We start from the raw sequence: 144179 nt of genomic DNA, 5'->3' as shown, positions 1-144179 counted from the left end.
GTGCTGGGAGTGGGACAGTGTAAGGCTATGTGACATACCGTTTGTTCCAACTTCTGTATGGGTGTTGTTTGGGGAAAATGGTTATGTTACAGTCTAATTCTTTATAAATGCTTAAGTACTATACTTACTGTACGTACTGGAGTGGAAAAACACTTGTTTAACTTAGTTGCGTAGGCCGTGAGAACGGATTAGAACCTGGTCTTGTTTGACAATGCTTTAAAGAAGTGGAGCCAAGTCCCGCTATCTCTCGTGTAACCTTGCCTCCCGTTAGGTGAGGCAAGCAGCTCTTTGTGTAGAGGTATATAATGACTGTGAATCCGTAACCTTTGAGTTCCTCTCCGGTTTATCCTGTGTGATCTCCCTTGCAATTGCTTGAATAAACTCTTATTAACTGGATAATGAGCTCTGCCTGATCCTTGGAACGAGTTTTCCTCAACAGTGGGGTGGCTCTCAGGTGGTGGGAGAGTGGAACGTGTTATGGCTCTCATTTCAAACATCAGCCACATATTGAATACATGTATTACGTTAACTGTGAGCCACTCTGTATGGAACCAAAGCATCTGCTATATGACAATATCAAAGTATTATGTGAGAGGAGCTTGTTGTGCCCACTTCCATGGTGCTTACCAGAGGAGCCATGCCCCATCTGATGAGTCCAGGTTGACCAGACAGCCTTTGTTTTCTGCCTCCTTGGTCTCATCCTCAGCTATCACCTCCCAGCCTGAACACCAGGTTAGGGAAACATTGTACACCAAACACTACCTCACTGCTTTCATTAAGTTATGTGATGTTCCAACTATTACAAACATACTGGCTTCACTATGGACCAACAATGATATATTAAAGTTCCAGAGTCCTCTTAAATCAACACTCAGGGAGCTGTTGATGCTGTACCCCAGGGGTAGGCAACCCTGGTCCTGGAGTGCCACAGGCACTTCATGTCTTTGAGTTAACCAACCTTGAAGACCAGGTGTCTTCAATTTAGATGACCAATGAACTGATCAATTAGCTCAGTTGGTCAGGTGTGGTGCCTAGTTGGAACAAAATCCTGCGGCATGCCAGGAACAGTGTTGCCTACCCCTTCGGTACCCTGTTCTGTGCTCTTATTCTGTCCTGCTGCTGTATCGTTTCATTGCAGTGCTAACACGAGAAGGTGTTGGTGCAGGTGACATTAAGACATTAGCAGGAGTCAGTTCGGGTGAGGCCCGAACTGACTCCAGAACAGCTACAGGCTGTTGTGTTTCATTTACGGTGTATGCCTTAGGCACGTGTCAAACTCATTCTACGGCGGGCCGAGTGTCTGTGGGTTTTTCCTCCACGCTTGTACTTGATTGATGAATTAAGGTCACTAATTAGCAAAGAACTCCCCTCACCTGGTTGTCTAGGTCTTAATTGAAAGGAAAAACCAAAAACCCGGAGACACTACACCATCCATGGAATGAGTTTGACAGCCCTGATCCAAGAGATACTGATACTTAGATACAGCATTAGAGAGAGTGAGTGTGGGATGTGAGGGTGAGCGAGTGTGTGTGTGCGCGTGTTTGCCCCAGTGCGTGAGATAAAAGGACACGGACACTAACGGCCTCTGCGTCAGTGCTTAGCAATCTCTTTACCTTCTCCACGTCGGGAGACTCGATGTACTGCAGAGGAAATCAGATTACATTTACTTCTGGCCTCCAGACTACTGCACACCGCCTCGGCACACAACACTACTGCACACACACACACACACTGCCTTCAGAGCGAACATCTGGCCATGTGCCAGCAAACACATTTAGAATAAAACAGGGAGCCAAATCGATATGGCCCTGCACCTTAAAGATGATTTATTCAAAAGACAAAGTAGGAATCTTTTCTCTCATTCGCTCAGTCACTTGGATCAAAGCGTAGTTAGATTGCTTTTATGCATATCTTTGAGGCAAATGAAGATAGGCCTTTATTTACACTGAAGAAGAATATAAACTCAACAGGTAGAGTGTTGGTCCCATGTTTCATGAGCTGAAGTAAAAGATCCCAGAAATGTTTCATACGGACAAAAAGCCTTTTTTTCTCAAATTTTGTACACAAATCTTAACATCCCTGTTAGTGAGCATTTCTCCTTTGCAAAGATAGTCCATCAAATCTAACAGGTATGGCATATCAAGAAGCTGTTTAAACAGCGTGATCATTACACAGGTGTACCTTGTGCTGGGGACAATAAAAGGCCACTAAAATGTGCCGTTTTGTCACAACACAATGCCACAGATGTCTCAAGTTGAGGGAACGTGCAATTGGCATGCTGACTGTAGGAATGTCCATCAGACCTGTTGCCAGATAATTTAATGTTCATTTCTCTACCATAAGCCACCTCCAAGAGTATGTGGCAGTACGTCCAACTGGCCTCACAACCGCAGACCACGTGTATGGCGTCATGTGTGAAAGTGGGTTGCTGATGCCAACGTTGTGAACAGAATGCCCCATGGTGGTGGTGGGGTTATGGTATGGGCAGGCATAAGCTATGGATAATAAATACAATTGCATTTTATCGATGGCAATTTGAATGCACAGAGATACCGTATCGAGGTCCTGAGGCCCATTGTTGTGCCATTCATCTGCTGCCATCACCTCACGTTTCAGCATGATAATGCACAGCCCCATGTCGTAAGGATCTGTACACAATTCCTAGACGCTGAAAATGTCCCAGTTCTTCCATGGTCTTCATACTCAGACATGTCACCCATGGAACATGTTTGGGATGCTCTGGATCGACAGCGTGTTCCAGTTCCCACCAATATCCATCAACTTCGCCATTGAAGAAGAGTGGACAACATTCCACAGACAGCCTGATCAACACTACGTGAAGGAGATGTGTCGCGCTGCATGAGGCAAATGGTGGTCACACCAGATACTGACTGGTTTTCCAATCCATGCCCCTACTTTTTTTTTAAGGTATCTGTGACCAACAGATACATATCTGTATTCCCAGTCATGTGAAATCCATAGATTTAATTTGACTGATTTCCTTATATGAACTGTAACTCAGTAAAATCTTTGAAATTGTTGCATGTTGTGTTTATATTTTTGTTCAGCATATATGTAAATCGTAGTTTACTTCCGCTGCTGTTGCTATTTTTATGTTGTTTTATAATAAAGGGCCTGGGACGAGATCCCAGCATCTTCTTAAGAAAATATTCACGAGAAGAAGGGAGAGAGCGCTTAAGGGGAAACGAATGTCAGTAGCTCTCTTTTTTTTTATATCTTCTTGAATCTTCTCTTCCTTGTGTTCTTCAGAGGACAGGTGGGAGACCAAAACATTACGATTTAAAGTTAACAGCTCAATCAAAAAGCAAACTTCTAGACCTGCTGAGGCTTGAAGTTAAGTCTCGGCAGCCGGGCTACATAGTGCTAAACTCAGCAGATTTCAATACAGAGGGGATATAGTTCTACTTACTGCCATGGTTCCACACAAAGATCTTGACCTTGTCTTTGACCTTCTTCTTCTTGGGGTCTACAGTACCAGTGGGCTCCTCCAGGGGAGGGTAGAGGTCTCCATCCAAAGTGCACACCAGCATCTGCCGCACACAGAACAGGGTCAATGAATATCAGTTCATTATAGACCAAAGAGCAATGAAAAATCTACCTTTTAGAATGCTTGAAACGTCTACAAAAAAACGATAATATGCAAGGTTATTATCAATACAGAATAAAACGGTCTGAGTCATAGAGCAGACACTGCAGCTGTTGACAACTGGTCTATACACAATCCTACTCACTTCTATGAGCGCATCCTTCCTGTCTTTTAGAAGGACTGTTTTCAGAAACTCCAGGATGCAGGACAGATCCACCAGTAGGGGATGCGGTCCATTCTCACGATGCCATGGTGACCATCACCTGGAGAGGGAGAAGCATGTCATTTCACGCTTATGTCATTGTCTATGCCTATTAGCTATGTCTATTGATATTATACTATAGATGCATATGCTATATGTCCTACATGCCTGGTAAGGAATGGACATTCTCTGATGTGATGCTGGGAGGTTTAATTGAATAACCTCATATGGACCAAAATGTTCAAATAGGCTTTAGGGTTAAACAAGGTTCTTCCAACTTTAGTTTCAAATGGCTTAATCAGCATGATTAATGAGGACACTTTACAGTATCCTTGATTTGAATTATGCAAATTACAAAGCCTAACTTTCTACATTAAAGTGGGGTAATGGTGAGTGAACAGTTAGGACAACAAGGTACACTTGAACTTCTACCTTTATTTAACTAGGCAAGTCAGTTAAGAACAAATTCTTATTTTCAATGACGGCCTAGGAACAGTGGGTTAACTGCCTGTTCAGGGGTAGAACGACAGATTTGTACCTTGTCAGCTCAGGGACTTGAACTTGCAACCTTTCAGTTACAAGTCCAACACTCTAACCACTAGGCAACACATGAATTGAATGAGTTGAATAGAGCTTGACCTACCATGCAGTTCTATGGAGAATCTGTCTTTGAGGTTCATGCTGCTAGATTGGGTAATCCGTTTTATCGTTGAGGCATATTCTTTTGACAGAGATAATGCAAATTAGAAAGACATCCATTACCGACTTGGTTCCTGGCATGGCAAGGGTTAGGTTAGATAAAGGGGTTAGGTTAGTGAAAATGCAAAAAAATTTGACGTTAATTTTACAAAAACGCCTTTACAGTTCTGAGCCATTAGCTTCGCCCATGACTGCCTCATGTCAACTACAATCCCGAAGCTGCGTTTTGACATTTAGAAACTATAATAATCATCACTTGCGCTATCATTTCGAAACATATGGGCCTTATCTTTCTTCAGCAATAAAGAATCCTTCAAATAAAAAAAGATACACTACATGACCAAAAGTGTGCACAGGGACATTGTCATGCTGAAACAGGAAAGGGCCTTCCCCAACTGTTCCCACAAAATTGGAAGCGCATAATCATCTAGAATGTCATTGTATGCTGTAGCCAGCGCAACGATTTTCCTTCACTGGAACTAAGGGGCATGAAAAACAGCCCTAGACCATTATTCCTCCTACACCAAACTTTACAGTTGGCACTATGCATTGGGGCAGGAAGCGTTCTCCTGGCATCCTCCAAACCCAGATTTGTCCGTTGGACAGCCAGATGGTGAAGCGTGATTCATCACCCGAGAAAGCGTTTCCACTGATCCAGTCCAATGGCTGCAAGCTTTACACCACTCCAGCCGACGCTTTGCGTTGCGCATGGTGATCTTAGGCTTGTGTGCGGCTGCTCGTCCATTTCATGAAGCTCCCGACGAACAGTTATTGTGCTGATGTTGCTTCCAGAGGCAGTTTTGAACTTGGTAGTGAATGTTGCAACCAAGGACAGATGACACGCTTCAGCACTCGTCGGTCTCGTTTAGTGAGCTTGTGTGACCTACCACTTCGTGGCTGAGCCGTTGTTGCCCCTAGATGTTTCCACTTCACAATAACAGCACTTACAGTTGACCAGGACAGCTTTAGCAGTGCAGAAATTTTATCAACTGACTTGTTGGAAAGGTGGCATGCTATGACGGTACTACAGGAGGTTGGTGGCACCTTATTAATTGAGGAGGACGGGCTTGTGGTAATGACTGGAATGGTAACAAATACATCAAACACAAGGTTTCCAGGTGTTTGATGCCATTCTATTTGCGCCGTTCCAGCCATTATTATGAACCGTTCTCCCCTCAGCAGCCTCCTGTGGACAGTGCCACGTTGAACGTCACTGAGCTCTTCAGTAAGGCCATTCTACTGCTAATGTTAGTCTATGGAGATTGCCTGACTGTGTGCTCAATTTTATACACCTGTCAGCAACAGGTGTGGCTAAAATAGTAAAATCCACTAATTTGAAGGGGTGTCCACATACTTTTGTGTATATAGTGTACACTTATTGTAGCAGTTTTGCATAGATCATACAGGTATGGGTGCCTTCATCTGACAAAACTACACTTCCCGAGTTACGCTTACGCTGTTTGGAGGATGCTATACTTCTAATTATCACAGGTGGTCACCTCTTGTCTACAGTCTGTTTTCCATAAACAGGAGCTGTAACATGGAGATATGGCCCTGTGGGAACACTAACTCTATCAAGGTGTGTATTAATTTAACCTTTTTTTTCTTCATGATTTCTCGCTGATATGAAAGCTATGGTCCGTACCGCAGGCGATGCATGTTCATGTTCAGACAGCATCAGGGATCTTAACAAAACTCCCCTCCCACAGAGATGCCTTCATGATCAAGGGCTAGATCCCTTCTAGCCATGACCCAGGTTAGGAAAAGAGTTCGCTTAAATGCTCTCCTAACCTCTTATGAAAAGTCATTCCTGTACTCGAGTACTCCCAACTGCACACATTTTCGTTGTAGCCCAGGACAAACATGCCTGATTCAATTCATTGAGGGCCTGATGATTAGGTGATAAATTGAATCAGGTGTGCTTGTCCAAAACTACAATAAAAATGGGTACTGTTTTGGGTACTTGAGGACCAAAGTTGGGAATCACTGCTGTACTCCATCCTTATTGTGGGCAGCCGCAGGACAAATTCACTCTCCAGCTCATGTGGTGCGTCATCGTGTGTTTTTTTTCCGAACTAACCTTCCCCACTGCAAATCAGTGCATAATAACAGATTAATATTCATCTTTAATGGTAGCTATCTATACTGAACAAAAATATAAACGCAACATGTAAATTGTCGGTTTCCTGGGCTGAAATAAAATCTCCCAGAAATGTTTCATACGCACAAAGCTTATTGCTCTCAAATTTTGTGCACAAATTTGTTTACATCCCAGTTAGTGAGTTTTTCTCATTTGCCTAGATATTCCATCCACCTAACAGGTCTGGCGTCTCAAGAACACAGATGCACCTTAGGCTGGGGACCAGAAAAGGCCACTAATATCTGCCATTTTGTCCAACAACACAAAACCACAGATGTGTGTTATAAACTCATACTGTTTGGCTGGGCCTGGCTCCCCAGTGAGTGGGCCTGGCTCCCAAGTGGGTGGGTCTAAGCCCTCTCAGGCCCACCTATGGCTGTGCCCCTGCCCAGTTGTGAAATCCATAGATTAGGAATTTATTTATTTCAATTGACTGATGTCCTTATATGAACTGTAACTAAGTAAAATCTTTGAAATTAATATATAATATAATCAATATATTTTTCAGTGTAGTTAGCTGGCTAGTTGCTGTAGCTGTCTGACAATTTCTAGTAACTTTAACTGATTTCAGTTAGCTTCACCGAAGACGAACTTCTAATATTCCATGTTAACAAAACGTGCATTTTATTTTGGAGGTACATTTTTTGTATTTTTGTTCTGCATGGTGACTACTTTGAAATGAAAAAATAAAGAGCCTTATCGATGTACACATAGACTGATGCACACAGCAAACCGGAAAAGTCTTATTTAATTAGGTCTTACCTAAAATTCAAACGGCACATTCCGCCACCTACTGGCCGGAATGGGAGCAGGACGGCGCACATCCCAAACCGACCCCTAGCCCCTTTCTTACGTACTTTAGTGAATCAGAAATATATAGTTGATAGAATCCTCACGAAATCATATCATGAAAGCAATAACCAGCACCTAATTTGTGGACACATGTGTAGACTCTAAAATGTAATGTATTTATTTTTTGCAAAGGAAGGAAAAGATAGGTGCAGTTTATTGTGCTGGAACGAAGCTTCATGGTGCGTTCAAGACAACTTGGAAACTCGGAACCTCCGAGTCTGAGCTGAATGGCGCGTTTACGTCATGTCGGAAACTCGGGACATACGAATTTAAATGAACGTAAAATATTTGCGTAGATCTTCCTATTGGTAGATCTTCCGATTGGTTGATTCTGACACTAGTGGGAAACTCAGGTATCATAAACTCAACAAAAAAGGAAATGTCCTCTCACTGTCAACTGCGTTTATTTTCAGCAAACTTAACATGTGTAAATATTTGTATGAACATAAGATTCAACAACTGAGACATAAACTGAACAAGTTCCACAGACATGTGACTAACAGAAATTGAATAATGTGTCCCTAAACAAAGGGGGGGTCAAAATAAAAAGTAACAGTCAGTATCTGGTGTGGCCACCAGCTGCATTAAGTACTGCAGTGCATCTCCTCCTCATGGACTGCACCAGATTTGCCAGTTATTTTTGTGAGATGATACCCCACTCTTCCACCAAGGCACCTGCAAGTTCCCAGATATTTCTGGGGGGAATGGCACTAGCCCTAACCTTCCTATCCAACAGGTCCCAGACGTGCTCAATGGGATTGAGATCCGGGCTCTTCGCTGGCCATGGCAGAACACTGACATTCCTGTCTTGCAGGAAATCACGCACAGAACAAGCAGTATGGCTGGTGGCATTGTCATGCTGGAGGGTCATGTCAGGATGAGCCTGTAGGAAGGGTACCACATGAGGGAGGAGGATGTCTTCCCTGTAACGCACAGCGTTGATATTGCCTGCAATGACAACAAGCTCAGTCCGATGATGCTATGACACACCGCCCCAGACCATGACGGACCTTCCACCTCCAAATCGATCCCGCTCCAGAGTACAGGCCTCGGTGTAACGCTCATTCCTTCAACGATAAACGCGAATCCGACCATCACCTCTGGTGAGACATAACCGCAACACGTCAGTGAAGAGCACTTTTTGCCAGTACTGTCTGGTCCAGCGACGGTGGGTTTGTACCCATAGGCGACGTTGTTGCCGGTGATGTCTGGTGAGGACCTGCCTTACAACAGGCCTACAAGCCCTCAGTCCAGTCTCTCTCAGCCTATTGTGGACTGTCTGAGCACTGATGGAGGGATTGTGCTTTCCTGGTGTAACTCGGGCAGTTGTTGCCATTCTGCAGGTGTGATGTTCGGATGTACCGATCCTGTGCAGGTGTTGTTACACGTGGTCTGCCACTGTGAGGATGATCAGTTGTCCGTCCTGTCTCCCTGTAGCGCTGTCTCACAGTACGGATATTGCAATTTATTGCCCTGGCCACATCTGCAGTCCTCATGCCTCCTTGCAGCATGCCTAAGGCACGTTCACGCAGATGAGCAGGGACCCTGGGCATCTTTCTTTTGGTGTTTTTCAGAGTCAGTAGAAAGGCCTCTTTAGTGTCCTAAGTTTTCATAACTGTGACCTTAATTGCCTACTGTCTGTAAGCTGTTAGTGTCTTAACAACCGTTCCACAGGTGCATGTTCATTAATTGTTTATGGTTCATTGAACAAGCATGGGAAACAGTGTTTAAACCCTTTACAATGAAGATCTGTGAAGTTATTTGGATTTTTACGAATTATCTTTGAAAGACAGGGTCCTGAAAAAGGAACGTTTCTTTTTTGTTATGAGTTTATTTCTATAACGAGTAAGCAAGTCAAAATTGCCGAGTTTCCGTCAGGACCTTAACGCGGCACACCTTTCTACAGGGAGTTTCCAAGTCGGAAATGTCCGAGTTCTGAGTTGTCTTTTGCCGTGTTTACGTTAGATTTGGTTTTAGTCGTTTTAAAGCATATCGAGTTCGTTCCTAAATCTATATATAGTTTGGCACATTAGTCGTTAATACGGTAACACATTTTATATCATACCAATATCCAAAAGGACTTTTACTTTGAAATAAAAACAATCACTTTTCCTTCCGGAATCATCCATCTACTGTTGCTGTCTCCGCTTAGCTAGCTTGCATGAAATATCTTTCTAGAAACCTGTAATAACGACGACGTACTTTCTTTGAAGATTGAATCGTCAAAATGGGTTACAATAAATTCCGAGTCAACGCTACTCGGAAGATGTCGAAGACGTTAGCTCTGACTGTTCTAGTCTGTTTGTCGTTCTGCATCTGTGTTTGCAGGGCAGAGGATAGTGCCATGGAGAACATGGTAACAGAGAGGAAGGTTGAGGATAACCACAGACAAGACAGTGCCGACCTGCTGATTTTCATCATGCTCCTAACCCTCACGATTTTAACCATATGGTTATTCAAGCACCGTCGTTTCAGGTTTTTGCATGAAACGGGACTGGCTATGATCTATGGTGAGTATGGGTGAGAGGCCTCCATGTCAGGAGACTGCATGATGTCGTCATTACTTATCGTCATACTTAGCTTCGATGCAACCAAGATACTTCTGCCATAATGCTAGACTTTCGATAGTCTCTGACTAGTCCAACACAATGTCAAAAGTCTCTTGGTTGCATGGAAGCTACGTCATACTGTTTATGTAGCTACAGGTCACGCACAGTATGTTTATTGACATTTACTGGAAATCTGGTAACATTGTTGTCATTCAAATAGGGATGCTGTCGAGACAACACAAGGCTCCGGCAATAATGAGGCCTACAATGGCCATATCTCTAAATTAGATCTCTGTTGTTGGTGTTTGGAATAATATTTATACCTTATCAGTTATGCTACTGTGTGCAGGTACTAAACCCATACCGTTCAATGTCACACACCCAGCAAGGTTCAACTTACTTAGCAGTATTTTTCTTTAGTTGCTCTGACCACTTCATGCACTTCCTGAAGTCCCATAGGTCACCTTGCATTCTTCAATGGAATGTTAGCTGGTTATTTATGTACATTGCGCATGCTGCTGTTCCGGCATGAAGGGCAGAGAGGACAACTGATAGATGCAATTCGGTATTTGTTAACCCAAGTTCATTCACTCTGTTCCCTCGCTCTCCCTCCAGGCGTGCTGGTTGGGGTGGTCCTGCGCTATGGTATCCACGTACCCCGTGACATTAGTAACGTCACCCTCAGTTGCCATGTCAATGCCAGCCCACCCACACTGCTCGTCAACGTCAGCGGCAAGTTCTACGAGTACACGCTGAAGGGCGAGATCAGCGCCTCTGAGATCAGTGATGTGCAAGACAACGAGATGCTTCGCAAGGTAGAGTCCCAAACACGTGGTCATTATTCATTTTGAAACATGAAATTATGGCTTGACTGACCAGAAAAGTGGCTGCTTCCACATAAATCGTGGTTATTGTCTAAACGTGTTTTTTTCAAATCTAAACTGCTGTTTTGGAGGCTTTGTACAACTCAGACAAATTGGTTGCCTTTCTTTACATATTCCCTTTCTATCGTTCCCTAGGCATTTTCCACACGTACTCACTGTCTAATACACAGACACATGCACACTGTGTCTAACTCGGTGCATAACATAGGTCATCAGTCTTGTCCTGAGGTAGCCTACAGAGCACTGTTATTCAATGCAACGACTTTTGTGAAAATGTAAACAAATAATATAAATCTTAAGATTTTTCAGAGGGTGCTGCAGGACCCCCAACATCCATACTTCCTGAGGCTATGTGACAGTGGTTCCCAACCTGTTTTGCTTACTGTACCAGCAATTGATTTTTTTGCGCTGCCCAGAGTACTCCCTTATGTGGCTTTTACCAGTAGGCCTATGGTCTCATGAGTTTTCTTAAGGTAACAACAATGATGGAAAATGAAAATGGACCCTAGTTAGTTATTGTTACGTGCATTTATAATTGGGTTATAACAACAACAACAAAAATCACATTTTATTATAGTCAGTGGGACACTGTACTGTACAGTGATGTAATACAACCCTTCTGAGTTTTTCTTCTTTTCTCAGGTGACCTTTGACCCTGAGGTGTTCTTCAACATCCTCCTGCCCCCTATCATCTTCCATGCCGGCTACAGTCTGAAGAGGGTAAGGCATGTGGTTGGTTAGTTTAAAAGTTGAATCAATAGTAAAATATCACAGTGCTGATTTGTTCGTCGGTAATATTTAGGCCTAATCCTTCACGTAACTCTATCTCTCAGAGACACTTCTTCAGGAACATGGGGTCCATCCTGGCCTACGCCTTTCTGGGAACAGTCATATCATGTTTCATCATTGGGTGAGTTTATAGCTGCTGGACTTTTATTGTCATGAATCTTGCCATGGAGGCTGACCGGAAAGATTTCCGCTAGATGGGCCAGCTGCAAAGTCAAAATTCATTCAAATAAAAATTAGCATTTTGATCTTAATTTAAGGTTAGGCATTAGGGTTAGCTGTATGGTTAGAGTTAGGTTTAGGTTTAAAATCTGATATTATGACTTTGTGGCTGTGCCAGCTAGTGACCACTCTGCGGAGCTGCCTCCAGGGCAAGATTCATGACAACAAATGCCAACCTGCAAGTTTACACCCAGCTATACTGTATTATGTATGCGTTACATCTTTGTGTGTTCATACACCTTTAGTCCTTTGTGTGACCTGTCAGAGAAATGCTGAACTGAGGTAATATGATCTCTACCTCTGTGCAGGTTGCTGATGTACGGCTGTGTCACGCTGATGAAGCAGGTGGGACAGCTTCACGGGGACTTTTTCTTCACAGACTGTCTGTTGTTTGGAGCCATTGTCTCTGCAACTGACCCAGGTACAGACCCTGTTCATCTCAGTCACCTCTTTAGGACACTCAATAATGGACCACACGGTAATGGTTCAACCGCTTGCTTCAGCAGTAATAAGCCTAGTCCATATATTGTTATCCAAAGGTTTTTTTTGAGGCTACGGTGTCTCAAAATGAACAAACAGTACTATTGCTGCTTTTTTCTAGTTTTTCAAGCAAAGGTCTGTTAAGGGAGTATGCAGCCGAGCTGAAGCCTTTACTTTACTGTCTCCTGTCCTGCAGTGACGGTGCTGGCCATCTTCAACGAGCTGCAGGTGGACGTGGATCTGTACGCTCTGCTGTTTGGAGAGAGCGTTCTCAACGATGCCGTGGCCGTGGTGCTGTCCTCGTGAGTCCTCCGTCTTTACCTGACACACCTGTCTACCGTCTGTCGGTCTCCTTGACACACTCACATTGTGAAGTTTGGTATTTGTCTTTGTGATCGATTGTTGTGAAGCTTTGGCTGACAAACCTCATCTTCAAACAGCTGTGCTTTGGAACTGTTATAGATATTTTGGGCTGGATAAGGGGGAGGTTTGTCCTAGTCACTCTCACACACACACACAAGCACAAGCACATGGACACGCACACACAAACACACCCTCAACCAAATGTTCTTTGGTATTGATTATCCAGTGTGTGACCTGGTTGTACTAAACCAATAACTATTATTAATGCTGTGGAATGTGTGAGATTGACCCTTTGGTAACCCTAACCAGTACCTTCCCTCTGCCGGGAACTCTGATTATTTTCAGAATTCTAATGTATTATGGTCGGCTCAGCGCGGGGGTGCAGCACGCCCCTGGAGCCAATCAATCAGCCAATCATTGGGTAGAGGGCGTGGCGGCGACGCGAGACACTCCCCTGAACGGGTGTGCTAGCTCAGAGTGCTTTTGCGGTGGCTTCTTTTTGCATCGTGAGAACATGCATGGCAAATGACCAGCCGTTACACCCCAGATAGCAGCTATGCAGCACAAGTACAACCCTTAAACGGATAGTTCACGCCGACATCAAAAGCGTGTCAGATGTTTGCGTAACCAAAAAGCTAGCGTGCTGAGCCTATATTTCATGGCATCCGTTTTGTGGATCTTGAGGTATGCATTAGGTCAACTCTTGAGTCCTCAATTCAAAATGTAAGCCAGTTCTTGTGGTGTAGAATCCTGGTGATTTGCTGTTTGGGTGACAGGCGTTTATTACGTCCCCAATTTGCATGGTCCTGCTGCTCGGCTCTAACCCCTTTGCCCTTCCTCTCTCTGTCTTCTCGGTCAAACCGCTCTCTCACTCACTGCTTTTCTCTCAGCCATGTACGTATGCCCTGGTAATGATGTTATGTAAGAGAATTGTTACATTTTTTTAGGGAATAGTGATAACCCTCTTATTTGATCAGTTTAACACAGATTTATTTTGCTGCCGCATGAGCCAGAATTGTGTAATGAGGTTGGATTTATTGCAATTTGGATTTAACCATGTTATCTAGAATCACTAATTCCAAGCTTCAGCTAATCTTTCACGAGTGGTTCCCCGTAGCTACGAGTTGAAAAACCCATGCCCAATAGTCCCTCTGGTCTGACTTGAATGGAAAGCTGTTGATGTATTTCTGCTACAGTCAGTGCTGAGAGATACCTTAAGACTGGGTAGCTAGTAGTCCCATAGAACCTTCCAGTGTAGAACATTGCTGCTCAGAGGATGGTATCACTTCATACACAGGACCGTACTTACTAGCAGATGTCTATACACGAGTATGTGCACCAGTGGAGGCTGGTAGGGGGAGCTGTGGGAGGACGGGCTCATTGTAACGGCTGGAGTGGAATTATTGGAACGGTATCAGACATGGAAACCGTATTCCGTTCCATGTATTCCAGTCCAGCCGTTACAATGAGCCCATCCTCCTATAGCTGCTCCCACCAGCCCCCACTGATGTGCGCATACTGTAGTAAAACCCATTAAGAAATTATGAGATTATCCATGTGAAACTACGATAGTCATTGTAGATATTGACACAGCGAGCCACTATATATTTGCATAAGAGAGTCATCTGCACTTCAAACAGACCGGGCATGCAAATGTTAGTACTAGTACTATACAGTGCTCTTGGGTCATTAGGATCATCAGAGTCATTTGTATAAAGGCCTCCCCTGGTCTGTAGGGATATACCTTAGTTCTAATATCATTGGGGACTTTTCAAGACGTTCAACCTTTTCAGGATGGAAGCACATTTTGTTAACCAGCTCTCTAGGTCTAACCGTACTAATGATCTATGGTTCGTTCATTTCTCATGCCCAGAAATGATGCAGTAAATACCGGTATTTAATTTCCATTTCCACCCTCGTAACACTTCATCCATCCACATAGGCCGCTTGAGCTACTCTATTATTTTGCACCTTTTCTGGGATTGACTGTGTGTGTGTGTGTGTACCAGGTCCATCGTGTCGTACCAGCCTGAGGGGGACAACAGTCACACCTTTGAGGTGATGGCCATGTTGAAGTCCTTTGGGGTGTTCCTGGGTGTCTTCAGTGGATCCTTCGCCCTGGGAGTGGCCACCGGGGTCATGACGGCGCTCATATCCTTTAGTCAATTATGTACTTTGTGTGATTTGAGGGTCTAGAAATGCAAAAATGTATATTACAGTAACGGCAAGGTTACAAACAGATGGAAATGCTTTTGTTCTTGTATTCCAATGGATGAAGTAGATTCTTAGCCTAGCGGGTAGAGTGTTGGGCCAGTAGCCGAAAGGTCGCTGGTTTGAATCCCCGAGCCGACCAGGGAAATAATCTATCGACGTGCCCTTGAGCTTGGCACTAATCGCTCTGGATAAGAGCGTCTGCTAAATGGCTAAAATGTAAAAGTGCTCTTGGTATTGTCAACTTGCTAGTTGCTATATATTGACCTCAATGCTCTGGAGTCTAAGCTGTTCTTTCAGTGTTTGGTGAGTTGTGTAGTGTGGTCGTTTTCATGGCGCATTTTCTCCTTGACTGTTATCCTCACGTCACTAAGTTCACTAAGCTGAGGGACTTCCAGCTACTGGAGACTGCTCTCTTCTTCCTCATGTCCTGGAGCACCTTCTTAATGGCAGAGGCCTGTGGCTTCACAGGTAACCAATCATCTTACTGAACCGGTCATGGCCCCCCCCCCCCACAGGTTATTTTTTCATGACCCACTTTCTTATGGTGTGTCTGGTTGTTGTTGTTTGTTTCTGCAGGTGTGGTGGCAGTGCTTTTCTGCGGGATCACTCAGGCTCATTACACCTTCAACAACCTGTCCCCTGAATCACAGGACAGGACCAAACAGGTGAGGACCACGTTTACCATTGCATTTATTTACTGCGAGCTACGCTGGACAGCAATGTCATCTGCTAAATATTGACATTCCAAAATGGTCCCTGAAAGGTTGTTTTTGTGTTGTCCTGTAGTTGTTTGAGCTGCTGAACTTCCTGGCAGAGAATTTCATCTTCTCCTACATGGGTCTGGCCCTGTTCACCTTCCAGAACCACATCTTCAACCTCACCTTCATCGTGGGCGCTTTTGTATCCTCACTCATAATACAATGAGATGATGGGAGTACAGCACGCAACCCTAGTCTAAGAGTAGAGTAGTGTATAGGGGTTAAACTGTAAGACTGGGTGGGAATGGCATAAGCAATGACAAACTGGGCATTATTTAACTGTTATTTAACCACTGTAGTCATAATAGAGTAAGTAGCATTACTGGGCATCTAAGTACAGAATTTTGTTTGTAATGCTGGGAAGGCACTAGACTGAAAAGTTTTCAGGACATTGCTAGTTTCTTTACCCTCTATGGACCTCTCCTTGACAACAATCACTCCCAGCTGGCAGTGTTCCTGGGCAGAGCAGCCAACATCTACCCCCTGTCCTTCCTGCTCAACCTTGGACGCAGGAACAAGATCAGCTCCAACTTCCAGCACATGATGATGTTTGCAGGTACTGCATTTACACAGGCAGCGCAATTCTGATCATTTGCCCAATTATTGTCAAAAGACTAATTAGTGGAAATAAAGATCGGAATGTGGCCAGGCGGAGATCTGGCGCCACCATTTTTCATTTTCCTTTTTTAATCACTAGATTAAATAGTATTGTATTTACTTGAAGAGAAAAGGTGATGATAATATAGCGCTTTCTGTCCAGTTTCTAGGTTTCAAGTGATGAAATATCTGCCACAATTTTTGTATTTATTATTACTTTAAAACATTTTTGGGGAAATTTAAAAAAGTGCAGAGGCTGGGATATCCTGCCACTTTTTGAACCATGTTGATTTATGAGTCTGATTTCTTGTGTCCAGCGATTTTAGGAGTCACTGTTCTGCCATTTACATCCTTAGTCTTCTGAAGCTCAGTTGATAGAGAAGCACTTGGAATGCCAGTTTGATTCATTATTAATAATAATATTATTATTATAAATATAGAAAAAACAAGTCATACCAGAATGTGTTGTTACATTGACCACTATGTAACTGTACTAACTGATTGTCATGTGATGACGATTATTGAAACTGTTTACAGAGTTCCCACACCAGCGACGTTATCTAACAAAAAGCTATTTTAAGTGATATGACTTGTGGAGAGACACACACTGCTTGTCGCTTGTGCACACACACATACGAACTGGGTGGTTCGAGCCCTGAATGCTGATTGGCTGTGTTAGGTTCTAAAATATTAGAGTAAGAACTTGAAGGACACTGTGAAAGCTTAAACCAAGTGTATTCTTCCCAAAGGATCGGACAGCTGAATTGACAAAAACATGTTTACAATAGTGCTGGTATTTGTACCCCACTTTGGGCGGAGTCTCCTCCTTCTCACTAAACATTGTATCTTTATTGCTAGGCAGGAAACTAAGTGATACGGGCAATAAACATTTCCTTCTCCCTTAACGTGACCTGACCTCAACCCCCTTCATCTCTAATCTATGGTTCTCTTCCCTTATCAATGCCTGCCACGTGATCGTTTCCATACTCAGTACATTCCAAGCTTAATTGCACCCACCATATACCTTCCCCCTACAGATAACCATTAACCACTGGTGTGGCCCCTCGGCTATGGCACCCCTCAGGTCTCTATTATAACTAATGAATAATAACATTTAAAGTTCAGAAATCCAAACCCATCAGTCCCCCCTTTTTGAACATTTGACATCATACTGTTCAACATTACATAAACTTGGAAATCACTTTATAAATGGACAAACAATGATAATAAAACATGAACAAACAAAAAAATAAACATGATTAACATTCACCGTGAGGTTTACAAACTCAGAGGCTTATGGCCTCTGTTCTATGATCACACCAAGCACACTCATTTCTCATAGAACACTGATAATAACGTGTCCGCTGGAGCTGTTGACTTCTTCCATTTCAACTTTCTCCTTCTGGTTCCTAAGAGAGTGATAGCATAAGACTTGAAAAGCAAAAAGAAACACAAAACATAACAGTATTCACAGTGTGGTAAGCTATGCATAATTATATATGCATGAAAACCCAAAGTCTGATAACATGACAATTCCCACTCTCTCTTCGCCTGACTCTATGCCCCCAGGATACTTTTCTGCTGGATTCCACAAAAATGAAGGCCCTAGAGAACCTCCTCATGCTTTCACCCAGTCTTCCCCTTTCCTGCCACAGGCTCCGAGAGGTGTTCCCAAGCCATATCATTTTCACTTTGTTCCCCATCTCCTTCTTTGCCACCTGATGGGCAAGTGCATAGCCCTAATCAACGCTACTCTTGAATGCCTCCAGAATGTTGTCCAGAGTACAATAACCCCAACATATATCCTTTCATCTGATGCATTAACCAAAAAGGCAACTAAACCCAACTATGGAGGTTAAAGTAGCTCCCAGACCCAAACCAAATGTATGTCTACAGTGGAATCTAGTCTTTCTCTCTCATTAGCTCCGCTTCCTCTGTCATGGCGTCTTCAAGCTCGCCCATTATGCAGCTGGACCTCACTTCACGTGAGAACTGTGAACCCACCGAGGAGAGACATGATGATCTTTACCGCTGCAGTAAGGAGTACTGCGTGTAGACCAGACCAACGCTGTTCCAACACTCCCCCCTGGTGTATCTTGATCTCCAGAATTCAGCTCGTGCCCTCGGTTATCTGCTGCTCCTCATGTGCTGCTTCCACCTGGGAATATACACAATGCAATGCATTGGTCATTTCCTGACAACACAGACTCCCCTTAGCCCAGATCATTAATCTGTGACATGTATAACAGCCCCCGGTACTCCCATCGGTCTCCCAGTTACCAAGCCATGTGGCATGAGTCCTCATAAAATGATATCCCAACAATGCTACTAAAATAACCCCGGCTACTACTGACACTGCCCGTGACGCATACCTCAAACTCCCTCATTTGCGCCGTAGTCCAATTCCATGCTGTTACTATAGCCTCCTTTAATTACTGTCCCTACAGCGACTGCCGTGAGTAGCTACTGCATGGAATCTGTCAAGTGTTCGCTGGCTGTTATGAATAGGGAAAAGATGAATGAAGTTGGAAGGATATCCAACCTAAAAAAACTCTTGAGTCACAGGTTTCTTAAGTTGACAATAGTGTCTGAAATGCCAACACTATCTCTGCTACTCGCACCATGATCTGGGTATGTGTAACGTTCAGTTTAACTTCATAGTAGTCCCTATATTGTGCGCAGTTAGCTCGAAGGAGAGTGAGGACAGCTATCTCGTGTAACAATATACATAGTCTGGGGATGATACCACTCTATCACCACAACCTTAATTTATGAGCCCCACAGATCTCCACCCCAGTCACATTCCATCTCACGTAACTTCTCTAGGGTATGTGGGACGGTAACGTCCCACCTCGTCAACAGCCAGTGAAACTGCAGGGCGCCAAATTCAAAACAACAGAAATCCCATAATTTAAATTCCTCAAACATACACCATTTTACACCATTTTAAAGATACACTTGTTGTAAATCCAGCCAAAGTGTCCGATTTCAAAAAGGTTTTACGACGAAAGCACACCAAACGATTATGTTAGATATGAGCCAAGTCACAGAAAAAGACAGCCATTTTTCAAGCCAAAGAGAAAAGTAACAAAAAGCAGAAATAGAGATAAAATGAATCACTAACCTTTGATGATCTTCATCAGATGACACTCATAGGACTTCATGTTACACAATACATGTATGTTTTGTTCGATAAAGTTCATATTTATATCCGAAAATCTGAGTTTAGGCGGGACGCTACTGTCTCACTTCGCAAAAAGCCTGAGAAAATGCAGCGCGCCAAATTAAAATTAATTACTATGAAAATTACTATAAAATCAAACTTTCATTAAATCACACATGAAAGATACCAAATTAAAGCTACACTGGTTGTGAATCCAGCCAACATGTCAGAATTCAAATAGGCTTTTCGGTGAAAGCATACGATGCTATTATCTGAGGATAGCACCATTGTAAACAAAGAGAGATAAGCATATTTCAAACCTGCAGGCGCGACACAAAACGCAGAAATAAAAATATAATTCATGCCTTACCTTTGACGAGCTTCTGTTTTTGGGTGTTAATGCAAGACTATGGGCCTTGTATGCAATTAATTGTACCGTATATAAGCAATCTAATCTATATATTAATGCGATTTAACATAAAATTCTGATCACATGGTAATAAAAAAAAAAAAACGTAATGTTTGAACCAAGCTATCATCCAGTGAGTTTTCTAATAACCTCCCTGTCGGAGGACACTTAAAGATAAGGTTTCTAGAGGCTCCCTAGGCATAATACATTTGAGCAGTGCACCCACCCCTCACAGTTTGAGAACAATTCTCTCCCGTTGTATCCGAATTATAACTAAAACATTTGATAAATTATCCAACCCAAATTTAGAATGACTGTCCTCCGTGCTTTACTTTGAGTCTATCACTCGAATTCAAGCTTCTCAACCTAGCACACATCACGGTTAGAATGTACGTTTATAAGCGGGATCTTTTATTGCCGGAAATAACTCTTCTCATTACAACCCCCCCCCCCCCCCCCTTTGTCCCTGTTTTCCTGTTACGAGTGGCATGGTAATGAAAGATTGGTATCTCACTGTATTCTTAGTCTAGATTGTTCGCAGTGTGTAGACCTTCCTCAATACCACTCCCCTCCTCCCGGCACTTCCTCCTTCCCAACGACACATACAGTTGAAGGCAGAAGTTTACATACACTTAGGTTGGAGTCATTAAACCTCGTTTTTCAACCACTCCACAAATTTCTTGTTAACAAACTATAGTTTTGGCAAGTCAGTTAGGACATCTACTTTGTGCATGACACAAGTCATTTTTCCAACAATTGTTTACAGACATATTATTTCACTTATAATTCACTGTATCACAATTCCAGTGGGTCAGAAGTTTACATACACTAAGTTGACTGTGCCTTTAAACAGCTTGGAAAATTCCAGAAAATGATGTCATGGCTTTAGAAGCTTCTGATAGGCTAATTGACATCATTTGAGTCAATTGGAGGTGTACCTGTGGATGTATTTCAAGGCCTACTTTCAAACTCAGTGGCTCTTTTCTTGACATCATGGCATGGGAAAATCTAAAGAAATCAGACCTCAGAAAATAAATTGTAGACCTCCACAAGTCTGGTTCATCCTTGGGAGCAATTTCCAAATGGCTGAAGGCACCACGTTCATCTGTACAAACAATAGTACGCAAGTATAAACACCATGGGACCACGCTGCCATCATACCGCTCAGGAAGGAGACGCGTTCTGTCTCCTAGAGATGAACGTATTTTGGTGCGAAAAGTGCAAATCAATCCCAGAACAACGGCAAAGGACCTTGTGAAGATGCTGGAGGAAACGGGTACAAAAGTATCTATATCCACAGTAAAATGAGTCCTATATCAACATAACCTGAAAGGCCGCTCAGCCTAGAAGAAGCCACTGCTCCAAAACCGCAATAAATCCAGACTACAGTTTGCAACTGCACATGGGGACAAAGATTGTACTTTTTGGAGAAATGTCCTCTGGTCTGATGAAACAAAAATAGAATCGTTTGGCCATAATGACTATTGTTATGTTTGGAGGAAAAAGGGGGGAGGCTTGCAAGCCGAAGAACACCATCCCAACCGTGACTCACGGGGGTGGCAGCATCATGTTGTGCGGGTGCTTTGCTGCAGGAGGGACTGGTGCACTTCACAAAATAGATGGAAATGTGCGTGGATATATTGAAGCAACATCTCAAGACATCAGTCAGGAAGTTAAAGCTTGGACGCAAATGGGTCTTCCAAATGGACAATGACCCCAAGCATACTTCCAAAGTTCTGGCAAAATGGCTTATGGACAACAAAGTCAAGGTATTGGAGTGGCCATCACAAAGCCCTGACCTCAATCCTTTAGACAATTTGTGGGCAGAACTGAAAAAGCGTGTGAGCAAGGAGGCCTACAACTTATTGTGGGAAGCTTGTGGAAGGCTACCCAAAACGTTTGACCCAAGTTAAACAATTTAAAGGCAATGCTACCAAATATTAATTGAGTGTATGTAAACTTCTGAACCACTGGGAATGTGATGAGAAGTAAAAGCTGAAATAAATAATTCTCTACTATTATTCTGACATTTCACATTCTTAAAATAAAGTGGTGATCCTAACTGACTTAAGACAGGGAATTGTGAAAAACTAAGTTTAAATTTATTTGAGTAAGGTGTATGTAAACTTCCTACTTCAACTGTATGTAACTCTTGCCTGTCAGATTTGATGGCCCTTGGTATTGTCCCGATTTTTCAATATAAAGTAATCAGTTTTTCCCACGTACACAATTCTCTCACCATTCTGTCTGGTCCATTTCTCCCACCAGTACACCAGGAGCATGAGAGAAGTTTGTATGTTATCTCTCTCCACGCTCACTCCACATGCGCGGTCTCAGGACTCATGGCGCACTCCTGCCGCCCGTACCCAGGTTAATGGCTCGGACTCAGATTGGTGTGTTAAAAGTCACTGTCCCATTGAACGCCTTTTGTTGCTCTTTCTTCAGCCGGTTTGTGGTCACATTATTCCTACCATGCATTAAGACACAATCTGACGTCACCTTCCATGATAACCTCGAGAGGACAGATCAGAACAACAGTTTAGTTCAATTCTTTTCTGATTCAGGAAATCCAGACAAGCATCGACTATATGACAACTATTACATTCCCAATTTCCTTATTAACATTATCTCTACGACCAATGTCAAAGAGCATAACAACATACTGTTACTGTTGAAACCATCTTCAAAATTAGTTCATACTCCCTTATTTTACTGGCGACCTCTCGGAAGAGTTACCAGATCAGGGAGTTAGCACCATAACCCATGGGAGAATCCCAACCATCCAGCAGATCTTGTGAAATGTTGTATCGAAACAATGTCAAGAAATTAAATCAGCAATTCACATATCCCAATCCATTTCATGAAATCAGCAATACACATCACAATCCGTTTGGAGTAACTGTCAACCCTCATTAACATATCTTTTTCCTTCTATATGCAGAGTAAACAAAATACATTTGTGTATTTACCCTAAAAAACCAGAAGCCCTGGGGAACTGGTAGTTTCCCCTTTTGAACACATGATTCACATTGTGATTCAAAATCGTGTTAAATCTAAAATAAACACATTTGAATAACCCATCAACTTAGAATTACAACTCTTGATAACTCCATAAGGAAATAATGATATCTCATGAAGTAATGGTAAAATAGAATAGAGACTGGTGTTTCTCATTCATTTTATAATTAAATCCCACCTGTTTTGATCATTTCTAGTGAGATTGATCAGGCCTCACCAGAAAGTCAGGGTACAGGGCATCCAACACCATTAAATATTTCCTCTCCCCTTTCTTTCCCTGTCCTTCAGAAACCCTTTAAAACATGTCAAACATTTCCATCATTCTGCATACCCAATTTAAAACCAAATTGTAAAGACCCCACACAAAATAAATCCCACAGTATTAACACCACTAACGCATATTCATAACCAGTAAATTGTGTGTGGTAAACCGTAGGTCAAAAACACACATGAACAGGCCTTACTTATCTGTGAACTCCGTTTATGGCCTATTCCAGATACTTTTATACTTAACTGCTCTCCCCAAGACCACAGTCAATGAAACCCCCTCCGAGAGACAATGAAACCCCCTCTTCTGGAAAAGAAAGTATACATTTCGTTAGCATTCACAATGCTACATCTTAGCGGGGCGGCAGGTAGCCTAGTGGTTAGAGCGTTGGACTAGTAACCGAAAGGTTGCAAGATCGAATCCCTGAGCTGACAAGGTAAAAATATGTTGTTCTGCCACTGAACAAGGCAGTTAACCCACTGTTCCTAGGCCGTCATTGAAAATATGAATTTGTTCTTAACTTCTAGTTCCTCCCAAACCCGGATCCGGGAGCACCCCCATCAGTAAAAAAGCTGACTAGCATAGCCTAGCATAGCGTCACAAGTAAATACTAGCATCTAAATATCATTAAATCACAAGTCCAAGACACCAGATGAAAGATACACATCTTGTGAATCCAGCCATCATTTCTGATTTTTAAAATGTTTTACAGGGAAGACACAATATGTAAATCTATTAGCTAACCACGTTAGCAAAAGACACCACTTTTCTTACTCCACCATTTTTTTACTGCATAGGTAGCTATCACAAATTCGACCAAATAAAGATATAAATAGCCACTAACCAAGAAACAACTTCATCAGATGACAGTCTGATAACATATTTATTGTATAGCATATGTTTTGTTAGAAAAATGTGCATATTTCAGGTATAAATCATAGTTTACCATTGCAGCCACCATCACAACTCTCACCAAAGCGACTAGAATAACTACAGAGAGCAACGTGTATTACCTAATTACTCATCATAAAACATTTCTTAAAAATACACAGCGTACAGCAATTGAAAGACACAGATCTTGTGAATCCAGACAATATTTCAGATTTTCTAAGTGTTTTACAGCGAAAACACAATATAGCGTTATATTAGCATACCACAATAGCAAACATCACAACAGCATTGATTCGAGCCAAACATAGCGATTACGTATAAACCACCAAAAGATATTAATATTTTCACTAACCTTCTCAGAATTCTTCAGATGACAGTCCTATAACATCATATTACACAATGCATATAGAGTTTGTTAGAAAATGTGCATATTTAGCGGCACAAATCGTGGTTATACAATGAGAAAAGTAGCCAAGCTGCAAAGAAAATGTCAGGAGAAATCTTGGGAAAGGCACCTATTCTAATCGAAAACTATTCATAAACTTGACTAAAAAATACAAGTTGGACAGCAAATGAAAGATAAATTAGTTCTTAATGCAATCGCTGGGTTAGATTTTTAAAATTAACGTTACTGCGCAATACAGCGTGCGCTAAAGCGAGACCGCCCCATAATTCATGGCGGAATTATTATTTAACATTTGTCAACATAAGTACGAATTAACAGCATAAAGACTGCTTACTATTAGCTGAGCTTCCATCAGAATCTTGGGCAAGGTGTCCTTTCTCCAGAACAATCGTCTTTGGGTTGAAAGATGTCCTCTTGTCCGGTCGAAATAGCCGCTAATGTTAGCCACCAACTGGAGAGGTGTCCAACTCGTGAAAGCGCATGACAAAGAAATCCCAGAAAATCGCAATAAACTGCTATAAACTGCTATAAGTTGGTTTAAATTAACTACCTTATGATGTCTTTAACACCTATAACGAATAAAAACATGACCGGAGATATAGAACTACTAAAATGAAAGCGTTTGCAGGACGCCATTGTGATGTCTTCTTGCGCCAGGCGCACCGTTGAAAAGGACGGTACTTCCGTTCCACGGTCTTATATAGGGCCACAGATTGCGCAATCCACTCCATTCAAATTCTCCCCGCTTACTGACATCTAGAGGAAGACGTATGCAGTGCATGTAGCCCGATGGCTTACATGGGGACTTATAAACTGACCTCAGAACAGGGACCTCGATTTCTGAAATCTCAGTCCCTGACAGGAAATGTGCTGCAGAATGAGTTCTGTTTCACTCAGAGAAATAATTCAAACGGTTTTAGAAACTAGAGAGTGTTTTCTATCCAATAGTAATAATAATATGCATATTGTACGAGCAAGAATTGAGTACGAGGCAGTTTAATTTGAGAACGATATTTTACAAAGTTGAAACAGCACCCCCTATATTGACAAGAGTTAACTGACTTGCCTATTTAAATAAAGGTAATATTTAAATTTTAAAAAATCAGCAATCCAAAATGATTAATTATAAACCAAAGATGATAATGGTAAGTCCACTGTCCTTACTCCAAACATTAAACGTTTGTTTTAATCCACCCTAGCGTTTATCTTTTATTTCTCGCCACCGAGGATTCACTGGTCTCTTTTCCCCATGATTCTCCATAACCACCGCACCACCATTTTCATTTTAGGTTTGGTACCCCTATCCTAATTCCTCATGACCCCTCCACCCTTTCGTCCATTCTAGAAATCTATTTCAGGATAAGGCGACATAAAATGTCTCATGAGATTAACCCCCCCCCCCCCCCCCCCCCCCTAGGTTTTGGCCAGATCATGTTTATTTGTTACATCTTTAGAATACATCATCCTGGCATTTCGCCTAGATTCTTAAACCCAAAATACTTTTTCCTTTGGCAAATTTAGCCAATATCTCATCATAAGGAATCCATGATATTTGATCCCTGGCATCTATTAAAAAGTTGTGTAAGATGTAATCTCTATGAACCACTATCGATCGTACTGACAATCATATTTCAGCCCCCCAGGCGCGACACAAAACTCAGAAATAACGATATAATTCATGCCTTACCTTTTGAAGAGCTTCTTCTGTTGGCACTCCAATATGTCCCATAAACATCACAAATAGTCCTTTTGTTCGATAAATTCTGTCGTTATATCTCCAAAATGTCAATTTATTTGGCGTGTTTGATTCAGAAAAACACCGGTTCCAACTCGCCCGACATGACTACACATTATCTAATAAGTTACCTGTAAACTTTGTCCAAACATTTCAAACAACTGTCCTAATCCAACTTTAGGTATTTTTTTACGTAAATAATCAATCAAATTTAAGACGGGATAAACTGCGGATAAAATGAAAGTGGAGCGAGCTTCAGGTCGCACGCCCCAACCACAACAGTACACTTGGCTATCCACCCAGATAGGAAATGGCTACTTCTTCATTACTCAAAGGAAAAACATCAACCAATTTCAAAAGACTGTTGACATTTAGTGGAAGCGATAGGAACTGCAAGCATATTTCTATTAAAATGGGCTTGCCATAGAAAACCAATAGAAAACAGATTGACCTCAAAAAGGAAATCCCCTGGATGGATTGGGCTCGGGGTTTCGCCTGCCAAATCAGTTCTGTTATACACAGACATTATTCAAACAGTTTTAGAAACTTCAGAGTGTTTTCTATCCAAATCTACTAATAATATGGATATCCTAGCTTCTGGGCCTGAGTAGCAGGCAGTTTACTTTGGGCACGCTTTTCATCCAGACGTGAAAATACCGCCCCCTAGCCCAAAGAAGTTTTAAAGCATCCTACTCTATTTCATCCACTACCCCCGCATATACCACACCCTCTCGTGCCTTATTGCTTAAATAACCCCTCCTTGTCCTCCCTAGGGTTGCGTGGGGCGATGACCTTTGCCCTTTCCATCCGGGACACGGCTACCTACGCCCGTCAGATGATGTTCACAACCACCCTCCTCATCGTCTTCTTCACTGTATGGGTCTGTGGAGGCGGAACCACCCAGATGCTTTCCTGCCAGCACATACGGTAGGTCCACCGTGGGGGTCGAAAGTCAAAGTTTGGGGTTGTTGGTGTATGTCTTTTTTTTGCCTTAAAAACAACCTTTTGTTGTTTTGATGTTTATTCTAATTTAGTATATACGCAGCACGTAGAGTTGTCTGTCCAGTTTCAGTATGATCGTCTGTGAACACTGATCTGGTAGACTCATTTATGTGTTTCTGCATTTCTAACAGTGTGGGTGTAGATTCGGACGCAGATAACTCAGTGAGTATTAAGCCTATGAAAATGGAGTTATTTGACTTGAATGCTGTAATCATCTGATTTTAATGTAGTGCTGTTGTTTTGAGTGGATCTCTGTATCTGTCTTTTCTGTGACTCTGTCTCCTCAGATGAGCATTACAGAGGGATCAGAGCGGCGGAGCACCAAACACGAGAGCGCCTGGCTCTTCAGGATCTGGTACAACTTTGACCACAAGTATCCTTTGGTGTCACTCCCATCAGCACACAGCAGATGGCACTCCAGTGACAGATTCATTTCACAGAGAAAGCATTTTTGTTCTCTATCCAGTAAATTAATGTGTGAGTATAAAACCATGATTTGTCCTGCATAACCAAAATGATCATGGATACAGTGCATTCGGAAAGTATTCAGACCCCTTAACTTTTTCCACATTTTGTTACGTTACAGCCTTTTCTGAAATGGGTTAAATAAAAAAATGTCCCTCATCAATCTACACAAAATACCCCATAATGATGAAGTGAAACAGGTTTTTAGAAATGTTTGCAAATGTACTAAAAATAAAAAAACAGATACCTTATTTACATAAGTATTCAAACCCTTTGCTATGAGACTCAAAATTGAGCTCAGGTGCATCCTGTTTCCATTGATCATCCTTGATGTTTCTACAACTTGACTGGAGTCCACATGTGGTAAATCCAATTGATTGGACATGATTTGAAAGACACACACCTGTCTATATAAGGTCCCACAGTTGACAGTGCATGTCAGAGCAAAACCAATCCATGAGGTCAAAGGAATTGTCCATAGAGCTCTGAGACAGGATTGTGTCAAGGCACAGATCTGGGGAAGGGTACCAAAACATTTCTGCAGCATTGAAGGTCCCCAAGTACACAGTGGCCTCCATAATTATTACATGGAAGAAGTTTAGAACCACCAAGACTCTTCCTAGAGCTGGCTGCCAGGCCAAACTGAGCAACCGGGGGAGAAGGGCCTTGGTCAGGGAGGTGACCAAGGACCCGATGGTCACTCTGACAGAGCTCCAGAGTATCTCTGTGGAGAAGGGAGAACCTTCCAGAAGGACAGCCATCTATGCAGCACTCCTCCAATCAGGCCTTTATGGTAAAGTGGCCAGACGGAAGCCACTCCTCAGTAAAAGGCACATCAACACCTGCTTGGAGTTTGCCAAAAGACACCTAAAGGACCATGACAAATAAGATTCTCTGTTCTGATGAAACCAAGATTGAACTCGTTGACCTGAATGCCAAGCGTCACATCTGGAAACCTGGCACCATCCCTATGGTGAAGCGTGGTGGCAGCAGCATGCTGTGGGGATGTTTTTCAGTGGCAGGGACTGGGAGACTAGTCAGGATCGAGGGAAAGATGAATGGAGCAAAGTACAGCGACATCCTTGATGAAACCCTGCTCCAGAGCACTTAGGACCCCAGACTGGGGTGAAGGTTCATCTTCCAACAGGACAATGGCCCTAAGCACACAGCCAAGACAATGCAGGAGTGGCTTCGAAACAAGTCTCTGAATGTTCTTGAGTGGCCCGGACTAGAACCCGATCGAACATCTCTGGAGAGACCTGAAAATGGCTGTGCAGCGACGCTCCCCATCCAACCTGACAGAGCTTGAGAGGATCTGCAGAGAAGAATGGGAGAAACTCCCAAAATACAGGTGTGCCAAGCTTGTAGTGTCATACTCAAGGCTGTAATCACTGCCAAAGGTGCTTCAACAAAGTACTGAGTAAAGGGGCTGAATACTTACAGTACCAGTCAAAAGTTGACACACCTACTCGTTCAAGGGTTTTTCTTTATTTTTTATATTTTCTGCATTGATGTCTTCACTATTATTCTACAAACTATGAAATAACACATATGGAATCATGTAGAAACCAAAAAGTGTTAAACAGCAAAATATATTTTATATTAGGCACCCTTTTTTCTTCATGACAGCTTTGCACACTCTTGGCATTCTCTAAACCAGCTTCATGAGGTAGTCACCTGGAATGCATTTCAATTAACAGGTGTGCCTTGTGTTGTGACAAAGCAGGGGTGGTATACAGAAGATAGGGCTATTTGGAAAAGGTGAGAATCCCACATGCAGAGATCATTGCTTCACCTACTCTGCGTCACAGAGACACAGCGATTGGACCGCAAAATCTTGAATTTGGACTCATCGGTCTAATTTCCATTGCTCGTGTTTCTTGGCCAAAGCAGGTCTCTTCTTCTTATTGGTGTCCTTTAGTAGTGGTTTCTTTGCAGCAATTTGACCATGAAGGCCTGATTCACGAAGTCCCCTTTGAACAGTTGATGTTGAGATGTGTCTGTTACTTGAATTCTGTGAAGCATTTATTTGGGCTGCAATCTGAGGTGCAGTTAATTGTCTATTTCTGAGGCTGGTAACTCTTACGAACTTATCCTCTGCAGCAGAGGTAGATCTGGGTCTTCCTTTCCTCTGGTAGTCCTCATGAGAGCTAGTTTCATAGCACTTGATGGTTTTTGCGGCTACACTTGGAAGAAACTTTCAAAGTTCTTGACATTTTCCCTGATTGACTGACCTTCATGTCTTAAAGTAATGATGGACTGTCGTTTCTCTTTGGTTATTTGAGCTGTTCTTGCCATAATATGGACTTGGTCTTTTACCAAATAGCCCTATCTTCTGTATACCACCCCTACCATGTCACAACACAAGGCACACCTGTTAATTGAAATGCATTCCAGGTGACTACCTCATAAAGCTGGTTGAGAGAATGCCAAGAGTGTGCAAAGCTGTCATCAAGGCAAAGGGTGGCTACTTTGAAGAATCTCAAATATAAAATCTATTTTGATTTGTTTAACACAATTTTATTTTTTGGGTGATGTATTCACTATTATACAATGTAGAAAATAGTAAAAATAAAAACTTTTGAATGAGTAGGTGTGTCAACTTTTGACTGGTATGGGGTATTATTTTGACCCCCATTATGGGGTGTTATTTGTGGATTGATTAGGGGGGGAAACAATTCAATCAATTTTAGAGTAGTGCTGTAATGTAACAATGTGGAAAAAGTAAAGGAGTCTGAATACTTTCCAAATGCACTGTATACAGTATGTGTGCGCAATTACTGCAATAACATACTAGTCTACAGCAGTGGAGGCTGGTGTATTGAGGAAGAGGAGTATGGTTCATTACGTATTTGAGCAGTTTGTTTTGATTCTCTGTGACACAGTTGAGGCCTTGACTATAACCCCTCCAGCTACCTGAAGCCCATCCTGACCCACAGCGGCCCTCCTCTCACCGTCACCATGCCTGCCTGCTGTGGACCATTGGCCAGATGCCTCACCAGCCCACAGGCCTACGAGGTCAGTCGCCACAAACCATGTGTTCCTATTAACCCTGTGACCCTGTTAGGGGGATTATGGTAATAGCGATGACATGTCGTGTTTTCTTCTTTGTCTTAATGAGTATCACAATGGATCACGTATCAATGAATGTACTCAAATGAAGAGTTGCCTGTTTCATAAAAGCTAAAGAATTAGTTCAGTTATAATAGGAGTGTTTGATCAGTTAGAACTGGTGATGACATATTCTTAAATGTTCCTTTCTCTCTTTCCTGCCACCAGAACGAGTGCCAGCTGAAGGACGACGATTCGGACCTCATCCTGACGGACGGGGACATCAGCCTGACCTACGGTGACATCACGGTGAGCACGGACGCCAGCGGCGCCCACACCAGCGCCGGGCCCGCGGGCACCACCTCCGCCGTCATCTCCGCTGACGACCTGGACCGCGAGCTGACGTACGGTGACAACGAGCTGGTGATGAGGGGCACCCGCCTGGTCCTGCCCATGGACGACTCCGAGCCCCCCCTCGCGGACCCCCGACACCGTATGCGGATGTGAGGCGAAAGAGAGGCCAGATGACCAATTCACTCTACGTCCTGCTCACCTTAATCTGCAGGAATGAGATTAACTAAGATCAGCAAGAGACTGGTCTCTCTCTGTCTGTCTCTCTGACTGTGCCAGTCTGTCTTTCTCTGACTGTCTTTCTTTTTCTCTCATACCGCTCATCATCTCTCCCTCACTCTCCCTCACTCTCCCTCACTCTCCCTCACTCTCGTTCCTCTTTTGAGTTTCTCAAGTGGCTAATCCATGTCTCTACCTCATTCTTGTTTGCTAATTTTTACTCCTTTCGCCATCACTGTAATATGAAGTATTTATTCATGTTTTCTTTTGATTTTGTTAAACCGATAGCTTTTCTCAGTTTGTCTTCTAATAGGACCACACTGAAATCACGTGGCAATCTTGTCACAGTAGCGTTATAGAGGACTCAATACGAGTCTATGCGCATGCATTAGTCTATGTGGAGGTCACAGTACAACAGCTAGTTTGTCTCTGTATCACAAGGTGTATAATAACGGTGACATGCTAACTGTGCATGCTAAATTGTGCATCCTTTTTCTATGCGTGGGGAGTGAGAAGGTTGCGGGGCTGATTGAGTTTGTAGCCTTGTTTTTGGGTCTGATCCTGAATGTTACTGCCTTCTCTGTGTGATCCAAGGCATGCTGACTTGATTTAATGGCTCTGCGTTGCATTTTGTTGCTATGTGAATACGGTTACAATCAAGTGCCTCAGTGACCACTGTAGTTTATTTTCCCTTTTAGAAGTAACACACTCCTCCATCCACAGGGTGGCGACGTTTTCTATGGGTGACAGGCTGTCTGCGTTTTGAGCCGTTGGGCTGTGGACTGTTACAATGTTAAAGCCTGGTTGAATGACAATGGAAGGACAGAGTTCAGTCTGGTTTAACCAGGCTAACAGTGTAACCTGGCGCACGTCTTGGACTTCCCACAACGACCTTAGACTGTGACTTTGGGAGGGTTTGACACCTTATTTTAGAAGCTGATGTCACTCACCACAGATGCAGAAAGAAGGGCTGTCGTTTTGAATACCAGATCCAAATCTCCCGTACGGTGAAAGCTAGTGCCATTTCCCCTGCATTGACATTTTATGAAAAGAGTGCAGACAGCCTCAAAATACTTTGTATGTATTTTGCAACATACTAGAAGTACTTTAGCTACATAACTAATTGTCACTAATTATACTATACTGTGTGTGTAACATGGTGAATATTTGATATTAGGGACTGCAATGTTACTATTATCAAACCTACTGTGGACTTTCTATCTGTGCTAAGCTCTTGCTTCCTACTGGCTAAGATGTATCTGGTTATTCACTGCGTTGAAGTAGTATACAGGGAACATGCTACAGTAGCTCTTGATCAAGGATCAAATTTGCTTTGTTTTTGTCAAATTTGTCTGGAATTGACATTTTGTGGATCAACAATGTTTAATCTATTCATCACTTCTTATCCAATTCTATTTCAGATTGAATTTGCTTCATTTGGGATTGTTTATGGGAATGTCCTTGTCAAAAGATTGATGGTCTGCTACTGTATGTACTGGACCGCAGTTCAACTGTTAACTGGCCTGAGTTACTGGTCTATTGGCTACGTTGTCCCTGATACTGTATGACGTTGTGATGTCTCGGATAGTATGTAGAAATCACTCACAATTTGGATAGGCAAGTTGGGGTAACATTTCGGATTAAATGATTCCGAATAGATATTTCGAGAAGAAAACAGAATAGTTGTACAAAAGGAATTTGTGCGAATCTTTTTGTGTAAAATAACACTAGTCTAATGTATCCTATATACCTCGCTGTATATTGTATGGGGTTTGGCCTGATTTATAGCTGATGCCTGGCCTCTGAGTAGCTCTTCTAAGCTTCTTGTCTATATGGGCTCTGCGATCAGAGTGAGTAGCTCCTCTGAGCTGCTTGGCTTCATGTGCTCTACCCTTGTGACTGTTCTGGGATCAGCGGTGGCTGTTAATGTAGTGCAGCAGGAACTGTTGACAGGACACCTGCTTGGCAACGCACTGTTGATATGGATGGAATCAGGCACTGTGCCAGACAACACTACAGACGAGGGAGGGAGTAGGAGAGAGAATGAGGCAGGGTAGGAGCTGAGGAAAGAGAGGTAGAGATGAATAGTGTACATTTTTCCTATAGTCCAAGCTATTTACTTTGCACCTGGGGTGGAGGAGAGTCAAAGGGAGGGGAAGGTAAATGGAGGGAAGGAAGGAAGGAAGGAAGGAAGGAAGGAAGGAAGGAAGGAAGGAAGGAAGGAAGGAAGGAAGGAAGGAAGGAAGGAAGGAAGGAAGGGGAGAAGGAGGCCGTTCACTAGACATGCCTTGGTCTTCCCCTCAGTGTTACCTCCTGCTGTGCAGGAACCTCTGACGGCACGTGTCTTCTCTCTTCGTTTTTATCAGGCATGCCTCTTGACACCGCAACGTGCAGTTAATTATTTTTTCCCCTCTATTTTCTGTTTGTTTCCCTCCTATTTTTTTTAAAATTCTTGATGAAGAAGGGAAATAAGGCGAAAGCATTGAGGATGTTGCAGCATTTGCACTTGTCTTTTGAGAATCGTTTGTTTCATTCTGCTTCGATTGTCTTGCATGTGACATTTGTCATACTTTTGAGCTGCTTTTAACTGGCTTTGAATTACATGTTGGGTTTATAATGAAATGAAAAGGAATACAGTGAAATATGATCCATTTATGTACAGGTTATTATGATCTATGTTACCAAGAGAAACAAGATTGGCCTCATTGCCTCATTCCTTTTCCATGCCATTGACTGTCTTCACAACAACAAAAAGGTCAAAAATCAGAAGTGTGTACCAGTCTACCACTGACAGATCTAATGTTGTAGGTCAAAAAAGCCCCTTGTAGGTCTACTTATATTTGCCAGTACTGTTCTTACAGTATGTGTTCCATTTTTTAAATTTGAACTGTCAATGGTAACTTGTAATTAACTTGTTGACACTATTCTGAAGTAGCTGACCAAAGGGGCTTGTTGTACTCTGTGTTTTCAGACTGTCCACTCTGTGTTTATACTGCTACTTCGCTGTGTGTGTGTGTGTGTGTGTGTGTGTGTGTGTGTGTGTGTGTGTGTGTGTGTGTGTGTGCGCGCATGTCGTCTACACCTAAGCGTGTGTGTGTGTCTGCTGTAATGCGTGTGTGTGCCACACTGTGCTCCCTCAGTGTTGCAGGTACTGACTGTTTACATTTCTGTAAATATTCCTCACCTGTTCCAAGTCGCGTGCAAAATGTTCAATAAACAGAATCCTGTGCTTTGGATTAAACCCCTCTGTAATCGTATCCTCATTGACTTGCTGATTACACATCAACGTTATGATGTAGACACGATCTAGTTGGCCTCTGAGAATGTAACGTTAGCTAATAGCTAACCAGATCAAGTCTCTGATGCAGACTTCTCCAGTCCAGACCTTCCCCTAAGATTTGGCTGGAATAAGAACAGAACAAAAAAAACTTAAATCATGCCAGTCATTTATCCACCAGCCTTGGCCCTCATCCCCTTTAGTACTGTATCACAATACCCTTTAGGATGGACAGCCTGAGTCTCAAACCTACCTCTCCAGATCAGAGACTTCGGCGATGTCATTTACAAAATAGCCTCCAACACTCTACTCAGCAAACTGGATGCAGTCTATCATAGTGCCATCTGTTTTGTCACCAAAGCCCCATATACCACCCACCACTGCAACCTGTATGCTCTCGTCGCCAGACCCACTGGCTCCAGGTCATCTATAAGTCTTTGCTAGGTAAGGCTCCGCCTTATCTCAGCTCACTGGTCACCATAGCAGCACCCACCCGTAGCACGCGCTCCAGCAGGTATATCTCACTGGTATTCCCCAAAGCCAACACCTATTTTGGCCGCCTTTCCTTCCAGTTCTCTGCTGCCAATGACTGGAGACGAATTGCAAAAATCGCTGAAGTTGGAGACATATCTTTAAGCATCAGCTATCTGAGCAGCTTACCGATCGCTGCAGCTGTACACAGCCCATCTGTAAATAGCCCATCCAACTACCTACCTCATCCCCATATTGTTTTTATTTACTTTTTTTGCTCTTTTGCACACCAGTATTTCTACTTGCACATCATCATCTGCACATCTATCGCTCCAGTGTTAATTTGCTAAATTGTAATTACTTCGCTACTATGGCCTATTTATTGCCTTACCTCCTTACTCCATTTGCACACACTGTATATAGATTTTCCGATTGTGTTATTACTGTACTTTTGTTTATCCCATGTGTAACTCTGTGTTTTTTGTCGCACTGTTTTGCTTTATCTTGGCCAGGTCGCAGTTGTAAATTAGAACTTGTTCCCAACTGGCCTACCTGGTTAAATAAAGGTGAAATTAAATGTAAAAATTCTTTAAAAACATACACCTCTAATAGTGTGTTCAAAGTGAGCAGTGGTTTAGCAACTACTCATCACCTACCAGATTGAACCGGGGACAGGAAAGCTAAATGTCATAGCTAGCCAACTCTTTTAGCCAGCCAGACCCTCATATGACAATGAAAGTAGGGTGACCACATGTCCCGGTTTGTGTAGGACAGTGCCACATTCTGGCCCTTTGTCCCACGTCCCGCAACCCAAAAAATCATGTCCCGTATTTTATCAAAAGATTCTGACACCACTAATTTACAAAAAAGGTAGATTTGTTCCGTATTTGTTAGGCATTCAGCGGAGAGGAAGGGGCGGAGCGAGAGGTTTCACTCGCCAAAATTTGTCCAAAATAAGCCCGATGCGTTTATATGGGCTTATTTTGGACCTAAGCTTTTCGTCTGCCTTCCCACCTTTGGGACAACGACTACCCATTGTTAGGACGGAGACATGAGCATCTCGTCATTATATACAGATCTCTGTTTACAGTCACGTTGCTCTTTTGACAAGATATATAGCCGTATTAGACTGAAAGTATATATAAGGTGATTAAACAGAGGCGGTACTGTCCCAAAAGATTATCCCGCGAACGTCCCGCCAAATCATCCCTTTGTCCTGGATTTGGGTATTTTAAATGTGTCATCCTAAATGGAAGACATAGCACACCTGTCTAAGATTCCCCTGAATTGTGGGATTCATTGGCAGTATAGCAGGAACAGCTGTCATGCTTTGGGCTATAAAGGTTATAGAATCTCAATACAGATGCCCTTGGTATACAGGAAGACAATACACTCACCTTCATCATCCTCATTAGCATACAGAGGAGGCTAAATGAATTGGTCTCATCATCATCAGTTTATGAAAGGAACGCGTCATGGTTTCTTAGCATTGCCAAGTGGGAGATATGTGTTTACTCTCATGTACTGTGTTACTACTGTAGGTGCTGGTTTAGAACTAATTCATTCAGATGTTATTCTCTCTAAGGCTAGAGGACGGGAGCATTCTCTCCATTATATAGTGTGTTTAATGTGTCTGCTTACGAGAGAGAGACAGAAAGAAAGAGGGAGTGTGCTTGTGTGTGTGTGTGAGACGACAGTAACCAGATCAGTGTGGCAGCCTTCACCCTCCCCTTCAGTAGAAATGAACACCAGCTCATCAAAAGCTCAGCTCACATACTTCTGGCCTGAGGTTTGAAAGACCCAGACACCTATAAAACATTGCAGACTCAAGTAGACGTAGACGTAGACTCCAACACATTATCCCCCACCAGGAAAGCTCAATTGAAGAGGCAAAGCCAATTCTCCTGTTCCACTTTGGAACAGCCCAGGGCTTTTGTCTGTGATTTGGTTGTGCACAGAACGGAAAAGGTTGGAAACGTCTGGTCCAGTCTAGTCCAGTCGGTTCTGCTTTTAGTCTCAGTGCACATGGCCTGATCCGCTGCGCCCTCGTTTTGTTTCACAGGAACAGGTTGGTCGAATGAGGTGACATTGCTCTAGCCAGCGCTGTCAGACACCCAAGCTCAGAGGGGGTTTGGAGTGAGCTAAACATACACTCTGCCTAAAAAACACAGACATTTGGACGCAATCCTGTCAATAAACATTCAATGAGTGGCAGAGCAAGAGGGAGGGGTGAAGGGAGGAGAGATGTCGACTACAGGCCTGTGTGTGCACTTCAATAAACCTCTCCTCTGTCAGCGCCTAGAGCCACACCTCTCTCTCTCTCTCTCTCTCTCTCTCTCTCTCTCTCTCTCTCTCTCTCTCTCTCTCTCTCTCTCTCTCTCTCTCTCTCTCTCTCTCTCTCTCTCTCTCTCTCTCTCTCTCTCTCTCTCTCTCTCTCTCTCTCAAACATTTCAGAAGGGTCAATCACAAATGTAAAGAGGGTTAGATGAGTGATTTAAGTGTAGAGCTATACATAAAAATGAAACAATTGTTTGACAGAACATTTCACGATTGTCTCTCTGGATACTTTAGTTATTCCAGAGAGAAAGGGCTTTAGTATTAGTAAAGCCTGACAAAACGAGTGCTTGGGACTACAAGGTTCCAGGGCCGGCGGAAGAATGAATCAGTTGAACGGGCCTTTGATTTCCATAGGCGGGGCACGTTTTTGCACGGGACCTCCTATGTGTGCAACCAGAAATGCTTGTATTTAGATGTGTTTTTATGGGTGTAATAGCAAAGACCATAGGCTGCTCGTGAGTTTCAAGTTTGGGGAAGCTTGCAATTTACCATTTCTACCGATCTGTGTGCCAGTTATGATTATTTTGATATACACATTTTTGTGGAACAGTTTCATTTCAATAATTACATTTTAGTTTCTCAAAATCATTGTCATGTTGTTAATCATACAAATCGGAAGTAAAATGATACAAGTCTAAAAGTTAAAAATCAACTATGGCAAGAGCACTACCCTCTGCCATATGGACACATTAATATTCTGTGACCCATTGGCGGCTAAAGAAATGAGAGCATAGAACTCAGAGATAGCCTATTGGCCAATGCAGCAGTAGGCCTATAACTTCCATCATCAACTAAGTAAAATACATAGGCCTAAAGCTGACAAATAAAAACAGTAGAAAATATCCTGCTGAAAATTCTGGTTCCACATTAATCTCTCTACTCCGCCTGTCTGCCTCTCTTTCAGTAGAAAATATCCTGCTGAAAATTCTGGTTCCACATTAATCTCTCTACTCCGCCTGTCTGCCTCTCTTTCTATCCGTTTTGACTTAAGCTATTGCTAGTGAAGTGCAACATTGTATTAAATCATCACTGGTTCCAGCCTGAAGCTGTAGCTAGCGAACTTGCATCATTGTATCAACTAGCCTATTTCAGACCCTCTGAGTTTCCTGGGCCAGTGAGCTCAGGACAGACAACTGTTTTATTATCACGTTTCCACTGGATATATAGGATCATCAGATCATGATATTTTGCTCTTTCACACCGAGGCTTGGTTATTATCGAGGCCAAGAGTGTTGGAAAGATTTTTTAAATACTGAGGAACTATCATTCGCAATGGATATTCAAAAAACAGAATTAGTTGACTTTTGAGAGGCGAACAAAAAATGACTGAGAAGCTCAGCTTACAGGCTATGTGCACGCTGCCCATCAAATGAGGTGGAAACTGAGCTTCCAAATGTATGACTATTAGAGACATATTTCCCTCAGATTACACAGATCCACAAACCCAATTTTAATAAACTCCCATATCTACTGTGGTTCTAAATCAATAGCTGTTTAGTGGTCTGAAAATGTTGGAAACATTAACTTGCTTGACCATGCTCTAGGTCTGTTACTATACAGTTGAAGTCAGAAGTTTACATACACTTAGGTTGGAGTCATTAAAACTTGTTTTTCAACCACTCCACACATTTCTTGTTAACAAACTATAGTTTTAGCAAGTCGGTTAGGACATCTACTTTGTGCATGACACAAGTCATTTTTTCAACAATTGTTTACAGACAGATTATTTCACATATAATTCACTGTATCACAATTCCAGTGGGTCAGAAGTTTACATACACTAAGTCGACTGTGCCTTTAAACAGCTTAGAAAATTCCAAAAAATGATGTCATGGCTTTAGAAGCTTCTGAGAGGCTAATTGACATCATTTGAGTCAATTGGAGGTGTACCTATGGATGTATTTCAAGGCCTACCTTCAAACTCAGTGCCTCTTTGCTTGACATCATGGGAAAATCAAAAGAAATCAGCCAAGACCTCAGAAAAAAATTGTAGACCTCCACAAGTCTGGTTCATCCTTGGGAGAAATTTCCAAACGCCGGAAGGTACCACGTTCATCTGTACAAACAATAGTATGCAAGTATAAACACCATGAGACCACGCAGCCGTCATACCACTCAGGAAGGAGACGCGTTCTGTCTCCTAGAGATGAACGTACTTTGGTGTGAAAAGTGCAAATCAATCCCAGAACAACGGCAAAGGACATTGTGAAGATGCTGGAGGAAACAGCTACAAAAGTATCTATATCCACAGCAAAACGAGTCCTATATAGACTTAATCTGAAAGGCCGCTCAGCAAGGAAGAAGCCACTGCTCCAAAACCGCCATAAAAAAATCCAGACTACGGTTTGCAACTGCACATGGGGACAAAGATTGTACTTTTTGGAGAAATGTCCTCTGGTCTGATGAAACAAAAATAGAACTGTTTGGCCATAATGACCATCGCTATGTTTGGAGGAAAAAGTGGGATGCTTGCAAGCCGAAGAACACCATCCCAACCGTGAAGCACGGGGGTTGGCAGCATCATGTTGTAGGGGTGCTTTGCAGGAGGGACTGGTGCACTTCACAAAATAGATGGCACCCTGAGGATGGAAAATTATGTGGATATATTGAAGCAACATCTCAAGACATCAGTCAGGAAGTTAAAGCTTGGTCGCAAATGGGTCTTCCAAATGCACAATGACCCCAAGCATACTTCCAAAGTTGTGGCAAAATGGCTTAAGGACAACAAAGTCAAGGTATTGGAGTGGCCATCACAAAGCCCTGACCTCAATCCCATAGAAAATTTGTGGGCAGAACTGAAAACGCATGTGTGAGCAAGGAGGCCTACAAACCTGACTCCGTTACACCAGCTCTGTCAGGAGGAATGGGACAAAATTCACCCAATTTATTGTGGGAAGCTTGTGGAAGACTACCCGAAACGTTTGACCCAAGTTAAACAATTTAAACGCAATGCTACCAAATACTAATTGAATACTAACTTCTGTCCCACTGGGAATGTGATGAAAGAAATAAAAGCTGAAATAAATCATGCTCTCTACTATTATTCTGACATTTCACATTCTTAAAATAAAGTGGTGATCCTAACTGACCTAAGACAGGGAATTTTTACTAGGATTAAATGTCAGGAATTGTAAAAAACTGAGTTTAAATGTAGTTGGCTAAGGTGTATGTAAACTTCCAACTTCAACTGTATATCCTTTGTGGACTTCACTGGACAGAGGTTGCTATTCGGTTTTGTGTTAAAAGAAAGGTGTGGTTGAATTTATTCTGCCACTGTGTCTTATTGTCTCGGGCCTTTAGGCCTGTATGTCATGGTGCAATTATCACACACGGGTGTGGTGAACATTTGATCTCAATCACTTTCATGGGAATATGCATTTAGATCTTCTTGAATTACTGTTTCGTGAGCAAATTAGAGCAGATGGTATTAAAAACGGTAGATAGAGCCTTCCTGTATTTTGATTCAATCAAAGCACATTCTGCTTAGTTGCACTCTGTTTTGATTTTTGGCCGCGTGAGATTTTTGTTGGGACTATTCAGCTAACCTTTCGTTCCAAGATGGCATAGCAGTTCAGACGTCTTTTTTGTCCTCGTATTGTCGTGTCCTGTATACATATATATTTACACCTTTCTTCGCATATCTTTATATATTTTATTATCCAAGAACTCAACTACAAAAGCTTTCCTGCAACCCGCCTCACCAATTACAAAAAAAAAAGTATTATTTACCTCAAATCTGAAAATCCACAGTGGTAGCTAGCCAGAGGCTAACCAGAAGCCGGCCGAAACTAGCCAGAAGCTAGCCGGAAGCTACCCAGAAGCTAACTAGAAGCTAGCCAGTAGCTGATCTGAAGCTGCCCAGAAGTTAGCCGGTTTGCTGGCTAGCGTTGGTGTTTCAGCTGCCCACGTTGTGGTCTTCAGCTATTCCTTCAGCTCGATAATCTATCGACACTTTTGTGCAACGCGACTCGGACCGGAGCATACCGGGCCTATTTTTCTCAGTGTCCCCGGATTTCAGCCGCAGGCTCTGGACGTTTGCACCTTGATTTCGCAGCTAGCTAGCTGCAAACCGTGTGACTATTCGCTTACGTCGATCCCGGAGCAAACTTAAATTATTCCGAAGCTAGCCAGCTGAGGAGTTCCATCAGCCATTCCTGGGCTACAGTCACCTATCCGGACCCGTTTTTTTTTTTTTTTTTTTTTTTTGCTGCAGATGCGGAGCCCCATCGGGCCTTCACGACTGACTGCCGACATTATCTGCCCGAGGGAGTTATCCAACTGGCACCTCCGTCGCAACGTTACCTGAACGCTCATCTGGGGCCCGCTAATCGTTAGCTGTCTTATCGGCTGCTATCTGAATAAGTATATCGGACAATTTTTCTTGGGTCACTATATCTATTTTGCCAATTGGATTGATCCCCTCTACTACACGGAACCCCACTAATCTACCGACGGAAACGCACGAGGTGTCTAAAAAAAAATTAAAAAAAATAGACTTCCATCCTATGCTATCTTACTACCGATAGCCATCTACCCGGCCAGCTGTCTGGATCGCCGTGACCCCAACCAACCTCTACTCACTGGACCCTTATGATCACTCGATTAAGCATGCCTCTCCTTAATGTAAATATGCCTTGTCCATTGCTGTTCTGTTTAGTGTTTATTGGCTTATTTCACTGTAGAGCCTCTAGCCCTGTTCACTATACCATATCCAACCTTTCAGTTCCACCACCCACATATGCGATGACATCACCTGGTTTCAATGATGTTTCTAGAGACAATATCTCTCTCATCATCACTCAATACCTAGGTTTACCTCCACTGTATTCACATCCTGCCATACCTTTGTCTGTACATTATTCCTTGAAGCTATTTTATCGCCCCCAGAAACTTCCTTTTACTCTCTGTTCTAGACGTTCTAGACGACCAATTCTCATAGCTTTTAGCCGTACCCTTATCCTACTCCTCCTCTGTTCCTCTGGTGATGTAGAGGTGAACCCAGGCCCTGCAGTACCTAGCTCCACTCCTATTCCCCAGGCGCTCTCTTTTGATGACTTCTGTAACCGTAATAGCCTTGGTTTCATGCATGTTAACATTAGAAGCCTCCTCCCTAAGTTTGTTTTGTTCACTGCTTTAGCACACTCTGCCAACCCAGATGTTTTAGCCGTGTCTGAATCCTGGCTTAGGAAGACCACCAAAAATTCTGACATTTTCATCCCCAACTACAAGATTTTCAGACAAGATAGAACGGCCAAAGGGGGCGGTGTTGCAATCTACTGCAAGGATTGCCTGCAGAGTTCTGTTTTACTATCCAGGTCTGTTCCCAAACAATTTGAACTTCTACTTTTAAAAATCCACCTCTCTAAAAACAAGTCTCTCACCGTTGCCGCCTGCTATAGACCACCCTCTGCCCCCAGCTGTGCTCTGGACACCATATGTGAACTGATTGCCCCCCATCTATCTTCAGAGCTTGTGCTGCTAGGCGACCTAAATTGGAACATGCTTAACACCCCAGCCATCCTACAATCTAAGCTTGATGCCCTCAATCTCACACAAATTATCAATGAACCTACCAGGTACCACCCCAAATCCGTAAACACGGGTACCCTCATAGATATCATCCTAACCAACTTGCCCTCCAAATACACCTCTGCTGTTTTCAACCAAGATCTCAGCGATCACTGCCTCATTGCCTGCATCCGTAATGGGTCAGCGGTCAAACGACCTCCACTCATCACTGTCAAACGCTCCCTGAAACACTTCAGCGAGCAGGCCTTTCTAATCGACCTGGCCGAGGTATCCTGGAAGGATATTGATCTTATCCCGTCAGTAGAGGATGCCTGGATATTTTTTTTAAATGCCTTCCTCACCATCTTGAATAAGCATGCCCCATTCAAGAAATTTAGAACCAGGAACAGATATAGCCCTTGGTTCTCTCCTGACCTGACTGCCCTTAACCAACAGAAAAACATCCTATGGCGTTCTGCATTAGCATCGAACAGCCCCCGTGATATGCAACTTTTCAGGGAAGCTAGGAACCAATATACACAGGCAGTTAGAAAAGCCAAGGCTAGCTTTTTCAAGCAGAAATTTGCTTCCTGCAACACAAACTCAAAAAAGTTCTGGGACACTGTAAAGTCCATGGAGAATAAGAACACCTCCTCCCAGCTTCCAACTGCACTGAAGATAGGAAACACTGTCACCACCGACAAATCCACTATAATTGAGAATTTCAATAAGCATTTTTCTACGGCTGGTCATGCTTTCCACCTGGCTACCCCTACCCCGGTCAACAGCACTGCACCCCCCACAGCAACTCGCCCAAGCCTTCCCCATTTCTCTTTCTCCCAAATACAGTCAGCTGATGTTCTGAAAGAGCTGCAAAATCTGGACCCTTACAAATCAGCCGGGCTAGATAATCTGGACCCTTTCTTTCTAAAACTATCTGCTGAAATTGTTGCCACCCCTATTACTAGCCTTTTCAACCTCTCTTTCGTGTCGTCTGAGATTCCCAAAGATTGGAAAGCAGCTGCGGTTATCCCCCTCTTCAAAGGGGGGGACACTCTTAACCCAAACAGCTACAGACCCATATCTATCCTACCCTGCCTTTCTAAGGTCTTCGAAAGCCAAGTTAACAAACAGATTACCGACCATTTCGAATCCCACCATACCTTCTCCGCTATGCAATCTGGTTTCAGAGCTGGTCATGGGTGCACCTCAGCCACGCTCAAGGTCATAAACGATATCTTAACCGCCATCGATAGGAAACAATACTGTGCAGCCGTATTCATTGACCTGGCCAAGGCTTTTGACTCTGTCAATCACCACATCCTCATCGGCAGACTCGACAGCCTTGGTTTCTCTAATGATTGCCTCGCCTGGTTCACCAACTACTTCTCTGATCGAGTTCAGTGTGTCAAATCGGAGGGTCTGTTGTCCGGGCCTCTGGCAGTCTCTATGGGGGTGCCACAGGGTTCAATTCTTGGACCGACTCTCTTCTCTGTATACATCAATGATGTCGCTCTTGCTGCTGGTGAGTCTCTGATCCACCTCTACGCAGACGACACTATTCTGTATACTTCTGGCCCTTCTTTTGACACTGTGTTAACAACCCTCCAGGCGAGCTTCAATGCCATACAACTCTCCTTCCGTGGCCTCCAATTGCTCTTAAATACAAGTAAAACTAAATGCATGCTCTTCAACCGATCGCTGCCTGCACCTGCCCGCCTGTCCAACATCACTACTCTAGACGGCTTTGACTTAGAATATGTGGACAACTACAAATACCTAGGTGTCTGGTTAGACTGTAAACTCTCCTTCCAGACTCACATCAAACATCTCCAATCCAAAGTTAAATCTAGAATTGGCTTCCTATTCCGCAACAAAGCATCCTTCACTCATGCTGCCAAACATACCCTTGTAAAACTGACCATCCTACCAATCCTCGACTTCGGTGATGTCATTTACAAAATAGCCTCCAAAACCCTACTCAATAAATTGGATGCAGTCTATCACAGTGCCATCCGTTTTGTCACCAAAGCCCCTTACACTACCCACCACTGCGACCTGTACACTCTCGTTGGCTGGCCCTCGCTTCATACTCGTCGCCAAACCCACTGGCTCCAGGTCATCTACAAGACCCTGCTAGGTAAAGTCCCCCCTTATCTCAGCTCGCTGGTCACCATAGCAGCACCTACCTGTAGCACGCGCTCCAGCAGGTATATCTCTCTGGTCACCCCCAAAACCAATTCTTCCTTTGGCCGCCTCTCCTTCCAGTTCTCTGCTGCCAATGACTGGAACGAACTACAAAAATCTCTGAAACTGGAAACACTTATCTCCCTCACTAGCTTTAAGCACCAGCTGTCAGAGCAGCTCATAGATTACTGCACCTGTACATAGCCTATCTATAATTTAGCCCAAACAACTACCTCTTTACCTACTGTATTCATTTATTTATTTTTGCTCCTTTGCACCCCATTATTTCTATCTCTACTTTGCACTTTCTTCCACTGCAAACCAACCATTCCAGTGTTTTTTTTTACTTGCTATATTGTATTTACTTCGCCACCATGGCCTTTTTATATTTTTATTTATTTTTATATATATTTTGTTTGCCTTCACCTCCCTTATCTCACCTCACTTGCTCACATTGTATATAGACTTATTTTTTCACTGTATTATTGACTGTATGTTTGTTCTACTCCATGTGTAACTATGTGTTGTTGTATGTATCGAACTGCTTTGCTTTATCTTGGCCAGGTCGCAATTGTAAATGAGAACGTGTTCTCAATTTGCCTACCTGGTTAAATAAAGGTGAAATAAAAAATAAATAAAAACCATCCTAAAATCTCAGAAGAAATTAGGTGGTGTTTTTGATGTTACAGCAACGTTATATTATGCTAATATTTGGTTATGTGGAATACTAATGAATCATTATGTGATCTTCCAAGACACTGATTTAGCTTGGATCTAACTTTTCTAAACGAGCACCATTGTGAGAGGTGCAGCACTAGCCTACACCTGCTGCACCAAACAAGCAGTTGAAGCGCAATTAGTCTACACTATTGTTGCCTCGCACAACATTTGGTGATGCAGAAACGAGGGACCACAGGTGTGGCCGTTTTATGAAAATCTGGGAATATTTGGCCAAGGAAACATTTCTGGTTGGTCTCAGGGAATGTAAAATAGTTAGGAAGGGAGACTTTTCAAACAGGAATGAGTTTGAGTGAAGTAGCAGCAAAGATGTTGAATGAGAAACTACCACATCCTTATGATATATATGTTTTCATTCGCGAAACTTGACCGCAAGAAACAGGTTGGTTGTCTGACTGAAATACGGGACAAATCGACCTATTTTTCTAAATGAGTGGTGTTGGAATTTGTTGATATAAATCGGGACATGTTTGTTTGTTTTCGGAACAAAGGGACAAAATGCGGGACAGCCCGCAAAATCCGGGACATGTGGTCATCCTAAATTGGACCACTGGGAGAGGGGTGTCTGCTCCTAGGGATTTCCCATCCATGTACTGTTAGTGATGCCAATAGTAAAGCCAAGCCATTTCGATCTTTGTTGCTAGAATTGTGCTTTTGATATAAAATAATAGAAAATATGGTTATTCTTATGTCATTGACACCTTACAGTTTGATAAGATACAACGTCTGTGGTTCTAATGTATCAACAATATTATTTACCTGTGTTATTCCTTTGTAGTAACAGTTGCAGGCTTAAGGAGGGTGAGTAAGGATACAAGTACTCTATTTACTTTTGGCTTAGTGTGACTCATCTTGTTGCAATCTCTCTCAGCAAACGATATTCATTACCAAAGAAGGAGGTGAGCATGCACTGGGGAATACTTTGCATACATATGGATAATATAGATGACATATAAATGTCACGTCAAACATCTCCATCCTAAATACATTTTCTGGATAGCACCTTACATCCTCCTCTGAATGCAATGAAATCGATATATGTAATGAAAATAGCTTAGGCTACGCTAAGAGTTGCACACCACACTAAAACATTACAAACTTATATTGCGATTGCTTGATTCATATACCTGATCTCAAAGAGCAGCCTGTTGTTAAGCAGAAGCCCTGTCTTGATGCTTTTGAATTCTACAGTATTGCTTCCATGACCTCCAGTATTAACCAGTGAGAAGTTGAGATCCTAACAGCTACATCTTATAAATTCCTGGATGAGGTCATTGTTGATATTAACATAGAGGTTTGGATCATATCCTGCTGGTTTTTTTTCTTCTGAGCTCCACTTGCTTTTTAAGGAGCGTCAACGGCGCGTCTGGTACCTCGGCTAAAAACTTACTGTTGGACGCATCACTGTAGAGAGAGGAGGGTGCATATTTTACGCTTGGAGATAGGTGAGTCAAATTACATTTTGAGAATTAAAAAACAACTTCAAACCTAGTAATATTCGTTTTTAGTGTTGGGATAAAGTTTATCTTTGACTGGGAAAATTCCAGCGGACCAGACTGTTTATGCGAAAAAGTTAAACTTTTTTTGTTATATATTTCTTTACTCCCCTTTATGTCTATGAGATGAGTACATGTTTAAATCACATTTGTTGTGTTTTTGTTCAATTCTGACTTTGGGTCCAAGCAACAACAAAAAATGGACACAAGGTGCATGTGCATTTGGGCACATTGAATGCTGGTGTACATAATTAAATTCCACGTAGTTGGCACCAGTAGCTTTAAAGAGGTCTGATAAGGAAGGCTGGAATTTTAATAGTCAGTGATATGAAGTAAAGTTCCATCCCTGGAGGCATGTGGTGTCTTTATTCTTAGTGCATTTTAGCCTATTGGCAATTATTTATCTCAAGTATATTTTTTAAAGAAGCTGTTGCAGTACATTTTGTGGACTGAAAATGTATAGATTTTCAGATAAAACCAAAGATCTGTGAGTGTCTATATGCATATGGTTATTGTGTGGCTTGGTAAATTACTGAAGTCTATGTGGTCAGTTTTAATGGTTTAAAATGAGCCGTTTGGTACATTTACTAGTGCTTTTAATTTCAAGTTTTATAGTTTACTGACATATGGAAAAAATAAGTAACTGAAAACCATTTTATTTACATTTTTTTGTGTTCTGTACACAGATGATGTAATCTATTCAATCAAACCCTGAAACCAGCTTTCTGGCATAAGTCAAAAGCAGCATTTGTCTTCCTCAAGCAAAATATTGTGTACAATGGGACTCACAAAAAACTGTACTGTATATAATGTTGTTTTGGACATATCCAATAGTCAAAATGTGGTATCCAGTATTAATTGAATAGGGCCCTGACCCCATGTCTACATCAACAGTGCTCAAGAATACCATAATAACACTAGCCTACCTCCCACCAGCGGGTTATTCAAGGTCAGCCCAAAAACCCTTTACAAAACACACAGTACAATAGGTTGCCCTCAGTCCTGCTACACTTTACTGGTTAAGCCAGCTGCCAAGCCAAATGTATGATGTCATTTTCTCCCAGCAGCAGCTTCAGAACACCTGGGGAGGCCCCTCCTCCTCTAGTGTGACTGGCTCTCATTGTGCCAATGACATCACCATTTTAGGCAATAAAAGCCGAAACTATTTTTTGTTTGGATTGGGTTCAGCGCCCATAACTTTTCATAATATGGTACATTAATTATATGGTACTTTACAGTACACTCCTTGTCTCTAACCAGACTGATTGATTCAGTCCTGTTTCAGTCCATGTGAGCATTTGTGCCTTCGTGAAGAATGTGTTCATGCAAAGTTTAATCTGATCAACCAGTCATATAATGATATACCAGCGTGGCACATCAGCAATAGCAGCAGGACCCAATGTTTGCAGACATAATGCCCATTGGAACACATTGTGACATTGATTATGTTAGATCAGAGGGCTCAGCTACTGGAGGGCCTTGTGTTTCCTGTATGGTCCACATCAGTCCCAGGGGGACACCTGGCCTTCTGCCCAAGAAGACAGCCTCTGGAGCATTAGTGTCCTCTGTTTACTCTCACTGTGTGTGTGTGTGTGTAGGCTTGCACCTATGTGTACTTGTTGGTTAAGGGGCTTGTAAGTAAGCATTTCACTGTAAGGTCTACACCTGTTGTATTTGGTGCATGTGACAAATAACATTTGATTTGAAGTGTGTGTAGATGAGTGGAGCATATGAAATAATGATACAGCACACTCACTAGCCTTTCAGCTGACTGCTGAGTAGATCCTAATTAGGCAATGTAGTGTGTCTGACTGACCGGCTGGCTGTGAGGGAAGCAACATTGTCTCCAGTGGAGGCAGAACTGTACCTCCCTGCCTTACACATTTTACATTTTGGTCATCTATCCAGAGCGACTTACAAGAGCAATTAGTGGTAAGTGCCTTGCTCAAGGGCACATCAACATATTTCGAACCAGATTTTGGTAATTCAAACCAGCGATGTTTCAGTTACTGGCCCAACGCTCTTAACTGCTAGGATACCTATCACCCATCTCCACATCCACACCTCATTGTGTTGTTACAGAGAAAGAGAGCGAGAGAGAGCTCATAACCCTCTCCCAGACCCTCTTTCCAATTGGCAGAAGTACTGTGTGACTCTCCAAATGACTATGACCATATTTTGCAACTGGGGCTCACCACTTTTTAAGGGCGGTCTGCAGGCTTATAGGGAGGGATGAAGTGAGTCTGCTTCTTTTAAGAGCTCTTTCCATCGTCCTACTTGACATATATTGGGGATAGACTCCTCAATCTATCTTTATGAACAGAGCAGACTGGGCTATTGGAGCAGTTTACTTTTGGAGAGATTCAGAGAGCTGTGAGTCATGCAGAAGAAATGGGAGCTCGAAGTGTTGGCCGGGCCCACTGTGAAATCCTTATCAGTGTGTGTGCGTGTGCGCTTGTGTTTGTGTGTGGAGCTCAATGTCATGGAAGGGAGGGTTTGGGGGGTGGTGAATGGAAAAACACATATCCCCCCACACCCCCTCTTGTTTGGAAACACTGTTGCCCTCGATTGACACGTAGGACCGAGAATAAATGTGTGGTTGTCTAAGGGGTAGTGACCTTTGTGTGCAAGTGTGACGTGGATATCATGTCAGTGTCATGTCCGGTAGCGAGATGATGATGTGGGCATGTGATCACGTCAGACTTGTTGACAAAATGGCTCCTTGTGTCCACTCAGAAATCACACATATTTGACCCAGGTCTGTCTCCACCTTCACCTCTGTTGTTGCTAGGGAACATGTGTTGATATAGTTCTGTGTCTGTCACTGTGTCTGTGTTTGTGTGTGTGGTGGTGAGTCAGTAATACAATAGTACTCCCCTGAGATTAGACGGCCTTATCACTGCCCTTTCCACTGACCAGGACCAGATGGTGACAGAGTCACAACAGAACTCAGAGAGACAGACAGAGGGAACATTCTGAGAAATTACCCTTTGGATAGGCTGTCCTTTTGTTTCTGTCGGGGCTATTTCAAACATACATTAACTAAATTATCACGATTAGAGGCTGACATTTTTTGCCAGAGAGCTGGTCATTGAGAATGTGTTATTTAAGCAATAAGGCCCGATGGGGTGTGTTATATGGCCAACATACCACGGCCCAGGGCTGTTCTTAGGCACCACACAACACTGAGTGCCTGGATACAGCCCGTAGCTGTGGTATATTGGCCATATACCACAAACACAGAGGTGCCTTATTGCTATTATAAACTGGTTACCGACATAATTAGAGCAGTAAAAATAAATGTTTTGTCATACCCGTGGTATACGGTCTGATATACCACGGCTGTCAGCCAATCAGCATTCAGGGCTTGAACCACCCAGTTTATAATGACAACTTAAACACAGCCGCACAAGATGAATAATGCATGTTGCCAGTGGACGTCAGTGTTACTGTAACACATGGTAAGGGATCATTTGTGCTGTAGGGTAGGTTATTAACAGATCTACGAACTGTGATAAAACCGCAGACAATGTACCAGTGATATAGCTGTCTCACAGGGCTATGGTGATCTTAGGTTGTGTCTGTACACACTGTACACTAGGCTGTACAGTAGAAGGGGTGTCGGCATGTTCTAATGACCCAATCAGGACCTACTCCTGCATCTGGTCAGGAAGTCCACTCCAGACATCCTATTTTTTCTTACCTCTCTAATCCCACTGGTAACATGTGCAATACGACTCTGTCTGGTTAGATATATGATGTTAATGCACAGAGGATTTCAAATGATGTCATTATCTACCACCACTGCTACTGAACGGCTGCCGGGTTATCCTCTGAACAGTTCTTTTAATCTCTGCCAGGGAGCATAAATACCGAGACCAATAGCGTTTCATGTAGTGGAGTGCTAGGAAGCATTGAGGGAGAGCAAATATGCGGTGCAGAGATTGTAGAGTCCCGATATCTGTGTCCCGGTTGGATAGGTAGATACAACTGAACGTGGTCAACATATTCTCCTACAGTACGTCACATGTATTGTCAACATTTTAACACGTCGGTGTTTATGGCTATTGGCTGACTAACTCCTATCAGTTTCCATCTTTAGATTGGAAAAGGTATTTGTGGTTCTTGTGTGGTTTGTTGTTGCTGATGGAGCCAGGGTGAGTGTGTGGTGCTATTTCTGTCCTGTTTGAAGGCAGTACCTAAGGGACTGGCGGGCGGGTGTGCATTCCTCTGCTATTGTCTACTAGGGGAATAGACACAGTCTCAATAGCAGTACCCGCAAATGAGCCTGTCACACCGCTGTCAGCATTCCAATCGCGCATGCATACAGGGACATGCACGGACACATGCACAGACGCACGCACGCACGTTCACACACACACACACACACACATGCACAAACACTGATTTATATTGTCAACACAACAACTGCCTGTTACAGAGGGAGGGGGAGATGGAGGGAGAGAGGAGAGAGATATTGAGAAAGGATCAAGAAAAATAACAACTGAGGGAGGCCGTACAAGGGAGAAAGGGACAGGGATGACAATAATGGGGGGATGAGTGTACTAAACAGAGGACAGAAGACAGGGCTCTTACTCAGGGGGCTTAAAAGGGCAATCTGTGATTGCCACATCAATTTGGGGATTTTTAAATGTATGATATGATTTATACATGCCTCATGAGCTTAGTTCAACTGTCCTACCCCACCAAAAACCCAAATATAAGCTTACTTTAATGTTTGTAAATAATGTAAACAAGCACTGAATAGACTTCAAATATGGCTATTCAGTGAAATCAAAATATTTTGATTTCATGCATGGTCAGCTCTTGCGTCCATAGCTTTGTATATGAATTTGAGTGGTTACATTTTTCCAAACCCATCCCTCAGCTTTTTATTAAAACAGTGGCAGGGAGTCACTGATCTACAGATTGCCCCTTTAAGTGGTGTGTTGTGGTGTCCATGATACCTACCTGATCATAAATGCTACTGTGTGGGTTTAGTTTAACTGAGGGACAGGTGATTTACACAGACAGGCAACAAAAGAACAAACAATAAGTTCAAACCTCAATAATGGGAGAAAACAAATTCTGTGACTACAACCAAATGCCTTAAACAAGCCTCCACTACTTTGAATTCTCTCCACAGGATCTGTTGTCCTTTGGCTTATTCTCCTGGTTGACATGGGTTTCATCCCAAATGGCACCCTATTCCCTATATAGTGCACTGCTTTTGACCATTGTCCATGGAGCTCTAGTCAAGTGTAGTGCACTGCGCAGGAGATCGGAAGCCATTTGGGAGAAACACAGGGAGAAGTGCTGAGACATGGTAGACTCATCAGGGCAAGTAAACAATGGGGATCATGGGTCTTTACTCGGGTCATTGACTTGATGATGCCTTGATTATTTAATCCAGTTTCCATCATTACCTCCCATACTTTCCTGTTCATTGTGTGTGTGTGTCTAGAACCACACTTCCCTGGCAATTCCCAGCCCTAATATTAACATGGCATAAGTCGTGGCAAAATGTGTAGAATTGCAGGAAATTCGCTTTTAAGCTGCAACAACCTCTCTCCACCCAATGACAAAGTGAAGGCAAGCCCTGGCTACTGGTATAATGCATTTAGTTAAGAGAGTTAAGTAGTTTAACTGCACAAATATATTGATTGCACAAATCCGTTGTCTGCATGTGTGGGTACGCAGACCCGCGAGCCACTGCGGTCCCTCATGATGAGTTCATATTTTTTGTGGCCCCCACCCCCATCAAAGTGGCCCATCCCGGGTCTATGGTGTATAGTTCCTTTTGAGTTACAAAATAAATCCCTCTTACTGTGAACAGCTTCGCTCCTTTCAAGGAAATATTTTCACTGAGACACCAAAGTCACAGAGAGGTATTCAACATTGGAAAAAAAGTGTTTGAAAATGTGTCTTTTTTTTCTCCTTTGGATCTTAAATGCATCTTGTGTTTGTGCCTTGAAGAACCTTGTCTGCGAGCACTTCAGAGCATAGTTTCTAGAACACATAATCTGGTTATGTAAATACAGACGCAACATGCACACATATGCACGCACAGACAGACAGACACACACACTAAGTGTTGATGGTAATATAAACAGCGTTACTAAACAAACTAACCATAAATTATGACTTGATTAATACACTGTTTGCACCATGTCTTTCAGCACTTTCACTGAGTAATGATATCAGCTTGCTGGTTGGTCACAGTGTTGCACTCAGCCACTGTCTCAATGTTAATATAATGTATATATTATATATAAAAATAACATAGGGGGCAGTGTGGGTATATGTTGACTCTGATGTCCCAGCCATGGTATTGGCTTTCTCTGTCCATCTCCCCCCCAACATTCTATTCTTCTGATGCATATCCTAAAATGGAATGGATAGTTCATGGTTGGGTTTGGGTGTGGGGTTAGGGGGTGATGGGGTGGCTGTGGGTGTCAGGCTGTGGGTCAGAGGGGGTGTATATATAACCCATACCTTGGTAGGGTGTGTGGTCTTCTCCTTTCTCCCTGTGTGGATGCTACTCTCTCCTCCGGTCCTTGGATTTGTCTTTCTCCTCTCCTTACCTCTCTTACCTGGACCAAAACATGGCTTACAGACTTTCAGGTAGCTAAAGAAATAGGCTGATGGAGTGTGGGGTTGCATTGTGATGGATGCGTGTCTTGTTCATATGGGTTCAATCCATTACTGATACCTGGTGCTGGACTAGTGGTGGTGGTTTGGTGAGATTTCCTCAAGTTTGGTCAAAGACACTGGCTGGTAGGTTGTGGAAAGTTCCTCTTGGGCCTTGGCTAGAAATATGGGTTTGTTTGGTGCGTCAGAAAGGACATTTTGTCAGGAACCACTACTCTGGAGTTAATTTTCTAATTGTTGCATTTTTGGTGGAAAGGAAGCTAAGGTCTTATGACACCACAGAGGGAGCAAAGAGGTCCCTCGAGTACGTTGAAAAATAATTCTGGAGAAAAGTGATGGTTTGACCTTTTTCAAGGCAATGCTATTTACAGCTGGATTGATGCATCTGTATCGTGGAAATTAAGTCCTTGGGACAGCATCATTCAGGCTGTAAGTAGTGGATCAAAGATGATTCATCCAATATTTTTTTATTGGGTACATTTCAAGTCAGACAGAGATATCACATGGTAGATACTATACATTCAGTGCCTTCAGAAAGTACTCAGACCCCTTGACTTTTTCCACATTTTGTTGTGCTACAAAGTATTATTCAAATGTATTTAATTGTAATTTCTTTGCAACAATCTACATAAAATACTTTATAATGTCAAAGTGGAAGGAAAAATGTAACTAATATATCTTGATTAGATAAGAATTCACCCCCCTAAGTCAATACATGTTAGAATCACCTTTAGCAGCGATTACAGCTGTGAGTCTTTTTGGGTATGTCTCTAAGCGCTTTACACACCTAGGATTGTGCAATATTTGCCAATTTATTATTTTTAAGCTCTGTCAAGTTGGTTGTTGATCATTGCTAGACAGGCATTTTCAAGTCTTGCCAGTGATTTTCAAGCAGATTTAAGTCAAAACTAGGCCACTCAGGAACATTCAAGGTTGTTTGGTAAGAAACTGTAGTGTAGACTTGACCTTGTGTTTTAGGGTTATTGTCCTGCTTAAAGGTGAATTAATCTCAGAGAGTCTGTTGGAAATCAGACTGAACCAGGTTTTCCTCTAGGATTTGACTGGTTCTTAGCTACATTCAGTTTATTTTTATCCTGCAAAACTCTGCAATTCTTGATGACAAGCATACTCATAACTGCCGAGTGGCGCATCGGTCTAAGGCAATGCATCTCAGTGCTAGAGGTGTCACTACAGACCCTGGTTTGATTCCAGGCTGTATCATAACCGGGCGTGATTGGGAGTCCCTTAGGGCGGCGCACAATTGGCCCAGCGTCGTCCAGGTTAGGGTTTGGCCGTCATTGTAAATAAGAACCTAGTTAAATAACATTTACAAAATAACAATGCAGCCACCTCCATGCTTGATCATTTGTAGAGTGGTACCCAGTGTTGTGTTGCATTTGCCCCAAACACTGTATTCAGAACAAAAAGTGAATTCCTTTGCCTCATTTTTTTTGCATTATTACTTTAGTACCTTGTTGCTAACAGGATGCATGTTTTGGAATATTTTGTATTCTGTACAGGCTTCCTTATTTTCACTCTGTCATGCAGGTTAGTATTGTGGAGTAACTACAATGTTATTGATCCGTCCTCAGTTTTCTCCTACCACGGCCATAATTCTCTGCAACCATTTTAAAATCAGCATTGGCCTCATGGTGAAATCCCTGAGCATTTTTTCTTCCTCTCTGGCAACTGCATTAGGAAGGATGCCTAAATCTTTGTATTGTCTGTGTGTATTGATACAACATCCAATGCCCAATAAATAACTTCACCGTCCATGCTCAAAGGGATATCATTTATTTTTTTACCAATCTATCATTTGGTGCCCTTCTTTCTGAGGCATTGAATCCGTTTGAATCTGTGCTTGAAATTTGCTACTCAACTGAGGGACCTTACAGATAATTGTATGTGTGGGGTACAGAGATGGGGTAGTCATTGAAAAATCATGTTAACCACTATTATTGCACACAGAGTCCGTGCAACTTGTGCGATTTGTTAAGCAAATGTTTACTCCTGAACTTATTTAGGCTTGTCATAACAAAAGGGTTGAATACTTATTGACTCAAGACATTTCTGCTTTTCATTTGTTTATTTAATTTGTACAAATTTCTAAAATCAAAATTCCACTTTGACATTATGGGGTATTATGTTTAGATCAATTTAATACATTTTATATCCAGGCTGTCACGCAACAAAAAGTGTAAAAAAGTCAAGGGGTGTGAATACTTTCTGAAGGCACTGTAGCAGTTGATCTTACCTCCATAACCCTCTCTCTGGGGTCCGTTTGGCTCTGATCTGCCATCAGTAAGCCATCCGTGATCAATGTTAATGAGAGCCAGGCTCTGTGAGGCTATCCCTGACACCATCCTGGTTCACCACTCACTGTGCTCTTACTCTGACCTTTCCACTGTAAAGTGTTTCTCCCACCCCAGGGACCAAAGTGGTGTACTCCAACCCCTCCTACAAAGAGTGCTGGTGCATACCATGGCTGTTTCTGTGGAAGCAGCTGTGTGATTGGCAGTAGCTGAAAGGCTTAGCGCTTAATCACAGTGCTCTTTTATTAGGCACATCTAGACCCACAATGGTCACGGTGGCACAGTGGCATCCACAGTGTCCTCAAAAGTCAATCATCTGACTTTGTGGGCCTAGGTGTCCCTGACATACGGGCACAGTGCTTACACACTCAGAATGGAATGCATGGTTAACTCAGTTTGAGATGGATTTGGGCTTCTGAGACTGTGATACCTTGATACCCTACTGCCTCTAAGCCATTGATCCGGTCCTGCCAATTGGATTCTATTGAACTGATCCCGACTGGCTCGTACCACTCAGATAAGAATGGGGATGACTCACCGGTGGCTCTGTATAGGGGCTCAAGCCAGGCTGCCTCCTTTATCCCTCTGGCACAGTAAAGACGGGCCTCTCTCTTTCCCCTCTTCTACGAATCCATCCATCCTCACTGTACACTACAGCTGGGAGAGAACACATACCACAGCGGCTCTAACTCATCCCGTTCAGTTCACCACACTCACTGTTGACCACATCCCCAGGCCACTCGAAGAGCACCAATTGGCACTCGTCAATATTTGCAGTGTTCCCACGGCTACCAGGATATATTGTCATTCCATCATTAGTATTTCCCCCCATTGCTCTCATTGTATTAAAAAGGTTTAAGATACTTGAGCGCTCACAATAATATCACATCTGTTGTCTCAATAATCAGAGATATTTTCGTGAAGACGGGTTGGTTGTTTAGCAACAAAACCAACGCATGCACAACTATGGGGCAAAACAGACAGGGTTGGCTTAGATTGTTGACAACATGTAAACTGTATTTTGTCTCCAATGTTTATTGAAAACATAAATACATTTGCACAATCAGCACTTATCTCTCAAATAAGGAGATGATCGTGGACTACAGGAAAAGGAGGACCGAGCACGCCCCCATTCTCATCGATGGGGCTGCATTGGAGCAGGTTGAGAGCTTCTAGTTCCTTGGCGTCTTCATCACTAACAAACTAACATGGTCCAAGCACAGCAAGACAGTCGCGAAGAGGGCACGACAAAACCTATTCCCCCTCAGTAGACTGAAAAGATTTGGCATGGGTCCTCAGATCCTCAAAAGGTTATACAGCCGCACCATCGAGAGCATCCTGACGGGTTGCATCACTGCCTGGTATGGCAACTGCTCAGCCTCCGACCGCAAGTCACTACAGAGGGTAGTGCGTACGGCCCAGTACATCACTGGGGCCAAGCTTCCTGCCATCCAGGACCTCTATACCAGGCGGTGTCAGAGGAAGGCCCTAAAAATTGTCAAAGACTCCAGCCACCCTAGTCATAGACTGTTCTCTCTGCTACCGCACGGCAAGCGGTACCGGAGCGCCAAGTCTAGGTCCAAGAGGATTTTTTAATAACGCTACCTACATGTACATATTACCTCAATTACCTCGACAAACCGGTGCCCCCCGCACATTGACTCTGTACCGGTACCCCCGGTATATAGCCTCGCTATTGTTATTTTACTGCTGCTCTTTAAAATGATTTGTTACTTTCATTTTATTTTTTTGTATTTTTCTTAACTGCATTGTTGGTTAAGGGCTTGTAAGTAAGCATTTCACTGTAAGGTCTACACCTGTTGTATTCGGTGCACGTGACAAATAACATTTGATACCCTGATGAAGACAGCTTAGACATAAATGTTCTCCTTTATTTTTTAAGTATTCGGCGCATGTGACATACGATTTGATTTGAAATACATTTACAGTTGGTTAGGTAGCTAGCATATTTGAGCCACTTACGATTCCCCACGTGGCAGTTTCTTGTCATTCTTGCAAGTAATCTGGCCATCCAGAATCACAACAACACAGTGACTTCTGCCCCATGGAAGCGCGCTCTTTGTTTTCGTGACATTGTCAGCTAACCCATCTATGAGACATGTAGGAGGCTTGCAAGTGCATGACATTGACAATCAAGATGATCACGATGACACATACTGTAGGTCACTGACAGGCTGAAAGAGCATTGTTCATTCCAGGGAGGCCATAGAACACAACCAATCTCTTCCAGGACACAGCTGGGTCTTCACCCTTACAAAAAAAGATTTAAGTTTTGAAACTGCAGTAAAAGTACAGTAACTGTAGTTGACTGCTATTTTGGAGGAAGTAATTGCAGAATATACTGCACTCTTAACTGCATTTATACTACAAAATTACTGCAGTAAAAAAAACTGTTATTTTGGATGCAGTATTTGCAGCATACTGCAGTTATACTGCACTCTAATTAAGACACGAGGGGGTGTGGTATATGGCCAATAAACCACGGCTAAGGGATGTTCTTAGGCACGACGCAACCCCAGAGGTGCCTTATTGCTATTATAAACTGGTTATAATACATGCAGTAAAAATACATGTTTTGTCATACCCGTGGTATATGGTCTAATATACCATGGCTGTCAGCCAATCAGTATTCAGGGCTTGAAGCACCAAGTTTATAACTACAGTTATATTGCAGTGTACTGCAGTTATACTGCACTCTGACTGCAATATTTTTCCCAAGGGCAGTGTTGGGGAGTAGTGAACTACATGTAGTTCAACTAGTAATTTAACTCATTTCTGCAGTAGCTTGGTGGTAGTTGAACTAAATAAAATCTAGGTAGTGTTTTCACTAGTTAACTGCTTACTACTGGAACTACACACTACTTTTAATGCAAAAAGCTGAGAAAATATGGGTGAAGTGGGCATTAATTTACATTCTATAAACATATGACCCCAAAGGTATCGGTCTTGCAATTTGTATTCTGACATTTCAGATCTACATATGATAATCTTTCACGAAGTAGTTTGGATGTAGTGAACTACTTTTTCAAGGTAACTTTAGTTAAGTAAACTATATGTTTCTTAAGGGTAGCTTTAGTGCAGCTTAACCTTCTTCCAGTGTGAAATAATTGGTAGCTTGGTAAACTATATGTTTCTTAAGGGTAGCTTTAGTGCAGCTTAACCTTCTTCCAGTGTGAAATAATTGGTAGCTTGGTAAACTATATGTTTCTTAAGGGTAGCTTTAGTGCAGCTTAACCTTCTTCCAGTGTGAAATAATTGGTAGCTTGGTAAACTATATGTTTCTTAAGGGTAGCTTTAGTGCAGCTTAACCTTCTTCCAGTGTGAAATAATTGGTAGCTTGGTAAACTATGTTTCTTAAGGGTAGCTTTAGTGTAGCTTAACCTTCTTCCAGTGTGAAATAATTGGTAGCTTGGTAAACTATATTTTCAGAGTATCTTCTCCAACACTGTTGGTCTTATCCTGACGGATGATCCGCCTGTGCTGCCCATTGTGATCGGAATGTTAATGAGAGGAGCAGAGGACGGTTTTGTTTACAGCCAATGAAATGGCGCTGCCAAAAAGAAGACAACGGCAGAGAGGTTGGATGGGATGTGATGGACTGAATGAGCCAGGCACTCTAAAAATATGACTTAAACTTTCCAACAAAGCCTGATAAAGTCAGCCAACCCCCGCAGGGCCGAGTTAGACACAGCGTGATGACTACATGCTAAAGCTCTGTTCACAGCCAGACATCTGTGGGTCATTTTGAGGCAGCCATTTTCCACACACTTCCCTCAGACGTTTGGCATGCCGGTGCTAAGCCCCTTGCCTGGTTGGGTCTGATTAGAGGACAGAACTCGTACTGGGATGCCAGCTTGAACATGTATTTTTCTTAGCTTGGATGATGGATAGGTTTTGTGTGGCTGGGTGCCTGCTAGACAGGGCCATGTTTTGTCAACATGACAGTGTGTGTTAATGGCAGTGGTGGAAAAAGTACCCAATTGTCATACCTTAATAGAAAATGACTCAAGTAAAAGTCCCCCAGTAAAATACTACTTGAGTAAAAGTCTAAAAGTATTTGGTTTTAAATATACTTAAGTATCAAAAGTATAAATAATTTAAAATTCCCTATATTAAGCAAACCAGACAGCACCATTTTCTTGTTTTTTTAAATTTACGGCTAGCCAGGGGCACACTCCAACACTCAAGCATAATTTACAAACGAAGCATTTGTGTTTATCTTTATAAGTGCATGAATTTGAACATTTTCCTGCCCTGCTAGCCATTCAAAATGTAACGAGTACTTTCGGTTGTCAGGGAAAATGTATGGAGTAAAAAGTACATTATTTTCTTTAGGAATGTTGTGAAATAAAAGTAGTCAAATATAAATAGTAAAGTACAGATACCACAAAAAACTACTTAAGTACTTTACACCACTGGTTAATGGCAGTGTGAGGACGTTTGGAGAGCCCTGAGTCATTATTCAGGTCTGGCTGCATGCATTGTAGATGGCTGAGGAACAAGTTTCAAGTTCAAGCTTTAATGTCATGTGCACAAGTAACACTTTTTTGGGGGTTACTACATGATTCCATATGTGTTATTTCATAGTTTTGACATCTTCACTATTATTCTACAATGTAGAAAATAGTAAAAATAAAGAAAAACCCTGGAATGAGTCGGTGTGTCCAAACTTTTAACTGGTACTGTATATATGACTTGTTCCCCAAGGTAAATATGATTGTTGTTTGTACAGGGCCGAGGAGCTACTCTACTTCCACCATGACTGAACGCTTTGACTGTTACTATTGCCGTGACAACCTGCATGGGAAGAAGTATGTGATGAAGGATGAGAAGCACGTGTGTACAAAGTGCTTCGACAAACTCTGTGCCAACACATGCGCCGAATGCCGTCGCCCCATTGGGGCTGATGCCAAGGTGGGTATTGTGTATGTCCTTGTGAGTGTGTGTGTACCCTTAAATGTGTGTTCATAAAGCTGATTGGCTTCAGTTCATATGTCCAGATTAAGGCCAGTGTTGCATATCTGTGCCAGTATCCACAAAGCCTTTCAGAGTAGGAGTGCTGATATAAGATCAATTTAGCCGTTTAGATAATAACGAATATGATTATATGGACAGGTGGCGACCTGATCCTGGGGCAGCCGCCTCCACAACATAACAGTCACAGATACTTACTTGTGTTATAGACACTATCATTGCTAACGAACCCTGAAATATTATACCATTCACATTGTTTCACCATGACTAGTGTCTACCCCAGGGTGTCCATTTGGCTGTCAGTCCCTTCATAGTATGCTGCACTCAAATTCACGTAATCTACACTAATGCTTTCCAGAAGGACATACTCTTTTTTTTCTGGCTAACACCTCTGAATACCGTCGCCAACAAATGATTGGGGAAAGAGCCTCAGTTTGATGAGGTGTGTAGGAAGCCCATGTGAATGAATGCATCTCACGCCTTTCCCTCCCTCCTCTCTGTCTAGGAGCTGAACCATAAGAACCGTCACTGGCACGAGGACTGCTTCCGCTGTGCCAAGTGCTACAAGCCCCTGGCTAACGAGCCCTTCGGCGCCAGGGACGACGGAAAGATCATGTGTGGCACGTGTGGCTCCCGCGAGGATGGCAACCGGTGCCAGGCCTGCTACAAGGTGGTCATGCCAGGTGGGCTTAACCATACCCATAATACACTTCTTTCTTAAGTGACCTAGCAGTGTGCAGATGGCCGCTGTTTACATTTATGTTGTTCTTGTGAAGCCCAGGGCAAATTCCGACACTATGTGCGTTCGTAAATTCAGAGCGTTGTCAGATGGTCCGTTTGTAAATTCAGAGCTTTTAGCTCTGTCTCGGAGCGTTCAGAACGCACATTGGACGCTCTGGCCGAGGAGTACGGTTGATCCGACTGTTCTGACCTCGCAGTCAAGCACCCAAGCCATCTTGCTAGCTACTTTCAGACACAAATGAGAGAACATCTCACTGGCCACTTTACTCGCCCTAGCATAACTGGTTAGACTGTTTATGTTATCTAGAGCGTTAGTGACTAACTGAGCTGCTGGCAACAAATGAATTACGTGTATTTTCCGAAGCTTACTGATACCAGTCATATTCAACAGGTGTTGCGCATTCGTAAATTAATCCGTTATTCGGCACTCTGGGACACTCAGACAAGAGTACTCTGAAATCGGAGTAGATAGACAGTGAATTTACGAACTCACCCACTGTGTGAAACAAGGGTCTGTTTTCTCATCTATTATATCTTTGACTGCCAGGCACGCAGAATGTGGAGTATAAGAACAAGGTGTGGCATGAGGAGTGCTTCACCTGCTTCGAGTGCAAGCAACCAATCCGCTCGCAGAGCTTCCTGAACAAGGGCGACGACATATTCTGCGGCCCGTGCCACGAGAAGAAATTTGCCAAGAAATGCTTCCACTGCAAGCAGGTGCATAAGACCTGCCCCTTCACACACCCACAAACAGAACAAAATCATTGTCATTCTGTCTGAATTTTGTTTAATTATTTCCTGCCATGTTAGTGTAATTACAGGCCTAATTATAGCATTCTTATACTCAAGTATACCAACAGAAGGTACAAGTTAAAAGAAAATGCTTTGTTATTCATACAGAATAAGTACATGGTCTTCCAATGCAACTAACATGGTTTTTCTCCCCTCAGCCCATCACCACAGGTGGTATAAGCTACCAGGACCAGCCCTGGCACTCCGAGTGCTTTGTGTGTCATACATGCCGTAAGGGCCTGGCCGGAACCCGCTTCACCTCCCATGAGGAGCATGTCTACTGTGTGGACTGCTACAAGACCTCCGTGGCCAAGCAGTGCAACGGCTGCAAGAATCCCATCACAGGTCAGACACCCACACTTTACATTAACATTTATGCTTTATATTTATTGTATGGACACTTTTTATAATAAATGAAGGATTTCATTGTGTAGGATGGAATGTTTTTAGTGAGATTCAGTGGCATTAAGATGTTATGGCTGTAAACTGGTTATAATATATCTGGCCCATTACTATGCTGCACACTATCTCCCATAATACAGGGTTTGGCCATGGGACCAACGTGGTGAACTACGAGGGTCACTCCTGGCACGAGAACTGCTTCAATTGCAAGAAATGCTCCCTCTCCCTGGCCAACAAGCGCTTTGTCATCAACGGAGAGGACATCTACTGCCCTGACTGTGCTAAGAAGCTGTGAGCATAGCCAGCAACGGGGCCAAATAAGTGCCCTGTCTCATTCATGTTGGGGGCAGAACATAAACGGAATAAGCCAACTAACTCAAATTAAGTGGCCAATCAAGAGTTTAAAAGAGAAAGCATGTATTAGGTTAATCACCTGAATGAAATCTAACAGCAGTTGAATATGAATCTTGTTCCACTGTTTTCTGTCATTGTTTAATACTAACACACCAAGTGGTTTGTTTTTTTTGGCCTACAATATGTAATACTAACAAGCTTGGGTCAAATTCAGAACTCTGCATAATCATTAGGGAATGGCCTTTTCAGCTCCTTACTGGAACAGTAATGGCTGTTACATGCTTCCTGTTGCTTCTTGAATCATATACTAGCTAAGTAATCAGTCATGGTGTCTCTGAAGTGATGTGTTTGAAGAGCTGTTGAGGGTTGTGTATAGTGCTTCAATAATCAGTATGGACAAACTAGGTCTTCATAGGTATCAAAGTGTTATGCTCAGAGAGTCTAATCATGTACTCAGCTTTTTGAAGTGAAGTTTAAGATGTGAATGCACATTATTAATCAATAAAGGTAAGCTCCAAAATTGTGTTTATTTCCCTCTGCTCGACAAATGAAACCCCTCTTATTTTGCAAAACTTTATTTAACAGTTCATATCCTCTCAGTACATTTTAGATATATTTACAAATATAATTTGTGGACAGGGCTTGGGTTAGGGTCTGAAAAGCCTCCAGAAACCAATTCATATTCACTGTAGCCCTGGTCAGGTAGAATGATTGTCATGGCCAAGGTAAGGACATGTGACGTGTTTTATTAGTTAGATTTGCTATAATAAGGCACCATTCTATCCTACCGTCATTGCAACTGACTGTCATGAGATTGTTAAGAACAGTTAGCTCCGTATTCAAGCCCACAGATGCAGAAAGGGATTACTTTTTTTTTTTTTTAAGTGTCCAAGTCCTGTTTATTAGTAATAGATCAGGACTGCCATGTATTGGCTCTTTGACTGGATGTGCCACTGCTATTACCTAAGCACATGTAGCGCTGACCACGGAACCACCATGGGTTTCATATTGAACACGTCTACAGCAATACCCTGCACTTTGAATAGATGAAGGTTTGTCAAGTCAAGGAGGGAAGTTCATAAAAAGCCTGGATGGGAAGAGACAGGAGAGAATAGAGAAAATGTATTTCCTTCAAGAATACCAAACCCCCCTCAGGATTATACAGTGAAGTTAAGTCACCCCAATCTACAAATGTAATTCATTTCAGAAAGCTTTTCAAGCCTTTTAAAAAGTGGAAAACCTCCCAGTGCAAAGCGTATCATATTGTGATGAATAATAACTAAAAACAGTTTCTCCTGACAGAGATGCATGTTAAACGATTAAGGGCTTGTTTGTTTAGTCAAAGTTACATTCTTTAAGCCTATAAGTCAAAGCTAAGCTCATGGCCCTTCAACTCTAGACATACTGTTTAATATAAAGCCATTTCAGAGAAACCTTCTGGTTTATTAGCACAACAATCAGCCAACAGGCTTATGAGGCAAAAAATAAGGTCCCCAAACCTCTGTTTGGACGATTCAAGCATAGGGAATTAAAGCTTCTCGATACAGCTTTAAAAAAAATAAACAAACGAGACAAGCACAAGACTGACCAAATCACATTGTTCCCGTCTCCATCCTTCAGTGGTAGACTCAGTCACACTGCTGTTACAAAGAGGTGTGTGGCGCAGTGGTCAGAGTCCATGTTAACTTTTCTATTGCAACCTTCAAAAACACCATCCCTGCAACCTTTCACACCATGTTAAAAAGCCCTGAAACATTCTCCCACTCCTCAGTTGGGAACAAAGGCAATTGTCTGAGGTGGTTGGGGGATGAAAAGCAGAACCTTTCAAAGCCTCACAAAAATGCTCTCAATCAACATACACACCCATGTTCCGTCGCCTAGGGCTTGTAGAGTACTGGAGAAGAGGGTTTCCTATTAGCGCCCAGGGTAACCTCCCCCAAACAAACCTAACTCAATTCCACACAAACCCTTAGCCCCTATCCCTTTGTACTTGAGCTGATCTGTAAGTACTTGATAGGTATAAGCAATATAATAGCGTCACCTTGTAGAATTGTTGCCAGATTGCTTACACCGATCCAATCTAGTGTCTAGAGGGTAGGGACTAGGGCTTGACTTGGAACAGTGCGTAGGGCAACAGCACTGACTACCCTGCCAAAGGGCACGAGTCAAACAGAACCCAAACTAAAATACAGTAACAGATAACGAGACTATTAACATCCATTCCCACTACACCACCCCACCCACATCGGCCTAACACTGATTATACACACACACACAGTACAATAACACTTAAATATGTAGAAATATATTTTCATATAAACAGACATCCAAATTATACACTATAAAAAATAACTGAAATGTGTTGTTTTTTTGCCGGGATGAAGTATAAAAGCATTAGCTAGTGTGTTTTGGAGATCATAGGGCCTTAGTAGAGAAGCAATGGAATTAGCATGGAACGAGCTACACAGACTGCGTACATCTACTGCCGGGTCAAAACTGCTCTGAGATGCCTGACAGAACTGTTGTTTCAGCCCTATACTTTGGGCGTTGTGAGAACTTCAAACCTTTCAAGTTCAGTTTCTGGACTAGTACTGTACACACCCCCTTCAGAGAAAACTCTGATGCAATTCTAAAATGAAGCTGATGGACCTTGTCTGACTGCAATTAACCAACATACACAAGTTAATCCGTTATGGGCTATAGTCATTCATATGGTAAGAGTATAGATTCATGCAGTCATTGCTGGGGGTCAAGTTATACCTCAGCGCTCAGGATGCAATTAAATTAGAATTTGATACGAGTTAGCTAACAATTAAGTCTATATACATACATGTAAAACCGTAACGACATGTCAAAATATTAGGATAAACCTAAAAACCAGGAACTGAAAATTAACAGCAACAATTAAACTTCACTGAAAAAATATTCACAAAATCACCAGCTTTTTGGGGAATTCCTATATCCTTCAGTTTGTAAAGACAAAGCAATAGTCAAGAGTCATTTCATAAAACAATCAGTTTGATTTGTAGACATAAGTGCCCCCTAGTGGCCCTAAGAAGAGTAGAAGTGAGGGAGGTGGGAGAAGGCGAGGGAGGTGGAGGGGCTCTGACCAGCCCTTCGGGGCACAGGGAGAGGGGTAAACCATAGAAGAATAGGGTCTAGAGAGTTGGGAAAAGCAGCCTGCCAAACAAATCCAGAATTCTCGGTCAGAGTACAATTTGGGTAGGATGGGATTACAGTTACATAGTGCTGTTCACAGCTTGGGCACACAGTAGGTCGTAACCGGTTTGTGTAAGTGCTCCCTCAGTCTGACTATTCACTGGAGACGCCCCTTTAGGCAGACCCTGATAGACTACAGTACCCAGCCCACACCCCACCAATCAAAATGTGTTTGATCACATCTCGGGGGGGACTCAAGTTTCCTGACATGAGAAGTAGTGAAGTCTTAACCATCATATAGCCGAGTGCACGTGCATCCTGGAATATTCTCAAACCAGAGTAACCCCCCAAAAATAGACATGAGATAACAGTAATTACATATCACAAAGAAGCCCAAATTTATAAATTACGTCACACCCCCTGCCCCAACACCTACAAAACATCAAGTGTGAACAAAACAAAAAAGAACCAAGTGAAATGGTAAGTATGGGAGGCTAAAGATGAGACCTTAAAGCGAGCACATTGAAGGAAAATTTAGATTTTCCCTGAAGCATCGTTTCTTTATGTTTTTTTTCTTGTGGTGGGGGGTGCAAAGCTTGCGTTCTGGATGTGTCCCCCATGCTCTTCCTCTGGCTGAGGTTGTCCAGACAAGAAGGCTGGGCGGGGTGTGTGTATGTGGGTAAGTGTGTGTATGTGTGGAGGGGGGTCAGCTGGACAGGAACTCCAGGAGTGCAATATTAACAGGCCTCTGAAGGGAGAGCTGCAGCCTCACATCTCTACAGAGAGAGAAAGAGGGAACAAAAATGTGTAATGATTATAGAATACCCACAAAGCTATTTACTTTCCTACACAACACGTGCAGTAGTTACAGTAAATCAACTATACAACCAGTTTCGTTGCCAAAGTACTTCTCTCACCTGACAGTGCTTCGATAGGCTGACTGGAGGGGTGGAGGGTGGCCACGGGGATCCCCTTGTCCTCGAAGGCCACCCTGGGCCCCTCGGGACCCCCGTCACAGTCGATGAGGCCCTGGTTGCGGCCCTCTGCATCGATGAGGGGCCGGCCCTTGGAGTTGACACCCAGGTCAATGAGCTCCTCGAAGCTCCAGGGGCCAGGCTTACCGTTGAGCCCCGGGGCCAGCTTGTTAGAGTCCTCGTTCAGGAACTCTGAGCCTTCTACCAGGCGACCCTTAGGCACTGAACTGGAAGGGGAGGGAGAGAGCCAGTCAGAGTGTAAGGAAGGCGTCGAGTGAGTAAGTGAAAGAGACACTTAAAGCCAAAATAGTCCTACAGTGTCATTGTGCTTCAAGTATTTGGGAGTGTGTGTGTGTTAGTGTCATACTTAACAGCCAGGGGCTCCTCAGCGCTGGTTCCGTTGTTGTTCTCCTTGTCGTCCGCCTCTGGCTTCCAGTTCACGCTACCCAGCGGCTCCCTACGCTCTCCCATTGGCTCGCTGCGGGTCAGGCCACGCCCCTCCTCGTCCATGCAGTCCGTCTCCATGGCGACATCTCCGGTCTGGGCTGACTCGTCGTCTGCGGAGACGAAACAAGCAGATGACTCAATTTGCACACGTACACAGAGGGAGTGGTGTCTGTGCAAACAGACAGGCCATTCACAGTGTACACACACGGATGGTGGACAGTTACCCTTGGTTTCTTCTTCGTCACCCTCCTCGTCTCCCTCCTCATCCTGCATGTCTTTCTCATCATAATCTCTCTAAACAGGACACATTAACAGAGTACTGGTTAAAATATCCATCAACAAGTAGGTGCAAGTACTACTGGGTGTTCTTATCCAAGCGACTGACTTAAGTATTGTAGAAATGCCTGTTGCCATGGAGAGATCAGAGCTTTAGAAATGTGAACTCACTTTTTCTAGGTCCCCTTTTCTGGTTCTCTTCATGATCTCCTCAATTCGCTGTAAGTTAGAGCGACAGGAAGGTTCATGTCAAGAACTGCTGGAAAATTACACCCTGCAGACACTCAATGTAATACAAGTTAATGACACGATCGATTTGATTGGACTGCTTTAAAATTCAAGTGTTGGTATATAGGGAGTGGATGTAGGGGGTGTTTTCACTGAGTGTGCATATTATTATTTTTTTTACCCCCTTTTCTCCCCAATTGTGGTATCCAATCGCTAGTAATTACTATCTTGTCTCATCGCTACAACTCCCGTACGGGCTCGGGAGAGACGAAGGTCGAAAGCCATGCGTCCTCCGAAACACAACCCAACCAAGCCGCACTGCTTCTTAACACAGCGCGCCTCCAACCCGGAAGCCAGCCGCACCAATGTGTCGGAGGAAACACCGTGCATCCGGCTACCTTGGTTAGCGAGCACTGCGCCCGGCCCGCCACAGGAGTCGCTGGTGCGCGATGAGACAAGGATATCCCTACCGGCCAAACCCTCCCTAACCCGGACGACGCTAGGCCAATTGTGCGTCGCCCCACGGACCTCCCGGTCGCGGCCGGCTGCGACAGAGCCTGGGGGCGAACCCAGAGTCTCTGGTGGCGCAGCTAGCGCTGCGATGCAGTGCCCTAGACCACTGCGCCACCCGGGAGGCCTGAGTGTGCATACTTAATGTATATAATGAACATGTTACTGAGACCATAGTGAATGCATACGTAAGTGATAAAGTGTGCAAGCTGAAATGGTGATTCTCCACCCACCTTCTTCCTCTCCATGCGTTCCTGTTGGTTCTGGGCCATGACCCTCTCTCTCTCAATGCGGACCTTCTCTGCCTCAATTGCAGCCAGTGCCTCCGCCTCTTCACGCTGCGATTGGACAAACATGTTACCAATCACACAAGCAACCAATCAATTAGATCAACACAAGACTAAAAACATTTGTCCGTACCTCTTTCTGTAGCTCAGCCTGTCTCACGGCCTCCTCTACCTCCAGTCTTTCTCTGTCTGCCTCCGCCATAAGAGCGTCCTCCTCCTCTTTCTTCTTCCTCTCCTCTGCCAGCCTCTTCTCCTCCTCCAGGCATTTCAACAGAGCCTCCTCAGCCAAGCGTTTCTCCTCCTCCTTCCTGAGCCTGTAGATAACGAGATATGGTCGGTCAATTTCCCCCCAGAGAGAGAAAGAGATTATAGTAGCCTCGTCTGGTTCCTCACTTCTCCTCCTCCTCTCTCAGAACTCGGAGTGCCTCCTCCCTCTCCTTCTTCTCCCTCGCCAGACGACGGTTCTCGGCCAGGATCATGGCAGCCTCTGCAGCCGAGTTGGTGCCCGCCATGGACTTGTCTGAGAGCCAGAGGACACACACAAGAGTTTAGTTTGACCAATCTTAGCTCATATATTGGTTCACTAATAACCAAGTTTCAAGGCATAATAACCTATTTTCAAGGCATAGCCAACAAAAGATACAGGAGCCATAGCACCAAACAGAACTCTACTACTATATAGCACATTGAGAGGAGAATGAGAACTATAGGTTGAGAGAGGGAGATCGATGAAAAAAAAAGGAGAGAAACAAAGGTTGGGATCCGATTTCAAATGACAGTCTGTGGCTGCTGGTCATAAAGAGCTCTCTGTGTGTCCTACTGCAGACAGTCCTATTGATAGCAGTGAGTCCCTGCAGCACACACAGTATCCATTAACCCTCTCCTAATGAGTTCTACAGTAGTAGTACAGGACTCTCACCAGAAGGGGGCATGAGACATCTCTAGGGCTAACAGGATGTAACTACAGCTGGGAGGGAGTTAATGGCTGTGCTGGTCCACAGAGAATTTACAGCTAGCTACAGACCAACTTTCTGCTGCTGCCACATTAGTTTCCCTTGCTAATTAACCGCAGAGGAACACACTAAACACACTGTGGTGAAACTTAGGAATTAAGCTATAGATCATCAGGATGGAGGACAGAGCAGAGGCTACTATGAGCCAAACGGATGTTCTTTATTACTCAGTTCCCATACAGTACAGGGTTTCCAACCCACTGCTTCAGGGACTCGCAGTACAGGCCCTCGCTCTCATTATCAGATGAAAGTGAGTCTCAAGACTATGAGACTGTTGGCGTTTTTTCCTGCTTGATCGGAGCACGGCAAGGTCCTTATGCAAGTGAGATTTTAGCCCTATGTCATGACTGTGGTACTGACAGAAGGAAATGGCTAACTCAGCTTAGAGAGAAAGGTGATCTCAGTGAGGTTGGAGGTCCTCTTCACTCACCGTCCTTGTCTTTGGTCTTACTGGAGGTGGTATGAGTAGGGGTGGGTGTTGTGCTGGTCTGGGGAGCCTCTGGGGACTGGGGCGCCACAGGCTGGACGGGACACAGGTCCTTTGGCTTGGAGTCCCTCTTCCGCAGGGTTGGGGGGCCGGTGGGGGTGAGGGCCGGTCTCTGGATGGGTGGAGGTTTGGCCGAGGTGGGCTGGGGGGACGGGGGCTTGGCCGAGCTAAACTGAGGAGATGAGGGGCGATGTTTGATACCCCCAGGTGACGGGGGACGGTTACGTGGGCTTGGCCTGTAGAGGGGACACAAGATTTATGACGTTTTATAAATTATCTAACAGCTAAGCAATTTCAACAGTACACAATTAAACACAGGAAATATTGAATATAGTTAAAACATTTTCTCAGGGAGAAATGTGGTGTCTTACTTTGCACTTGGGGAGGGGGTTCTCTTGCTCGCTGGGAGGGGGGCGGGGGAGGGCGAGCGGTGGCGTCCTGCGATGTTGGAGGGCGAGGCGGGACGTTTCCCTCCGGGCGACGAGAACCTTTTCTCCTTCTGTCGTTCCACAGAGAGATAGTGAGAGAAGAGGGACCATTCAGTCTTACGTCAGATCCTCCAAATGTCATTTTATCATCCTTAAAATAACACATTTAAAAAATAAAATAAATGTTTTATCTAATAAAAAGTTGTAGGCTATAACATTTTATTCATTTCGTGTCATGCAGGGTTTTATCTGGATCAAAAGGGGCTTAGGTGGTGGGTGTGGCATGGGGGTACATAATCCATCTGGTTTTAGTCATTACGGTTTACACGGAGTGTTTATTTAATCCCCAGAAAATGTTCTACAATTAAAAACACTGGAATTAGTCGGCTTGACAGAACGTTTAGGCAGCCCGCCCAAGCATTTCAATGGCCGAAAAATCAGTCATGTATTTTGTTTCCACGTTAAGTGCATAATGGCGACCCACCACTAAAATCCTTCATGAGAACACAGTGGAACACAAGAAGTGGATCAATAAACATGGAGTGACCAGATAACACCTGAGCCATGAGACAGACAGTCTCCCTCCCATGTTGTCTGTGTCATGGACAGTCTCCCTCCAACCCCCACTGCAGCACACATCAGGCTTTAAATAATGTCACAGGACTGACAGTCACTGTGTGGGCCTGTCTGTTTCAAATGCATCTATTTTTAAAAAACCCACGTGCTGATGGTGCAGCAAGGTCATCCACCTGGCACCACAGAGGGACACACATGCCAAACTCAGGAGGTGTGTTGGTCATAGATAGATCTATCTATAGTACCAGTTAAAAGTTGACACCTACTCATTCAAGGGTTCAAGGGCATCAGATGACCTGGCCTCCACACTCCCCCGACCTCAACCAAATTGAGATGTTTGGGATGAATCGGACCACAGAGTGAAGGAAAAGCAGCCAACAAGTGCTCAGCATGTGTGAGAACTCCAAGACTGTTGGAAAAGCATTCCAGGTGAAGCTGGTTGAGAGAATGCCAAGAGTGTGCAAAGCTGTCGTCAAGACAAAGGGTTGCTACTTTGAAGCTAAACATATATTTAGATTTTTTGGTTACATGATTCCATGTGTCATTTCATAGTTTTGATGTCTTCACTATTATTCTACAATGTAGAGCATATTAAAAAATAAATAAAAACCCTTGAATGAGTAGATGTCCAAACTTTTGACTGGTACTGCACACACACACACCAAAATTATAAAATACGTGTTGGTCCCATTTTCCATGAGCTGAAATACTGTAACAGAGCAGACATTTTCCATACACACAAAAAGCTTTTTGCTATCAAATTGTGTACACTGTTTACATCCCTGTTAGTGAGCATTTCTCCGTTGCCAAGATATCCATCTACCTGACAGGTGTAACATATTAAGAAGCATGATCATTACACAGGTGCACCTTGTGCTGGGGACAATAAAAAGGCCACTATAAAATGTGCAGTTGTCACAACACAATGCCACTGATTTGAGGGAGCAATTGCATGCTGACTGCAGGAATGTCCAACAGAGCGGTTGCCAGAGAATGTAATGTTTATTTTTTTCGACCATGAGCCCCCTCCAACGTAATTTTAGAGAGTTTGTAAGTACGTCTAACCAGCCTCACAACCACGTGTAACCCCGGCAGCCCAGGACCTTTACATCCGGCTTCTTCACCTGCGGGATTGTCTGACGGGGGATGCTGAGGAGTATTTCTGTCTGTAATAAAGCTCTTCTGTGGGGAAAACTCATTCTGATTGGCTGGGCCTGGCTCCCGAGTGGGTAGACCTGGCTCCCAAGAGGCTGCGCCCCTGCCCAGTCATGTGAAATCCATAGATTAGGGCCTAATGAATTTATTTCAATTGACTGATTTCCTTCTATGAACTAACTGAGTAAAAAAAAAATGTGCATGTTGTTTATATTTTTGTTCAGAGAGTGTGTGTATATATTTCTATCACACAGCTCTGGAAAAGTACAACCACTAAAGATTTCAGTTTCTCTGGTTTGACTATTTACAGGTATGTGTTTGGGTAAAATGAAAATGTTTTATTCTATAAACTACTGACAACATTTCTACCAAATAGTCATTTAGAGCATTTACTTGCAGAAAATGACAACTGGTCAAAATAACAAAAAAGATGTTGTCAGACCTCGAATGATGCAAAGAAAATAAAGTTAATTTCCATTTTTAAACAATACTAATGTTTTAACTTAGGCTCAATATTTTAACTTAAATACTAATGTTTTAACTTAGGATCAATATTTTAACTTAAATACTAATGTTTTAACTTAAATCAATATTTGGTGGAATAACCTTGATTTTCAAACCACCACTTTCATGCGTCTTGGCATGCTCTCCACCAGTCTTTCACATTGATCTTGGGTGACTTTATGCCACTCCTGGCGCAAAAATTCAAGGAGCTCAGCTTTGTTTGATGGCTTGTGACCATCCATCTTCCTCTTGATCACATTCCAGAGGTTTTCAATGGGGTTCAGGTCTGGAGATTGGGCTGGCCATGACAGGGTCTTGATCTGGTGGTCCTCCATCCACACCTTGATTGACCTGGCTGTGTGGCATGGCGCATTGTCCTGCTGGAAAAACCAATCCTCAGAGTTGTGGAACATTGTTGGAGCAGAAGGAAGCACGTTTTCTTCCAGGACAACCTTGTACGTGGCTTCATTCATGCGTCCTTCACAAAGACAAATCTGCCCGATTCCAGCCTTGCTGAAGCACCCCCAGATCATCACTGATCCTCCACCAAATTTCACAGCGGGTGCGAGACCTGGCGAGGCCTACCAGCCACAGTCTCTCGCATCCACTGTAAAATTTGGTTGAGGATCCGTGATGACCTGGGGGTGCTTCAGCAAGGCTGGAATCAATGTGAAAGACTGGTGGAGAGCATGCCAAGAAAGCTGTGATTGAAAATCAGGGTTATTCCACCAAATATTGATTTCTGAACTCTTCCTAAGTTAAAACATTAGTATTGTGTTGTTTAAAAATGAATATTAAACTTATTTTCTATGTATTAGTCGAGGTCTGACAACACTGCATCTTTTTTGTTATTTTGACAATTTTCTGCAAATAAATGCTCTAAATGACAATATTTTTATTTGGAATTTGGGAGAAATGTCAGTAGTTTATAGAATAAAACAACAAAAAAGTGTTTCTTACCCAAACACATACCTATAAATAGTAAAACCAGAGAAAGTGATAATTTTGCAGTGGTCTCGAAATTCTTTCCAGAGCTGTATATCAGGGTTTCCATTAGGAAAATGTGGAGCTTGACATTTGACCAGCAGCAATTTAATTCACCGGATATTTGAGAAGTTTACCAGACCCATATGCAAATCACATTTAGGTTACAGTAATTCATATTAACAGAACATTCGAGGACGCAACGATGTGCGGTCCTTCTTACTGAATTTTGATATGCACTTTGAAGATGTTAGAATAACCATCCACATTTACTTTTCCTCAGCCAACAAGATGAGAAACGAACAGCAAAGTCACTAGCCCATGTCAACCTACTATCGGACTTAGTAGACAAGTTAGCCTCTTCTATTGGTCAGCTTGTTGAGAAAGAAATGGACTATTCCAAAACAGACTCTGGGACAGTTGTGGGACAATAGATGCCAAATTCATACAACCAGTTGGCCTAGGCTACATAAAAATAACAGTTAAAAAGCAATGAGGTTAATGCAACAAATCAGAAAGTTTCGCTTTAAATGTTGATAAAATACTAGTAGGCTACACAAATTTTCATTCCATAACACAATTAGCAGGAAAACACCTCAAGTGCCTCAAAAGGGTACCGGACATGTGACAGGAGAAAATGGAGAAGCGAGATCTAATATGCAACACCTAATATTGGTTGCTAATATGACTAGGATCAATGAAAGAAAGTTTATATAAATTAATTGCCTCCACGGATATGGTGGACTTTGGCTAGGCTACTTTGACACAAGGTAAGACATAGCTCAATTTATTTTTGTTTATTTAACTAGGCAAGTCAGTTAAGAACAAATCCTTATTTACAATGACGGCCTACCAGGGAACAATGGGTTAACTGCCTTGTTCAGTGGCAGGACAGATTTTTATCTTGTCAGCTCTGGGATTCGATCCAGCAACCCAAGGCTCTAACCACTAGGCTACCTGCCGCCCCAATAATATGTGGTAAAACGTTTTCGTTTCAAACAATTAAGTATATGTTTTCAAAATGCATACTGCCTAAGATGCATAACGAATATACTGTACACACGCTGCAATTTAATTCCACAAATGTATTAATAGTAATCTATAGACCAATAAGCATGACCAGTCAAATGTATTTTCATCGACTGGTATTTCAAATCAATTAATAGGCTAAATAGCATTATTTCAAAATGTGTTTTTTCTTCTCCCGGACAATTGTACATGTTATTTATTTTCTAATATATCTATCATTATTATTTTTTTTTTTAATCAGCCAAAAGCCAGTTAACGGAAACCCTGATGTGTGTGTGTGTGGCACATGCGTGCCTGTGTATTTATCCTTGGTTCGTCTGAAAACTGCTTACGAAAAAAACCGTAAAAGCCAGAGAGGAGTGTGCATTTAGTTCTAGACCATTTGTTTTATGTGGGATAGAAATAGCTTTTAAAGCTTTCCAAAAGCAGAGAAGGCAAAGTGCATGCACTGTATGATAATTATTCTGTGAGAGGATTTGTGTGGAGAAGAGACTGAAAGAGAGGGATGGCTTCATAAGAGGAAGCGCCGTCACCTATCCATTTCACCACACAGAGTACCCTCCGTCCACACACAGAGTACCCTCCGTCCACACACAGAGTACCCTCCGTCCACACACAGAGTACCCTCCGTCCACACACAGAGTACCCTCCGTCCACACACGCACACTGGAGATTTACACTAGCTAATCACTCAGAGGATGAGTGTATGGACAAGCACACACGCAAAGACACTGGCATGTCTGCCCGCATCATAGAAGCAGCATGACTCCCTTTAACGTGCATTCTGAATATCACCAATTTTCTCCTCACATACCATCTCCATAGCTTAGAGCTGTCCCCTGCAAAGCCTTGGTGAGATACCTACACAAGTGTCTTTGTCTCTCTCTGCAATCTCTTTTGTAGGCTGTACTGTGAACCATCTCTCCTTGAATAGGACAACCAAAGCTTCATCTCCTTATCTTCTCATTTATCCTTGCTGATCTTAAAAACACAGACTGGGTCAAAACAATATAGAGGCTACCTACCAGGAATTGGCTTTCACCTGTCCAGTTGCTCATAGTCAGTCGGTGGAGGAAAAGAGCAAAGGAGATGAGGAAGCCACCTCAGGCTATTGAGACACAGCCCTGGGCAGGCTCAGGGTGTGGCCTGCTCTCTGTCGGTCTGTCCTGCTTTGCATTGCCTGACCCAGCCGCTCCACTTCACTACTGTACTCCGCCTATTGCGGGCTCCTTTGTCTTTTTCTGAGACAATAGCGCTACTTCATATGCATGAAGGACCATGGAGGAAGGGCAGGGAGGGAGAGCCAGGCAGTGGAGGACACTGAACCAATCAAAGAGCTTCCCCCAGGCTCATGGAACACGTCTCGAGGCCAGCATGATGCTGCTAATGCCCAATGACTCTACTTAAGGACTAAATCTTGAATGCAGTATGGTTGCATCTTATTTACTTGTTTGGTAGACATCTCTAATGCAGCAAGAGTGAGCAACGCTCTCCTCTAGTGAACAAAGCTCTTCACCCCAACAGACAATAAAAAAAGGATTCAATTCAGACTCGGTCTGAGCCGTGGGATAGCAATGTGATCCTGAGAGAACACTGCTCTCAGATCAATATCGTGGATGGATAACCCACAGGGCTGCTTTGACTGGCAAATCATACAGGATGTGTGCATATAAAACCAGTACCATTTGTCCACAGGATTTATTTTCCTGATACCGTATCATTGCAGGCTCGGAGAGATAGTGTTATCATGGCTTTAAGCACCTTGTTCCTGTAACTTTATTATCCTGGTGTCATACGGGCTTCTGGGAAAGATACCCCACACACACATTTACATGGCATACATTTCCACTGTGGACTTCATACCTGAAACGGCTTTTGATGATCTGGAATAATGGCATCTGGGATAATAATAAGTATAATGTACTTACTGAGAATGCAGAGACTATGTAGCTACTGTATTTCCACTGGCTACTACGGCGATACATTTACACAGTGGAGACACGACAACGTTCTTAACTGACTTGCCTAGTTAAAATAAAAATGATCAGTTTGCCACCATGGACATGAACACACTAGCTACACCCAACCCTATCAGGTGTTAAAGTGCTCGGCTTTGCCATTCTTAGTGCTTGACAAATGCATCAGATCCCATGTCCATTCTATTAATAAGTCTGTCTTCCATACGTCCATTCTATTCATGCCAAGTCTGTCTTCCACATTTACGAGGTCTCACCAGTAAGGGGTCCACTTGGTCTGCCGAGGCGGAGGTAGGCAGGGTGGCGCTCTTCTGCCGGTCGATACTGCGGCTGCGCAGGGGTCCTCGCTGCACCGGGTGCAGGGGGCTGGCCGAGGCTGAGCGAGGACACAGGTGACACTCTGGTAAAGGACACAGTCATCGCAGCGCAGGAAAGCCAGCCAATGGGAGCATGGGTAAAAGCAGCCGAGTTGGGTGAGCAAAGCAGAGGCATGGAGAGAGAGAGAGAGAGAGAGAGAGAGAGAGAGAGAGATAAAGAGAGATGAGAAAATAAAAGTAGAAAGAGGATGGTTCGGGGGATAAGAGCACAAAACAACATGGCATATTGTTAGATTATGCACTGGTAGCACACGGTTGGTTGTTGAAGCATCGGGGCTAGGCTGGCAGTGGCAGGGCTGGAGGGGGGGGGGGACAGACTGACATCCCCTGATTGGTGCTAAAGCTCTGGTGCTGCACAAAGCTGAACACATTGACACACCACGGCACTGAGTACACCGCCACAGCAAACAGTGCACACACACACACACAACCCGCCACCATCACACCAATGCAGCACAAGCCGACCTCGCTCACACTAGTCTAGAAGCACCGCAACTGCTGGAGGATGACGTTAATGGTTGGTACCCATTCGTTGAAAAAAAATCGGATCATTTCAGGCTTATCAGCATTTCCTGTTTTAAAGAGTGTTTTAGGGCTTAGCCTAGTACACCCGTGCCACTACTCCTTCCATCTTGAATTCAATCCAAATCAAAACAGTAGAATATATGACAGAAGTCCTTCAGGAAGAATTCTGTATGCCAACTGTCAGCTACACCATAGAGAACTCCAGTATATTTGGCTTACCTAGCTAGCCTCTCTAAAAAGGGTGCTAATGAGTAAACCTGAGTGACAGTCTGTTTCATAGAGAGCCAGTGTAAGCTGGTCTGTGGTTTGGGACACAGGTTCTTACTACTGTAGCTGGGTGCTTGCTGTGTCAGATTGGGGGATTAGCAGTGGTAATCCGGAGGCCCAGGGATCTCTCTCAACCTGCCAGTCCCTACTCCCAGATATGCTCTGTAACTCATCCTGATAGGTTACTGAATGAGCAGTAGTAGAGATAAAGGATGCGCTGTTGAAATTAACGCTCCCTGTCCATAAACTGTCACTGGTGCGTCATGTTTCTGGGGGCTATAATTATTAGCGGGGAGGGAATCCATACCAGCTAACGTGTCTCAATGGGTTGTCGATACGCACTGCACAGCTGTCAAATCAGCACCTCGTTACGACACTATGCGGCACATGGCAGGCCAACCAGGCCACTCAACCATGTTCAACCAGCCATCTCCGAGGATAGGGTTAATGGGTTCAGCCCAGGTAATGTGATCAGGGGGTTAAGTCCATTAGGTAAGTGGAGGAAGAGCCTCTAGATAGGGGTCATTTGATCCCTAAGTAGTATGGAAGACATCTCATAGCTTCTGCACTTCCTCATGGTGACGTATTCCCATGACAGCACATTCGATATTAACAAATAGAGTTAAAATCACCAGTGTAGCAAGTCAACGGAAGTCAATGATCTGGGCTGAACTACCTTTAGGTCAAATGAGTAAGACCAGCTGAACTGTGCATTCTGTAACAGGTATTCCACAGGCAGTGTACTAATAGAATAGAGTGGTAACACCGGGATTGGAGCAGAAGCTCCTCTAGGCAAGTCCCCAGCTCCTTGGGATCATTACTAGTTACCAGCACACAACCACCACAACACTCATTCTCTCTCACGCAACCAGCACTGGGCCCACAAGAAAGCAGCTTAGTGCAAAGCCTCCAGCATGGACCCTGTTCCCCAGGGCTCCATCCTCAGACAATTGTGTCTGAGCTGAGTGCATGTGAGCAGTGCCTGTGTGTGTGTGGCACCAATCTACATATGTATACACAACCTTGTGATCACAAGTGTACTTTTACTGTAAAGCAAGTTTTGTACCACTAAGCAAGCAGGGCCCCTCAACATCGAAATCGCAGGACTATAGCCTTCAGCCACCACTGTACATCAACCACCACCAAAAACAACAAGGGGCCACAGTTTGCTTCAAAGGATTTGCCTAGCCAGCAGCAGGGGCCTGGGCTAGAGATATATTTCTATACATCTAGTGACATAATAGGGTCCTGGGGTGGGGGGAGATCTGGGTGTTTTATAGCTATTAGGTAATGATGTAACGGGGCAGGGGTGTGGATTTCGGGCTATTATCGTATACTGTAGCTGGTGATATAATGGAGGCCAGAAGCAGAGTTGGGGTGGGGGGGGGGGGGTCCCTGTGCGTTGCTGAGTCCCTCAAGCTCTACAGGGGGTCTCCTCTGTGGGGGTTACCTGGGGCATCGCCTCCTTCGGCCGACAGGGCAGCGGTGCTCTTGCTCCTAGCTAGTGAGGCCTGGGTGGGGGTGAGCAGGCGACTGAGGAACGCTCCGTCCACGGGGCTCGCCAGGGGCTTGCGAGCTACACGGCCAGAATGAGCAGAACCCCCCCAAAAATGAAGGAGCCAAAACAAGAAAAAGAAGGAGGCGAGAGGAGGAGAGGGGGGGGTGAGGGTCAACACAAAGAAAGGGGCGGAATGGGGTTTTGGGGGGGGTCACCATGTGATTTCCACTTGTAAAATGGAGAGAATAAACATAAGAAACCAAGCCCGTGTTGCAATAGTCTTGAATGGCTTCCCTGTGGAAACCTAGTCCTATCACCCATTCCACCCAGTGGTCATGAGGACAAGGAGACCAGGAAAGGAAGCCATGAAAAAGTATTGAGACAGACCCAGAGTGATTGTCGAGCAACTGAAGAGGACAACAAGTAAGGTACAATGAGATCAAATCAAGGTGTGTCCCTGGTGCAGAGGGGGTAAAAAGGGTGTTAGTGAGCTTAGTCCACAGATAGGAAAGGGGGTGTGCTATGGGGTAGATAGGGGGCAGGGAACATGGAGGTAAAGGCTCAACGTAAGAGTGCGCAAGCACTCTTAGGTTTCTACTGTACAGACTCAGTGCTTTGTTTTGGGAAGAACAAGAATTTAAAGTCAAATGGAAAATGCCAAACTAAGGCAGTAATTCTATGCCCTGCCCACTGCATTTGAAAAGACAGTGGTGTACCGATCACTTATGCACGTTATCAGGAGACAGTGAGTCTGACAGTAAAAACAGAGAGCTCTTGATCTCATGCAATGACGGAATACTGTTGGTTCCATTGGAATCCCAGTATCCTAGTTACAAAAGGATGAAAAACAAAGACAGAAAGGTAAAAGTAAAATGGGCTATAAGCGCTGTTTCCATTTTGGCACTTTGGATGAAGGGACTTCCATCGAGGCCTCCTTCAGGCTCCCTAACAGAGTGGACATCTTTTTCAGACAGACTAATATGTGAGGGGTAGAGTGGGCCAGCCCCTAAAAGCATGGAGCCAGCCCCTTCAACTGTCAGTCGCGGAGCTCCAGACTGATTAGAGGACAGGATAATTCAGGGAATATGGTTAGGAACGGTTGGGGATTGGTGAGTTTTCCCCTGTCTAGTTAATGAAGGGATCCAGCTTTTAAGGACAGACATAGATGTCTCGTTGTGGGATTCTTCTAACTCAGTATGAGACATTCAAAGATGATCTTATTGACTCAAACTGAAAGGCTGAAGGATATTTGAACAGTGCATTAAGTCTCACAAAACGTCACATCACTGAGAAACAATTTGCCCTGTAAATGAGATGCGTATTTTATTTCTCCCCAACGCAGTTAAGCCAAAACCACGTCCCGTTATTCAGAGGAGCGTTCTACTACGCTCCCATTGGCTAGCTAGCGGTGTCTCACTCACAAGCGACCAGCGCAGAGACAGTGACCTTCCAAGTTAAGGATGGAAAGTGTAATTTAACAATTAGCTGACTACCATAATGCAGGCCTATTATCATCATCACGATGTTTGGTAACATTTGCCCATGTATTTATTTTCAGAGTTTCAATGGGTTGTAAAAATGTCTCAGAACTCTGCTGAATTCCATCAATTTCAGGTCAGCAAAATTAACCTAGGCTAATTAACGTTACTAGCTCAGTATTTGAAGTTATATTATCATAAGTAGTCTATCATTTGAAAGCGTATGCTTACTATTCATAATTCCTCAAATATTTATTAGCTAAATCATTCAGTCGAATACGCTATGCTACAGCTATTGAATCGGTCTGAGCGTTAAGGGACGCAAACGGCTAGCTCGGTCCACGACATTATTTTAGTATATTTTTCAATCTTGAAAATACAAGGGCAAACGTTATTAATCAGTGACTGAAATTTTGCACTACAAAGATATTCACTTCCGGACTTGGAGAGCGCTCAAAGCGTTGTTGAACACCCCTCTGAATAACGGGGCATGGTTTTGGCTTAACTGCGTTGGGGGAAAAGAAAGAACGCAAATGAGATAGTTACTTTGAAGAACGACCTCAATTCATATACAGTATGGTCGGATGGAGTGAGATATGGTTAACACATAGGCATACAACACATTTAGTAGTAGTAGCACAGCATTTCAACGAGTCAGTGGCCATGCCAGTGCTCTCGACACACTAGCTACAGTGGGATGGCACTGACATACACCGCTGGGGCACAAGACCACACGTGTCAAATCCTTTGCTTACATACGTCATCTGCAGGGAAAACAACAAACCCATTGTGACAAACAAAACGTTGTGTTAGTCAGGAGCACAAAGGAGGTATTTCTGGTTTATAGCAGCTCCGATGAGAGAGAGAGGTTAAGACAAGATTATCTGGGAGCGAAACACAGCGGTGAGCAACAATATAGGAGGGATCTGTTCGAGAAAGACAAAGGAGTGGGGTGAGTTAGCGACACGAGGACCAGAGAGCCCCTGGACAAGACCAGGGATAGACGGAGACACAGGAGTTGGGCGGTAGGTTAGAGGCTGTCGAGAGGCAGACAGACAAGTGTGTGCGGTGTTGGCTGGAAAAGAGCACACGTGTAGAGAGGGGCAAAGAGTGGAGGAAAATGGGAGAAGGCTGGTTTGGAAGTTGAAGCACTAGGCTGCTGCACTTCACAATCACAGCACGACAACAGTAGCGGCAACTGGCTACACCTCCCCAGCTGGCGCATACAAATCACCGCTAGGAGCTGAACATTAGCGAACTGAGTTAAAAGACAAAATGTCTGCGGAGATGCGTGCTTGTTATTACAAAAAGAGGCCCGAGCGATGCAGACAACGACGAGAATATAAAATAGGTACATGCTAGCCACCTTGGTCGTCCGTCGTCCCCTTGTCGAGCTTGGAGGGGGTTTGCGTTCTGCCCCCTCCCGCTCGTGTAAGGGAGGAGCTTCTCTTCTTCAGGGAGGGTCCTACAGACAGGAGAGTGGGGTTACAGCCTATCAGGGACAGAGGGGGCGGGTCAAGCTCCCCTAAAAGTCCTCAAGAACCACATGAATGTTATTTAGCATTATTTTGTTCTCATTACAGTACAAATCAATTGGCCTTAAAGTCCATGTTAGTAGGACTGTGTGGCTAAATTGCACTGTATGTTCCATGTGAGCAGAAGGAACACAGCCATTGCACTGGTCATAATCTGGTTACTGGCGCGCTCTTGGTAGAGAGCTACATGTCGTCTAGCACCACAGTAGTCCATGGTGTTAGCCTGCATCGATCAACTAATCAGTCCCAAGAAAACATTCATCTAGATCTGAGAAACATGCAAAAAACTAAAACACTTTCAAAGACTAGGTCAATTATCTTAAATATCTTCAGGCACTCGTTTACTGTGCTGAAAGAGGGCCTTCCCAGTGGGCACAGGTTGAATCAACGTGGAATAGGCGCCGGATTGCCGTCTTTGCCCAGTGGGTTGGAAGGAGCCTCAGAGCCACACCAGGCAATGGTTGCTCAGACCTATTAGAGGGAGTGTAGAGCATGTAAAGGAGGGCCTTAATATGCACCTGTCTGTTCCACCTGAAGCTTTTTCCTGCCTTCCTTATTGGGCTGAGTGTATAGATCGATTTTGTCGTTTCTAGGCAACCGGTTCAATGATGAACTCCTCACACGAGCACCTGAGAGACAACGAGTAGACACCCAGGGTGAAACAGTGACACAGCCATTTCTCTTTCCGTCTCCTTCACAATAACAGTCATAGGAACATTGTTGTAGTTGGTCTTAGCAATTTGTCCCTTCTACTTAAGAGGGACATAAACACTGAAATATTGCTGCAGTTGGTCTTACAATTCCCATCATCCTACCACAGGAAGGCCCAAGGTCACAGGGATTGCTATTACAAAAGAAATGTGCCGACATTCTCAGAATGTGTTCCTAACCCTGGTGAAAAAGGAAACAGGCTAGTGGAATTTGACACAGAGACAGGTTAAGGAGGAGAGAAATCAACAATATCAGAGAGCGAGAGAGGACAGACAACATTGTGAGTATCTTGGCAACGGTGGAGGAAAAGGAAGCTGTGGAGAGAGAACGATTGGACCTAGAATGATTCTTCTTCTCAGAGGTGGTCAGAAACAATGCAATTCCCTGTGAATCAAACCAGGATGAATTGCATTAGCAAGGTACAGTACAAAGACTACCGAAGAGGATAGAAGAGTTCACAAATGAGTCACTGATGCTTTGGGGCAACTCCTTATGATTCATTGACACTTCACTGTCACAAAATGCACTACAAAACTGAAGGTGAACAGTAAATGGAATCACAAGTTCATGCTGGGTTGATCATTGGTTGAGATCAGAGACAGCGAGCCAAGGCATTGGTTTACCAGTCTCTTAATGTTCCGCTGATTGGCTTGTCACTCAGCTCCTGGACACGGGAAGGAGAGGGTCAACACAGTGACAATAACAGTGACAGTGGGCTGAGACGGTGGCTGGGTGGAGGGTAGGATGGAAAGCAGGAGGGTGAGAAGGGGACTTACTTTTGTCGGGAGAGTTGATGAGGGTGGCGGAGGAGGAGGACAGGCGCTTGTTAATGCCAGCCTCAGACAGCTGTTTCAGGTTCATGGTGGAAGTGGAGCGCTTGTCAACTAAGGGGTGGAGGGAGAGACAGACAGGAAGGGAGGGAGGGGGTTATACAGGAGACTGACCAATGGGAGACTGGGAGAAGGGGAAAGGACATGGAGGGAGGGGGTGGAGGACAGGGTTCTGCAGAGTCCTAATGACCTGCAACCAACATTCAACACTCATTTAGTCTCAATTCTTGGGCATACTACACCGGTAGGGTCCATGTATAAAACAAACATTGAACTAAGGCACTACTGAATATAATACATTTTCATAACAGAACAAGTAGCAGACCAAAGCCATTCCAGTTCATAGGCAGGCACAGCAGTTAGTGATAAGAGTTGAAAAGCCAGAAGAAAAAAAATCCACGGAATAGATACCACAGGTGAACAGTCAAGAGATCAACATTAGTTGGCACAGGTGTTAAACAGTCAACAGCAGTGCTGCTCAGAGAGCTGAACCTCCATGTGACACCTCATCTGGAAGTGCTTCAAAGTGAGTGAGAGAGTAAAGAAAACGAGGAAGTCCAAAGGCTTGTGGGACAGAAGTGACAGTGAAGTTGCCCATACATGCTGATCTAAGGTCAGCCTTGCATTTTACCCACTAATGGTTAATGTCAGGATTGGGGGAGGGTAAGCTGATCCTAGACCTGTGCATACAAGCAACATCAACCCATCCTTGGGAGAACAAGGAAGATATTAGTGAGGCAGTGAGTGAGTAAGATAAGGGCTGGTGGTTAACATAACAGTGCCAGTTTATGCTGCTTTGCTGTGGGTACAGTACAGGTATCAACCAGTTTAACCTGCACTTTGTGTCCTGGGGGGCTTTTCTGGAGACGCGGGGGAGATTACTATAGCTACTGGAGAGGCGGCGCCTGCGTCAGGGTCTCCTGTGGGGGGGGGAAAGAGGCTCTCAGGGGGAGACAGGAGCAGACACATACCGCCCACAGGGGCAGTGTTGAGGAGGAGGAAAAGGGCTGGCTGACAATCAGTAGATTTCCATCTCTGACAGTCAGCGCCCACAACACAGCTGCTAGGAAACAAGCTCACATAAGACTCGGATGAGGCTCTTTGGGATCAGACCACATAAGGGTCAAATGGCCTGATGCGACATTTTTTTGACCTATAATATGAACATTGGTTTTATGAAGTATGGTCCGGATTCCCTTACACAGATTAAGCCTAATCCTCGACTAAGAGCTTTCAAATTGAGATTCTCTTGGATTATACTTTATGTCCAGGACTAGGCTTAATCTGTGTGTGGGAAACAGCCCCTATATGATTATGAACAATAAATTAAAGAAAAACATGGTTTGAGATATAGTATAGCAGCTATGCTATTGCTCACTGCACATTAAGAGTATGCTCCATACATAATTATTTTTAAAGGCATTCAGACTTCAAAAGAAAAACATAGAAAATGTTGAGAAATGTCATTAAGCGAGCCTTGGACATACGCAGAACATATACCGATGCGTAATCAACATAACTCCAGCTGACAGCAAACCAATAACGAGCCAGTCACTCTGAGGATGAGTCAGCAAGTTTTAACAGACCTGTGTTTTTCAGCGTCCGCTGTCAGACAAACAGGAAACCATAAATCCTTACACACATGCATGAGTCCTATACACTTAGCAGTCCTATCCATATGGTATATAGCAGAGTGGAATGGTACGGAGGAGGATTCCTTACCGGATCGGTTGTCTGATTCTGAGAGTCCTCCCCAAGACCACCTCTTCTGCCTCTGCTCCACTCTCTGGCTGCGCTCCAGGGTCCGCCGCATCACCGCCTCATAGTGCTCCTGCAGCACACAGAGGGAGAGAGAGAAGGGGAGAGAGAGGGGGAAAGGAGAAGAGAGGGGGGGGGGGGGGGGGGGGGGGGTGGAGGAATGCAAAGTCATTCACATGACAAAGTAATACTCTGGGTCTCCCAAACCCAAATAAACAGGGTCAAAGGGATAATGGTGACAATATGAGCCTACGTCCCAGAATGAGGTGAGTCGGTAACTCAAAGAGAAATGCTGTTTTCAGTCTGACAATAACAGATCACTACAATATGATCATAGTGAAACAAGAGGGGGTGATGACAACGTTAGATAATGTGATATTAGATGAAGCAAAGAATAATATCCCTGTAATGTTTTAAACGATTCAGTCTTTCATATTGAATACCAACACTACATTGTTCTGGGGTGGTAGTTGCATTTGTCTGCTTAGCAGTGGTGCAAAGCAACAGGTCACTAGTGCCAATCAGGCTGGAATAAGAACACTGAGGGAATGAGTTTCCTGCAGCAGACGCCAATTAAAAGAAGCAAAAACAGGAGATGGTTTCATTCATAACAAGTTGTTCACTCATGCTCTAACAGAGACATAGCATTAACTCTGCCAATTAGGCTACACCATAAAATCCCATGAACCTGAGCAGTGAAAATAGTCAACTCGTGATAGCTGCACATCTGATTAGTCGCTGCAGTTCATCCGTCCCAATTCAAATACATTATTTTCGCTTACTGTGGATGTCGACATGCTCCAGTTTAGTGCACACATTTACGCCATTGACAACACAAATAGTCTACAAAACAAGAGCTGTATCTGTAGCGCCACCCTGGTGTTGAGGACCCCAGGGACCCGTACCTTCTCTTCCTCCTGTTTCTGCTTCCTTTTCTCCTCCACAGCCGAGCGTCTCTGCTCCTCCTTCCTGCGCTGCTCGTCCAGCTTCTTCTGGCGCTCCTCCATCTGACGCGCCACCTGCAGCTTGGCCTTATGCTCTCTCTCCAGGATCTGAGAGTCCTTCGCAGCTGGATAGGCGTGTGTGTGTTTAGGTGTGGCATGTGTGCGCGCGCAGTGTGAAGAGAAAAAGGGAAAACACATTGGTTTGTTTACTTTGTGACCAGCCCAGTGGTCAAAATCATCACCCAATTAAATCTCCCAGTAAAGTTCCACTATATAGAAGGCATTTCCTGTCTTAACAGGAACTTGTAGTGTATACACTTGTGTATGTTGCTAATCCAATGAGTAGATAAGGAATGAAATGGTCAGGGTCAGAGACTGGGCCCATTAAAGAGAATGGTGTATAGGCCGGACTCCTGAGACCTTAGCTAATAGCTAGTAGAACGTGTTGATGGACTATGACCAACCCATAGAAATGGACCCACCATTCAGACTGAGCTCTTACCTTGCTGCCTATCGGCCTCCTCTCGTCTCTCTTTTGCCACTCGAAGCCGGTCGTCTATCCTTAGTGCAGCACCATCAATGACTGCATGCACACAGAGATGCACATAAGTGTGTACACACACACACAGTGGAAATAGTGTGGGCATGGGCAGAAAATCAGCGGTGGATTATGATGTGCTGCAGGGTCACCGTGAGTTAATCACTTGACAGGCAGATGTGCTCATCATGAATGACATTAATGCCCTTTGAGTCATCACCTTATTACTGCAACAGTTGACAGCACTGTTTATGCGGCATTAAGCCACAATGACATGGCGGTGTGACGTGTGAGTGATAAGTGTCACTCATTATAACCCAGGTAACAAGACACTGAGATGTGTAGTTAAAAGCCTGTATGAAATAAGGAATATATATAAATAAAAGCCTGTGGCTACTTGGCAATGAATTACAGGTAGGCCTAATTTATGACTACTGAGCCATCGTCATGTTTACCACATGGTTAATGACATCAAATATTAGCTAAGCCTCCACACTGGAACTCTGGCATAGGCTATGGGAGAGACATACGAGTTGTTCTGGTGGTGGGTGTGTATTCGTTTGTGTAGGCCTAAGCTATAGGTATGCATAATATATGCATATGAATGTACCCTGTTTGTTTGTTTGTTTGTGTGTGACAATGCAGATGCAGCAGGCTGGGGATATTTTGTTACCTGGCCGGGGAGACTTCGCTGCAGTAGTGTTGGATGGTGCGTTTGCTGTTGCAGGGGATACAGGCACTGGGCTGTTCCCTGCTAGGCTGCGCCGCTCCTCTGCCTGCACCTGCGCAGATGCAGCTAAAGACACAAAGAGAGAGAAAGTCAGGTCACGCTGTCTAGAATAGCATGATGAAATGTCTAATGAAATGAAAATGCCTTTGGAATAACAAGCTGCTGAGCAGTCTAGAGCAGGTGGTTCTCTGTGCTCTGTTTGTCCTCCATAGGAATGCATGTTCTAGAGAGATCCAGAGGAATTAAAGCTACAGAACAATCCAGCCTCCCCCTGCCCCCTCTCATCAACGGTCAGCCAGGCTGCTGTGCACTGGGCTCTGTGAAACTCTCGAAACACCCAGTTCCCAGCATTCAAGTGACCACCCTATGCAGACATCCCTGGATTTTAATCGATCAGTCAGATGAGGAACACTTTAGTGTAGGGGTAAGGGTTAAATGTTGGTTTCAGACTTGGGCAAATGACTAAAAAACATTGAGGCCTAGACCTCCATAGGGCACATCAGAGAGCCCCACTCAGCATGGCCAAAATGGCTCCATTCAAAGTTGTAACCTATTGCTAGAGGGGCCTCTATATTAAGCCTATCACGGCAGCCAAGGCACTAGGCCGGCAGGGAGGAAACGGAGAGAGGGAAGAGAACGTGATCAACAGCTCTGAGCCCTGGTAGCAGCTCTTTCCTCGTCCCCAGTACGTGAAAATGTGTGTGCGCATGTGTGTGTCAGCAGTGGTGGAAAAAGTACCCAATTGTCATACTTGAGTAAAAGTAAAAAGATACCTTAATAGAAAATGACTTAAGCAAACCAGACGGCATTTACTTGCTTTTTTAAATTTACGGATAGCCAGGGGCACACGTCAACACTCAGATATCATTTACAAACAAAGCCTTTGTGTTTAGTGAGTCTGCCAGATCAGCGGTAGTAGGGATGACCAGGGATGTTCTCTTGATAAGTGTGTGAATTGGGCCATTTTCTGTCCCCCTAAGCATTTAAAATGTAACTTTTGGGTGTCAGGTAAAATGTATGGAGTAAAAAGTACATTCTTTTCTTTAGGAATGTAGTGAAGTACAGATACCCCAAAAACTCCTTAAATACAAATATTTCAAAGTGCTACCTAAGTAGATTACACCGCTGTGTTAGGAGCATTGTGAGACTGCTGACAGAGGGGTCATCATGTGATAGCACTCTGGCTGCTGATCAAGCTCAAGCCAATAGTCTGAAATAGCCTCCTGACTCCTGTCCTTCATGACCGCCACTGATAAGTGGAAGGACAGGTTGGAATTTTCAACTGCTGCTTCGGTGATGCTCTATCTGGTTAGATTAGAGATTGTGAAGGGAAGAATACAGGAAAGGAGACCACAAAAAAGGACCTTTCAGACTGTTGGAGAACAAAGTCAACACAAAACCAGTCCCCTCTCACTGCTCTTTATGATGTCACATGCAAACAATAATGTTAGTGCAACAGAAAGGAACCGTGATCCTTACTTCCCACAGCACCTCTGCCTCTCCCTACCTGTCTGCAATGAGACAGTAGGTGACAATAGGGGAGTGGTGGTGACGATGGCTCTCCTTACAAGAAGTGACACTGACAGTACACTGTGTTCACTGCCATGCTTTGTTTCAAACTGTTGTTTTCTGCTGAGTGGGATGACCGGGAGCGGGAGTGCATATTACAGAAAAGCTCATAAGGAGGAAGAGAATCTGCAGGAGAAAAAAAAAAAAATCAGCCGGATATGAACACAAAACAAAGGCAGGTTAACAGCGAGTGGAAACTCAATCAGGAACATAAAGGGGACTATAGAAGAGGATTATGTTACATCCCTTTAGCATTACATTAGCCCATATCAGTGTGGTTCTGGAGAGAACACCTCAAACAGTGACAGACAATGGAGCTCAAAGTTCAATGCTCCTCCACTCCCAATATTACTGGAATAGATGTGTATCTTTAGCCATTGGTCTTCACAGACTAGAGCAATAGGATGTAGTCAATAGGACAAAAAAAATAAACTCAACAGAATGACGCCAGAGGGGGATGGCTGCCGTTTTATGGGCTCCTAACCAATTGTGCTATTTTGTGTGCTTATCCGCATTTTTTTAACTTATTTTGTACATAATGTTGTTGTGAACGTCTCTTATGACCGAAAAGAGCTTCTGGAAATCAAAACAGCGATTACTCACCTCAACAAAGATTTTTTTTCTTTAATGAGACAGACGCTAAGGCTATAATGTTGCTCCCAGATGGGCCCAAATCCTAGGGATGCACGATATATCGGTAAGCACATCGGAATCGGACGATATTAGCTAAAAAAGCCAACATCGGCCCGATGTATAGTTTAACGCCAATGTGCAAAACCGATGTCAAAGCTGACGTGCATACCTATATAACGTAGGTAGATGACGTAGTGGCGCCATGAAAAATACAGCGCTACACAGAACAAAAGCAGAAAAATACTAAGCGTACACTTCCAACAACTAAACAAGTTCAAGTCGAGCATTCATTTGAAAGAGTAAGAAAATTTAAGCGAGACAACTCATAGGCGAAATCCATTAACTCCAAGATAATGGAATTCATTGCCCTTGAAAATCAACCGTTCGCTCTCGTGGATGATGTTGGCTTGCACCGACTTGTCGAGCACCGGTATACACTACCAAGTATGCGCCATTTTTCAGATGTTGCCCTACCGGAGTTACATAGTATTGTTGTAACGCACATCTATGAGCTACTTGTTATGGGTGTCACTGCTATTAGCTTCACAACTGACATTTGGACCAGCGATGTCAGCCCCATGAGCATGCTGAGTCTGACTGCACAGTGAGTCGACGAGGATTTCGTACTAAGGAAAGCCGTACTGCATGTTCAAGAATGTGCTGGTTCTCATACCGCTGCTGCCATTTCAATGGCATTGGAGAATTTTTTTGGAAACATGAACACTCCTAGCTCCATTCAAACAACCGACTCGAGAAATAAGCTCAACTGCGTCTGTAGCAGACGTGATACCCTCTGTCAAAACTGTCGACACATACCGTGGGGTTAAAACTTTCAAAAGTACTCTACAAGAGGCTGTAAAAAAGTGATTCGGTGGAATTCTCTCTGAGCCTCTGTACTGTGTCGCCACCATATTCGATGCTAGGTACAGGGACAACAGATCCAAAATTCATACAACCACTGCACAACAAAACATTTTCAAAAGCAATGAGGCTGATGCAACAGATCAGACAGTTTAGCTTAAAATGTTGATGAAGTTGTATTTCTTCATATTATAAGCTCAGAAATGTGTACATGGCTGTAGGCTACACGTGAAGGTTCCAAAATGCAATTAGCCAAAAACACTTATCAAAATCGCACCGCACGAGCGAGCAGTTTCATGTGACAGAGCTGAAAATACAAGTTAGAAATTAAGAAAAAAGGGGAGCTCTAAAGATGCAGCAACTAGCATGGGTTACTAATATGAGTAGGATTGTGCCTTTGGCTGCTGGACAATAAAATAATGTTGATTTGAAACATAGAACATGAGAGAAATGCTAGTTTCAAAGGCATGAAGTGTTTCTAAACGCATTCCCTCAACATTTCCATGGTCGTTTTCTGGCTAGTCTACTTTGAAACAAGACATGGTTCATAAAATGACAAAAACATCCAGGTTTTAAACAATTAAGTTAACCTGTTGAGGACAGAGGGCGCTGTTTTCACTTTGGGGGAAAATCGTGCCCAATTTAAACGGCCTCGTACTCAATTCTTGCTCGTACAATATGCATATTATTATTACTATTGGATAGAAAACACTCTCTAGTTTCTAAAACAGTTTGAATTATATCTGTGAGTAAAACAGAACTCATTTTGCAGCAAACTTCCTGACAGGAAGTGGAAAATCTGAAATCGATGCTCTGTTCTAGGGCCTGCCTATAAATGGGCTTCATATATATCAGTATACATGCACTTCATACGTCTTCCACTAGATGTCGACAGGCAGTGAGAGAAGAAATGGAGTGTATAACTTGATCTGGGGTCGAATAAAAGCTCTCGGCATGACGTGTCACCAGTTTCCTGTTTTCTGGAGCGCGCGTGAAGGGACCTGGTTTTGCCTTCTGAAAAGCTGCCGTTATAGACGACTAATATCTCCGGCTTTGATTTTATTTGATACATGTGACAATATCATCGTACAGTATGTTTTTTTCAATATAGTTTTATTAGATTATTAATTTATTCGGGACGTTAGGCGTGTTGCGTTGTGTGCCTTTGTTCAGGAAGGAGAGCTTAGCGCCACTTTGCTAGCTTTCCGTGCTAATTGACTGGAGAAGAGGACATTCTAAATCCAAACAACGATTGTTCTGGACAAAGGACCCCTTGTACAACATTCTGATGAAAGATCATCAAAAGTAGGACCCATTTTATGATGCTATTTCATATATCTGTCGAACATGTGAAATAGTCATTTGCGCCCAGATTTCGCTATATTTTTTTTTTTTTTACATTTTAGTCATTTAGCAGACGCTCTTATCCAGAGCGACTTACAGTAGAGTGCATACATTTTTATTACATTTACATTACATACTGAGACAAGGATATCCCTACCGGCCAAACCCTCCCTAACCCGGACGACGCTATGCCAATTGTGCGTCGCCCCTATAACTAAGCTGTATGTCGTAATGAAGTTATTTTTAGAATTCTAACACGGCGATTGCATTAAGAACTAGTGTATCTATCATTTCCTATACAACATGTATTTTCTAGTAACGTTTATGAATAGTTATTTGGTCAGAATAGTTGTGTCGTAACAATATCTGCACATTCTGGGAAAAAGATGCTACGTTAGCACAATGTATAACCACTGATTTCAGCTCTAAATATGCACATTTTCGAACAAAACATAAGTGTATGTATAACCTGATGTTATAGGACTGTCATCTGATGAAGGTTTATGAAGGTTAGTGAAAATTAATATATTTTGCTGGTTTATTCGCTATCGCTAACGTGCCTATTGCTATCGCTGACGTGTCTTGATGAATGAATGCGGTAGTGTGGTAGACTATTGTAGTAAGCTAATATAATGCTATATTGTGTTTTCGCTGTAAAACACTTAAAAAAATCGGAAATATTGGCTGGATTCACAAGATGTTTGTCTTTAATTTGCTGTACACCATCGATTTTTCAGAAATGTTTTATGATGAGTATTTAGGTATTTGACGTTGGTGTCTGTAATTACTCTGGCTGCTTCGGTTCTATTTCTGACGGTAGCTGTGATGGTAGCTGCAATGTAAAACTGATTTATACCTCAAATATGCACATTTTTCGAACAAAACATAGATTTATTGTATAACATGTTATAAGACTGTCATCTGATGAAGTTGTTTCTTGGTTAGTTTGGTTGGCTTTGTGCATGCTACCTGTGCTGTGAAAAATGTCTGTCCTTTTTTGTATTTGGTGGTGAGCTAACATAAATGTGGTGTTTTCGCTGTAAAACATTTTAAAAATCGGACATGTTGACTGGATTCACAAGATGTGTATCTTTCATTTGCTGTATTGGACTTGTTAATGTGTGAAAGTTAAATATTTCTAAAAAATATCTTTTGAATTTCGCGCTCTGCCTTTTCAGTGGAATGTGGGAGGAGTTCCGCTAGCGGAACGCCGGTGCCAGACAGGTTAATGGTTAAATAGTTTCAAAATGCTGACCACCTCCAATCAGATTCAAGGTGGGCGATGTGCAACAGGCACTGTTCTTCACTCTCTGATCTTGTGACAATTTGATCTGAATGAACTGTGCCGAGTATGGCGACAGAATCAAACCCATAGACGTTAATGTTAGTTATCATTCATTATACTTGTCAAACATGACTGACATTTAGCCTATATTTCTGTAATTTAAAGTCTCATAGTTTGGCAACATTTTCTGGCCCATCCCTCAAGTGAGCATCAGTTTGTACATGAGGCTGTAGTCAATATGCATATCACATACACTGACATGTAGGCTTCTTTATTCATTTAAATATTATTTCAATGTTGGCCTCTGATCCAATTCTGAGCAGATTAATCATTTGATATTGCGATTTGTGTTATTTATTAAAACTTGTCCATTTGGACAACTTAAAGGGATACTTCGGGATTTTGGCAATGGGGCCCTTTATCTACTTCCCCAGAGTCTGATGAACTTGTGGATACCATTTGCTAGCAGATACCAATACATTGCGCTAACTCTAGTTAGCATTGGCTCGTGAAACTACCTCCAACTTCCTTCATACTGGACAGAGGTATAAAGATGGTATCCACAAGTTCATCTGACTCAGAAGTAGATAAAGTATCCCTTTATATCTAAATTCTTCTTGTCCGACATTTTATTTTTTACTTGACACTGACAAGAGAACAAGCATTAATGTTGAGCCCTGAAACAGTATCAATATTTTTCATGCAGGTCATCATGGATGAATGAATGTCTGCTGCTAATCCCACAGGAAATGGAGGTCAGTTTACTTTTCCTCTCCTCTAATAAATGTTTTCCCCCCCGCCACATGTTTCGTAAACAACAGGTCTGGACTAATACTGAAATGCTTACTTATGGGCCCATCCCAACAATGCAGAGAGAAAAGACAAATATGAAGTAAAAACACGTAATAAAAGTCATAATAGATATACAATGAGTAACGATAAATTAGGTATATAGCAGGGGTACCAATACCAAGTCGATGTCCAGGGGTACAAGGTAACGCGTCACTGGGTGGGAATCCCAGGTTAAGTGATTAAAAAAATGGATGAAAAGGAGTTAATGAATGACGATAGCATTCATAAGCTTATGCACTAGTTAGCCAACCCACTGCCTCTAGAAACTGAGGGGTAGTTTAATTCATGCTCAGTATTCGAATACACATTTGGGGTTAACAATTAAGTAGTGTCTCATGAGCTGCCGACAATATAAACATCCACCTTTCCATCAGGGGAATAGACAGGGGAGAGAAACACAGGTGGAGGGAAATTAGATTAACTTTAGCAAATACACAGCTCTTGGATGTACCAAATAGGGGAGAAAAGATATAATCCAAGTCTGTGCAGATATTTATGAATCATCCACAAAATGAAGTTACCCTCACATCGGCTTAAAGTGACTCTTACAACACTATTCATCTGGTGTCCTCCTCGCCCTGCCAAGGCTTAGGCAGCTCTGTCGCATGGCAACTGTTGCTGAGCGAGGCAGAGTACAGCTTGAGAGATCAGACAAGGGTTTATATCTGGCTCACTGTGGACCAAAGCCTCAAAATTCACACTAATTCCAAGCGCAGTGCCAAAGAGAACTGAAAAAATATTAACATGTTACATTTACATTTTAGTCATTTAGCAGACGCTCTTATCCAGAGCGACTTACAGTAGAGTGCATACATTTTATTACATTTACATACTGAGACAAGGATATCCCTACCGGCCAAACCCTCCCTAACCCGGACGACGCTATGCCAATTGTGCGTCGCCCCACGGACCTCCCGGTCGCGGCCGGCTGCGACAGAGCCTGGGCGCGAACCCAGAGACTCTGGTGGCGCAGCTAGCACTGCGATGCAGTGCCCTAGACCACTGCGCCACCCGGGAGGTGGGTTAAGGGATAATCCACAGCGAACCACTAATTCCTATGATTAACAGTGTTAGTGTTACATTGAAAACTATTTTTGTTAACAAATGTTTCATTTTGGCATTATAGCATGATTGGTAGAAACATGTGAAAATCGTTTTTGGAAATCTGTTGCAGCTCAAGTCTACTACAAAACCCACAATGCAATGCTCTCTCTGGGCTGGCTAGCTAGAAAACATAGCTACACACAATAATACCAAAGTCAAAGCATGGGAAGTAGCTACCTACTGTAAAAATCTGCACTATCAATTTAGAAGTCTCTCACCGAGTTCAACTTGCATTTCATCTCTGCTCAGAGCACATTTCTTTCCCACAGAGTTACTTTTGAAGAAATGGGAAACTCCATTAGAATTGTATTAACACCCATTGTGTACGTTGCCCATGCATCGTCAATGGGATGCGCAGTGCATTCTGGGACAAGGAGAGCCCTCCTTCAATGAGTGAATGGGAATCAATTTGGTGCTAGCTCAAAAAACAAACATTGGCATGCATTTCATGAACAAGTACAACATTGCAAAATAGACTCATATCCTGACTTTCAGAAGCGATTGCGTGACAATTAGCTTAGCAACCGCATTAGGTGAATGTGATGAGTTGACAGTCAGTTTTGGTGGGGCGATTTTCCTTATATTGCCCAATGGGATACCCATCTCCTTTCTGTTACATCTTCATTTCCCACAGACACAGCGCATTGCGACATAGTACTTAGAGAAACGTAGTTCAATAATTTGGTACACTGTTTAGATTAACTTCTTATGGCTGGGTGGCAGTAGCTTGGATGAATAAGGTGCCCAGAGTAAACTGCTTGCTACCCAGGCTCAGAGGCTAAGATATGCATATTATTAGTAGATTTGGATAGAAAATACTCTGAAGTTTCTAAAACTGTTTGAATGATGTCTGTGAGTATAACAGAACTCATATGGCAGGCAAAAACCTGAGAAAAAAAATCCAACCAGGAAGTGGGAAATCTGAGGTTTGTCTATCCAATATACAGTGGGATATTGGCCATATTGCATTTCCTAAGGCTTCCACTAGATGTCAACAGTCTTTAGAACCTTGTTTGATGCTTCTACTGTGAAGAATGAGGGAAGGAGAGCGCTTTGAGTCAGGTGTCTGGCATGAGCTGAACATGCGCGCTCGCGTGAGAGCGACCTGCTTTCCATTGCATTTCTGAAGACAAAGGAATTCTCCGGTTGAAACATTGAAGATTTATGTTAAAAACATCCTAAAGATTGATTCTATATGTCGTCTGACATGTTTCTACGAACTGTAATGAAATTGTCTGACCTGCTCGTCATGAATTTGGATTACTGGACTGAAAGCGCAAACAAAATGGAGGTATTTGGACATAAATGATGGACTATATCGAACAAAACAAACATTTATTGTGGAACTGGGATTCCTGGGAGTGCATTCTGATGAAGATCAAAGGTAAATTAATATTTATAATGCTATTTCTGACTTCTGTTGACTCAAACATGGCGGATATCTGTATGGCTTATTTGGGCTCGGAGCGCTGTACTCAGATTATAGCATGGTGTGCTTTTTCCAGTTTTTTTTTTTTGAAATCTGACACAGCGGTTGCATTAAGGAGAAGTTTATCTAAAGTTCCATGTATAATACTTGTATCTTTTATCAATGTTTATTATGAGTATTTCTGTAAATTGATGTGGCTCTCTGCAAAATCACCAGATGTTTTGGAGGCAAAACATTACTGAACATAACACGCCAATGTAAACTAAGATTTTTGGATATAAATATGAACTTTATCGAACAAAACATACATGTATTGTGTAACATGAAGTCCTATGAGTGTCATCTGATGCAGATCATCAAAGGTTAGTGATACATTTATCTATTTCTGCTTTTTGTGACTCCTCTCTTTGGCTGTGACTAGGTGCTGACCTAACAATCGTTTGGTGTGCTTTCGTCGCAAAGTATTTTTGAAATCGAACACTGTGGTGGGATTAACAACAAGTTTATCTTTAAGCACATCTAAGCAAAATATACACTTCGTCATGACGATATAAAATGGATGGATGTGTTCGACAACTATGCCCATACCAGCTATTGGCTGATTTGACGATCTGGAATTCAGGTAACTGTTTTAAAAGTGTTATAAAATGTGAGTGTGTGGTACACAATCACCAGAGACAAGAATTTTGTAGCTATGACACGTTCCTACATGATTTCCTGACGGACCACTTAGAAGTTAAATCATGGGGACATTTTTTATTTTACCCAAATAATGCTCCTCCACTCCCAATATTACTGGAATAGATGTGCATCTTTAGCCATTGTTCTTTACAGAGTATCTCAATAGGAGCTAGTCAAGAGGACAAACCTAACACGGCAAACAAAGCTGCAGCAATATCTCAGTAATGTATTAGTGAACCATCCTTAATGATCACCTGTTTGTGTGATAGCGTGATTAGGCCTTGGTGTAGTCTGCCCTAGCAGACACAGTAAAGAGCAGGCTGAGGATATCATCACAGAATGTGAAAAAGGAGACAGAGTCAGAGTCACCATCCTTCTATCCACTCAAAAAAGGAGGGCAGTGGGCAAATAGTGGGCAAATAGTGGGCACGCTCCATTACGATGGACGCAAATAACAGTCCACCATATCAACATTAATGACTGAGTCCCTGGTTACACCCAACTATGCTCCAGTCCATACCCATTAACCCTACTACTACCCCATGAGAATGTTGATACCATACATTTTTCAAAGCCAATATTAGTCAAACTATGTATTGATCCAGGTATTTCTCTCCATACATGTCAACGTAATGTAGAACTGAAAGAGCCAGGTGTCCCAGGGCTCTACAGTGCGACCATTTTAAAATGTAGGAGCACCAGTGCGGCTAGAAAAATTAAGGATTCTACATTTCTTTGTGCACCTAACTGTTTCAACTTAGGTGCACACATCATCCTTGTAAAAAGGTCAACATAGAGCCCTGTGTCCTTGTGAACACAGAGAAGAGCTGACGAGGGGAGGAAGAGGGCACCTGCATCCATCTCTCCATCACTATGGAGATTTGCATCGATAAGCATACATTAGACCTGAATGGGCTGGCTGCAGAAAATTAGACAGACTGACGCAGCACAAAGCCGGGCCAGAACGTGGGTAGTGTTTTTTAAACCAGAAGTCAATGGTGACTGTGTGAATGTATTATGGAAAACCATTAGGATACACAACAGATTTGCCTGCCTAGCCTATGTCCACAACTAAAACACTATCCTTTGAAAACAACCTACTTTTTCCTGCATCAGACCATAGAGGACATTCCATTTTATATAGCATTTGCTTGCTAGCTGCGGAGGTGCCACATTGCTACGATAGGGGGAAACTCCTTAACCGATTAGTCTGAAGTACGTAACTTATCCTATTAGGCAGTTAGGATATAGTACAGGAACAGCTTTGAACAGAGCTCTCTATAAATCACACGCAACATAGTAAATAGACTGGCTATAGACGGGTTGGTTGTTTAGCAACAAAACCGATAACTATTGGGCAAAATCATACAAGGTTGGCTTAGATTGTTGACATGTAACCCATTATATTTTCAATAAACATTGGAGACAAACACATTTGCACAATGATCACTTGTCTTTAAAAAACATTGTAGGTGACAGTTGTTGGTTAGCTAGCAAGCATTTTTTTTGTTGCCATAATAGCATTGACATGAAATCTGTCAAAATACCTCAAAACAAGACATGGTATCAAGAACAAGATTAAACTTGTTTAAACAAGTCACTTACAATTCCCCACATGGCAGTTTCTTGTCATTGTTGCTATCTGTCCATCCAGAATCACAGCAATACAGACTTCTTCCCCATTGAAGCGTGCACATAATTTGACGTTGTCAGCTAACCCATCTATATTGGTTTAGGCTAGCTAGGCTAGGGAACAGCCCCAGGCAGAGCTGTTAGGGGAGGCAGTAAGAGACCACTCTCCATGGGGCTCCTGTCTTGGAAGAGGCCAGTCAATGGTCATAAACAGGAAGCAGGCCAGCCTGCACTAACATGCAGCTGCAGTTATGTTCACAGACGGCCAAAACCACCAGTATCCAACCAGCAAATGTCTAACTTCGAGGCACTATGGGTAATGCACACCAATGAGCACTTGTATAACAGTATGAGGCATAAGGGTACTCAGATATCCACCCGACTTCATAACCCCTTATTCTTCACAATAAACTGAGAACATTGGTTCACTGCTAAAGAAGACCCATGCTGACTGACCGTTGCACTGGTGCCTCCTGTTCAAAGCGTCACCCACCACACACACACACATACCAGTCAGACGACAAGTAAGTTCAGTGGGTCAGTGAAGTTGTTCCAACACTCGCGCTCCCTCTCTCTCTCTCCAGGACCCCGGCTGCAGCAGTAACAGGCTGGGTGTTACTTGGTTGGCAGGAAGTGCAGTACTGCAGATGCCTGGAGTGTAATGTGTCCACACGGTCTAACAATGACAGCCTTCACCGGGCACAACTGTGATGAGGGTGCGCACACACACAGACAGCAGATCTTGTCCATGAGAACTGGGGACACATTCACTCAAGAGCTAAGCCTGGGCTATTTCCAGAGCCACCGGGATGATACGTCAGCGACAGCAGGTTGTACGCCATTCTCACTGGCTAATGAGAGAATGCCCTAACCAGAGCTTGGCTCCTTAGGGTGCACACAAGGACTGTCCCAGGTTGATGTGATGTATGTCCACACATCACTCATGGTAGGCCAACAAGTGCAATTGAGTGGATAGGCTAGTAGGCTCAATGCTTATACAGTCCACTGATTCAAAGCAAAATCTATGAACTAGGCCCATCTTTCCTTTTTAGTGTGTCATTTACTACTCTATACCATCAAAATGAGAGGGTGATGGACTGGCCTCTTATTCAAATAATGTAGTCTACATTTGCTTCTCAAATCTTTCCACTGTGCCGAAAGGAGAGGGCCTTTTGCATGAGTAAGCACATCCATGATCGTTAACTGCAACACAATCAGTTCTTATTCACCTTATAAAAAGAGTTGACCTGCCTGGGGGCACGTTTCTCTCTGTGTTGTAATGCCTGGTGAGGAACCAAACTGTGTTCTTGACTGGGGCTCTGCCATCTCACTGACTAGCGGGTCATGACCTCAACTCAGGGTTAACCTCCTGCAGAATGCAGAGATGACAGGATCTCCTCCTAGCCGTTTCACTGCTACAAGCGACTGCACCAAATAAGGCCTGTCAATTTCCTCCTTTGATTCAGTCACAGCGATTCAGAAATATTGATCAAGCTTTTGATTCTACAGCCCAGGCAGAGCCAGGATTCAGATAGCCTTGCCTGGATTTGAGTCCCAGGCATCTGATCTGCACTCAAGGTCTGAATGCCCAGTTTGATACACAAGCTCACATTCTTGTGGAGATTTTAAGGCTGGACTAGATTCCAGCCATTATTTTGTTAGCCTTCCTATGTCCAAATGTTGAGGGAACCTCTACAAAGTCAGTGCAGTTGGGATTTTCAAACATCCCCTCATCACCCTCTAGGCTAGATTGCATTTCACTGGAAAATACTTCCACAAAGCCACAAAAATCAGCGTGGATAACTTTCAGAGTGAAAATAGTGAATGGGAAACTGGATGAAGAAAAGTTATGGTCTACTTTCAGAAACCCCTTCTCCACAAGGAAAAATGCACACCCAAGCCGTGTTATGTTGGGGGGGGGGGAACACTGGCATTTCAGCCAAATCTTACAGTTTGAGTCAAAACAAACTGGGCATTCAGACCTTCTGACGTAGACCCAGTGAGCACTTGGCTGCCACTCAGGAAGTGGCCCGCAGAAGAGATAAAAGGAATGAACGAGGGACATTGAAAGGAAGTGTGTAAATAAAATTACTGCCGTTATAGGAGGAGTAAAAGACAGAAAAAGTGTTGGTTTATACAGCAATTTTCAACCACTCAAGAAACAACCCTTTATCACTGACTGCATCCATGAAAACTAGCTGTAACTGGACAGTCTTATCCTCCATCAGCAGCTATGTGGGCTTGTTGTTCAGTGCCTGTGTGGAACTCAGTGCAAAACCACGTTAGAAGTTATGTAGCTAGCTAGCTACCTTGTCAAGACAATTTTTGACCATGGACATGATTACACTATTCTAGTCACTCTAATCATGCTAAACTTTCAGTCACTCATCTAACATAGGGTTTGGATTATTGCAATTTTCTATTGAATGGACATATCTTTATAAAACTTGAATTAAATATTAATTTTATGGGTGAACACCTTAGAACCTGTGACATGTAAACAAGGTTAGTACAGTAGACTGAAATATTTTTTACTTTGAGATAATGTTCACTGCTTGAATCCCGCTTGAATGCTAGCTAGCTAACAGGCCAAGACAATTGATGTTGTAACGTTAGCTAGCTAAAATTAGCTAACAGTTACATACAGCCAAGTAGGAAAACTGCTGCATAGACAAATAAATATGGTTAGCTAACTAACGTTAGCTCTTTGCTCAGCTACCCTGCTAATTTAATTTTAAAAAGTATCACTTGCTGGCCTTCCCAAAATCAATCTTATTAGCCAAGATATCTACCTAACGTTGGCTAGTAAACTAGTTAGTTAGCCAGCCAGAAACCACCGTTTACTACTTTTCATACAAAATGGCTAGGTACCTAAAGTTGGCTTATTAGTTAACCGTAGGACTAGGAGTCAAAGATGGGCATGACGTTAGTCAGAAAGTAAACACTTGTGAGGCTGGCTAGCTAAGTGTATACACAAACCAGCCAACTATGTTAAATGGCCAAATAAGTTAGTTAGGTAAAAGCTAACTAGTTAGCCAAATATTTAAAAAAAAAGTTAACAATGTATGTATGGCGCCAGACATCAGCGCGCAGATGTGTCAAACGGTCATGAAATCAATTTCGGACCCAACGATTGGTTGTCGTTCTGCTACTACAGTAACTCTGTTAGTTTAGGTGTTTAATTGCAGTTCACAATAAATAAACTAACTTTAATTGAAACATGCCGAACGTTGTACCAAATATAATGGCGTGGTTATGATAGCTAGCCAAGTTACATTACAGTGCAAAATAAATGACCCGGTAAACTATCATTTTGATGTAGCCATTTCGCTAGCTAGTAGTAGCTTTGACAGATAACGTTAGCTATCAAAGTAGCACCGGGGGGATCAGACTACCAACCCCAGCACATTGTCAACGGATAGCTACGGCTTACTAGCCACAAAACATGTTCAAAATGTGTAGCTAGGTTACCGGTAGCAGGGTCACTTAGCAAACAACCAAGAGCAATTTCGACTTAATAAAATACATAAGGCACATCAATATTTAGTTACGCTATGTGTATTTCTTACCCATTTGAGCTCGCAACTCTTTCAGAGACGTTGCACCCTCCGCCATTTCTATGAAGTTTTCCTTCTCTATTTTATTATGGCACATTACCCAGAGACGCGCATAATCCGCGGGTACGTGGACATCCAAGTAAAACAAGGGAACGAGCCAATAATAGGCAATAGCGTCACCTAGCGTGAGAATTTATGGATGACAGTAGGCAACTGTTGCTTATCATGTATTTTGACGTGTTGATGGTGAAATCCTTTCAAAACACAGATTATGGAATGATAATGTATGCATGTTTTATTACAATGGAAGTTTAATTAGAACACAAGTAATATTAGGCCTCCCGAGTGGCGCCACGGTCTAAGGCACTGCATCGCAGTGCAGGATGCGTCACTACAGTCCCTGGTTTGAATCCAGGCTGTATCACATCTGGCCGTGATTGGGAGTTCCATAGGGCAGCGCACAATTCGCCCGGCGTCGTCCGGATTTGGCTGGAGTAGGCCGTCATTGTAAATAAGAATTGGTTCTTAACTGACTTGTCTAGTTAAATAAAGGTTACATTTAATATATATTGTTTTGTATAAACATTATATGTATTGCTGTCATAGCATAAATACAAAGTCTCCTTGAGGACTTACCTTATGGAGAAAGTTGGAGAGTCTGAGGAGATAGTTTCAGGAGAAACTGCTTTGCTGCAGTGGTGAACCAACCCCTTCCATAAAGAAAACAACATGTTCTCCCTATTTCCATCCAACACTAATGCTTCTGTCCTACCCCATCTCACATGCCTTAGCCAGCGGGCCCTCATTAATTTGAATGGAAAACAGGGAGAAACATGACACTGTGGGTTCAGTTACACTGCCCTGAATGATACAGAAGAGCCCCATGTTATTTAACACTCTAACCACCATCACAAATAATGGAAGTGGTAGTGAGATGTTGGGCCAGTATACCTATGAGATACTATAAACCCCACAATGGTATATTTGTCATGGGTTCACAGCCTGCCGTTTACATACTATTTGATGGTTAATGATGACGTCTCTGTGCTTTGCCTCCTGTGATTCGGATGACAAAGTCATCTATCTAGGTCACATTACAATGCTGACTATTCACACCATATGCAAACAAATGATACCACACTGTCTTATGCAACAGAAAGGAGTTCAACAGTATTATATATGTAATGGCTATACATTCAATGGGTTAATTTAACCAAATGTGTACAAGCAATGGCAGTTTATAGCCCAAAAGAAATCACGTTTCAAACTGTCAAGTTCTGCTCCGTTTCGCTTGATTAAACCAACATTGACATAATGACAAAGCAAAAACAGGTTTTTAGAAATGTTTGAAAATTCATAAAATAAATACGTTTTCAGACCCTTTGCTATGAGACTCGAAATTGAGCTCAGGTGCATCCTGTTTCCATTGATCATCCGTGAGATGTTTCTACAACTTGATTGGAGTCCACCTGTGGTAAATTCAATTGAATGGACGTGATTTAGAAAGGCACATACCTGTCTATACAAGGTCCCACAGGTGAAAAAACCAAGCCACGAGGTCGAAGGAATTGTCCGTAGAGCGAGACAAGATTGTGTCGAGGCACAGATCTGGGGAAGGGTACCAAAACATTTCTGCAGCATTGAAGGTCCCCAAGAACACAGTGGACATCATTCTTAAATGTAAGAAGTTTGGATTCACCAAGACTCTTTCTAGAGCTGGCTGCATGGTCAAACTGGTCAATCTGGGGAGAAGGGCCTTGGTCAGGGAGGTGATGGTCACTCTGACAGAGCTCCACAGCATCACGCTGTGGGGATGTTTCTCAGCGGCAGGGACTGGGAGACTAATCAGGATCGAGGGAAAGATGAACGGAGCAAAGTGCAGAGAGATCCTTGATGAAAACCTGCTCCAAAACGTTCAGGACGTCAGCGCTCATGACCTTTGCCCCACGACCTCAGGACCTGGGGCAAAGGTTCACCTTCCAACAGGACAATGACCAAAAGCACACAGCCAAGACAACCCAGGAGTGGCTTGGGGACAAGTCTCTGAATATCCTTGAATGGCCCAGCCAGAGCCCGGTCTTGAACCCGATTGAACATATCTGGAGAGACCTGAAAATAGCTGTGCAGCGACACTCCCAATCCAACTTGACAGAGCTTGAGAGGATCTGTAGAGAAGAATGGAAGAAACTCCCCAAATACAGGTGTACCAAGCTTGTAGCGTCAAACCCAAGAAGACTTGAGGCTGTAATTGCTGCCAAAGCTGCTTCAACAAAGTACTGAGTAAAGGGTCTGAAAACTTATGTAAATGTGCTATTTCAGTTATTATTATTTTATGTTTTTGGGGAAAAAATCTAAATGCCTGTTTTTGCTTTGTCATTATGGGGTATTGTGTTTAGATTGATGAGGGGAGAAAACAATTGAATCCATTTTAGAATAAGGCTGTAATGTAACAAAATGTGGAAAAAGTCAAGGGGTCTGAATACTTTCCAAATGCACTGTATGTCACACAGGCCAAGGTGGGATTGGCAACATGTCCCTAGGGCCTGGATGTCTCTGTGTGATTGGTCACCAGACCACGGTGTATCCTAGCAACAACGTCAGGGCGGGGCAGGAGGGCGGCGGCCTGGGCCAGTTGGGGCAGTAGGATGTAGGTGGAGGTGCGCAGGTACTGGAAGAGATCCTGGAAGCCATGGAGGTTAGAAAGGACCTCCGGGGTGACACCCAGGGAATAGCCCAGCCTTCTCACCCCACTGCCCCGGCCACAGCCCCCTGAGTCCAGCAGCAGAGACAGGTCCTGGACTGTGTCATAGTTTAGCTCCTCCAGACTCTGACCTGGACCAGCACAAGAAGACTAGGAGTTCAGTGTCAGTCAATGACATAAATATTGGTGTAAGCACTGTAATAGAGACTTGTCAGTCAACACCCAAACCGTGGAAACACAAAAAGTCAACCTGATATCAGTTTCTGAAAACATTTGGTTGTATATTCATATGAAAATACAAGAGCATGAATTGATTGAATTGATCAATCTCACCCTCAACATCACTTGATCGACATGGGAGAGCCTACCGTACCTTGAGAAACTGTGCAGATTTCCAACAGTTTTTGTTCCATCTACAAATGAAAAGTGGAGTGAGTTAGACTAGTTATAAGAATTTCCTAGTGTCTCATAATTTATAATAGATCATTATTCATTAGAAAATGAAAATGAAAACACAAAGCACATGCAATACCTCCTCTGGTGTGTGACAGTGTCCTCTCTGACCCTCCCAGGGGCCGTCTTCACCTCCATGTTGAAGGGATGGCTTAATGTTGGTGGTGACATTGATGACAATGGAGGTGGGATGCACTTCACCCTCATGGCTCAGTGAGCTTAGGCATCTTATTGGTGGAAAGAAAGAGGATCTATTGTTTGACATCTATTCATCCACCAGCCAACATGACCGGTAGACGGAGAAATGCAGAGAAGATTGTTCAATTGACCCGATTACAGTTATTCCCCAAAGCAGAACCTCTGGCCAGGAGGATAGGTACCTGTGTTGGGCGTTCTGTGTTGGTCCAGGACTCTCTGATGGGGTAACTGGTGGTTTCTCTCCAGTCTCTGTGGTGTTAGAGAGGAGTGTATTCCGTGGGAAGGCTGTGTCTACTTCAGAATGTAGACCTTCAGGACAATACTTTGGAACCTGTTCTGAACACCCCACAAAAAAAACCCACATATAATCCACATTCCATTCCCACCTTGTGTGAATACAGAAAACAAATGGGAGATCGAGTACAGTTTTTAGCCATGGTTTGAACGTGAAGGCAAAACTCACTGAATCTCTCAATGATCAGTAGTAAGGCCCAAAGCAACAGAAGCAGTAGGAAGATTGAGGCGGAAGTCACTGAACCAATAAGAGCCATGGAGACTTGGACCGTATCCAGCGTCACTAGATGAACAATACACACATAACCATCATCTACACAACTAGTTTTAAGAGTCAATGTACTATTACTCACTGTTTTCTGTAACTCCTTTGAAACTTCTCCTGGAAATAGTGATTGCCAATGAAATTCTCACTCTGAGGAAGATCATTTGAAAATCAATGGGCGCTACCAGTGGAAGGCTTACAGTGATGTTATAATTGTTTGCTAACAACATTCACTTATTTACTGGCTGTTAGATTCATGTTTACCTTACCTGCTGCGGAGGTGTGTTTCCACTGCAAAGGTAAACACTCTTTCCGGATCTTGCCTGTGGGGCTGTAACAGGGCATGCACGACAGGTCCACCTCCCCACTCCTACTTCTGAGCTTATAATACCTGAGTACAGACATAAACACCAGACATAAAGACATACGCAGCATGGCCCATGGGGATGGTGACTGATCCTAAGTTTCCTTCATGCTCTCTAAGACTACAATGTTTTTTGGCCTCTCTTGAGCGTTATTGGAATACAATACAATGGAATTGTAATCAGTATTATGTCACAAATGGAAACCAGCCAAGTCCAAACTTGACCCCCTGAAGTGAAATGTTACGTGTTTCCTTTTGTCTGCACTGCACTTTACTCACCCCATAGATATAGGACTTACCCTGGGAGGCAGTTGCCACACTGGGCGTTGTTGGTGGGTGAGCACACTGCTCTCTCCTGGCGGTTTAGCAGAATACAACGAGTGCACTGCCAGCAGGGGGCCAACCCAGTCTCAGTACTGAACTGCCCCTCTGCACACGCCACACAGCGGCCGCCCTCTCCCCCATCCCCATAACCACAGTCCTGGGACAGGAATCAGACAGGTGTAGAGCCAGAGGCAGTTAAACAGATACACACAGACAAACAGACACATAGACACACAGCCCCACACACACACACACACAGACAGACTCATGCACGCACGCACGCACGCACGCACGCACGCACGCACGCACGCACGCACACACGCACACACACACACACACACACACACACACACACACACACACACAGGCATATGGATGGACGAACTAACGGACGCACACGCACGCACGCACGCACGCACGCACACACACACACACACACACACACACACACACAGTAACTCTATGTGTTACGTCTGTTAGCTGCTCCCCAGGTCCACAGACAGGACAGTCAACACAACTGCCATTAGAGTGCAGAAACTGGGTCTGATCACAGCTGGGCTGAGACAGTGCCAGCAGACAGGATGCCTGTGGAGAAGCACAAGCCACAAATAAACACTTATTGGCATAACTCTATGGTGAAACTCCCCCACAACAAAACACAGAATGTAGAAGCACCTACCATCAGCAGAGCTGCAGAAACACTGGCCTCCATAGAAAGACCCTCCATGGTCCTGTAGTCTGGGCTGCTCAATGTGGGAGACATTCAAATTATAGTAATCAACTGAAGAAGTCAGGAAATCATTCATTTCTCCATCATTTTGCAAAAAGAGTAGACTGCCCTCTAGGGGTTCCAAGTCATATTTTTACAAAATGCCACAAACATTCTGTCAATGATAGCTGATTTCAGAAAAATTCTAAATTGTAGCCAATATTGATTACATTTCAGAATTTTGAATATGTCCATATGCCCAGTAGGTAGCAGTAATGCACCTTAACATTGCACACTGCCATAAAACACCAAAGAAGAAGAGCCAATATTGAGAAAAACAGCAACAATCATGCTAAATTAAATAGACATAGTCCTTAATTACCATACCTGTAATGCTTCTTCCCAGTGTGTTCTCACTCAAACTTTATGGGTGTCCAGGGTCTGTGGAACTCATCCAACATGTATTCGGAACTGCCTGCTATTCTACATGGCAGACCCTCACTCAGCACAGCAGAAGAGAAGGAGAGGGTGCTTGCCCACTTTAACCTTCAGGCCCCTCCCTCTCTCTCCACAGGGTGGCTCACAGTGGTGGGAAAGCTTCATGGGAATCCCCCTCTCACCACCCAGCATTCCTGCTCTGTGACACAGGAGAGATTCCCTCCCAGGCCAATAGAAGGCAAGGGAACACTGGGGATGCTGATGCCCACCTGGAGCCTACGTAACGGCTGGCCTTCTCAGGTTCCCCCTGGTCTGGTCCTGGCTGGGAAGCCCTTTCCAGGGGCTGGGCTCTGTTCTATAAGGTCAAGGAAGGGAGGGGGGAGCAGGTGAGCCTTGAAAGTGGATGAATACGGTCCTCTGTTTCATACAAAGGAATAGCCTTGTGTATGTAGGCTGTGTGTGTGCCTCCATGGGCCTTACTCCTCATGTAGTGTATTGCAGATTATAAACTGTATACAGAAATGCCAGTTATATAAAGAAAAAGACTCAACTACTGAATAGTGATGCACCTTGAAGGTTACAGCACACTAAATCGCCAGGTCAGCGGAGTCAATCACCACCTTCCGGAGACACCTGAAACCCCACCTCTTTAAGGAATACCTAGGATAGGATAAAGTAATCCTTCTAACCCCCCCCCCCCCCCCTTAAAAGATTTAGATGCACTATTGTAAAGTGGTTGTTCCACTGGATATCATAAGGTGAATGCACCAATTTGTAAGTCGCTCTGGATAAGAGCGTCTGCTAAATGACTTAAATGTAAATGTAAATGTAAATGCCCAATAGGTGGCAGGCTCAGGAGAATGCGAATCTAAATGTTACAGTATTTTCTGAGTATAACTGCGTATTTTCGCTATGCATTGCTGCATGGCATCTGTGTGCATATCTTTGCATTTATTTTTTTATTATTGTTATTTTTTAAATTGAACCTTTATTTAACTGTGTTAATGAGGGCATAGCTTATGATGTATAGACACCAGGTGGTTTCCCATCACCCCTGACTCATTCTCTAGACATGCCTGTCTGTTAGCTGCATACCAAATAGTGAAAAGACCCAAATCAAAGCCTTTAACATACAGTTGAAGTCGGAAGTTTAAATACACCTTAAGCAAATACATTTAAAATCAGTTTTTCACAATTCCTGACATTTAATCCAAGTAAAAAGTTCCCTGTTTTAGGTCAGGTAGGATCACCACTTTGTTTTAAGAATGTGAAATGTTAGAATAATCGTAGAGAGAATGATTTATTTCAGCTCTTATTTCTTTCATCACATTCCCAGTGGGTCAGAAGTTTACATACACTCAATTAGTATTTGGTAGCATTTCCTTTAAATTGTTTAACTTGGGTCAAACGTTCCAGGTAGCCTTCCACAAGCTTCGCACAATAAGTTGGGTGAATTTTGGCCCATTCCTCCTGACAGAGCTAGTGTAACTGGGTCAGATTTGTAGGCCTCCTTGCTCGCACACACTTTTTCATTTCTGCCCACAAATTTTCTATGGGATTGAGGTCAGGGCTTTGTGATGGCCACTCCAATACCTTGACTTTGTTGTCCTTAAGCCATTTTGCCACAACTTTGGAAGTATGCTTGGGGTCATTGTCCATTTGGAAGACCCATTTGCGACCAAGCTTTAACTTCCTGACTGATGTCTGAGATGTTGCTTCAATATATCCACATGCATTTCCATCCTCATGATGCCATCTATTTTGTGAAGTGCACCAGACCCTCCTGCAGCAAAGCACCCCCACAACATGATGCTGCCACCCCCATGCTTCACGGTTGCGATGGTGTTCTTCAGCTTACAAGCCTCCCCCTTTTTCCTCCAAACATAACGATGGTCATTATGGCCAAACAGTTCTATTTTTGTTTCATCAGACCAGAGGACATTTCTCCAAAAAGTACAATCTTTGTCCCCATGTGCAGTTGCAAACTGTAGTCTGGCTTTTTTATGGCGGTTTTGGAGCAGTGACTTCTTCCTTGCTGAGTGACCTTTCAGGTTATGCCGATATAGGACTTGTTTTACTGTGGATATAGATACTTTTGTACCTGTTTCCTCCAGCATCTTCACAAGGTCCTTTGCTGTTGTTCTGGGATTGATTTGCACTTTTTGCACCAAGGTACGTTCATCTCTAGGAGACAAAACGCCTCTCCTTCCTGAGCGGTACGACGGCTGCGTTGTCCCATGGTGTTTATACTTGCGTACTATTGTTTGTACAGATAAACGTGGTACCTTCAGGCGTTTGGAAATTGCTCCCAAGGATGAACCAGAATTGTGGAGGTCTACAATTATTTTTCTGAGGTCTTGGCTGATTTCTTTTGATTATCCGATAATGTCAAGCAAAGAGGCACTGAGTTTGAAGGTAGGTCTTGAAATACATCCACAGGTACACCTCCAATTGACTCAAATGATGTCAATTAGCCTATCCGAAGCTTCTAAAGCCATGACATCATTTTCTGGAATTTTCCAAGCTGTTTAAAGGCACAGTCAACTTAGTGTATGCAAACTTCTGACCCACTGGAATTGTGATACAGTGAATTATAAGTGAAACAATCTGTAGGTAAACAATTGTTGGAAAAATTACTTGTGTCATGCACAAAGTAGATGTCCTAACAGACTTGCCAAAACTATAGTTTGTTAACAATAAATGTGTGGAGTGGTTGAAAAACAAGTTTTAATGACTCCAACCTAAGTGTATGTAAACTTCCGACTTCAACTGTAGATAGGGCACATACAGTACATCTAAGTTGGGTAGAATTTGTATTTATTTCCATATTTGAAGAACTAAAGTTTTAGATAGCATTGTCTAGCTGCCCTCTGTTGTGTTAGTTACGTTTATTGCTAATTAATAAGTAACCTAGGGTACTAAAGGAGAGGGCGTGGAGGTCTTCTTAAAGATAAATACACTAAAGTCTCCCTCCTTCAACAAAGACTATTGTCCCAGGAGGTCAACTTTTTCTCTTTACCTTCCATTAAATATTATAGACAAATAAGAGACAGTTTATTAATTAAACTCTCATTTGCTTGTGTTTTCTGGCAAAGGAGAGTGCTGTTTGGACTGGGGAATGACACAGGTAAGTCATAGTTTTGTTTGCATGTACAGTGCCTTCTGTCTACTTTAATACACATAAGTGCATTTTTCCCAATAATTTTACTCCCCTAAAGTGGGGGGACAATGTACAAATTTCTAAACGGTTCAACTGATATGGATGAAAATACTCTCAAATTTAAGCTGACATACTGCACTTTAACCTCATAGTCATTGCTATATTTCAAATCCAAACTTTTGGAGAATAGAGCCAAAAGAAGAGAAAATGCTACCCTGTCCCAATAATTATGGAGGGCACTGTACTGATAACGGTTCTATTTGCAGATAGTCATTGTTCCCCTTTTCTGACATGAGAGATATTGTTTCTCTTTTGTCTTTAGACTCGTGATGGATTCTGCCAGGAGACCGTGTTTTATAACTGTGTGTTTATCAGTACTGGCAGCCACTTGTCTTCCATGCTCCGGTATGGTCATAAATATACTGTATAATAATGTAATTATGAAGCATTAGTGTTACAATAGTATCAATAAAATGCATTATGGCTTTGACTGAAGACTGGAGGAGTTTTGTGAAATTTTCCAATAATGTGTGATATTGGTTCTGTGTCTGTACCAGGCTCCCCAGGCCCCAGCCTGTGGGGTAAGAAAGTGGTGTTCATGGGTCGTCACTGTGTGTGGCAGCTGGATAAGGGGTGCGTAGTGCCCCCCCTGGAAGAGCTCAGTGTGTGTGTGCACCTGCACCGAAAGATCGCAACATCTGAGTGGACAGGCTTCGTATACAAGGCGCCTGGCGAGAGACAGGTAGAGCTGGGGCTAGCAGGCCGAGGAGGGTTCCTGGTGGCATGGCTGTTTGGGCATCAGTGGTCCGTACCAGAGGATCTGCCCCTGAAATGCTGGCACAATGTCTGCCTCACCTGGTCCAGCCACTCCGAGAGGCTCCGGCTCTACATCAATGGGAGCAGTCGCCTGGACGCCCATGTTAACGCCACCCTGCCCCGGCGACTGGCCCACAATGGCACCCTGACCTTGGGGGTGTCCCATAACATAGTGGGTGGGGTGATGGAGTTTGAGAGTGGGAAGAATTTCCTGGGGGCCATCAGCCTGTTCAGGATGTGGGGGCATGAGCAGACAGCTGAGGAGCTGAGGGCCCATAGCTGTATTGATGGGAACGTGGTGAGATGGGACAACAACGACTGGGATTACCAGATTTGCCTACCTGAAGATGACACTAACATCCAGTGTGGTTAGTTTCCATACTTATTGTGTTCTACTGTATTCTATTGTGAGTGATTTTTGAGTCCTATTAAAAGGGCCCCATTGAACGAATGTACATTAAAGGGCAAAAGTTATACATTTAAATTTTTGTCATTTACAGACACTCTTATTCAGAGTGACTTAAAATCAAATCCAATCAAATATTATTGGTCACATACACATGGTTAGCAGATGTTATTGCGAGTGTAGCGAAATGCTTGTGCTTCCAGATCCGACAGAGCAGCAATATCTAACAAGTAATCTAACAATTCCACAACTACCTAATACACACAAATCTAAGTAAAGGAATGGAATAAGAATATATACATATAAATATATGGATGAGCAATGACTCAGCGGCATAGGCAAGATGCAATAGATGGTATAAAATACAGTATATACATATGAGATGAGTAATGCAAGATGTGTAAACATTATTGAATTGGCATTATTAAAGGAGCATTATTACAGGAGAAATTAGGGTTAAGTGCCTTGCTCAAGGGCACATCGGCAGATTTTTCTTCTCCCCTTCATCTACACTGATTGAAGTGGATTTAACAAGTGACATCAATAAGGGATCATAGCTTTCCCCTGGATTCACCTGGTCAGTCTGTAATGGAAAAACAAGTGATCTTAATGTTTTGTACACAATGTACAGTTGAAGTCTGAAGTTTACATACACTTAGGTTGGAGTCATTAAAAGTCTTTTTTCAACCACTCCACAAATTTCTTGTTAACAAACTATAGTTTTGGCAAGTCGGTTAGGATATCTACTTTGTGCATGACACAAGAAATTCACTGTATCACAATTCCAGTGGGTCAGAAGTTTACATACACTAAATTGACTGTACCTTTAAGCAGCTTGGAGAATTCCAGAAAACGATGTCATGGCTTTAGAAGCTTCTGAGAGGCTAATTGACATAATTTGAGTCAATTGGAGGTGTATCTGTGAATGTATTTCAAGGCCTACCTTCAAACTCAGTGCCTCTTTGCTTGACATCATGGGAAAATCAAAGGAAATCAGCCAAGACCTCAGAAAAAAATTGTAGACCTCCACAAGGTTCATCCTTGGGAGCAATTTCCAAATGCCTGAAGGTACCACGTTCATCTATATAAACAACAATAGTACGCAAGTATTAACACCATGGGACCACCAGCCGTCATACCGATCAGGAAGGAGGCGCGTTCTGTCTCCTAGAGATTAGCGTACCTTGGTGCGAAAAATGAAAATCAATCCCAGAACAACAACAAAGGACCTTGTGAAGATGCTGGAGGAAACAGGTACAAAAGTATCTATATCCACAGTAAAACGAGACCTATATCAAATTAACCTGAAAGGCCGCTCAGCAAGGAAGAAGCCACTGCTCCAAAGCCGCCATAAAAAAGACAGACTATGGTTTGCAACTGCACATGGGGACAAAGATTGTACTTTTTGGAGAAATTTCCTCTGGTCTGATGAAACAAAAATAGAACTGTTTGGCCATAATGACCATCGTTATGTTTGGAGGAAAAAGGGGGAGGTTTGCAAGCCGAAGAACACCATCCCAACTGTGAAGCACGGGGGTGGCAGCATCATTAGGTGGGGGTGCTTAGCTGCAGGAGGGACTGGTGCACTTCACAAAATAGATGGCATCATGAGGATGGAAATGTATGTGGATATATTGAAGCAACATCTCAGACATCAGTCAGGAAGTTAAAGCTTGGCCGCAAATGGGTCTTCCAAATGGACAATGACCCCAAGGATACTTCCGAAGTTGTGGAAAATGGCTTAAGTACAACAAAGTCAAGGTATTGGAGTGGCCATCACAAAGCCCTGACCTCATCCTATAGAAACTGAGAAAGCGTGTGCGAGCAAGGAGGCCTGCAAACCTGACTCAGTTACACCAGCGCTGTCAGGAGGAATGGGCCAAAATTCACCCAACTTATTGTGGGAAGCTTGTGGAAGGCTACCCAAAATGTTTGACCCAAGTTAAACAATTTAAAGGAAATGCTACCAATTACTAATTGAGTGTACGTAAACTTCTGACCCACTAGGAATGTGATGAAAGAAATAAGAGCTGAAATAAATAACTCTCTCTACTATTATTCAGACATTTCACATTCTTAAAATAAAGTGGGGATCCTAACTGACCTAAGACAGGGAATTTTTCCTTGGATTAAATGTCAGGAATTGTGAAAAACTGAGTTTAAGTGTATTTGGCTAAGGTGTATGTAAACTTTAGACTTCAACTGTACATATTCAAACACATACAAATAGCATGCACAAAGCATACACATGGATGCAAATGTAATGCACATTCACATTTTTCACGCTGCTATGCATACCTATTTGTAATATCTCTCTTCTTCACAGGGGCTTTCCCCAATGTGACAGCCTCTCCTCCCACTGTCACCAACACCACTCCTGGTTCACCAACCAGCACTAATACATCAGGTGACAAAGTTATTTCATAAAATAAAAATGCTGACTGCTATGCACTAAGGAGGACCTGAAATTGGCTTCCATTACATTTTCATAAATCTATTCAAAAGAAACTGGTTAATTTCTTGTCTGTAGACCCTGTAACCCCTACAGAGACACAGCAACCATCCCTTGGATTGCCTGTAAGTCCCACTGGCCTGTCTACAACCAAAGAACCTTCAGACCTCAACTCAACAGGAACAGGTCAGCCAATAAGACACATTTGATTAGAGTCTGCTATCGCAAAAAATATGCTTAATTTTCATAGAAAAATATCAGTGTCTCTGAAGTTCTTTCCGTCTCCATGGGTGCAATATTCAAGGTTAGAGATGAAGGCTGTTCAAATGTACAATGATTTCCACTGTTATGCTGTTATTAGGCATTGCATCCACCTTCTACAGAGTTCAAATGAAGCTGAACATGACAACGACTGTAACTGGCAGCGACCCAGGGGAGACCATTCAGAAGTGGGTAAGAAACACAACAATGACAGCACTGAAACTGGAAGATGATAAACATACAATAACATTCTCTTCGATATAACTTTTTATACAGCGTCTTTATGTATTGGCTACAGGTTCAGAGAAAGCTTGGGGAAGTCAGGATGAACACATTACATTTCCAAATATTTCAATCGACTTATAAGTAAGTCCTCATCATTCACAAATGGCATCACCTACCTACATGAATGTATATGGCTACATGTAAAATAGCATAAGAAAAGCAAGACTGCATTCGATGTGCAGGGGTGGAAAGAGTACTGAAATATCCTACTCAAGTTGAAGTACAGTTACTTCAATGACATTGTACTCAAGTAGAAGTAAAATTACTGGTGTAAAAAAAAGCTACTCAGGTAAAAGTAAAAAGTAGATCATTTAAAAAGTACTCAGAGTAAAAGTAATTGAGTTACTTTTAAAATAAAAACATTGACCTTGGTAATAATTAGCTAACTTTGCTAAGGTTACCTGAATGTTGTTACACATGATCTTTTCCATGCGTTCAATTGAAAAAGCAAGAGAGGAAATACATGGAAATGGAAATAAACAGGAACTAAGTTAATTTATTTTATGCTTGCAACATCTGTATGTAAAAATACTATTATACTATGAACATATTCAAAATAAATGTAACATTCAAAGCAACTAAAATCAGGGGTGGAAAGAGTAGGCTTCTGAAATATCCTACTGAAGTCGAAGTACAGTTACTTACATTACATTTTACTCAAGTAGAAGTAAAATTTCTGACTGAAAAATACTAAAAAAACAGGTTCTCGGAAAAGCTACTCAATTACAGTAACTAGAGTAGTTGTAATTTGTTACTTTTACACCACTGTCCATGTGTTTTTTGTAGGGACAATGATAAAAAAGAGACTCAAAGTGTGGAGATGGTGAGTATGCTTTAAACATTTTGGCTTTTATCAAACATGCAAATTGATTAGGGTATAATTAAATGTAAAATGTAATTTGGGTAAACAAAGCATCATCGCAGCAATAAGGAACCAGTTATACTACTGCAACAATTAATAACCATGATCTTTATTACCACACTGTAAGTCTATGGCCTTGTCTTCAAATAACATTCAATATGAGTAAACAAATGGTTTCCCAGTAGCAATGAATTGTGTGTGTGTTTGATGAATAGCGAACAGTAAATACTTCCTTATGGTGTCTTCTCTGTTAGACTACTGAGCTGAGAAATCAGAAAAGGTAAGTGATGATGAAACAAACCATGTCTGACAATTCAGAGACGCCTTGATAGATATTGAAAACTACATCTTGATTTAGTATGCAGTTGAAATTACAGTAACCATTATTTGATATTTTACTGAATCATGGGAGGTATGTAGTCATGATAATCATGGGAGGTATGTATCATGATAATCATGGGAGGTATGTATCATGCATCTCACAATGTTAATTTAGGATCAGTTTTGCCTTTTAGATCACAAGGAAAAAGATAACATGGATACGGAAGACCTGATCCTAGATCAGCAGTCCTACTCTGAGACGCTTGATATGTATGGACCCTGGTCTATTAGCAGCTGCCTATGGTTTCGGGTACTCATCCCATGTTGTCTGTATAGGTTTAGATGTACCTTCCATGTTCAGGATGCTGATGCACGGAACGTCATGACCACTCAGAGACTCATCAATGACCTTCTGTCCAGGATCCATTTTGGTGGAGAGATCCAGGTAGACAGCAGAGACGTTCACGTCTCACATATAGGTACAGTACGGCTTTCCTCGATCTGTATTAGATTTGCTGATCTACACTGAGTGTACAAAACATTATGAACACCTTCCTAATATTGAATTGCACCCCCCTTTTGCCCACAGAACAGCCTCAATTCATCGGGGCATGGACTCTACAAGGTATCGAAAGCGTTCCACAGGGATGCTGGCCCATGTTGACTCTAATGCTCCCCATAGTTGTGTCAAGTTGGCTGGATGTCCTTTGGGTGGTGGATCATTCTTGATACACAACTGTTCAGCGTGAAAAACCCAGCAGCATTGCAGTTCTTGACACACTCAAACCGGTGCGCCTGGCACCTACTACCATACCCCGTTCAAAGGCACTTAAATATTTTGTCTTACCAATTCAACCTCTCAATGGTACACATACACAATCCATGTCTCAATTGTCTCAAGGCTTAAAAATCTTTCTTTAACCATTCTCTTCACCTTCATCTACACTGATTGAAGTGACATCAATAAGGGATCATAGCTTTCCTATAGATGAACCTGGTCAGTCTATGTCATGGAAAGAGCAGTTGTTCCTAATGTTTTGTGCACTCAGTGCATATTAGACTTGATAAGTGAATGAATGGTGCCCACTGCTGTCACCAATCATACTTTCTCAGATCTGTGATTACTTCAGGAAAGAAGGACGGTGCCTGACTTCTTTCCCCCTCTACAGATCCAGGGAGCTGTCCTGAGGACACCCATGAGAGTATCAGGGGTGTGTATATATGGCCAATCAAAGACGCCCAGGAGACAGAAACTATGATCTGTGAGAAGAACAGTGGTGCGAGGGCTTCCAGGAAATGGTGAGGGGCCCAGCTAACGTTACGTTTGCAACAAAATGCTTGTTGATTGGTAAACATATGTGCCATCAGTGCATTTGGAAAGTATTCAGACCCCTTCCCTTTTCCACATTTTGTTACATTGCAGCCTTATTATAAAATAATAAAATTAATTGTTTTCCACATCAATCTACACATAATACCCCAAAACGACAAAGCAAAAACAGGTTTTATCAATTTTTACAAAAACATTTAAAACAGAAATATCACATTTACATAAGTATTCAGATCTTTTGCTATGAAAATCGAAATTGAGCTCCATTCATCATCCTTGAGATGTTTCAACAACTTGATTGGAGTCCACCTGTGGTAAATTCAATTGATTGGACATGATTTGGAAAGGCACACACCTGTCTACATAAGGTCCCACAGTTGACAGTGCATGTCAGGGTGAAAACCAAGCCATGAGGTCAAAGGAATTGTCCGTAGAGCTCTGAGACAGGATTGTGTCGAGGCACAGATCTGGGGAAGGGTACCAAAACATTTCTGTAGCATCGAAGGTCCCAAAGAACACAGTGGCCTCCATCATTCTTAAATGGAAGAAGTTTGGAACCACCAAGACTCTTCCTAGAGCTGGCCGCCTGGCCAAACTGAGCAATCAGGGAGAAGGGCCTTGCTCAGGGAGGTGACCAAGGAACTGATGGTAACTCTGACAGAGCTCCAGAGTTCTTCTGTGGAGATGGGGGAACCTTCCAGAAGGACAACCATCTCTGCAGCACTCCACCAATCAGGCCTTTATGGTAGAGTGGCCATACAGAAACCACTCCAGTAAAAGGAACATGACAGCCTGCTTAGAGTTTGCCAAAAGGCACCTAAAGGACTCTGACCATAAGAAACAAGATTCTCTGGTCTGATGAAACCAAGATTGAACTCTTTGGCCTGAATGCCAGACGTCACATCTGGAGGAAACATGACACCATCCCTACGGTGAAGCATGGTGGTGGCAGCATCATGCTGTGTGGATGTTTTTCAGCGGCAGGGACTAGTCAGGATCGAGGGAAAGATGAACGGAGAAAAGTACAGAGAGATCCATGATGAAAACCTGCTCCAGAGCGCTCAGGACCTTAGCCTGGGGCGAAGGTTCACCTTCCAACAGGACAACAACCCAGAGCACACATCCAAGACAACGCAGGAGTGGCTTGGGGACAAATCTATGGATGTCCTTGAGTGTCCCACTCAGAGCCCAGACTTGAACCTGATTGAACATATCTGGAGAGACCTGAAAATAGCTGTGCAGCGACGCTCACCATCCAACCTGACAGAGCTTGAGAGGATCTGCAGAGAAGAATGGGAGAAACTCCCCAAAAACAGGTGTGCCAAGCTTGTAGAATCATACCCTAGAAGACTCGAGGCTGTAATCGCTGCCAAAGGGGCTTCAACAAAGTACTGAGTAAAGGGTCTGAATACTTATGTAAACGTGATTTTTCAGTATTGAATTATTTAAAAATAAATATGTGTAAAAACTTGTTTTTGCTTTGTCATTATGGGGTATTGTGTGTAGACTGATGGGGGGAAATAAAACAATTGAATCAATTTTAGAATAAGGCTGTAATGTAACAAAATGTGGAAAAAGTCAAGGGGTCTGAATACTTTCCGAATGCATTGTATGGTCAGGCCACGTGGTCAGAAATTCTCAAGGCTGTATGGATTATGGTGAGAGCACCATGTATGATACTGTAAAGTAAAACTATGTCTATTATATCCGACAGTACAGTAGACCTTGTTAAGCCGAAAAAAAAAAGCTTTATTCAAAACAAACAGTGGCCGAGTCCTCTTAGCCCTTTAAGTCTTTCTGAGAATTTGTGTTTCTGAGAATGTGTACTCTTACTATTATGACAATATTCAGCTTTTAACCTGTTCAATGCCAGAGTGAAAACGGTCAGAGGAAAAAACACATGTTGCCATAGCGACGGCTCAGTGAGGCTATCCTTCAATTAACTTCAACACACCTTACAAACCTGTTCTATGCGCTCTTCCGTATGTGCACACAATCACCTACTCACAGATATGACACTGGTGGATCTCTGACTGCTAGCAATCAAGCAAGAATCAATTTCCTTCAACTGAATTATTAGGCTACCGATGTCTGACAACACAGATATTAATACTGCGTGAAGATAACCAGACAAGTCCAATAACTGAATGATGAGGATAATCAGTTTTATGGGGCCGTGAATGGAACGCCTCTGCTGTCAGAGTGAAACATTGTCCTCATGTTTATTATGCAAGCAGTAAAACATTGTCCTAATGTTTACTATGCAAACAGTGAAACATTGTCCTAATGTTTCTTATGCAAGCAGTGAAACATTGTCCCACGTTGTTTCCACGCCATTAAAACAATATAATAAACTATGTGATGACATTGAATCAACGTGGAAAACTGATTGGATTTGCAAAAAGTCAACATAAGGACACTTCGTGTTTTTTTCACCCAACTTTTAACTTAAATCCAATGACACGGTGAAATGTTTTCTTGATTTCACGTTAAATTCACAGTAGTTGACAACTCAAACAAATATAAATCGAAACTGACGTCTGTGCCCAGTGGTTAAGGCTCCTACAGGAAGGTTTACTCTAGGTAATAAACATTGAAGGGCAGGCCGTACACAGACCTTTTAGGGGGCAGGAGCAAATACATTTTTTCATGTCTTGTCTTATCAGAGTTGTACAATAGACGGGTTGGTTTGGGTTAGATGTTTAGCAACAAAACCGACGTAATGGGGTGCGTAACTGGTGGCAGTGAAGTCAGACGCAGGAGAGCAGAACTAGGTAATAGCAGTTTAATTTCAAAACCAACGGCAAAAATAATTAACCAACATGGGTACAAAACCTGACGCGCACCAGTAAACATGTGCACAAGCACTTACAACAAACAATTCCACACAAAGACATGGGGGGGGAATAGAGGGTTAAATACACAACACTTAATGAGGGAAATGAGAACCAGGTGTGTAGGAAACCAAGACAAAACAAATGGAAAATTAAAAGTGGATCGATGATGGCTAGAAGACCGGTGACGCCGACCGCCGAACGCCGCCCGAACAAGGAGAGGAACCGACTTCGGTGGAAGTCGTGACAATGCCCCCCCCCCTTGACGCGCGGCTCCAGCAGCGTGCCGACACTGGCCTCGAGGACGACCCTGAGGGCGAGGTGCAGGGCGATCCGGACGGAGACGGTGGAACTCCCGCAGCATTGAAGGGTTCAACACCGGAACCCAGCATCTCTCCTCCGGACCGTACCCCTCCCAGTCCACGAGGTACTGAAGGCCCCTCGCCCGGCACCTTGACTCGAGTATGGGTCGAACGGAGTACGCCGGGGCCCCCTCGATGTCCAGAGGTGGCGGAGGAACCTCCCGCACCTCAGACTCCTGGAGCGGGCCAGCCACCACCGGCCTGAGGAGAGACACATGGAACGAGGGGTTAATACGGTAATCGGGGGAAGCTTTAACCTGTAACTCACCTCATTCAGTCTCCCCAGGACTTTAAATGGCCCCACAAACCGCGGACCCAGCTTCCGGTGGGGCAGGCGGAGGGGCAGGTTTCGCGTCGAGAGCCAGACCGGCCTCACTGCGGTGATGGTCTGCGCTGGCTTTCTGGTGCAGCACGGCGCGCTGAAGGTGAACATGAGCGGTGTCCCATGTCTCCTCCGCGTGCCGGAACCAGTCGTCCACCGCAGGAGCCTCGGTCTGACTCTGATGCCAAGGAGCCAGAACTGGCTGATACCCCAGTACGCACTGGAAGGGGGAGAGGTTAGTGGAGGAGTGGCGGAGCGATTTCTGGGCCATCTCTGCCCAGGGCACAAACGCCGCCCACTCCCCCGGCCTGTCCTGGCAATAAGACCTCAGAAACCTACCCACATCCTGGTTAACTCTCTCCACCTGCCCGTTACTCTCGGGGTGAAAACCCGAGGTAAGGCTGATCGAGACCCCCAGACCCTCGAAGTGAACTGGGAACCCCGATCAGACACTATATCCTCAGGCACCCCGTAGTGCCGGAAGACATGCGTAAACAAGGCCTCCGCAGTCTGTAGGGCCTTAGGGAGACCGGGCAGAGGAAGGAGACGGCAGGACTTAGAGAAACGATCCACAACAACCAGGATCGTGGTGTTTCCCTGTGATGGGGGAGATCGGTCAGGAAATTGATTGACAGGTGCAACCATGGCCGTTGTGGAACGGGTAAGGGTTGTAGCTTACCTCTAGGCAGGTGCCTAGGAGCCTTACACTGAGCACACACCGAGCAAGAGGAAACATAAACCCTCATGTCCTTGGCCAAAGTGGGCCACCAGTACTTCCCACTCAGACAGCGCACCATCCGACCGATGCCTGGATGACCAGAGGAAGGTGACGTGTGGGCCCAATAGATCAGCCGATCACGGACAGCAGACGGAACGTACAGACACCCAGCGGGACACTGGAGGGGAGCGGGCTCTGCATGTAACGCATGCTCAATGTCCACGTCCAGCTCCCATACTACCGGTGCCACCAGGCAGGAGGTCGGGAGTATGGGGGTGGGATCCATGGGCCGCTCCTCTGTGTCATACAGCCGGGACAGTGCATCTGCCTTCACGTTCTAGGAACCTGGTCTGTAAGAAAGTGAGAAAACAGAACGGGTGAAAAACATGGCCCACCTTGCCTGGCAAGGGTTCAGTCTTCTCGCTGCCCAGATGTACTCCAAATTGCGGTGGTCAGTCCAGATGAGAAAAGGGTGTTTAGCCCCCTCAAGCGAATGTCTCCACGCCTTCAGAGCCTTGAAAACAGCCAACAGCTCCCGGTCCCCCACGTCATAGTTTCGCTCCGCCGGGCTGAGCTTCCTCGAGAAGAAGGCACAGGGGGCGGCGCTTCGGTGGCGTACCCGAGCGCTGAGAGAGCACGGCTCCTATCCCAGCCTCGGACGCGTCCACCTCCACTATGAACGCCAGAGGGATCCGGATGAGCCAGCACGGGAGCCGAGGTAAACAGAGCCCTCAGGTGACCAAAAGCCCTGTCCGCCTCAGCCGACCACTGCAAACGTACCGGTCCCCCCTTCAGCAGTGAGGTAATGGGAACCGCTACCTGACCAAAGCCCCGGATAAACCTCCGGTAGTAATTGGCAAACCCTAGAAACTGCTGCACCTCCTTTACCGTGGTGGGAGTCAGCCAATTACGCACGGCTGAAATGCGGTCACTCTCCATCTCCACCCCTGAAGTGGAAAGGCGGTACCCTAGGAAGGAGACAGACTGTTTGAAGAACAGGCATTTCTCCGCCTTGACGTACAGGTCATGCTCCAACAGTCGACCAAGCACCCTGCGCACCAGGGACACATGCTCGGCGCGTGTAGCGATGTATATCAGAATGTCATCAATATACACCACTACACCCTGCCCGTGCAGGTCCCTAAAAATCTTGTCTACAAAGGCTTGGAAGACTGATGGAGCATTCATCAACCCGTACGGCATGACGAGGTACTCATAATGCCCTGAGGTCGTACTGAACGCCATCTTCCACTCGTCTCCCTCCCGGATACGCACCAGGTTGTAAGCGCTCCTGAGATCTAGTTTGGTGAAGAAGCGCGCCCCGTGCATTGACTCAATCGCCGTGGCGATAAGAGGTAGCGGGTAACTGTACCTCAACGTGATCTGATTTAGGCCTTGGTAGTCAATACACGGGTGCAGACCTCCCTCCTTCACAAAAAAGAAACTCGAGGAGGCGGTTCAGGTGGAGGACCGAATGCACCCCTGACGCAGGGATTCAGAGGCATATGTTTCCATAGCCGCCGTCTCCGCCGGTGACAGGGGATACATGTGACTCCTGGGAAGTGCAGCATCTACCAGAGATTTATCGCACAATCCCCCCGTCGATGGGGTGGTAATTGAGTTGCCTTCTTTTTGGAGAAGGCGAGAGCCAAATCGGCATATTCGGGGGGAATGCGCACGGTGGAGACCTGGTCTGGACTTTCCATCGTAGTAGCACCAACGGAAACCCCTAAACACCTCCCTGAGCACTCTCGCGACCACCCCGTGAGAGCCCTCTGTTGCCATGAAATGGTGGGGTCATGACGAGCTAACCAGGGAAGGCCTAGTACTACGGGAAACGCAGGAGAGTCAATGAGGAAGAGACTGATTCTCTCCTCGTGACCCCCCTGCGTCACCATGCCCAGGGGGATGGTAGCTTCCCTAATTACCCCGGACCCTAATGGTCGACTGTCCAGAGCGTGAACTGGGAAAGGCCTAACCAACAGTAGGGATCCCTAACCTATGGGCGAATGCTCTGTCGATAAAATTCCCAGCCGCGCCTGAATCAAGTGTACAACAGAGGGCTCTGGATGAGAGTGGTGCATGCTCACCTGGGACGACGCCAGAGTGCCCTGCCTGCTGCCTCGACCCCTAGAGGAACCAACCCGGCACCGACCAGCAGTGTGACCTCTGCGGCCACAGATGGTACACGTGAAAGCCCCTCCTCCGGCCTCCCTGAGCGCAGCACCTCCCAGCTCCATAGGCACCGGAGCGGTGGTGCTGGGAGAGGGAATCGACAGAGCCCTCTCTGGACGTCCGCGGGTGACCAGCAGGTTATCCAACTGAATGGACAGGTCCACCAGCTGGTCGAAGGTGAGGGTGGTATCCCTGCAGGCCAACTCCCGACGGACATCCTCGCGCAGGCTGCAACGGTAGTGGTCGATAAGGGCCCTGTCGTTCCATCCCGGTCCTGCGGCCAGGGTCCGAAATTCCAGGGCGAACTCCTGGGCGCTCCTCGTCCCCTGCCTCAGGTGGAAAAGACGTTCACTCGCCGCTCGACCCTCGGGCGGGTGGTCGAAGACCGCCCGGAAGCAGCAGGTGAACTCCGTGAAATCATCCAACGCCGCATCTCCTTCTCCCCACACGGCGTTAGCCCACTCCAAAGCTCTCCCTGAGAGGCATGAGACGAGGGCGGACACCCTCTCCCTTCCCGAGGGAGCCGGGTAAACGGTGCCCAGGTATAGGTCCAGCTGTAGCAGTGCGTGCCAATATATCCTCCAAACACCGGCTTTGAGGGCATGATCACTTAACTATGTCCTGCCATGGTATAGGCTCTGAGATTAAATAGGCAGTGATGTTGTGCTCCTATTACACAACAATACTGTAGCCTAACGTTACCCTTACTGTCAAATATTTTACATAAGCTACCAGTCTGTGTACTGTGTTGGCAGAATGTTTTAATGGCAAATTGTTCTGGACCTGTCAGCAGAACGTTTGAATTCCACAACGTTTTGCATTTCCCCTAGCTGGCTAAACTTAACTCAACGATTGACAACGTTTTTATAAAACAACTACTGATTTCAGCACCCTAAGAATAGTCACCAATTACACCGAACAATGTTGTCGGAGCTCCAGTCCGCCCACACTAGTCGAAGCTCAAGTACATCGGAAATTGTGTTGAGTTGAATTAGTTACTTCCCCCAACCTCATTGATGGCCTGCCTCCAAATTCTGAAACATTGTCTCGGGCAGGCTACTATTTACACTAATAGGCTACTATCACAGTACTTACAGTAGCATAAATAGGCCAGTTCAATGTAAAAGGTAAACTGTTCAGCCGCTAAATTCGACTGTATACCGGTATTATAAACAGTGCTGCCTATTGAAATACATAGCCTATTTATTAATTAGGCTATTGGTCCAATTAAATGAGAGATGCACATGGTAATTTGTCGTATGGCTCCTTCGGGAATATAAACCCATTACGGCTAGAAAAGGTAAGGAATTTGTTCTGCATTGGTTATGAAAATAAAATAAAAACGATCAAGTTTTATGTCTAATTATTTTAGATGATAAAGTAATCATATAAAACAGATTTTTTTTCTCAAGGCAAATGGCTACATTCTTGTTAATATGTTTTCCAGTTGTTTTCTTAATAAATATGCTTTTCATCATATCCTCCATTTGCACAAAATACTTAGGCCTACTTGCCAGCTTGCAATACAATATTTCCACCACTAACAGATGTGCATACACATGGTCTAAAGTTTGCCAGGAGGTGAGCATATTGTACATTTTTTTATAAATGCCAACTTTTGCGTGAAAACTGGCGCATTCACATTTCGGGGTATATTTTGTATGCACACACGGTTTATAAATGAGTCCCCTGGAGACTGCGTTCAAGATGTCGGAACATTGTGTTCAAGGTAATTTACTTATGTTCGTATACACCAATTCATGGCCCATCTATATCTGGGTTGCATCCGGTTTACATGGACCAACATCACATGTACACTAGCCCTCAGTGCACACAGGAAGCAGTGCATGTTTATTTCGACATTATATATATATATATGTTTTATAAAGAGTGACAACACTGCCATGTTGATATGTGCCATGCTGTTGGAAAACCACATTAGAGTTTGACTTTCACGTGTGGCAGATGCACCACCCTCAACTTCACTCCTGTGAGTGATGGAAAATAAAATCAGCAACAATTATTTGAATAATTCAATGGATGTTTTGTGCACAAAGTTGATGACTAAAGTGTCTTATTAGGAATTTTCTAATCTGACTTTTGTATGTGGCTGTTTTTGGAAATTGTCTTTCTTGGCCAGGTGTCAGTTAAACTGTAGTACCCGAAGCAAGACTGCATGACTAGTCGAAACAGCTGTTCTTAGACCTGAACCCTGGCACGTTGGGTGGGGGGTGGGGGCGGCGAACTTGACGACGTCACAACGACCTAAGGGCAATGGGTTCAGAACAACAACGCCAAAAATGTATTTACATTTATATATATATATATATATATATATATATATACACTGCTCAAAAAAATAAAGGGAACACTTAAACAACACAATGTAACTCCAAGTCAATCACACTTCTGTGAAATCAACTGTCCACTTAGGAAGCAACACTGATTGACAATAAATTTCACATGCTGTTGTGCAAATGGAATAGACAAAAGGTGGAAATTATAGGCAATTAGCAAGACACCCCCAATAAAGGAGTGATTCTGCAGGTGGTGACCACAGACCACTTCTCAGTTCCTATGCTTCCTGGCTGATGTTTTGGTCACTTTTGAATGCTGGCGGTGCTCTCACTCTAGTGGTAGCATGAGACGGAGTCTACAACCCACACAAGTGGCTCAGGTAGTGCAGCTCATCCAGGATGGCACATCAATGCGAGCTGTGGCAAGAAGGTTTGCTGTGTCTGTCAGCGTAGTTGTCACGTTCCTGACCTGTTTTCTGTTGTTTGGTATGTGTTTATTGGTCAGGGCGTGAGTTTTGGGTGGGCAGTCTATGTTTTCTGTTTCTATGTTGGTTTTGGGTTGCCTGGTATGGCTCTCAATTAGAGGCAGGTGTTTGACGTTTCCTCTGATTGAGAGTCATATTAAGGTAGGTTGTTCTCACTGTTTGTTTGTGGGTGATTGTTCCTGTGTCTGTGTAATCCACATGGGACTGTTTCGTTTGTTCGTTCGTTTTAGGTAGTCTGTTCCTGTTCTTGCGTCCTTCGTCTATATGTAAGTTCGTTTGTTTCAGGTCTGTTGCCTTCGTTTATTGTTTTGTAGTTTGTTCTAGTGTTTTGTCAGTGTTTCGTCTGTTTGTAATAAATAGTTATGTATTCATCACCCGCTGCGCCTTGGTCCATTCATACACCACCAGACGAACGTTACAGAATCACCCACCAAACCCGGATCAAGCAGCGGGTTAACGGACAGCAACGACAGCAGCAGTGGGTCAAGGAGGATTGGACATGGGAAGAGATTCTGGACGGAGAAGGACCCTGGGCAGAGCCAGAGGAGTGTCGCCGTCCCAAGGCGGAGCTGGAGGCATCTAAAGCGGAGAGGCGACGATATGAGGAGGCAGCACGGAAGCAAGGCTGGAAGCCCGCAAGTAATACCCAAAAATTTCTTGGGGGGGGGCTAAAGGGTAGTGTGGCGAAGTCAGGTAGGAGACCTGCGCCAACTTCCCGGGCTTACCGTGGAGAGCGAGAGTACGGGCAGACACCGTGTTACGCAGTAGAGCGCACGGTGTCTCCTGTACGTGTGCATAGCCCGGTGCGGGTTATTCCACCTCCCCGCACTGGTAGGGCTAGATTGAGCATTGAGCCAAGTGCCATGAAGCCGGCTCTACATATCTGGCCACCAGTACGTCTCCTTGGGCCGGCTTACATGGCACCAGCCTTACGCATGGTGTCCCCGGTTCGCCTACATAGCCCGGTGCGGGTTATTCCACCTCCCCGCACTGGTCAGGCGACGGGGAGCATACAACCAGGTAAGGTTGGGCAGGTTCAGTGCTCAAGGGAGCCAGTACGCCTACACGGTCCGGTATATCCGGCGCCACCTTCCCGCCCCAGCTCAGTACCACCAGTGCCTACACCACGCACCAGGCTTCCAGTGCGTCTCCAGAGCCCTGTTCCTCCTCCACGCACTCTCCCTGTGGTGCGTGTCTCAAGCTCAGTGCCTCCAGTTTCAGCACCACGCATCAAGCCTCCTGTGCGTCTCCAGAGCCCTGTACGCACTGTTCCTTCTCCCCGCACTCGCCCTGAGGTGCGTGCCCTCAGCCCGGTACCTCCAGTTCCGGTACCACGCACCAGTCCTATAGTGCGCATCGAGAGTCCAGTGTGCCCTGTTCCTGCTCCCCGCACTAGCCTTGAGGTGCGTGTCTCCAGTCCGGTACCACCAGTTCCGGCACCACGCACCAGGCCTACTGTGCGCCTCAGCAGGTCAGAGTCGGCTGTCTGCCCAACGCCGCCTGCACTGCTCGTCTGCCCAGCACCGTCTGAGCCATCTGTCTGCCCAGCGCCGTCTGAGCCATCTGTCTGCCCAGCGCCGTCTGAGCCATCTGTCTGCCCAGCGCCGTCTGAGCCATCTGTCTGCCCAGCGCCGTCTGAGCCATCTGTCTGCCCAGCGCCGTCTGAGCCATCTGTCTGCCCAGCGCCGTCTGAGCCATCTGTCTGCCCAGCGCCTTCTGAGCCATCCGTCTGCCCAGTGCCTTCTGAGCCATCCGTCTGCCCAGCGCCTTCTGAGCCATCCGTCTGCCCAGCGCCTTCTGAGCCATCCGTCTGCCCAGCGCTTTCTGAGCCATCCGTCTGCCACGAGCCATTAGAGCCGCCCGTCTGTCCCGAGCCATTAGAGCCGTCCGTCAGTCAGGAGCCGCTAGAGCCGTCCGTCAGTCAGGAGCTGCCAGAGCCGCCAGCCAGTCAGGAGCTGCCAGAGCCGCCATCCAGTCAGGAGCTGCCAGAGCCGCCAGCCAGTCAGGAGCTGCCAGAGCCGCCAGCCAGTCAGGAGCTGCCAGAGCCGCCAGCCAGTCAGGAGCTGCCAGAGCTGCCCTACAGTCATGAGCTGCCCTACAGTCATGAGCTGCCCTACAGTCATGAGCTGCCCTTCAGTCATGAGCTGCCCTTCAGTCATGAGCTGCCCTCCAGTCATGAGCTGCCCTCCAGTCATGAGCTGCCCTCCAGTCATGAGCTGCCCTCCAGTCATGAGCTGCCACTCAGTCCGGAGCTGCCACCCAGTCCGGAGCTGCCACCCAGTCCGGAGCTGCCACCCAGTCCGGAGCTGCCACCCAGTCCGGAGCTGCCACTCAGTCCGGAGCTGCCATTAGTACAGAGTTGTCCCTCTGTCCGGAGCTACCTCTCTGTCCGGAGCTACCTCTCTGTCCGGAGCTACCTCTCTGTCCTGAGCTACCTCTCTGTCCTGAGCTACCTCTCTGTCCTGAGCTACCTCTCTGTCCTGAGCTACCTCTCTGTCCTGAGCTACCTCTCTGTCCTGAGCTGTCTCCTCTATGTAGGGGGGGCCTTAGTGAAGGTTCCTGGACCATGGTCGGGGGCGAGGGTCGCCACTCAAAGGACGCTAAGGAGGGGGACAAAGACAGTGGTGGAGTGGTGTCCTCGTCCACCGCCGGAGCCGCCACCGCGGACAGATGCCCACCCAGACCCTCCCCTTGAGTTGTAGGGGTGCGCCCGGAGTTCGCACCTTGAGGGGGGGGTTCTGTCACGTTCCTGACCTGTTTTTTGTTGTTTGGTATGTGTTTATTGGTCAGGGCGTGAGTTTTGGGTGGGCAGTCTATGTTTTCTGTTTCTATGTTGGTTTTGGGTTGCCTGGTATGGCTCTCAATTAGAGGCAGGTGTTTGACGTTTCCTCTGATTGAGAGTCATATTAAGGTAGGTTGTTCTCACTGTTTGTTTGTGGGTGATTGTTCCTGTGTCTGTGTAATCCACATGGGACTGTTTCGTTTGTTCGTTCGTTTTAGGTAGTCTGTTCCTGTTCTTGCGTCCTTCGTCTATATGTAAGTTCGTTTGTTTCAGGTCTGTTGCCTTCGTTTATTGTTTTGTAGTTTGTTCTAGTGTTTTGTCAGTGTTTCGTCTGTTTGTAATAAATAGTTATGTATTCATCACCCGCTGCGCCTTGGTCCATTCATACACCACCAGACGAACGTTACAGTAGTGTCCAGAGCATGGAGGCGCTACCAGGAGACAGGCCAGTACATCAGGAGACGTGGAGGAGGCCGTAGGAGGGCAACAACCCAGCAGCAGGACCGCTACCTCCGCCTTTGTGCAAGGAGGAGCACTACCAGAGCCCTGCAAAATGACCTCCAGCAGGCCACAAATGTGCATGTGTCAGCATATGGTCTCACAAGGGCTCTGAGGATCTCATCTCGGTACCTAATGGCAGTCAGGCTACCTCTGGCGAGCACATGGAGGGCTGTGTGGCCCCACAAAGAAATGCCACCCCACACCATGACTGACCCACCGCCAAACCGGTCATGCTGGAGGATGGTGCAGGCAGCAGAACGTTCTCCATGGCATCTCCAGACTCTGTCACGTCTGTCACATGTGCTCATGTGCTCAGTGTGAACCTGCTGTCATCTGTGAAGAGCACAGGGCGCCAAAGGCGAATTTGCCAATATTGGTGTTCTCTGGCAAATGCCAAACGTCCTTCACGGTGTTGGGCTGTAAGCACAGTCCCCCACGTGTGGACTACCTGAGCCACTTGTGTGGGTTGTAGACTCCATCTCATGCTACCACTAGAGTGAGAGCACCGCCAGCATTCAAAAGTGACCAAAACATCAGCCAGGAAGCATAGGAACTGAGAAGTGGTCTGTGGTCACCACCTGCAGAATCACTCCTTTATTGGGGGTGTCTTGCTAATTGCCTATAATTTCCACCTTTTGTCTATTCCATTTGCACAACAGCATGTGAAATTTATTGTCAATCAGTGTTGCTTCCTAAGTGGACAGTTTGATTTCACAGAAGTGTGATTGACTTGGAGTTACATTGTGTTGTTTAAGTGTTCCCTTTATTTTTTTGAGCAGTGTATATATATATATATATATATATATATATATATATATATATACCACCACCCAAAAGGGTACTTGGCAAGTGAGAGGCCAAAGGGGCATATGCTGAGCACAGGTTGACTCCTGCTCCAGTACCTGTGCATTAGAGATCGCTCTCTAATTTATGGATGTCCAGAGGGTACATCATTATGAATAAATCAAAAACGCCCTCATTATGTCGAGATCACAACTTATTTATCTCATTATCACGACATAACAAAAGTTGTTTAGTCAAATCACAATATAATTTCCTCATGATTATGACATAACAGAAGTTGTATTGTTGAGATCACAAGATAAACTCTATAAATAGGAGTGGACGCATAGATTGACAGTATGGCTGGGGCAGCAGAGCCCACGTTGTATCAACGCATATGTTTTTTTTTATTACTACACTAAGGGATGGTACATTTCATGCTAATATCATGCCTTCGTTTGTGTTTGGAGCTCATTTTCAGTTTATAAGTTAGAATATTACCAAGCTAAATGTCCTTACCTTCAGCTACGACCTCTTGGGGCATCTCAGCCCTCATGGGGCATTTAAGACCTGAACATGCCTGACAGGCAGCCTGTCTCCCAGGCTGTATGGCACCCCCAAGACCACAGCCAATCGCATGCAACCAACAACGTAGCTCCAGTGCCTTCAGAAAGTATTCATACGCCTTGACAAACTCTACATTTTGTTGTGTTACAGTCTGAATTTTCTCACCAATCTACATACAACACCCCATAATGACAAAGTGAAAACACATCTTTAGAAATGTTTGCAAATGTATTGAAAATTAAATACAGAAATATCTCATTTAAACAAGTATTCACACCCCTGGCAATACTTTGTAGAAGCACCTATGGCAGCGATTACAGCTGCGTGTCTTTCTGGGTAAGTCTCTAAGAGCTTTCCACACCTGAATTGTGCAACATTTTCCCATTATTCTTTAAAAAATTCTTCAAGCTCAGTCAAATTGTTTGTTGATCATTGCTAGACAACAATTTTCAGCTCTTGCCATCGATTTTCAAGTAGATTTAAGTTAAAACTGTAACTCAGCCATTCAGGAACATAACATCAAATCAAATTGTATTTGTCATATTCGCCGAATACAACATTTGTATTTTACTTATGTTCTCCATGATGACTTCTTAGCCCACCATCCTTGAAATAATAGTTTTTTATCATTGTAAAAATAGATGTGCAATTATGCAAAATAGCAACATATTGCTTAATGACTACAGGTCAGAACAAGACAAGACTGGTCCTCTCGTCTTCTGCTCATTTCACCTTAATCTCCTTTTCTCTTGGTTCCCTTCTTCACATTAGTGAGTTGGATGGAGTGACTGAGAACGCCAAATGGGCTGAGCCAAACCTGAAGGCATGCAAGCCAATGATCACCATCTCTGATCTGGACAATGTCACCGTCACAGCAAGTAAGTCCCTTGTGCAGTCTAAATACCAGGTTCTGGTGAAATAACAGTAATTTGTCATGTATTATACTGTACCAATGGCGTGCATGTGCTTCCCTAGCCTATCTCTTTCCCTTTGTTTGTCTGTAGTAGTAAATTCAAATATTACAATGATGTATTACATAACATTGGACTTTGTGTCTTTTCCTCCCAGACAACTCAGCTGATGTGGTGGACATGATTGAGGACCTCCTGGGTGTCGAGGGGGACCTGAGTGACTCCCAGCTGGCCACCGTGGTCCAGAAGCTGGATGAGGTTCTGGGGGTCAGCACAGTGACCCCTGCCCTCGGCGAGGACATTGTCAGCATAATCGCTGACATCCTGGGGTCCAGTTCTAACCTATCAGCGGTCGCCAACGAGTAAGGGAAAGGGACAACGGGGAGAGGGAATATGGTTGCATTACAAGAGTACATTTGACTCTAGCCTTGTCTCATTTTTTTCTTCACTGCTGTCCTTTATGGCAAATCTGTCACGCACATTTCCCATCATGTTCCCAACAGCATACTGGGTATTACAGGCAGCGTTGGGGACCAGATGGATTTCCCTGAGGAGTCACAAAATGTGACCGTCCCCTCCCTGGCTCTCTCCATGATCAACGTAGATCCAGAGCAGTTCCAGGGCCTCACATTTGGCGTGTCCTCCTTTTCAACTGGCCTTGTTCCAGAGGTAAGACAGTAATAACACTCTATTTTCTGGTCAGGCACGTACTGGATTTGACAAGCAGTGGCTATCACAGCTGACAGAGATACACTGTCTATGCTCCAGCAGTCAAATACCTGTCCTGTCAATATAAAGTCAATTGCATGAAACACTAGACTGTTTTTACTCCATTCAAATGAGGGCATGCCCTTGAATGAACAGAGAAAATGTAGGACACATGCAGAGGTTATTGTGAAACAGTTAAAGGTTTCTCGGAACTGACTCTAGCCTCTAGCATTCATTTCTAGTTAACCTTCAATGTGGAAAAACAGCACACGATTTAAACTGTGCCGAAACACTGAATGGTAATGAAACTACAACGATTTAAAGGAACAAGAACATTGCTTTACAATAACAATGTTTATTCCAACACTTGTTCAGTGTTGTCACTGTGGTGTAATGACCTATTACATTTAATTCCGTCATATATAACTCCATTGATGGAATGGAGTTATATATGACGACTTGAATAAAACATATGTTTTGATCACTTCAAATCAAATCAAAGTTGACAGTTTAGCAGGTGTTATAGTGGGTGCAGTGAAATGCTTATGTTACTACCGCTTAACAATGCAGTAGAATGTCAAACAATTCAAATGTAAGGGGGAAAAAAAGACAAGAAATCAAGAATGGTGGGATAAATCTGATTAAAAATCCAAATAACGCTGTAGCAGTAGCCAAATGCAATCTATACATACTGTATATACACCGGGAGAATTTACACAAGATCAGCTTAGAAAGATATGTACAGAAGTAGATATATTAGAGTAAGTTATGTCAAGAATCCAGTATATATATAAATATGTGGTGTGGATAAACAGTGTAACTAAAATACAATGTACAGTAGTAGAAATATTACAATGAGCTACGTCGGGGAGACAGTATTTAAGTACACAGTGTGAAACGGGAAGTGACCAGTGGTTCAATGTCTCTGTAGCATGAGACAGCAGCGTTGGCTGTGTGTGTGTGTGAGTCTGTCAGTGTATATGTGAGCGTGTGTTTGTGCATGTGTTTGTGAGTATGAGGTGTGTGTGGTAGCTTGTGTGTGTGAGTGTGCATCACCTGGTAAGTATATGTACACCTCTTTCTGTTGTAGATCTTTGTCAACCAGACATTCCTGAGTCAGCCCTGCGACGGCACAGTAGCGTCCATCTCTCTACCCCGTGCCCTTCAGAACTTCTTCCCTGAGGGAAACAAAAAAACGAGAGTTCAGTTCCACTTCTATGGCACACAGGAGCTCTTCAAGGTGATGCAATCAACAACGTCTAATTATTCAGGGTTAATTGTTCATTAATAAGGAAGGATACTCGGGTGTTTCATGGTTTTCTTATTTCAAATGAAAGCTTGCAGCAAATGTACAGTAATTCAGTGTTAAAGTTGTATGATCATTCACAGGATCCAGAGACCAACTGGACGCTGAATAGTTACGTGGTGTCTGCCAGTGTCAACAACAGCAATGTCAGCAACCTCAGGAATCCCGTGGTGGTGACACTTACTCACCTCAAGCCCAAAGAGGTGAGGAATGAAAAAATAGCTTTATCTTACCACTGAGCGTAGCGATGTTTCTGCTTTAGAGCCTGACTAGCTACATCCTTTCTTCCCCAACAGAAAAACGACAAGGTGGAGTGCGTGTATTGGGACTTCCAGAAGAACAATGGGAGTGGTGGGTGGGACAGCAACGGCTGTGAGACACTTCCAACCACCTCCGCTTATCAGACCACCTGCCACTGTTACCACCTGACCCATTTTGGCGTGCTCCTGGTGAGTCACCTTTGTTCAAATCACACAACTGCATTAGTGCAGTGCATCTGGACTGATATATTATGTTCCTATTGACCTTTGACCTCTGGTGTCCTACAGGATGTGTCCAGGGCTCCTATCAGTGTGGCTGACCAGGAGATACTGATGGTCATCTCCTACTTGGGCTGTGGTGTGTCCTCCATCTTCCTGAGCATCAGCCTGCTCACCTACATGGTCTTTGAGTAAGTCAGCAACCAGACAGATAAACAGATAGAATATTGTTCTCTATTTTTCTGTGGCATCTCTCCCACTTTTCTCTCTGTATTATCTAATCTCCTCCTGTACTTCATCTGCCACTCTCACTATTCCTCTCCTTCTCAATCTCTTTCCACTCATCTCCCAATTTCTCACCCTGTGCCTCTCTCTCTATCTCTCACACACTCCTTTCCACTCTGTCACAGGAAGCTGCGTCGAGACTATCCGTCTAAGATCCTCATCAACCTCTCTGTGGCTCTGCTGGGCCTCAACCTGGTTTTCCTGATGGACTCTTGGCTGTCCTCCTTCGGCCTCTACAGCCTCTGCATCACCACGGCAGCCACGCTGCACTACTTCCTGTTAGCCTCATTCACCTGGATGGGCCTGGAGGCTGTCCACATGTACTTCGCTCTGGTCAAGGTCTTCAACGTTTACATCCCCTCCTACATCCTCAAGTTCTGCACCCTCGGCTGGGGTAAGCCAAGGCAGTTTGAGGCAAAATAAGGATACTTGTAAAAACATCTTTAAAGTAACTGTCCAATTAAAATATTTTAAAAGCTGTTAACTCATACCCAAATAATGTCGTTGACTCGTCCTATACTTGTATTTGTGGCCAAGTCATAAATTAGAGAAAAAACTCTTAAAAACCCCAACTCAAACCGTTTAAAAAATGCTTTCTATTTCCTCATAGAGGATGACGTCATGTTTTTGGCTGAGACGTCTCATTGGCTCATTGGCTGAGCTGGCCAATCAGCTGTTTACTTGACATTAATATTTTTATGGTTGAGGCTACGAACACAGAGTTTTCGCCCCCGCCCCTCTGGAAATGTCTTTCTCAAAACTAAGGATCCGAATAACGTTCTGCGCATGTGTGATTTTACACACACATTCAAGTTTCTCTATTTACACTATGCTTTACTCAGCCTCTTCTGAACCGTCAACCAATTTGAGCGAGATGATAATGAAGCCTCATATTTCTGAACAGCTGAAATAAAAACTTGGTGATGATTTGAACGAACGTTCCAAAAATATATACAGTACCTTCAGAAAGTATTCATACCCCTTGACTTTTTTCACATTCTGTTGTGTTACAGCTTGAATTTAAAATTGATTACATTTAGATTTTCTTTTGTCACTCAATACCCCATAATGTCAAAGTGGAATTATGTTTTTAGAAATGGTACAAATGAATAAAAAATGAAAAGCTGAAATGTCTTCAGTCAATAAGTATTCAATCCCTTTGTTATGGCAAGCCAAAATAAGTTTAGGAGAAACAATTTGCTTAACAACTAACATAATAAGTTCATGGACTCTTGTGTGCAATAATAAGTGTTTAACAGGATTTTAACACATACACATACAATTATCTATAAGGTCCCTCAGTCAAGCAGTGATTTCAAACACAGATTCAACCATAAAGACCAGGGAGGTTTTCCAATACCTTGTAAATAAGGGTATCTATTGGTAGATGGGTGAAAATAAAAAAGCAGACATTGAATATCCCTTTGAGCATGGTGAAGGTATTAATTACACTTTGGATGGTGTATCAATACACCCATTCACTACAAAGATACAAGCGTCATACCTAACTCAGTTGCCGGAGAGGAAGGAAACTGCTCAGGGATTTTACCATGAGGCCAATGGTGACTTTAAAACAATTACAGAGTTTAATGGCTGTGATAGGAGAAAACTGAGGATGGATGAACAACCTTGTAGTTACTCCACAATACTAACCTAAATGACAGAGTGAAAAGTAGGAAGCCTTTACAGAATAAAAATATTCCAAAACATGCATCCTGTTAGCAATAAGGCTAAAGTAAAACTGCGAAACATTTGACAAAGAAATTAACTTTATGTCCTGAATACAACGCGTTATGTTTGGGGCCAATCCAACACAACACATCACTGAGTACCACTCTTTATATTTTCAAGCATGGTGGTGGATTCATCGTGTTAGGGGTATGCTTGTCATCAGCAAGAACAAAGGAGTTTTTTGGGATAAAAATAAACGGAATAGAGCTAAGCAAAGGCGAAATCCTAGAGGAAAACCTGGTTCAGTCTGCTTTCCAACAGACACTGGGATACAAATTCACATATCAGAAGGACAATAACCTAAAACACAAATATATTCTGAAGTTGCTTACAAAGACAACATTGAATGTTCCTGAGTGGCCGAGTTACAGTTTTGACATAAATCGGCTTGAAAATCTATGGCAAGACTGGAAAATGTCTGTCTAGCAATGATCAACAACCAACTTGACAGAGCTTGAAGAATTAAAAAAAGAATAATGTGCAAATATTGTACAATGCTGGTGTGCAAAGCTCTTAGAGACTTACCCAGAAAGATTCGCAGCTGTAATTGCTGACAAAAGTGATTCTAACATATGTTGACTCAGGGTTGTGAATACTTATGTAAATAAGATATTTCAGTATTTCATTGTCAATAAGTTTGCAAACATTTCTAAAAACAGGTTTTCACTTTGTCATTATGGGGTATTGTGTGTAGATGGGTGAGATTTTTTTGTTTGTTTTGCCATTTTGAATTCAGGCTGTAACAAAAAAAATTGTAATAAGTCAAGGGTTATGAATTACTTCTAAAGGCTATCTGTCTGTTGTTACGGATATTGCCGTAGCACAAGCAAGACGCAATCTACACATTGCATTGGGGCAAAACTATCAGAGTTTTGTGTGATGATGCAATCGTTATAGTTATGCTGCCATATAGCCAGAGTTGCTGAAAAAAGAACTCTGCCTCCCAATAGCAATGTTTGCACATGTCACGTTCCTGACCTGTTTTCTGTGGTTTGGTATGTGTTTATTGGTCAGGGCGTGAGTTTTGGGTGGGCAGTCTATGTTTTCTGTTTCTATGTTGGTTTTGGGTTGCCTGGTATGGCTCTCAATTAGAGGCAGGTGTTTGACGTTTCCTCTGATTGAGAGTCATATTAAGGTAGGTTGTTCTCACTGTTTGTGGGTGGGTGATTGTCGTCCGTGTCTGTGTCTGCGCACCACACGGGACTGTAGCGTTTGTTCGTTCGTTTGTAATGGTCTGTACCTGTTCCTACGTGCTTCGTGTTGTATGTAAGTTGTCATGGTTTAGGTCAGTCTACATTCGTTTTGGTTATTTTGTATCCTTCCAAGTGTTTGTTTTCGTGTTTCGTCGTTTTGCTTTATTAAATCATTATGAATTCACACCCCGCTGCACTTTGGTCAAATCACTACTCCTCCTCTTCGTATGAAGAGGAGGAGGAACACCGTTACAGAATCACCCACCAAACCCAGATCAAGCAGCGGGTTAACGGACAGCAACGACAGCAGCAGTGGATCAAGGAGGATTGGACATGGGAAGAGATTCTGGACGGAGAGGGACCCTGGGCAGAGCCAGAGGAGTGTCGCCGTCCCAAGGCGGAGCTGGAGGCATCTAAAGCGGAGAGGCGACGATATGAGGAGGCAGCACGGAAGCAAGGCTGGAAGCCCGCAAGTACAACCCAAAAATGTCTTGGGGGGGGGGCTAAAGGGTAGTGTGGCGAAGTCAGGTAGGAGACCTGCGCCAACTTCCCGGGCTTACCGTGGAGAGCGAGAGTACGGGCAGACACCGTGTTACGCAGTAGAGCGCATGGTGTCTCCTGTACGTGTTCATAGCCCGGTGCGGGTTATTCCACCTCCCCGTACTAGCCGGGCTAGAGTGAGCATTGAGCCAAGTGCCATGAAGCCGGCTCAACATATCTGGCCTCCAGTACGTCTCCTCGGGCCGGTGTACATGGCACCAGCCTTATGTATGGTGTCCCCGGTTCGCCAACACAGCCCAGTGCGGGTTATTCCACCTCCCCGCACTGGACGGGCTACGGGGAGCATGCAACCAGGTAAGGTTGGGCAGGCTCAGTGCTCAAGGGAGCCAGTACGCTTGCACGGTCCGGTATATCCGGCGCCACCTTCCCGCCCCAGCTCAGTACCACCAGTGCCTGCACCACGCAGCAAGCCTCCTGTGCGTCTCCAGAGCCCTGTACGCACTGTTCCTTCTCCCCGCACTCGCCCTGAGGTGCGTGCCGTCAGCCCGGTACCTCCAGTTCCGGCACCACGCACCAGGCCTACTGTGCGCCTCAGCAGGGCAGAGCCATCTGTCGGCCCAGCACCGTCTGAGCCATCTGTCTGCCCAGCGCCGTCTGAGCCATCCGTCTGCCCAGCGCCGTCTGAGCCATCCGTCTGCCCAGCGCCGTCTGAGCCATCCGTCTGCCCAGCGCCTTCTGAGCCATCCGTCTGCCCAGCGCCGTCTGAGCCATCCGTCTGCCCAGCGCCGTCTGAGCCATCCGTCTGCCCAGCGCCGTCTGAGCCATCCGTCTGCCCAGCGCCTTCTGAGCCATCCGTCTGCCCAGCGCCTTCTGAGCCATCCGTCTGCCATGAGCCATTAGAGCCGCCCGTCTGTCCCGAGCCATTAGAGCCGTCCGTCAGTCAGGAGCCGCTAGAGCCGTCCGTCAGTCAGGAGCTGCCAGAGCCGCCAGCCAGTCAGGAGCTGCCAGAGCAGCCAGCCAGTCAGGAGCTGCCAGAGCCGCCAGCCAGTCAGGAGCTGCCAGAGCCGCCAGCCAGTCAGGAGCTGCCAGAGCCGCCAGACAGTCAGGAGCTGCCAGAGCCGCCCTCCAGTCATGAGCTGCCCTCCAGTCATGAGCTGCCCTCCAGTCATGAGCTGCCCTCCAGTCATGAGCTGCCCTCCAGTCATGAGCTGCCACTCAGTCCGGAGCTGCCACCCAGTCCGGAGCTGCCACCCAGTCCGGAGCTGCCACTCAGTCCGGAGCTGCCATTAGTACAGAGTTGTCCCTCTGTCCGGAGCTACCTCTCTGTCCGGAGCTACCTCTCTGTCCGGAGCTACCTCTCTGTCCGGAGCTACCTCTCTGTCCTGAGCTACCTCTCTGTCCTGAGCTACCTCTCTGTCCTGAGCTGTCTCCTCTATGTAGGGGGGGCCTTAGTGAAGGTTCCTGGACCATGGTCGGGGGCGAGGGTCCCCACTCAAAGGACGCTAAGGAGGGGGACAAAGACAGTGGTGGAGTGGTGTCCTCGTCCACCGCCGGAGCCGCCACCGCGGACAGATGCCCACCCAGACCCTCCCCTTGAGTTGTAGGGGTGCGCCCGGAGTTCGCACCTTGAGGGGGGGGTTCTGTCACGTTCCTGACCTGTATTCTGTGGTTTGGTATGTGTTTATTGGTCAGGGCGTGAGTTTTGGGTGGGCAGTCTATGTTTTCTGTTTCTATGTTGGTTTTGGGTTGCCTGGTATGGCTCTCAATTAGAGGCAAGTGTTTGACGTTTCCTCTGATTGAGAGTCATATTAAGGTAGGTTGTTCTCACTGTTTGTGGGTGGGTGATTGTCGTCCGTGTCTGTGTCTGCGCACCACACGGGACTGTAGCGTTTGTTCGTTCGTTTGTAATGGTCTGTACCTGTTCCTACGTGCTTCGTGTTGTATGTAAGTTGTCATGGTTTAGGTCAGTCTACATTCGTTTTGGTTATTTTGTATCCTTCCAAGTGTTTGTTTTCGTGTTTCGTCGTTTTGCTTTATTAAATCATTATGAATTCACACCCCGCTGCACTTTGGTCAAATCACTACTCCTCCTCTTCGTATGAAGAGGAGGAGGAACACCGTTACAGCACATTAAATCGCTACTGACTGCCTCTCTGTGTCTTCATTGTTGATATGCTGTATATGTTTACATATATATATATATTTTTTTAACACTTTTTTGGTTAAAACATGATTCCACATGGAACAGAAAATAGGTTGGCCAAAGAAAATACCTGATAGAAATGAATTTATATGAATGCACAGAAATACAGAAGTACAGAAATTGTTTGCTCATTGGGAAATGAATAATCAACTTGTCAGTGACAACTGTGTGGAGTTTGGAGTTTGTGACAGCAACTATGTGAGCTTATTGCAGTGTTATAGACACTATGTCCTGAAATTTAGTATGATCTTCTATGTACCTTACCTTCTTACGACTCTTGTGTAGCTTGTGAGCGTCACAGAATTTGGGCATGTTCATGAGAGTCTCAGCTTTTCATAGATATCTTTTAATAGTTTGTATCTCAAATGATTCGGACTCTACAGATGTTTTTGTAAAAAGACCTGGCCCCAGCCCATTTCGGGATCAGCTCTTACAAACACCACTCTAGCTCAGCCCCCGTTAATCACACAGACTAATGGTTGGTATTAATGGATGTAGAAGAACTAGACAAATCGAATGGTGCAACCCATATTGTCAATCATATTGTAATTAATTAATAGAAATCTGCAAAAACTGAACGTCAGTCTATCAATCAAATCAAGGTAAATTAAGTTATTTAATTTCCTTTTGAGTGTTTTTATATTGTAGTCAGCGATTGAATCCTTCACACTGATCCTGTTTGACCAAGGGAAAAGAATGAAGAAGTAAAGTTCTCTGTCTCCACACAGGCATTCCTCTGGTGATTGTCAGCCTGGTCCTGGCCATTGAGAAGGATGCCTATGGCAATGTTCTATCTGAAGACTCCCTTGACTCTCTACAGGGCTATGAGCCATTGTGAGTATGCAGCATGGCCAGTTGACCAATGTTACTGATACATGTGATTAATCACATTTCTCTTTCACTCTTTCTCTCCCTCCTCTTCCTCCTGTTCTCAGCTGTTGGATGCAGAGTAACGTTTTCTTCTACATCACTATCGTGGCATTCGTGCTACTGGTCCTGGTCTTTAACATGGTCGTGTTCATCATGGTTCTGATCCAGATCCGACACACGCAGACCAATAATCCTGCAGCTACAGTAAACAAGCGCAGTGTCATGCATGATCTGAGGGCTGTGGCCAGTCTCACCTTCCTATTGGGTCTTACCTGGCCAATAGCCTTTTTTACCTGGGGACCGGCCAGGGTACCTATGCTCCACCTCTTCTCAGTCCTCAACAGTCTGCAAGGTAAAGGGACCAATATACGTTGTCTACTGTACAATAGAGAGAGAAAGAGAGAGAGAACCCATTATCTTCTCTCCGGCTGTGTTTCAGGGTTCTTTATCTTTGTGTTTCACTGCCTGATGAAAGAGAATGTGAGGAAGCAGTGGAGGATCCACCTGTGCTGTGGCCGATTCAGGCGCAATGACTACTCAGGTACAGTCGAGGGACCTCCAAGCAGTCTATCTGATATTGCATAAGCCCCAGGTGGTTCATAGAGAGTGTTCCTGAGGTTGCTTCATTTTTACCTTTGACCCTGTTTAGATTGGAGCCGCTCTGTGATGATGGGCGGCAAGACCAAGCAAAACCATCTGGTGCACCGCTTTCCGTCTGTCAAGTCTGTCAACACGTCCTCTAGGAAGATCTCTGATGACTCCAC

At 44.0% G+C, this 144179-nt stretch overlaps 3 protein-coding genes, 2 long non-coding RNA genes and 1 pseudogene across 8 annotated transcripts; 2 read left to right on the top strand and 4 right to left on the bottom strand.

The window, feature by feature from the left end:
* LOC120047002 overlaps positions 1-4489 on the bottom strand; it is an 8722-nt pseudogene extending 4233 nt beyond the window's left edge.
* Positions 4490-9461: 4972 nt separating this feature from the next.
* On the top strand, positions 9462-34578 carry LOC120048148 (sodium/hydrogen exchanger 6-like). Its single transcript, XM_038993888.1, has 16 exons — positions 9462-10010; positions 10665-10864; positions 11576-11653; positions 11767-11843; positions 12250-12362; positions 12618-12723; positions 14794-14935; positions 15361-15466; positions 15575-15663; positions 15785-15898; positions 16201-16312; positions 27017-27170; positions 27377-27407; positions 27533-27618; positions 30623-30728; positions 30990-34578. The coding sequence occupies exons 1-16, from the start codon at positions 9728-9730 to the stop codon at positions 31266-31268; spliced, it is 2076 nt and encodes a 691-aa protein (XP_038849816.1). The 5' UTR covers positions 9462-9727; the 3' UTR covers positions 31269-34578.
* Positions 34579-47167: 12589 nt separating this feature from the next.
* LOC120048147 (four and a half LIM domains protein 1-like) lies at positions 47168-64126 on the top strand. Of its 2 annotated transcripts, none has more exons than XM_038993886.1 (6): positions 47168-47294; positions 61062-61243; positions 61809-61986; positions 62592-62761; positions 62995-63181; positions 63379-64126. In XM_038993886.1, the coding sequence occupies exons 2-6, from the start codon at positions 61088-61090 to the stop codon at positions 63531-63533; spliced, it is 846 nt and encodes a 281-aa protein (XP_038849814.1). In that variant the 5' UTR covers positions 47168-47294; positions 61062-61087; the 3' UTR covers positions 63534-64126. The 2 variants fall into 2 exon arrangements, with proteins under 2 accessions (XP_038849814.1, XP_038849813.1); XM_038993885.1 differs by lacking the exon at positions 47168-47294 and adding an exon at positions 53896-53969.
* Positions 64127-65881: 1755 nt separating this feature from the next.
* LOC120048146 (ensconsin-like) lies at positions 65882-103863 on the bottom strand. 3 transcript variants are annotated; one of them, XM_038993881.1, is made up of 21 exons: positions 103776-103863; positions 88760-88882; positions 88051-88131; positions 87510-87673; positions 86569-86677; positions 85680-85766; positions 84793-84900; positions 83824-83934; positions 83137-83235; positions 80245-80370; positions 77883-78025; positions 71345-71472; positions 70917-71209; positions 69867-69993; positions 69607-69787; positions 69420-69524; positions 68620-68667; positions 68397-68466; positions 68093-68282; positions 67669-67952; positions 65882-67527 (listed from the first exon to the last, which is right to left on the bottom strand). In XM_038993881.1, the coding sequence occupies exons 1-21, from the start codon at positions 103858-103860 to the stop codon at positions 67520-67522; spliced, it is 2670 nt and encodes an 889-aa protein (XP_038849809.1). In that variant the 5' UTR covers positions 103861-103863; the 3' UTR covers positions 65882-67519. The 3 variants fall into 3 exon arrangements, with proteins under 3 accessions (XP_038849809.1, XP_038849811.1, XP_038849812.1); XM_038993883.1 differs by lacking the exon at positions 85680-85766; XM_038993884.1 differs by lacking the exons at positions 83137-83235; positions 83824-83934; positions 85680-85766.
* A 3440-nt stretch (positions 103864-107303) lies between these two features.
* LOC120047473 lies at positions 107304-108597 on the bottom strand. Its single transcript, XR_005476889.1, has 4 exons — positions 108338-108597; positions 107944-108065; positions 107579-107692; positions 107304-107451 (listed from the first exon to the last, which is right to left on the bottom strand). It is a non-coding gene; the product is annotated as an uncharacterized LOC120047473 (long non-coding RNA).
* Positions 108598-108839: 242 nt separating this feature from the next.
* On the bottom strand, positions 108840-109563 carry LOC120047804. The gene is made up of 3 exons (XR_005476928.1): positions 109459-109563; positions 109042-109105; positions 108840-108947 (listed from the first exon to the last, which is right to left on the bottom strand). It is a non-coding gene; the product is annotated as an uncharacterized LOC120047804 (long non-coding RNA).
* Between the last annotated feature and the right edge of the window lie 34616 nt (positions 109564-144179).

Source organism: Salvelinus namaycush, chromosome 5 (genome assembly GCF_016432855.1).
Source record: "Salvelinus namaycush isolate Seneca chromosome 5, SaNama_1.0, whole genome shotgun sequence".
In the NCBI taxonomy this organism is placed as follows: Eukaryota; Metazoa; Chordata; class Actinopteri; order Salmoniformes; family Salmonidae; genus Salvelinus; species Salvelinus namaycush.
The sequence above is the reverse complement of the archived record's forward strand: the minus strand, read 5'-3'. Positions and strand labels throughout refer to the sequence as shown.

Coding starts and splice junctions, on each gene's coding strand:
- LOC120048148 (XM_038993888.1), top strand. CDS start 9,728: ATGGGTTACAATAAATTCCGAGTCAACGCTACTCGGAAGATGTCGAAG. Junction 12,724..14,793: donor GTGGCCGTGGTGCTGTCCTC/GTGAGTCCTCCG, acceptor TGTGTGTACCAG/GTCCATCGTGTCGTACCAGC. Junction 27,171..27,376: donor CTTTCCTGCCAGCACATACG/GTAGGTCCACCG, acceptor CATTTCTAACAG/TGTGGGTGTAGATTCGGACG.
- LOC120048147 (XM_038993885.1), top strand. Junction 61,987..62,591: donor CTACAAGGTGGTCATGCCAG/GTGGGCTTAACC, acceptor TTTGACTGCCAG/GCACGCAGAATGTGGAGTAT. Junction 62,762..62,994: donor AATGCTTCCACTGCAAGCAG/GTGCATAAGACC, acceptor TTCTCCCCTCAG/CCCATCACCACAGGTGGTAT.
- LOC120048146 (XM_038993881.1), bottom strand. CDS start 103,860: ATGTGCCATAATAAAATAGAGAAGGAAAACTTCATAGAAATGGCGGAG. Junction 83,236..83,823: donor GCTTCAGGTGGAACAGACAG/GTGCATATTAAG, acceptor TCCTGTCTGTAG/GACCCTCCCTGAAGAAGAGA. Junction 71,473..77,882: donor ACCAAGTGGACCCCTTACTG/GTGAGACCTCGT, acceptor GTGGAACGACAG/AAGGAGAAAAGGTTCTCGTC.